Consider the following 115,745-nt stretch of genomic DNA (forward strand, 5'->3'; position numbering starts at 1 on the left):
ATAATTAATTAGTCTACACATGCATTGCATGCGTTATTAAACTAGTTGTAGAACAATTCCATTACCCTGCTCTCGTATCCTTTGGCATCATATTTATTGTATATACTCTCCACCACCTTATGACCTTTCTTAATTGCTTTTCAATCTGAAATTAGTTACGAAAATATTAAATTTCTCAAGCCCATTAAACTGCTCTTAATAATAAAAAATAAAAAAACCCATCTAATAGTGAACAATAGTCTATAATCACAAATGATCTCTAGAAGATTTGAACTTCTAGTTGCAGTTATCTCAGCAAATTTCTGATCTCATGTCCAACATTAGATTTGATATAGTTGAACGATAGCGACAGAAAAGGGTAAAATACAGTGTTGCTTTTAACAGAATCTGACAAGTACTTGTATTTTGTATTTCGTGACTATATGGTAATTTTCCGTTACAATATGCAAGGGTCCCCAGAAACAAACTACAGCCGTAACAGATTCTTATGAAAATATGCCTATAGTTGACTTTTATACACACATTGGAATCTTGTACGTAAATATTTGTACACTTAATTGATGGAACTATACATACGTACCATATATAGCGACCACATTCGAACTAGCGAGTTATCTTGTCTAAGACCACTATAAAATTGTAGACAGATATTCTGAACACTGAACAGAAAACAACGTATCAACTATGCGGTTGTTGGTTTCAGAATGGTCCTTATGATATGAGGTAACAATTCTTGAGACCAATAATGGAAAAGTGGATAACTGTGTTATGGAGCACTTGCTTCAAAATTAAGCATTATTATGGATCGGTGAATAATGCAGCATTGCAGCATGTCACGTGGTACTTTTGTAATCCTATTACTAATAAGCATGAGCAGATTAACAACTTGCAATGCTATTAGTTATGAGATTCAAATTATATTAATTTGTTCTGTAGATAAGGTTTTTTTTTTATATTGATTAGTGTATGATTGAACAAAACAAACGTTGATAGAAAGGTCTTTTGGTGGTCCTTCGTTATTGTAATTCGTATTGAGACATGTGACATATATATGCTCTGGCATGAGGATTAGTAAATTAACTTTATCCAGTGATCAAGAAATCAATCATCCCAACATGACCAAATTTATGTGTTGGTTTCGAAGAATTTGAACCATAGATATGTAGAGTACCAAAATAAAAGGATATTTTCACGGTCTTTCTCATAAGTAATTGGGTACACTAGAATGCGTACAAGGCAAAATTGTTTGTATATATTCTGTCTCCATTTCATTGTTTTATATGTTTCAGATTCTAATTAAAACATGCAGTATATGGCTTTGCCTTGTCATGGATTCCGTTTAAAAAAAATGCAATTTTTTTTTAGAAAGAATCTTGATATAAAAAAAATTATACATTAACAGCCTATAGCCTATAACGTTTTATACAATCACTTAATTATAAAATTTATTAATGTTTAAATTAATTATTTTAAAATAATTTAAACATAACTTATTATTGGATGACTTAATAGAATAATTTTGTACTGTCAATGCTCATATAAGCATTAAATTAAAAAAAGGTGATATTTGTTCAATATTCAGAGATAAACAATGTTCAGATAAACAATGTTCTGTATACCGTTTTTGGTATTTGTTCGATATTGTTCTCAAATATCCGACAAAAATTGGATGTTCTGGAATATGTGACAGTTAACAGTATCAATGAAAATGGTCGTCCTTCTTGGTCAGAACGGAGGGAGTAGCGAATCAATTAAACAAGAGTATACGGATAAACCCCTTATTTCAGTTCTGAAATTGTAAATTTTATTAATCTGTTAATTTTATAAAACCTTCGATTTAATCTTTGATATTTCAAAAGTATTGTAGTGTAAAAGACTAAAATAAAAATAAAATATTTAGAGGACTAAAATAAAAGGGTATAAAGTCATATGCTGAAATAACGAACCTTAACTTTTCAAAAAATAAAAAAGAACCTTATAATCTTAGAGAAAAATAAAGGTTTACTAGTTATGTCAATGTTTATGGTTAATTGTCGAAACTAATAAAAAACATATATATGATTCTAAATTTAAAAGGGCTAATTAAAGATCGAGAAGGGAAAAGAATTTAAAATAAATTTAGAGATTAAAAAAGATAGTATTAAAATTTAATTGTCATTTATTAATAGTTTTTTGTTATTCTGTGACATTTTTTCTTTTGATATTTTTTTAATACAAACTATTGATATAGATATCGTGAGTTTATACTAATAGTATTATACATATGTATATACAAACAGACAATTTAGTTGATATAAAATATTAATATGTATTGTATTATTATATTATATTGTTAGTATAAAACATTAATGATTATACTGACAGATTAATTTAATTTGTAAGGCAAAGGCTACACTATAACAAAACCAGTCCTAACACTTGTCAATTTTGGTTTATTAGTAAATGTCAATATTTTGGCAGTGAAAATAGTGAAAAGCATGCATACTATTGATCCCTCCTTAGCAGGCAGTCGCAAGCATTAGACCTTTTATATTGCAACGGAAAATTTGAGTAATGGAATCCAAATCATATATTATTTCAAATTCAAAATCGTATATAAAGGAAAACAAAATAACTACTGCCTTCATCATATATAAGACTCTTTCAATTAATTTATATTCTTTTAAAAAAATAATTAAATATATTAATTACATTAAATTTATCAATTATATATTACTCTTCTAAAATTATCTTTTATTTCTTTCTTCACTTAATTGTCTATAACCAATGAGTTATTCATGTTTAGAGAAAAAAATAATGTAATTAATTAAGGAAATTATAGAATAAAAAAATTAATACACCACACTTTTAGAAGAGAGTATTATAAAAAAAAGACAAATAATAAAATAAAAAGAATCTTATATATAAGTAGGAAGGTGGTACTACGGAAAATCCTACCAAACTAACAAAAAGGACTACTAAGAAAATATGAAAACATATTTCTATCCCAAAGCTTAAGGCATTAGGTACAAGAACCTCATCTCTTATATCTCCATCACTTACAGTAATTTATCATTCAATGAAGGATTCACTGAAAAATGATTTACTTATTCAATTTTAATTTAAAATTTTTTAGCTAAAAAGAAAATCCTTCTCTTTAACCCCATTAAATGAAAAGGGGTTCCCCTTGGATTTGAAACTATGCAGTGGCATACCTAATTATATTGTAGAAATTTTTAAGATTTATGATTAGACCATACAAACTAAAAACCTTTGTTCATGTTGTTTCTAGAAACTGTGGAACCAACAACTCAAATTTGATTTTCCAACAATCTCCTGTTCAGATACGATTTTTCACATTTTTACACTCCTTTATTTCTACCATTCACTTACTAGGCATGTCGCTTGACCAATTTTTTATGCAAGGATTTTTGCTCATGCTCCCTTCTCAGGCCCAATAAGCTCTAATATAGGGATCAAGAATAGTCTTTTGTCAATTTGGTTGTGCTTACCAAACATATAAAATATCAAATTAATTTAAAACCTTTTTAACAAGCACATCTCATCTCTAATACTTCGCTAGAGAGAAATGCGAAGAAAGTATCATCAGCTATGAAATGGACAAAAACATACACTTTTTCTCAATTGTTGTCTCCGAAAAGTGTTGTAAGGGGTCTCACAGGTTTCCTTTTCTCTCCAAAACAGACAAGAAAGGCGGTGAAAGTATAGATGAAAAATGTTTTTTTGAAACTACCCCTAACCTTGTGTGACGCTTGGTGACAGGATACCAAGTGATAGGAAAATCGATTATGTCTTTTGGCATATATGCAACTTTTTTTCTATAACGCAACACAGGGCATATTAGATTGCACATTATCAGATAATTGATTAAGGTCTTCGTTTATTATTATTGATGATCAGTGGACTAGTATAAAGGGAAAAAAAACTGTGTAACAAATACAAGGGTATAATTGTAATTGTAAAAAAAATATTTATTTATTTATTTTATCATCTAATAGATTAATTTAATTCAAAACTTTTTAAAATATTTCTTTTATTTCAACCAAATAACTTTTTACTTACTGTTATATCTCTTGCATTCATCATTCATCAGACTTACTTTTCTTTTTCTTCTTAGCAACCAAATAAAGTATAAGCGTTTATTTAAGGGCTATTATGTAAGTCTCTCATCTCTTTTAACAGTACAATGTTCTCACCTGATATGATATGGACTTTCTATATATATTATTGAAGAAGAAAAATTTTGTTTTGAGCAGCGAGAGACAAGGATCAAGAAATCAAGAAAACCAATTTTTTTTTTCTTGATATCTTTTTTCGTTTCTCAATGATTGCCTGTGGAATTGAATAATGTGACTGAAAAGTGAAAGATCTTGGCTGGCGCAGTGGCCACATAAAATTATTGTCTTGCCTGTGTTTGTCTTAGCACATTTGTCTTTGTAATTAGAAGTGTCGTTGTACTTAAATAAATAAAAGGATATTGCCGATCAATATCTTTATTAGTATTTTCAGGGTATTAGTTACAATTTAAAAAAAAATATTTTTTGTATAAATTATAACAAAGTATAAAAAAATTATAAACAACGTAATTTTTGTTTTTAATAAAAATATTTTTATTTGAAATTTTTAAAGCCATATTCTTAGAGAACTGATTATCATTTGCCTAAACAATAACACTGGGGACATAATTGAAAAGCTAGCTTGTTTCCCAACAAGTTTCAAGTGTAAGAAGTATATAATTAATTCATTCTTTCCTTGATGGTGTATGAAGTACACGCAGATAGTGTGGAAACATCAGAGGCAGCAAAGAGCTCTCTTGAGACTAACAACATTCAATTCAATTTGTGGGATTTATATAAAATTGGTTTCTTTCTTATCTTTTTTTTAAGTTGTTCTTATATTGTTCCTTCAAAATGATATTATTTTGAATTGTGTTAAAAATATTAACACAACTCTCAAAAATTGTTATTTTAAAAGAACAATAGAAAAATAATTTAAAAATAACAACAGAGAGAAAATAGAAAAATTAGGTCTGGGTCTATATATATATATATGAATATTCAATCCCTATGATATGATATGAATTTCACGGTTTATACTTTATTAATTCACACGAAATTAATGGTCCCGTTCAGGTTCAGCGCCGCGCCTATTCCATAGACCATAGCATATCTATTACTCCTATTGCTTGCTTGGTTGCTATATAATAGAATAGGTCTGCCCTTGGCTCATAGCGTGAACTCTGCTTTCGAATGTGAAAGTGAATTCAAATAAAATCAGATGAAATATTTAAATTAAAATAAAATATAAATGCAGAGAATTTAGATCAATTTTTAAAAATTTTATAATTTCATCTCAAATATTGTAAATAAATAAATCAAACACTTTCAAGTTAATTCTCCGTGTCTTGGACACGTCTTGGACAACTGTCTTCTTATCCATGTTCATGTCACCAAAAGCTAGCTCTTGTCTTGTCAACGGGATTCCTTCCACTTTTGTCTCGTTTATTTTTCCTTTTTTTAGTGGAAATCCTTAATAAAAAATTAAATATGTTTTTGTTCTAATTAGTTTTTATTTTTGTTTTCATTCTTAGCTATCAATGGGCTGTAAGAAGAGAAGACGAGAGAAGGAAAAAGAACATGTAAGAAGGAAAAAAAAAAGAAATAATATAAAAATAAAGTAAAAATTAAAGTTATTTGGTTAAGATAAAATAGAATGACATAAAAGATAAATATTTAAATTAAAGTAAATTAATAAGTAAAAAGTTAGTAATTTATGAAAATACAATTCTACCCATGCATTGGAATAACACCCATGATTAGGAGTTGCACCAGGTGAGGGCTAAACTGAAAAAAGATGAATAATGTTTATTTCTTTACAAATCCGGTCACTTTAGAGAAGAAATTCTATGCGGACTAACGAATACTTTTTAAAGTTCATTCATCTTCCTTTGCATCAAACCACCGCTCATCCCTATCTTTACCTCTCTTCCCACCTCCTTCCCTTTCTCTCCGTTGATGGGTTAATGTTCTTTTTAGTAGGGAAAAAAAAGGAATAGGATGGATGAAAATAAAATAGATCAGTGAAAATAGATATAAAAAACAAATATGTAGAGATGAAAGATGTTTGGTTGAAGAAAAATAAATAAGAGATGGGGAGAGAAAAAATGAATTGAAATGCATGAAAAATAATACAAATGGATCTCACAATTTATAAAATAAAAAAAAGAAGAAGAAAGAAGTCAAGAGAAGGGGAGATAGAAATAAGTTAGTTATTTGGTAGAGAATATGTAAAGTGAAAATGATTTTAAAATTTGTGAGACGCATTACATTATTATTTTTTTATCTATTTTCACTATATCTCTATCTCTTTTTATCTATTGTCTATTTCCTCCAAACACATTTCATTTCAACTTAATTTTTACATATTTTTACTCAAATTTTATTTCCATCCATCTTATTTTGTTATTGTCCCTAAAGTTATTTAGATAACTTTTTGAATAATAAAATAAAGTGATTTAGATAGTCCTTTGGAGCAAAAACAAGATAAAAAATTTATTAGGATAAAAAAGTAAAATAATTATTAAGGAACAAAAGTAAAATTCAAAAACTTATAGAGTTCGAAATGACGGGACTAAGCTTCCTTAAACAATACATAAATACTGGAGTTGTATATCGAAGTACGCAATGTAATGTCATTAATATTCATAACTGGAGTTGTATAATTATAGAGTCACCATCTTACTTTAAATATAATGAAAATTCATTAAAAAGTTAATAATATTCTCCTAAGCCTTTATAGGTAGCATTAAGGGTCATCATAGTGCTTCAATTTGTGATATTCCTATATTGTTTAGGGTATGGTATCTCTATGATTTTCTAAGGTGTGCAATCCCTAGGATTGATTGAAATGATTCAAAGTGGGATATATCTCAGGGTTGAGTTTGCAATGAAGGTTTCCTTGGGTGTAAAACACTTACTATTGTAATACTCTAGTTTGATAGATATATTCTTTTACATGTGGACTAGATGTAATCATAGTTGTGGTGGAAAAACTAGTATAAATTTTTAGTTCGCTCTTTTATATCTCTGAGCTTTTATATTTCAATATTTTTATTTGTTTTTATTATGCTTGTTTTTTAATTGGATTCAAACATTTATAATTAATTGAACTATTTAAGGCTTTCTCCACTTCTAATATATAATTCACAAGTTTTGAAAATTTATTTGTGAAGAGTTTTAACAAACTTAAATCGCCCTTCTTGAGCTTAACTGGCCAATTAGGTTCCACAACTTAATTCTCTTTTCTTCATTAAGAAGGCCCCTGACCTTAGTTATAGTTTACTAATTGTTGATAAATTTACCTCCAATATAAGATCTTATGCCTCAAATTATGGTAGCACTTCTAAATCAACTTAATCGTACTCAAATGAGTTATTTTAAATAATTAATGTATAGTATTACACATATTCTCACAAATTTTCCCCTTAAGTGTATAAATATGGTTGAGAGTTCAATGGGTCAAACTAGTTTGTTTTACTTTTAAGTAAGTTATAAAATATCAACTCAATTTAGTACACAATAGGCTGATGAATTATATGTGTTGACTCACCAAATTATTAAAAAAAATTAAATAAAAACATTTTTTTCTTTTTAAATAAAGTAATATTTTTTTATCACAGGCATTCAAATTATTGAAATACAAATACAACTAATAGAAAAATATCTCAAATTCATAAATATCATTCAAGTTTCTTAAAAGACCAAATAAAATCCAAACATTAGTCATAGTTTAACAACATTAAAACCTTAAAATTAAAAATATTATTACTATTCTATTATATTTTAGTAAATATTATTATTTTTTTAATCTAAGTGAATTAAACTTATCAACTCGATTCAAATCAAATCTGTCTAACTCGTGAGTAAAACAAGTTAGGTAGATTTTTTTGTCATTATTATAAAAATTTAAATTTTTTGAGTCCAATCTAATCCAAACTCGTGATAAATCAAATTGATTCACCGTATTCATAGTCACTTTGACACCTCTAAGAAATATGTTGTTATTAAGGTTGAACCCATCCTTCATTCGAATTTGTCGTTATACAACTCAATGAGGGAGGTTTGGATACAAAATCAAAGTACTATCTATTTACATCTATATTAAATAAATAAATAACCCCCCACCATTGAACACCGAGTTAATGATCAACCACTCTTCATGAATCTTCCCAAGGCATATGCTTATAATCTTCCTCAGAGGGAAAGTGAATAAGAAAGTCATCTTGAGATATCAATGGTTTAATGGAGCCTACTCTAGCTTAACTTCTCTAAAGCTTACTTTCGATATTTTGAAAAATCCACTTTCTTTCCCAGCAGTTGGATTATCAAGGTGTCTTTCCAAGGATTACACCACTCTTAAAACTCTTCTTTTCAGATTGAAAAAACCCTTTGCTTGGGCTATTTAGAAGTGTTTTCCTCCTTATGCCATATATTAATTATCAAGCAAATCTTTGTCTTCAATATCTTTCACGACCTATGAAGCACTGGCATACTCCGCACAGACACAGACATAACTAAAGTCTAAAACATTGGATACGGGGTCATGTCATATATAATATGAAAAAAAATTGGTAATTAAAATTGATGTATTAATATTAAAACAGTTTGAGTACCAGAGTAATAGAGTAATAACACACAGCTAAAATAAGAGATGAGAAAATAACAACAAAAGATAAAAATGAACAAGAAAAGAATATTACTAGGTGAAAAAAATTACAACACTTTCTCTATCTTCTCTCTCGTCTGCAGAATATTCTCTCGCTTTTGCAGAATATTACGACAAACACATTCTCTTCTACAAAGAAGAATACTAACACTCTATCTTCTAGAGAAGGAGAATACTATTATTAAGTTTTATAATTATCATATAATAATAAGTCTCACAAAAAGAATACGTACTAAGAGTCATCATATTCCATAACGCAAAACCTTTATCTTTTTACAAAAAGAATTTAAGAAAAGAACTTGCTAAGTCTTTAATAAATTTAAAGAGTATCACAAAAAAATACTAAAAAATTATCATTGAAAAGAAAAATCCAAAAAAAATAATTTGCTAATATTAATTTAATCTTTACAGTAATTTTTGATAAAAAAAAAAAAAGATGTGTGTATATCCAAATCGTATTGTCGTTGTGTCAAAATCATTAAAGAAATTAAATACGATAAAAATTGTGTTTAATATATATATGTCATGTATTCATCATGTGTCGTGTTGGTGTCAAAAACATACAAAGACATTTTGACACCTCCTTGGACCCCTATCTTTGCTTCATAATCCATGACCATCTCTTCTTTATAGAGTATGACTCCACCATTGAATCTTGAGCACCCATAGTAGCTTTAAGAGCAATAATATGCTTAGCACTCTTGCTGAACAGGTCTTCTTTTTTAGATGAAGCCTTATCCTTATTGAAAATTCTAAGTAATCGCCACTTACACTACTCAGTCTCTCTTTTCAAGCTCCCAGTTGTTTTGTTACCTTTTTATTTCTTATAGTCATAAGGACGATGAACTTGCATTCAAATCCAACAATCTTATGTTAAAATGCTACTTAATTATGACTTTATATATATATTGCTGAGATCGGTAACTTAATATCAGAGAAATTTTCGTTTTTGAAAAGAAAAAATACACACATACTTATTCTATCTATGTTGGATTATGTAACTATTCAATAGAGTTATAACCAGTAATAACAGTCTAATTCCGTATGAAACTTTCAAGGGATAAATGATAAATCTATGGACATAAACAAAAGTGGGGGGGGGGGGTTGCTACTTCTTACTAATACTTTTTTAAAGGAGCAACGTTGAGCTTATATATAGTTATCAATGCTTTTCTAAAAGAGCAAAGTTAAGCTTATAGTTTACTAATAATTAAAAAACGCTTAGACCATCAACTTTTGTTTCTCTAACTTTGTTTTAGCCTCTCAGCTTCTTCTGAATAGATAATCATCAACACATCTTTTTGGGATATGAGAATCAATCTCCCAAATACGGTTTGCTCCGTATCAGTAGTAACACATTCAGTAGAAAAACTATGAATAACATCTACCACTTTCTTATAATCGTATTACTCACCTAGAAATACATAATATATATTTAGTAGAAAATAAAAAAAAATAGATATTTGAGGAATCTAAAAATATTTAATGTTTTTCTTTTTATTACCTATTTGGTGCGATGCGAGTTATTTATTGAAACCTGCTGATGAGTGTTGATGACAATACTAAAATGTGATTAATCATTTATTCTCTAATTAGCTTGAAATAAATTATTACAATTCATAAAAAATACCGATATCTTAAAGCATTTCCACTACGGATGCTTCATAAGTTGTTTAACAAGTTTTGATCATTGGAACAAGTAATTTGACAGAGTGTTATTTAAGTGACTTACTTATATAAGTAATCATTACTTAATTCATTTTCTACCTATTAAAGAATCATTTTTCTATTACAAAATTTAATGTGGTTTAAATTAAATGCTCATTCTAACAGCTTTAGCGTTGGATTGAATTTTTGTATAAAGTTTTTAAAATTTATGTGATATTGTAGGATTAAAAATTTAATATAAATAACTCATTTAAGCAATCATGCATTGTAGATGCTCTTAAACAATTTATACTTCCTCCATCCCACAATAATTATTACCCTAAATTGTTTTACACGTAACAAGAAAAATTAATAAATATTATCTTCAATCCCATGTATAAGAAATAAGTTGAATTTTTTTGTCCTCATTAATGATAAGAAATAATGACTATTTTACAAACTTATTTATGGTTAAATTTTTTTTATACTCTTAATTTATTATTAACTCTATTTATTAGAGACTCACTAATTGGATTACAAGTAATTGAGTACTCACATTAAATGTGACATCAGTTGCAACATTTAAATTTAAGTATATTTTTTAAATAAAATTTGATTTTACGATATTATTAAATGTAAACACTACTTTCTTTGGTCTTAATGATTTTTTTCTATATTTTTTATATATAATATCATAGGTATACAATAAATGAAAGAGAATACTGTTTCTATTCGTATTTATAAGATATTGTTGGCTAATTTATTTTTATTAAGAAATTGGTTAAATTTAAGTATTAACATTAAATTTATTTGAAACTATAATATTTTTCCAAATTTTTCATTAATACTATTGGGAACTTATTCATCTTCATCAATCTTCATAAGAAAGAGAAAAAAGAAAATTTAAGATATTTTAATAAAATAATAATTAATACACAATAAAATTGAAATGAAGTCTTATCAAAAGAGATAATTAATTTTCAAAATTATATCTTATAAATAGAAATAAAGGGAATAATAATTTTACAGAATTAAATTAACCTTACTATTATTATTACATTGAAAAATTAAAATGATACTTATTAAGAATATCAAGTGAAAATTAACATTACATTTAAAAGCTGATAACACTCACTAGTATTTTGAAATAATTTTATTTTCTAAATGTGATAAGTACGAAATAATACCAAAGTAATTTATTACTGATAGAAATATTAATTGTTTTCTTCTTAAAAAACGCACTTAAAATGTTTTTTTACTATGACTCTTTTTTATTAACGCCATAAAGTGTTTCAGAGTACTTTTAGATAAAAAGTAGATGACTAAATTATAATAATGAGCATATCTAAATGAGTTATATTACTTGTTGGCTGTTAAACTAAAAAGTTTTATATTATTAATATTATGATTTTTAAGATAATTATTTAAAAGTAAATAAATTTATTATATATAATTATTTTTTATTAAATAATAATGTCAACAAATTTATATTTCAATGCATAACCTTGTTTTATAATTTGAAAATAATTTAATTACGAGTTTTTGTACCAAGGAAGTTAAATTAAAAATTAAAAATATGAATACTTGAAACTTTAAAAATTATATTTTAATTTTAAAAAATATTCCTTAGCAATGTTTCTAAAAAGGACAAATACTAATTAAAATCTTAGGAATGCTAGATAAGAAAATAAAAAAAAAACTATTAAAAGGTATTTATTGCATCCAAAATATGAATAATTAACATATTTTAAATGATTAAAAAGAGTTTAACCTGCATATATTTTTTTTACTATAAATAAGTATTTGTTTGAACTTTAATTATAAATTACTATGTAATAGTTTATAATTGAATAACAACATAAATTATTTTATAGGTTAACGTATGATCATTAAATTTAATTAAAACTATATATTTAATTTTGCTTAATCACGAAGATATTAAAAGGACAAATGTTGTACCAATATAATCGAGGCTTTAAGTTCCTTTACCAAATACTTAAAAAAAAATTTGAATATTAGTAAAAAAATTAAAATTTAATTAAAATATCATATCAAACATATTTTTAATAACAAGATAAATATTAATATGTGTTTTTAAGATATTGGTTAAATAACTAAAAGCAAAAAAAATTATTTACACTCTACTTTGAATTTCATAATAAATATTTTATCTTTTTTAATTTTTTAAATTATGTTCTAATAACACTCACCGGTCAAACTCTAATAACAATAAGATGAATATTAATTAATATTTTAAAAATATCGGTTAAGATATTTAAAATATAAATATTTTTATTAAAAGATAAAAAAGATATCTTGTTCATGATTTTTTATATTCTAGTTTTTTATTTTAATTTTTTAATTAATATCCTAAAATATTAGTACCCTAATAATAATTAAATTGTAGTAGCGTAAGGAGTGAGCAAGCCTTCCTAGGCCTCGGAAAGTGAAGCGAGTAAACACAGCAAACAGCAAAACAAAGCAGAGTGGACCATTCAGCACAGTCCGACCGTAACCTCAGCTTTTATGTGGCTTCAACTAAATTAACTGAATCCATTCCCTTTAAATTACCAAAGAGCCCCTAGCCCTGCCACTCCTTAGTTTCTGAAAAAGGGCTCGTTGGTCGAGACTCCTCACCAACCTGTCACACACACACTCTGACTCATGCCACAACGGGAACTGCCCACTGCCAAATGCCAACCAAACAAAACCTCTCTCTCACTCTTGCATGTTTGTTTTCAACATACCTTGAACCACCATTTAATCAAAAGTTTGATATATTTAATTAGCTAAAAAAAATAAGGAATCAGGTGATATAAAAAATATTTGTGTAATGTTTGATTTAAAAATGATTGAGTGATAATATAAAATAAAAAATATAGGCTAAATAAATATTTAAAAATTTATAACTCATTAAATCTTGATATAACTTTTTGTTTAGTATCTAAAAAAATAAAAAATATAATATTATTCATATTTATCTCTCTTCTTATCTTTGTTATGCCTCTCATTGCGGATCTCTCAAATCATTTCTTCCTCTTCATTCTCCTTCTACCCAACGCTTACCTTACCGTCGACGACTATCTTTCTCACCACCATCTCTCCCTCATCACCCTTGTTGATATCTTTTGTTACTAGGTCCTCCTCTAGTTCCTTCTTGATCTGACCTTCAAGTTTATCATCATGCTCCTTTAAATTTGACGTCTTCTCGATCCGCTCCCCTGCACTATATTCCCCATCCAATGCCACCATTCTCTCCTTCATAAAGAAGTGCGACATTGTCAGACAATCACACAGAATCGTTGTCCTATGACAAATCGCGTTGATCTTCCTCCTCGCCGACAGAGACACATTGTCAGTAACACTAAGCTGGTTCTTTTGGCTTGTCATGAACCACCCCACCGTGGAAGAGAAGATCCTCGTGGAGCTAACAATGGTTCTTACTTCCACTCGCAATGGTGATCGATGACACTGAACAAAAGAGGCAATGGACTTCAAAGAAATAGAGAAACTTATTTACTTAAAAGTAACGTTAGTCGAAATATTGCATGATAATAAATTTTATATTAAATAATAAAATAATTTAAAATTTTTCAAAATCTTGTTTTATATTCTTTTCTAATGCAAACCAAACATTGAACACTACAAACGATATTATAATAAAATTTATATTATTTTATCTAATACATAAACAAATAAGATACAATACAAAATTATTTATATTATACATCAACCATCAAACAACATACAATATAAAAAATTATCATGTAATTTAATTATTTGTCTAAAATTATTTTGTCTATCGTGCTTTATTAACTAATCAAAGGGACCCCTAAATTTTTATTTCTCGTGAAACTCATGTATATACTAAACCAAACACACCAATGTAGACTTAACTCTTAACTCAACACTCGCTGGCGTGGCTCCTCTCACGAGCCATGGCCCCTCTCACGCTCTCACGAGCCATGGCCCCTCGCATTTATGAGATTTTACTGTTTTGCCACTCCTCCTTCTCTATTTAACATTTCTTGCTCACCCGCATTCAACACCGCCATTCAAGTTTTTCAACAACCCGCTTCCCACGCTACTGCAACTACCATTTTTCTTTTCTTTTTTCCTTGAACCAAACGATGCCTGTTTTTTCTATTAGCAGGTTTGTGTCTGTCTTGTAGAACCGTTTTTTTCTTTACTCCTTCGAACTTTGTCGTTTCGCTTTGTTTTTTTTTCCTCATTACAATGTTACAATATTTTATGTCATGGAAATTTGAACTCCAGATTCTCTCCCCTACCTCCCCTGCCCTACGTTTCTTTTCTCTTTGACTGTTAATATTTTATCTTTTCTTATAATAATGCTGTGGGAATGAAAACAACTATGGTATGGCTTGCACTGCAGCGGAGAAGAAATGTTGTTAATGCTTCATTCAATGGGATTTCTCATTGCTCTTTCTTGTTGAAGGTTCTTTTCTACTATTAGAAAAGTGTTGTCTTTTATAGCCATTAAATGATTCTTTTGGTTTTACCTATTTGCAGGTCAATTTCATTATATTCATATATTCACCTTCTCTTCTATCCCATTTCTACCTCATTTTCTAATTACATCATTCATCACTTATTTCTTTTTTCTTTTTTTTAAATCTCTTTTCTTCCATCCAAATCCTCCCCATACGGGGTGAACTTTTATAAAATAAAATTCGATTTTTCTTTACGTTTTTTTTAAACATTTTTTTTGGGAAAATGATGGGTACACACTGAGACAGTTCACAAAAGAAAGTATAATAGGTGATACAGAAGAGACAAAGCGATAGAAGAGAGAGAAATACTAGGTAGAGTGAAATGACGAGTTATTTAGAGTGATAAAGTGTTCATGTGTTATTACTTATTATTATTGTTTATTTTGACCCCATCGCCTTTTTATACTTTTCTTGAAATGGTGTATAGGAGGTGTAAAGAACTGTTTTTTTTTTTTTTTTGTGCTTTGCTTTGCTGGGTTGTTTTATGTTCCCAAACCCTTTTGTAGTGCAAACTCTGTGTGTGTGTGTGTGTGATTTCTAGTACTCTTTGTCTGTGTTGATGTTATCTTTGTCTTGTAGGTGAGGGGGGTTGCACTGTCTCTAGTGAACTCTGATTTTCTAAGTGTGAGATAATGATGGATGGGCGGCGGCATTCAGTTGATATTCCAATTTCCAAAACTCTTGTGGCACTGAGGAGGGTCAGGTCATTGAGGGATCCAACTACTAATTCCATGAGCAAACTCTCTTCTTTGGTTGATAATGTGCACTGGGAAAACGGTTCTGCCAATGAAATTTCCCTCCGGTTTTCGGATGCCACTCGGCTGTGTGATTCCGATGACAATGCTGCTTTCAGATCAAGGAATTTAGGTTTCAAGGGACATAGGGAACCGGATGATGCTGATTTTGTATTGAATCATGGCTTGTTGAACTCAAGGTTGAAGCCTAGTGGGATGTCTTGTAAGGATGATCAACGAGATGATGAACTAGTTTACTCAAAGCCTAATCTGCAGTGTACTTCTGGAGATAAATCACCAAGTGAAAGCTGTGGTAGCAACCATGGGGGTAAAGGATTGGACTTGGCTTGTATTGTGCTTCCAAGTAATAATTTCAAGGATGGGGATTCATGCTATGTAGGAACTGCTAGATCATCTCAATTAGGGAGAATAGATTGCTCCAAGTCAGCCAAAAAGTCTCTACGCAAGAATCAAGTGAACCCATCGGAGTTAGCGGGAAGTATTGCTAGCAATGAAGGTAGTCCATGTCCTTCTGGTTATGATGCTTTTTCGCCATATTGTGCTTCAGTAGGTATAAATCAAGATGTTGATGTTTTAGATAATAATGATAATGGATGTGGAATAAGCTGCTGTTGGTCAAAATCACCAAGGTTTAGAGAATCAAATCTATATGGCGAGATCGAAGACCGTCCCTTGATAACTCACCGTGTTGATGAGACAGATCTTCATGCACACAGAAGCATGAGACACAATGGTGGTGGTGGGATTAGTCCAACTTTGGAAACTCCTAGAAGTTTATCGATGAAATTCAGGCCTAAATCATTTAGTGATTTGGTGGGACAAAATGTGGTAGTAAGGTCTCTTTTGGGTGCCATCTCCAGAGGAAGGATAACATCATTTTATCTCTTCTATGGTCCACGTGGCACTGGCAAGACATCTGCGTCTAGGATGTTTGCTGCTGCACTGAATTGCCTCTCTGTTGTGGAGCAAAGGCCATGTGGTCTATGCAGAGAATGTGTTTTGTTATTTTCTGGAAGAAGTAAAGATGTTAAGGAAGTGGATTCTGTGAGAATCAATCGTGCAGACCAGGTTAAATCCCTTATTAAGAATGCAAGCATCCCTCCGGTTTCCTCACGTTTTAAGGTTTTCTTTATTGATGAGTGCCAGTTATTGAATGGGGAGACATGGGCAAGCATTTCAAATAGCCTAGAGAACCTTTCTCAATATGTGGTTTTTGTGATGATCACTCCTGATTTGGATAAGCTTCCTCCAAGTGCAGTTTCCCGGGCTCAGAGGTATCACTTTCCGAAGGTTAAAGATGCCGACATTGTATGCAGACTAGAAAAAATTTGCGCCGAAGAAGGTCTTGAATTTGAACAGGATGCTTTGGACTTCATTGCTGCAAAATCCTGTGGTTCTGTTAGGGATGCAGAAATGATGCTTGATCAGATGAGCTTGCTTGGTAAAAAGATCAATATTTCTTTAGCTTATGAGCTGGTAAGTCTAGTGCTTTTGTTCCATACATGTATTTACTCCAAACTACAGTTTTCTCCTTGGTAATTCTGGCTTACCCCTTTGTTGTTCTGCAGACTGGGATCGTATCGGATGATGAGTTGCTTGATTTGCTGGATCTGGCTTTGTCATCTGACACTTCGAATACAGTTATAAGAGCTCGGGAGCTCATGAGATCAAGGATAGATCCTTTGCAACTTGTATCTCAGTTGGCAAATCTCATTATGGACATCCTTGCAGGGAAATGTGAAAATGGTGGTTCTGAAGTGAGAAGTAGATTTTCTAGGAGATACAGCTGTAAGTGCTTAAAGCATAATTTATCATATTCTGGTTAACTTTAAGCAAATACATTGATGTTTAACATTCTTGCAGTACATGTTTGTGTTTCTCTGGCACAACTCTATTTTGCTCATATCTTATTTCTGTTATCTGAATAGTTGTTTTTCTCTATGGTAGCGGAAGCTGATCTGCAGAAACTGAACAACGCATTGAAAGTACTTTCTGATACTGAGAAGCACTTAAGATTTTCGAAGAATCAAACAACGTGGTTCACCGTAGCCCTCCTACAGTTAAGCTCTGTAGATTGTCAATCTGTGGATGCAAATGATACCAAGCTGAGCCTTAGAGGTGCATGCAATGGAGGTGAGCTTGACTTTTTTCCTTTGGTTATTACATTATTTTCAATTCCTTTTCTCCATTGTTGTTTGGCAGAATGGAGTGGTTTTGTCAACTAGAACATTTTTTTTCTTTTCATTATTTACAGGGCAAAGCTTGGAACATTTTGACACAGGTCTGTGTGATAACAAGTCATACAGATTAGAAGTGCCAGAGGATCACAAAGGAACATTGGATTCCATTTGGTATAAAGCTACGGAGATGTGTCATTCTGGTCAGCTCAAAAATTTTCTCAGGAAGAAGGGGAAGTTGTCTTCACTTCATGTTGATCGCAGTACAGCTTGTAATTTTCTTTATGTCTTGTCTTCCTACTCATTTTTCATTCATTTAAAAATTTCTTGCATCATAGCTTAACTGCTTTCTGCTGTTATGTTTGGTGTTTTTGTCATACTTTCTCTATAAGGATTTTGCTTGTTTTTTTATTGCAGAGAATTTTGCTTGTTAAAAGGTGTCTCTAATTGATTGATTTCTTTTATCAGATAAAAATAATTTATCAGAGAATTTGAATTTCTGTAATTTAGAATTCATTGTTTGGATACTTTTTATGAAGAATTTAAAATTTTAGAATTTTAAAACAGAATTTTAAACAACTGAAAATTTGGAATTTCAATTTCCTTCTAAAAAGTGAAAAATTGAAATTCTCTTCTTTACTGTCTTTTTCAAGAAACACCGATCGAGTGTGAGCACAAAGGAACACTATAACTAACACACCAATCATATTTTCTCTATTTTTTCATTCATTTTTTTCATCCTCATAATTTTAATTTTTTTTATCTAAATACAAAATTTTGAAAATAAAAGAATTTCAATTAAAGTATTTGAAATTCTTAAAATTTTAAATTTCTCAGAATTTTAAATTTTTCCATCCAAATACACTTTAAGGAACTTCCAGTATTTTCCCTGTAATTTGCAGTATGCATTTTTCTCATTTTCCTTTACTACCCCAAAAAAGAAAAAAAGTTTTACATTGATAATATTTATATTTATGATTATGATTGGGCAAGTATTTGCTATACTGCTATAAAATTCAGTTTCTTTTCCGTAATCTTGGTCACCTATTTATATCTTTGACCTAGTGTTTTATGTGAATATACTGCACTCCTTTAGTTCTACTTACCCAAATATACTTGGTACCAAGTACTGAGTAATGAATGAGCAATACTCTAATTTTAGGTCTTGCTATTGCTGAGTTGGAGTTCCACCATCGCCACCATGTATCTAAGGCTGAGAAGTCATGGAAAGCGATTGCAAGTTCCATGCAGTTCATACTGGGTTGCAACATTGAGTTGAGGATCACTTATGCACCGTGTGCTTCTGATCCTAAGTATGCCAAACTTAGATCATCTTTCAGTATCTTCGGTTGCTCGCGCAGAATTCGTCAACAGAAGTCCTTATCATCTAATGAACGAGGGAGTGAATCAGATTACGCTGACAACAACTCAGAAAATCCCAAGAAGGATAGAACATCTACCTCTGATTGCGGAATGGATGCTGCAACAGCTTTGAGAAGTAGTGAAGGGAATTTGCTCAGCTCAGGAGAAAGATTTTTGAATAGGTCATTTCAAGAGACTAAGAGGACATCATTTGCCAAAGTGGATTTCTCTAAGGAAGAGGGATACAATTGTGCACATCTTGATCCATCAATGCTTGATTCAGATAATAATCACTCTAACTGTTTTCCTAAAACTCTTTGGCTTCAAAAGAAGTTCCGTTCTTCATATTCATCCAAGTTGACTTTTCAGGGTATTCTACCACAGAAAGATTTTGTTGTATCTGTCCCGAAGAAGTGTACATGTTCTGGGACATAGACATATGCTAATGAACCCGGCATTTTTTCCATTAGTTGTAAGAACTGCACCAAAGCCTCAGAAAAAGTAGGTTGAGTAGTTATGCATTTTTGTGCTACTCTTTTGGCATTGTTATAATTGTTGAGGACTGCAGTTACATAGAACCTACAATAGTTTGATAGAATGAACTAAAATTTACATTCATGTACTTTGATTTTAGTAACTCTGAAATTGATTACAAATGTTGAAGATTCATCAAGCTACTGGTATATATATTGAAATGTTAACCATGTGTTTTCCATTAAATATGTGCCATGGACTTGTGGTCAAAAATAGGTTGGATTTGCATGCAGATGTCTATCTGATGTATGCGGATGAAGGTGCTTCCTGCTAGCCTTTTATGGAAAACAAGAATTGTTTGCCGACAAGGATCATATTGAGCTTACATAAATTGTGGTTAATCTCATGCAAGTTAATTGGAAAAGGCTTAAATATATTTTATTTTAAGCTGTTTGGTTTTAGTCTTTAAAAAAAATGTTACTTTTAGATTGTGACATTTTTTTGGTATTTTTTTTTAATAGTTTTTACCAATAGTTAGTCTAGTGCTGACACTACTAATAAAATAAAGAATGCTAATTAAGGTAATAGAAAAATATTTTACCTTGAAAGGATATAAATATAGTGAAAATTGCATTGAAAATGAGTCTTACAAATAATTTTTTAATTTTTATTTTATTTTTTGGCTTATAAGATAAACTTTTCATGTAATTTTCACTTTGTTTAAGTTCATTTTTTGTCTAAATATTAGTTGGTTTCATAATTTTTGGGTTGGTAAAAAAAATGGACCAAATTGTAACCTGAAAAAAGTTAAGGGATCACGTGATTGATGAAGTCTTAAAAAAAAAGATATAATGTTGAAAGTAAATATATTGAATTGAAAAATAAGAACAATAATATTAAAAGCAATGAAAATCATTATTCATAAATATATGAAAAATAAAAAAAAATGTAATTATCTTATTTATATAAAGTAATAAATACATTATTTCATTGAATTATGCACCTAAAACAAATCTAATTATCTTATTCTAAATTATTCTTGATTAATTTAATTATATTACTTAAGATTTTCTATTTTGTTAGGCATGTTAGCACTAAACTTACTAAAGTCATGGTAAGGGTTAAAAAAAGAACACTGCGTAAATGTCTAGATCTAAAAATAATATTGTTTTTTTTTTTTTGCAATGACTAAAATCGGACAAAGACATATTTAAAGATATTTTCTTTCATTTTAGAAATTTAAAAAGTTAAAAATACTATTATATTTTTAAAAACTAATTTAAAATAAACTAAAGTAGTTTACCCATGCTTTTTGCTATGAAAGGACAAATCCAAGCACAACTTGAATTTTCAAAATTTGTTACCAATGACAATATAGTAATTAAGTCTAAATTAATTAGCTATCAATCAATAACAATATTTTAAAATCTTATTTTCTCCATGTTGAAAACTTTGTCTCCTGTCTTAGTGTCTCCAATATATTGAGGCATATTTTCTTCAGTAGATTACATTAAACAAATTTGTTAAAATTATTTTAAAAATATTCGTGCCAACATAAGGTCTTTCTTTGGGTATGCAAACTTTGTCTCTTGCTCTTTCACTCTTTCTATCTCTAATTATATACTTGTTATCTTTCACTCTTTGGAGATAAGTGTTTTAATATGCTTTCCCTCTTAACAATGAATCTGAAATGTGGAAATGAACTTAAATCATCAAAACTTTTTTTTATTCTGAATTATTTTTCATAAAAATTGTTATATTCAATTATGTGTGTAAACTGTTATGTATGTTGTTTCTCTCTGTTGCTCTTGGAAGGCGAGCGAGTTTTGTTAATTAATTTCCTTTTAATTATAATTTTTCTCTTAAATATTGGATCTGAAACATTAAAATGAACTTGAATCATTAAAAGTTCTTTTCTTTCTTATTCTTTACAAATTGAATAATTTTTTTTAGATTCGATTATGTGATTGATTAAGCAATCTGTATTTGTATGAGCTTTGAGTATTGTTACTAGTTCTCAATAAAAGTTATGAGTGACAAAGATTAAGCCGTGATCTTGGTTCATGTTGCAAATCAGGAATTTAATAGTTGTATTGGTATTTATGCTTTTGAATAGATTGAGTTTTTTTATAAGTTTGATTCTAATTACAATTAAGCTTGATACTAAATATTCACAGCATTAGGATGATTTTATCGATAGTATGGTTTTTTAAGTTAAGTGTGTTAATTGTTATAATTTCTTTTTTTTTTCTCTATAGTACATTTTTGGCCTTTGGCTTTCTAATTTTTTTATATTCTTAGAATAGTAAATATGCAAGAATTATAATAGAAAATGATTATAAAGCTTTACCTTTGTCAATATTTACGAGAGAATTTTTTTTATTGCTTGTACTTGCCAAATTGAATTATAATGGATTAGTTAAGTTTTAGTCCTTAAAATTTTTCAGATTCTAATTTTTAGTTTCTAAAAAAAATAAAAATTTACAATCTTTACTCCTCCATTAATTTTTGTTTGCATTTTTAGTTCCTATAAAAAAAATTACCCATTTCCTTGTTTATTTCATTGTTCATAATTAGTCCCAAGTAAAAATTAAATAAGTGACTGAATGGATAAAATAGGACATATTGAGTAATGAAAATAAACGAGAAATTAAAAATGGATAAACAAATTTAAAGACACCAGAAATGCTAATAAAAGATTAACGGGATGTTAAAAGTTGTCAAAAAAAAAAATTGAGACTAAAATTTAGAGCCTGAAAAAGTTATGAAATTAAAAACTTAGTTACCCCAATTGTAATGCATGGTACAATGAGAATGAGGACAAGATAATTTACTCGCAACCATTCACCTAACAACATTTCAAGCAAGCCTTTCTATGTTCTTTAAAACAAAATATTTCACTTTCACTTGTTAGCCTAAATGAAGTTTTATATAAGAAAAATAAAGGTTTGTTAGATTAACACAATATGGTTGATGGTTCTACAATCCATTCATATGTTATATCAATTAGGTTAATTTTGTAGGTTACACTTTTTATACATGTTCTAATTTTAATTTTTTTAAGTATATGTATAAAAATAACATCATCTTATATCATTATATATTCACTAAGATATCAAATTAATTAATTTGTGCAAGAAAAATAAATATTAATTATATCTGCATCAAAATTGGTCATTGGACTTATCAAAATTGGTCATTGGACTTAAAACTGATTACTAGACTCAAAACTAGTCATTGGATGCAAGTGATGATCATTTGACACAAAATTTGTAGAATTTCAAAATTTTGTAGAATTACATTCCACACCTTTCAAACCATCCCAAAACAAACCCAAACCATTTTCTATCAATTCCAATATGTAAACAATATCAAAACTCTTTACAAAGAGGAATTCTTCATCAATATTCATCAAATAATCAAAACCCCAATTTCTAAAACTCAAAACCCCATATGCTCAAACCATTTTTAAACAATATGATTCATTTTCAAGCAACATTGAAATCAATCCACAACAATCTAAACATAGAAAAAAAAAAGATAAAACTTCTTTTACCTATTCAAACTCAAAAGATGACTTTGTGAATATGATGAAGCAAAGAAAGGAATTTTGGGTCTAATATAGAAGCTTTCTCCCATTCACACAGTAGTTCCATACCTAGGGTTAGGTACATAGGGTCAGGTCCACAGGCTGGTCTGTTAATCCCACTGATCGGGCTGATTACGGACCTATTTTTTTACAAACATGTATAATTATAAGCAATAATTGAGTTCAGTCCATTAAGTCCGCAAACTTCAGACTGAGTATGAGTTGAGACTTCAGACAAAATAATAAATGAAAATTAATTTTAAAATAAAAATTATACAGATTAAGTATGAGTTGAGACTTCAGACTTCAGAGCCTCCTCTTTCAAACCCTTACTCCGTCACACACCTCCCCTTCCTTAGCCTTTACTTTGCTGCGAGACCTACAACATCACTTTATCTTCCATGGCTCATGCGCAACCTCCTTACCCCGACCAACATTGCACCATGCTTCCCTTACCTCGGCTAAACACTGCATGAGAAGGTCACTTCCTCCTCCACGGCTCTCGCGCGCCGCCTCTCTCTATGCATTACACCTCTCTCTTACACGTCGCACCTCCCTTCGTTGTCGTGCCTCTCTCTTGCTTGTGGATGTGTCAAACAACCAAAAACATTTTTTTAAATTATGAATTGAACCTGCGGACCGGTCCGTTTATTCATTGGCTTGACAGATCGAATATGAACCTAAAAAAATCCATTTTTTCATAGAACAAATTTATCTCGTCTGCTTAAAATGCGGGTTTCACGGGCCGGACCTTAAACAAACTAGATTGGCCCATATACCCACCCCTATCCACACCATCCATACTACCCAAACTCCAAAAACCAGCAGAAATCACATCAAAACCATGAAAATGAACACCTTTATGAACTTCAAAAAGTGCTCATAGAGGAAAAACAAAAATAGAAGATGAGAGGGGAGGAAAGAGAATTTGTTACCACTGAACTAGCCTCAAAACTCAAAAAGAGAACAATTACAACTTACAAGGTCCCTTGAGTCAAGAAAATTCAATGTCTCACACTCTCTAATGGTGGGTTGTCTTGGAGAGGAAAAAAATGTGAAATGAGAGGGTTTGTGTTTTGGTTCAGATTTACAAAGGGTTTGTGAGGAGTTTATAACTATCTCACTTCCTTCTCTTTACACCCCACACTTCATGAAACTAACTCACCATTTTCTCATGAGTCAAGGTCCATCCATTTAGGTTCAAACACTTTAAAATCATCAAAATATACATATAACATGACATATACATAAGATATACATAAATATAACTATCCATCATCTCATAATTAATTAATTAATTAATTACAAATACTTGATTTAAATTAAATTGCTCTTGCAATCTAACTAAAACACTTAATTAAGCAATATAGAAATTACATTGTTGCAAAAAATAGTGTTATAAAGTTTTGTTGTTCAAAAACCAATTTTGAGATTTAGATGAAAAAAGCAATAAAGAGGAAAAAGGGAGAAGGTGCACATATGATTTTTATGTTGGTTCATCCCAATCTTAGGCTACATCTAGTCCTCATCCTTCAAAATGATATTTTTCACTAATACAACCAGTCACATGTTAGACTAGTTAACCACTGGATTTTTATATTGATGATGAATTTCCTAACTTTTCTAATGTTGAAGAAATGGTAAGTATAATGTGTTGCATTGAATGATAATGATTCACCATATTTAGTTGTGTTAAGTTGTCTCTCATATTCTTAATGTTGTCTGCTCAGATTCTTGAAATGGATTTATCTCCAACAGATCAAGATACAAATGCAAGTATAGAAGGTAAATCACTTGATTAGATAAAACAACAATATCACACTTTTGTTTATTGTTTTCAATTTGAAAAGGGATGCCTCTTGCACAAGGTTCCCTACTTGTAAAGGTGGGGATTGTACAAGATTCCTTACCTGCAAAGATAGGGAACCTTGTGCAAAAAGCTGCCCTTTTCAAATTAAAAACATTAAATAAAAGTGTGATATTTTTGTTTTATCTAGTCAAATGATTTACCTTTTCTACTTGCATTTGTATCTTGATTTGTTGGAGATAACTCCATTTCAAGAATCTCAGTAGGCAACATCAAGGATATGAAAGATAACTTAGCATAATTAAATATGGGAAATTATTATCATTCAATGCAATGCACTATACTTATAATTTCCTCAACATCATAAAAGTTAGGAAGCTCATCATCATTATGAAATTCTAGTGGTTGATTGGTCCAGCAGGTGACTGGTTGTATTAGTAGAAAATATCATCTTAAGAGGTGACGATTGGACGTAGTCCAAGGTTGAGGTAAACTAGTATAAAAATCTTTTGTGCACATTCTTCTCCCTTTTTCCTCTTTATTGCCTTTGTTTTGCATCTACATCTCATAATTGATTTTTGAACAACAAAGCTTTATAACACTATTTTCAAATGAACTTGCAACTAAGAGTTTTCTACCTAAACTGGTGTCATTAAACATGAGTAATGGAACTTGGTTCTAAGCTGATAAAATATTTTTTTTCCTGAAATTGTTCAGTTTTTGTTCTAAGCAGGAAACAGTTCTTCATTTTGAACTTATAGATATTGAACTAACTTTAGAACAATCATATTTTACAAAAATGATTCTAAGTTTGTGAAAATATAATTCAACCTCACTTCTTGTGTTATTTTTGTCACTTTAAGATCTTCAAGTAAATACCGGGTAAGTGTGTCGACAAGGACTCTAATGCTTAAGTCAATTTAGACATAATGAAATATGAGTAGGGAGATGAACATACCTCAGGTACCCTTTTGGTGTGTGCATATATAGGGACAAAATGAGGGAGTAGCACATTCCCATTAAGGTATGACTTGGTATGATTGGAGCATTGGTTGAAGGAGCCACACAATGATGGTTGTCATTCATTATGGTCGATATTCTCCTTAACAATGATTGGTGTACTTTGAAGAATTTTCAAGTCTAACAAGTATATCCAATTGAAGGCTTGTCCATAACAGTAATTATACTTCTTGTCTTAAAAAAATAGTACGTCACTAATCATCCTAGTACAAAGGGATGCAGAACTTGTAAAATCTATTAGTAGTGCTTACTTTGTTGTCGAGGATCTTTGAGAATCTTTAAGAAAGTGGAGTGCATATAGAGTATAAGTGTCACCGATAATAGATAGAGGCAATACCATTACAATCTGATTTAGAAAAATAAAAAAAAATAAAAAGCGAATTAGAAATCACAATACAAAATTTACAAATAAATAATTTTTCCAAATGTCTATGATTCATTACAAAAAAACTAATGTGTGAGACAATGACAATGGCGAGTATGATGACCAAATTGTACAAAATAGTTATGAAATATATATTTTCATAGGATACTTTCAAGTTGGTGTTCTAACACTTGGGTCAACTTCAACTTGGTCAATACCATACTATGTGAACAATGTGAATTGCATTTAGAAAAATCCATTATCACTTTAGTCAACCAAATTTTATATCTAAAATTAAATATCCCCATAAATATCAAAGAGTGAAGATTTGGGTTTCTTCTTATATTAGTGTCTCACACTAATTTATCCTAACAATAATAATACTCAAATAAACATTTATGTATTGCTAACTAAGGTGTCACTTATTATTCACTCAATCTATCCCATTGCAATAACATTTTAAGTGTAAAGGACAGTCAAAATTGTAGTTGTTAGATTACTCCTTTTGATGTGTTATCTATCATAGAAAACAAAAAAAAGTCTACCTATCTAACCAAACATGATTTTTTCTCCTAATAATATCTTAATAATTTGTTAGAATGTAAACATTAAATATTAAGAAACCAATTTGAACATATAAGTTGCTCCATGATTTTCATTAAAAGAATAGGCCAAAGGAAAAGTAGGAAATTAGTAAACTCTAATTTTAGCAAAATTGTAACCAATATTTAATGTAGAAAAAACCAATAGCAAAACACACCCACAAATCAAGTTGTGCCCGAAGAGAAATTTAACAGCAATAATTAACCAACAAAAAAGATAAACCAACTAACCTAAATGCATATTGAACTAGAGACATGTATGAAAAATAGCACTTCATGATGCTATCAATAAGACTTCTACTTGATAAACGCTCCACTCTTTAAGATTCTCAAAGATCTTTAAGGAGAAAGTGAGCACAACTGGTGATTTGCAAGTCCTATGTCCCTTCAAATAAGTTGTGCAATCTAAAGCCAAAATCCACCAGCTGTCAACACAAATAAGGAAGTGATTAAATTAATGGTGAAAACACCTACCATTATCAATCATGCAATTAAGTATAGTTACCTAATCTTCATACAATCCAAATTATTTAATCATATACATAATCAAAGATAACATGTTTTTTCTCAAAATAATTCAATAATAAAACAATAAGAAAAGAAGAATAACTTTTGGAGACCCATGTCCATTTAAATGATTTAGATCCAACTTTAAAAGGAAATTTCAAATTACAAGGAAATATATTCATAAAAGCTTACTCACCTTCAAAGAGAGAGAAAGAAAGAACATCAGGTTGCTTCCTATCAAAGAGTGAAAGAAGAATGACAAATCTAGAAAAGATAAAGATTTGCTCACTTTCAAAGTTTAGATCTAAAGGAGGAAGGAAAGGAGATGGAGATAAAGAGCTTAGATTAATAGAGTTGCTTGCCTTCAAAGGGCAAGAAAGAAAATAGTAGTTCAAGTTGGTTTTCCATCAAAGAGTGGAAAAGAAATAGTAGATCCAAAAAAGTAGAAAGATTTGCTCACTTTTCAAAGAGTGAGAAAGAAAAAAGTAGATCAAGTCATTTTCCATCAAAGAGTAAAAAATGAATAATAGATATGAAAAAAGAGAGATTTGTCCACCTTCAAAGTGTCGACTTGGGGAGAAAAGGAAAAGGAAGAGATAAAAAAACATAGATAAAGAGAAATAAAAGGAATCACTTACCTTCAAATAATAGATCTAAGAAAAGAGAGAAAAAAAGGTTCCAAAGCAAGAGTGAGAGGAAAAGTTTAAATAATTTAAGCATGTACACAATCGAAGATAACGTTATTTTTATCAAAACAATTTAATTCATAAAATATAGAAAGAAAAATAAATTTTGCAGATTCAATACCAATTCAACAATTTAGATATGTTGTTACAAACCAAAAAAGTCGGATTGTGAGAAAATCAATTTGTAAAGCTCACTTACCTTCAAAAAGTGAGAAAGAAAGACCGGATCGGGTTACTTTCCATTGAAAAGTGAAAGAAAAACAACAGATCTAGAAAAAAAAGAAAGTTTTGTTCACCTTCAAAGCGTAGATCTAGGAAAAAAGGATGAAGAGAGAGAGATAAAAACTTAAATCAAGGGAAGGAAAAGGAATAACTCGCTTTTGAAGTAGATCTAGGGAAAAGAGATAACAAGTTCAAAAGCAAGAACAAGAGAAAAAGTTTATATTATTTAATCATGCACACAATTGAAAATAACATGATTTTTTTCTCAAATTGATACGATTTGTAAATAATAAGAAAAAAAGAATAGCTTTTGGGATTTTGTGTCCATTTCAATGATTTAGGTATGATGTTAAAGAGGAATACTCAAATTACTAGGAAATCAACTCGCAAATCTCACTCACCTTCAAAGAAAGAAAAACAAAAAGCATATCAAATTGTTTTCCATCGAAAAACGAGAGAGGAATAATAGATCTAGAAAAAGGATAGATTCACTCACCTTCAATGCGTAGATCTAGTGGGAGACCAAGGAAGAAAGAGAAAACTTAGATCTAGGAAAGATTCACTTGTCTTCAAAGCATAGATATAAAGGGAGAAAGGGAAAAAGAGACAAAGAGAGATAGAGAAACTTAGAGCTAGGGAAGACAAAAATGTGTTTCACACACCTATTTATGATTGTGTTGTTTGATAATGTTGATTTGGAGGGGATGGGCAAAAAGTATGGTGAGTGGTTTGTTTGAGGTGATTAACGGTGGAAATAAGTTGAACATGTATGGGTCCCACAAAACAATTTCTCTCTTCTGGGTGAAAGAGCTAAACATGTGATAGGTTGAGGAAGCTTTTTTGTCGTGTAGGTTTTTGGTAGTGGACAAATATACTTTTACAGGAGTAATTTTGATGATTAATGGTGTTTGCTTGCAAGAGTGTAAGAGTAATTTTTGTAAGTTTGTTAAATGCTAAATAACCAATTTTGTCCTCGAAAGTGTGACACAATGATAAATTGGTACCTGAAAGATGTAAAATATAAATTTAGTATTTGAATATGCAAAAAGTGTAACAAATTAGTCTTTTCGTTAAATTTGTGAGATCATTATGTCATTAAGTTGTCATATTGAAGGACCAATTTGACAATAAATTGTATTTTTAAAAATCAATTTGGCATTAAGTTGTAAAGTTTAGAGACCAATTTGTCATTAAATTATTTACATGACTAATTTTTTACACTTTTTTCACATTCAAAGACTAAATTTAAATTTTTCATCTTTTAAGAACCAATTTATCAACACCTCAAACTTTGAGAGACAAATTTGACTGTTTATAATAATAAATGATTATGTAATTTTATAGTTTAATCATGACAATAATTTTAATTTGGAGTTTGGACTATAAATTAATCATATTTTGTTTGATTGTTTTTAATATATACGGGGTAAAACATAGCCACTCTGTGTCCTAACTATTTTCTTTTTTTTTTATTTAATTTTTAGAGTTAAATGTAGTTGTAAATAACTACCATTTTTGTTGTAAAAAAAAACTATCATCTTTGAAAAAAACTTTGTATGGTAATTCCTTGTGACGGTAGGATGATTTTTAAATATGATTAAAGAGTAAAATAATCAGAAAATTATGTACCCAAAGGGAGATTTTTTTTATTATTAGTATAAAATAAATAAATAAAAATAGATTTTTCATCTCAAAAATATAAAAATATTCAAAATTTATCTTTACAAAATTTTCAATAATTTTTCGACATCATAAAATCAAGATCGATTATTTTTTATCCAAAACTAGACTATATTAGAGTGTGCTTGGTTTGTATTTTTATTTTTTGTTTTTAGTTTTTGAAAACTGTTTTTTGAAGATTAAAATTCTGAAAATATATTTGGGTTGACTTCTTATTTTCTGTTTTAAAAACACTGAAAACACGTTTTCAAAAGAAAATATATTTTTAGATTTACTTAAAATTACATTTCTTGCCATCGCGTTTTTCATTTTAATGAGGTTCCTGGTTCTTTTAAGACAATATTTTCAAAAATTCAACCAAACTCATTTCAATCACCATAAACGTGTTTTCGAACGAAAATGTATTTTTAGATTTGTTTAAAATTACTCACGTTTTTTCATTTTAACGAGGTTCCTGATTCTTTTTAGATAATATTTTCAAAAATTCAACCAAACACATTTCCATTATCATTAAAAATCAAAACAGAAAACACTCGGACCAAACAACCCCTTAATTTTCATACCAAGTGTCAGTCTCTTCGTACATGTGACTCCCTCGAATTTTAGCCGAATAGATATACAGAATCAACCAGTTCTATAAGTGTCCACCAGTTCAACCTCTGAATCCACCGATCGGTCACCGTTTGGTTTTCGCAACACTATTTTTTCAAGTGAAAAAAGAAACCGTTTCCCCTGATTTCATTTGAAAACACAAACACAGAGGATTTCAATGGCGGATGATAGCAACCGCAGCGTGAGACTGCTATGCCGCCCGAAGCAGCTCAACACAAAAGGATCCGACCCGGGAATCCATTTCTGGCTTATCGGATCCCCATTCTTCCCGCCACTCACCGTCGCCTCCTTCCTCCGCCGCATCCACACGCTCCCCTCCTCCGCTTCCCCCGATTTGCCCAAAGAATCTGAGGACCTTCGAACACTCATCCCCAAAGGCTTCGAAGTCGTTGGAGCCCTAGCTTCTGGGGACGATACCCACGCTCGCACGGCCGTTGACGCCGCGCGTGCATTGATGAACCTTCTCTACGGCGACGGAACAGATCGACCGGTTATCGGAGCGGTTTGCGGCTCGGATTCCGGCGAGCTGCGGTTTGTTGTGTCAGAGAGTGAAAATGCCACGGGACTCGAATCTGTTTCGTCGGTAATAGAGGAAAGGGATTCGGAGAAGTTTGTGTGGGAGAATGGTTGCTTGCTTCACTGCGAGCTTCCAATTAAGTTGCCACTCTATTATAGTCTCAAGAATCCAACTGGTATGTTTTCCTTATTCTCGCTCTTTCTATGTGGTTGAGTGAAGTTGTTGATGATTGGTTTCAGAAACATAACAAGTGCTGCAATAGGGCAATTCATTTATGTGATTATTAATTAGATTGACAATATAGTACTTTGTAGGTTGCACATTTCAATTTAGGTTTGCATTTGGGGTTAATACTTAAAAGCTAATAGGAAGATGAAGATCATATGCCACTTTTATAAAAGTTTAATTAACCAAACACTTGCTTGAGTGATTGATCTAGTTGGATAAGTCTCCTTAGATGTTCTCATGTTTACATGCAATTTATTGTTGCCCTATTACTAAATAAAGTAGGATTTATCCAAAAGGTGTAGCATGAGTAGTTAATAGCTTGGGCCCTTTAAGCATATGATGTGATGGGTTTGATCCTTGACTATGTGAATAGAGAAACATATGTAGGTAAAGGAGTTGTTCCTTGACTGGTACTCTACATCCTTGGGGATTAATCCCATGTTGCCAGCTGTAGGGATACCCTGGGTCCACCCTATTCTAAAAGAAAAGTAGGGTTTAGGCTTTGTAACATAAAAGGCAAGACATACTTACATAGAGGTGCAACTGTGCAAAGTAACGATTTGGCAGAATACTAAGTTCAAATTCTGCTCTCTGTCTTATGTTGATTGAGTGGTACCTTTGTTGATGGAAGTTGTTGAGCAGAGGACTCAAATCGTGAGTTACACTGAAATTTCCGGCTGAAAGTACTTCATTTTGAGTTCTAGATGCTATAAGAATATTTGATGTATGAGAGAGACAAAAAAATGTGGGTTACAGAGGATAGTGGACAGTGAACTAAGAGACCCACAGTACAGATTTTGAATTCGACATAACTGCTGGGAGTCAATAGGTGAAATCCGTCAATTCTATTTTATCGTAATAGAAGTTGTGAACGTTTAATGTACAGATTTGCAGGATAATATCTGGACTGCTGTGAATTATCTAAAATGCTTCTATCACTATCACTCTGTTCTAAATGGGAATAAATTCTAGACAATTTTGTTTTGCAGATGTTGAGAAATCATATGCACAGGTTACTGAATCTGTTATTGCCAAGTTAAGAGACCCTCAGGCTGTGTACATGTTAGAAATGTCAAACAAAGCCTCCCGGGATATATCTCCTCCTGTCATAATTCGAGGTGTACAATTAGACTTTAGCACAGACCTCTCCAAGATCAAGCCTTTGGCTGAGGATGATGATGGCTTCAATGCAAGCTCACTATCATGTTCATACTTTTCCATCAGCAGTAAAGCAGGCTCACCAGTTTTTTCTGCAGAGGTAACATAAAAGATTACGATATTCCTTGTGATCTTTCTCCCCTTTTCTTTTCAACTGTTTGGTTTTTTATTATATTTTCTGATTGTATTTGTGATTTTGTTATTTTATCTTGTCTTTATTTTCTCCTTTCTGCATGTACTTCGTGATTGTCCATTTTGTGAAATTTTCTTCTTCTTAGAATGCAGATACTATCCAAGTTAGTGTTCTCTTTAATAGCTTAGGGTCATCATCAGCTTCTACTGTGCCTGTTGCAGAATACTTTCCAGGTCAAGATTTGATGTCCAATATTTGCTCATTGAAAAATATGATTTTCTTTTTATTTTTAGCTTCTCGTAATTGAAATTGAATTATTGATTTCAGTCCAGGAAGAAACTAGACTCCTTGTTGTGGATATCAAGCTAGATGTACTCTGCTATTCTTCCAGGGAGCTTCCACTGAAATATGCAGTTTCAAATTTAATCATACCTGGCTTAGTTGACCAATTAAATGTAGTGCAGAAGTTGATGTTGCCTAACCTTTTGGCACAACACCCTCGGGTGAGGCAATAGATTCATCTTTCCAGTTACATACTATGGTTCTACTATTTCACCATGACTCTGATTCACAAGAAAATCATCCTTCTATTGTTAATGGATGTGCAATGATTCATTGTCATTCCTCTATCCTATCATTACAATTTCAAATGAATTTGTGGCTTTTGTCTCGCAAATATAGTAAGATACTCTCAAATATGTACATTATTTCTTTCTATAATACAACTTGCCAATGAAAGTGACAATTTCAATTTAACAAGAGCTGTAATGCACCAGGATGACTAAATAATGATTTTCATCTGAACTTTCAAATATATGAAGATCGGTTTTATAATTATGGAATATTTCAAGTTTAAATGGTTAGAAAAACCAGACCTGTATCAACTTTGATAGGTACTAAGGATTATGAGTGTGTGGATGACAAATTAGTAATTAGTATATAATGATGTGAGGTACTAATGTATGAATTTGGACTGTACCTATCCTGCTTCATATTCTCTTGTTAATGAAATTATGGTATTGAAAAAAGAAATTCTTCTTTTACAAAACACCCTGATGATTTTAGTGATCTGTCGGGTCAGATTCATGAAAGAAATTGATTTTGTTTCCATGAATAATATATGATCATAATTTGTGTTTAAGATATTTTTTACTCTATTATTTAATTTAGTTATATTATTGTTTCATAGTAAAGTTTTATTTTTACTTATTTGTTTAATACTTATTGTTCTTTTGATTGACTAGCAATTTATTTATTTGTCAGCTAAAATCTTATCACTTTAGTCCTCCTGGGATTCTACATCCAATAACAGTTTTCTATGAACTGAGTTTTGGGGAGACAGAAATGAAGCAAGGTATGCTGTTGAATTTTGACATGGATAGGATAATTCATTTATGATGTAATTGTCATTAGAAAATATAGAATAAAGCTATATTATATGCTGTTGGTAAATTGCAGAGAAGAATGTATCTATTGAGTCTTTGGGCTTTTCCAATCTACTTCATCATTTATGATCTCAGCATGTGTTAGTATTTAGTGATTTATGAATTATTCATGCTTTCTGCAGTTGAAGTTAGGAGATCCTTGCACTCAAGGTTGGGATTACCGTATGATCGTCCCCTTCTAAGAATTTCTAATGCCTTGGATTTTTCAAAATTGAAGAACAATGATATGGTCTCTCTACAGAAAGGTAATATATACATTTGAAGGGGTAGTTCTTTATGTTCTATAGGTGTCAGGATTATGATTGCATTTTCCTCTTTCCAGGTTGTATTTTCTAATACTAACTCCTTAACATATATCATGTGCTCTAAGTTTCTTAATATTTGTTTGTAATATTAGGTTCAACTTTGCTCAGAGATGTACACATTGGGATTCCAAGTAGCGGGGGTAAGTTGCTATTGTGGTCTGTGTCTCTCATTCTAAATGTAATTTTTTTTTGTCTCATTTGAAATGGTTGTGGTTTATGCAGTTACTGGGGGAACTGTTTCCCTTGTTCAAGGTTCATATGAATACTTCCATTATCTTCACAATGGTTATAATGATTCGGTAATTTCAATTCTTCTGCTCGCTAATGGTTGTAACTTGCTCATTATATTACATCCCATCTTTATCTTGTGCTCAATTGAAATTACACATAACAGACAAACCTCGGTTGTTGTTGCTGAGTGGTTTAAGATTAACTGATTAACATAATCTTGTTTAGGCAGTTGCAAATTATGGTTTGGATATGGGAAAAGTCATTTGAAGTTTAAAATGATGAAAATTATGATACTTAAAGTTGTTCTTTGCTAAGTATTCTTTTAAATATATTCCAAATTGTTTGTATGTAAAAATGATAATAAAAAGATAAAATCAGAATAGTCTATTACTAGTGTGGTTTTTGTGTATAATGCTGTATGAAACTATGAATGACAAAAGTATTATATATGAAATTAGAACTTACGATCACCCATGGAAGGCAATGAGAATAAATGAAAGAGAAGGTCATCTGATGTGTAGCTGCCCAAGGAATGCAGCTTGTGGAAAAATGGACTTGGCATTTTTGGTCTTTCCTTGAGTTGCCAAATTCTTTTCACTATTTCAAAATAAAATAAAAGGTTATATAGGCATAGATTGGCTTCTATTGCCTGGATGAGTTCTGGAATAGGATCACTTTTTGTATGCCTACTAGAGTGAAGTGTTTCAATGCCCGGTAAAGTCTAGCTACCATCCTGACTTTTGATATTATTAGAGTATTGTACAGAGAGTTGCAGTATTCAACTGCACTCTCAATTAAATCAGTTAGTTAGGAGTTAATTTTATGTTTTGAGTTAGTTAGTTATAACTAACTATCTAGGCCTATATATACTGAGTTGTAACTCAAAGATGATGTGATCCTGACTAGGAGCGGATCGCTTGATACAGGCTACGGAGATTTGGATGACGCCACTTCCAATGAAGGAAGATAAGTCAGGATAGACGCCACAATGATTACCTTGATAAGTCTGAGATTAGTTTAACAAAGGAACCCAGAGAGAAGTTCTCACCAAATTTTATGAAAATGCCAAAAGTTTTTTTATTGAAAAAAGAAAAACCAATACTTATAGTGTATCTGACAAAATAAATAGACATGGGCCTTCAAAACAGTTTGGGTCAAAATTACAACGAAAATAATTATAAATTAAAAATAGAACATATTTATTATGGGCCTTCAAATTAATCTGGACCTTTAGCAACAATTAATAGTCTTGATAGTGTCTCTGTCTTTGGGCCTTCATCCTTCTCCACTCGGGGGCTTTGTCCTTTTCCACTTGGGCCTTTAGCCTGTATTTGATCAGTTTTAGGATTCTCATCATTCCCTCCTTCTTGGAAAACATTTGCCCTCAAATGTCCAGGATCATCACCGGGTTCAAGTACCACTTCCTTCCTTTTCTTGTTGGCTTGCTTGACATAACTTTCATTCTTCTTTGCAATTTGCACCTTCACTTGGTCATACAATCTTTTCACATACTCAACTTTGGTCTATGCATCCTTATGCTGAGTCTCTTGGGGCTTGCTGTTGTAAGTTGGCCTGTTAGGCAATGAAGCTTCTGGAAGGAGATCAACTTGATGGTCTATGCTTCTTGAAGGTGGCAGTCCATGAGAGATTTTCTTGGGAAAGACATCTTTAAATTCCTGCAATAAGGGTTGAACACTAGGAGAAACATAAATAGTTAACTGATTAGAATTATCACTCTCTCTTGTGTATCACTCTATCTATCAGGTGTATCACTCTTCCTTTTTCTATTCCTCTGTGCTGTCTCACTATTGTCTTTCTCTTGTTCTCTCTTTTCTCTCCTTTTGATTTGGTCATCACACACTTCTCTGAGGGATAAAGGTTTAAGAATAATTTTCTGGTCATGGTGCTGGAAAGAAATCTTGTTGGTGAAGCCATCATGCACTGCTTTGGTGTCCTCTTCAATGTTGGCCCTTACTAGTGCCATCTCCATCTCCTTGTAGTACTCCTTAACAATCAAAATTCCCTGGGATAACCTCTGGAATTTCTGTCGCATGGTTCTACTGTAGCTAGTTGGAACATACATCTTTCGCATAACCCTTCTCATCTCAGTTCATGTATCTATCTCCCGTCCTTCTTCTCTCTTTGATTTTTCTTCCACCAAACAAGAGCATAGTCTCAGAATGTAGCTGCTGCTAACTTCACCTTCTGCTCTTCAGAATAATCATTATAGGAGAATGTATGCTGAATCTTCATCTTCCAATCAAGGTAGGCATCTGGGTCACTCTTGCCTTTAAAAGGGGGAACATTGAGTTTTACTCCCTCAATTCTGTCCTGTCCTTCTATTCGGTTCGGTCCATTATTGACCCTTCTGTTCCTACCATAAGGTCTCCCACCATTTGGGTTCATTTGGTGCTCTAGTCCTTCTATTCGTCTGTAGAGCTCTTCATTGTTACGGTTCAACAATTGTTGCATTTGTGTAGTTATCGCGTCCAGTAATAAGCATTGAGATCCGTCCAATTGATGATAATCACCACCACCGTTCAAACATATTTTTTTTTTTACTCAAAGTCTGAAAGACACAAGAAACAAGAACAAGAACAAAAACGTGACAAGAACAAGAACGAAACAAAGACATAAACAAGAATGCAACAAGACGCAAACAAGAAAACAAATAACAGAATAAGGACAAAACACGAACCTGGACAAATTACAAAGAAAAAGAATAGGATAGGATAGAACCTGTATGAAGAGCCGAAGCTCTGATACCAGATGATGTGATCCTGACTAGGAGCGGATCGCTTGATACAGGCTACGGAGATTTGGATGACGCCACTTTCAGTGAAGGAAGATAAGTCAGGATAGAGTCACAAGGATTACCTTGATTAGTCTGAGATTGGTTCAACAAGGAATCCAGAGAGAAGCTCTCACCAAATTTTATGAAAATGCCAAAAGTTTTTTTATTGAAAAAAGAAAAACCAATACTTATAGTGTATCTGACAAAATAAATAGACATGGGCCTTCAAACTAGTTTGGGCCAAAATTACAACGAAAATAATTATAAATTAAAAATAGAACATATTTATTATGCGCCTTCAAATTAATCTGGGCCTTCAGCAACAATTAATAGTCTTGATAGTGTCTCTGTCTCTGGGCCTTCATCCTTCTCCACTCGGGGGCTTTGTCCTTCTCCACTTGGGCCTTCATCCTTCTCCACTTGGGCCTTTAGCCTGTATTTGGCCAGTTTTAGGATTCTCATCAGTTCATTGACCAATAATCATTTCCACTTCTTCTTTCTAAAGTTTTTCCCTCTCAAAATATCTTCTATTATGATTTGATAGAATTCTTTTATGGTATCAAGAGCTTGGTAAGGTTGTCAATGGCGGCACAAAGCAACGCGTTTCTTGCTCCTTCTTTTCCTCATTCGATTGCACATAAGCTTGATGATTTGACTTTCCTTTTATGGCGTCAACAAGTTGAGCCAGTCATCAAATCACATTGTCTTCAATGTTTCGTTGTCAATCCTCAGATTCCTCTCCGTTTTCTTTCTGAAGAAGATCATGAAGCTGGCATAGAGAGCCCTGTGTATGAAGTATGGCATCAGCAGGATCAAGTGCTGCTTACTTGGCTGCAATCGACGCTTTCAACGTCGATCGCATGTGCTAGGATGCGCTCACTCCTATGAGGTTTGGGAGCACATTCATGACTATTTCCATAAACAAACACGTGCTACAGCACGTCAACTGCGAACTCAGTTACAGGCTACAAATCTTGGTGGAAAATCGATGCACGAGTTCTTGTCGCAAATTAAAGCTCTTTTAGATGCTCTTGCTTCCTTCGGAAGTTTGATTATGCTTCAGGAACATGTTGACTCCATTCTTGAAGGCCTACCATCAGACTATCACTCCATCATTGCGATTATTGAAAGTTTGAACCTCTCCCGATCGGTTAAGTCGAAGCTCTTCTTCTTGCTCATGAAGCACGTCTAAATAAATTCACCAAATAGACTCTGTCCGATTCACCTTCCATCAACTATTCACAAGCACATCGCAAGTCTCTAGCGGTTAGCTCTAATGACTATTCCATGCCAAACAAGACAAATCCAGAGAGTTTCTTGGCTTTTCGTGGTGGATCTGGCTGTGGTGGTGGTGGTGGTCACGGCCGTGGTGGTGGCCGTTTTGCTAACTTCCAGTGCCAGGTGTGTCTAAAATTTGGTCACACTGCTTCTGTTTGTCACTATCGCTTTGATCAGTACTATCAACCAAACTCAACCTTGGTACTTCATGATCCTTTGAGTCCAAATTATTCTCAGGCCACCTCCACTCAATCTCAAAAAATTACAACAATTATTCACAGAATAGTAACAATTATGGCCAAAATTCTGGTGATACTAGACCTACTAATGTTTGAACTAATAACAATTACAAATCTGCCAGTAACAATCATCAGTCCAATCCTAGTGCTTTGCTCACAAATGCTCAACCTCAATCCAATTCCACTAATTGGATTCCAGATTCTAGTGCTTCATTTCATGTTACTTGAGAATCACAAAACGTCCAACAACTATAGCCTTTCTGAAGGTCCTGATCCAGTGTTGTCAAATGGTGGTTATGGCGGCGCCATGGCGGTATTGTGTGGCGGTTTTTTTGAAAAAACGCCTCCAAATAGCGGTGGTGTTGCGGGTTTCAAATGGCGGTGCCATGGTGGCCGCCGTAGGCTTAACGATGGTGGCAGAATGGCGGTTATGATGGAAGAAACTTTTTTTTAAAAATAATTTCCCCAAAATTACAGATTGGGTCGTCTTGGGCTGACCTGACCCAACCCTAAATCCGTTTTTCTAATCAAAATGGGATGAGTAGCACGCAGCACGCGAACTCCCGAACTCCAGTGCGAGCACGGGCACGAGCAGCAGGCAGCACACAGCACGCACCAGCAACGACGGCACCACGCACGCGAGCAACAGATGGTGATGGCGACGGCAGCAGCAATGGCTACAGACTGCGACGGCTACAGGCACGCGAGCATTCTGTTTTTTTTCTTCTGTTTGACACCCTTTTTTACTTTTTGGCTCTATTTTTTTTTTTTCTGTATGACACTCTTTTAATTTTTGGTTCTACTTTTTTTTTTTTTTTTTCTGTTCAGCCCTCTTCTACTTACAATGGCTGAACCATCATCTAATGCTGCAACAAGGAAAAATAAGACAGACCCTGGTTGGAAATATTGCCATCCACTTGTGGAAGGGGATACAAACATCATTGTTTGAACTCTTGAATGAGTTTATTTGGTGTTGGTTATTGTGTGAACTCATGAAACTTTTTTAGTTTATTTGAATGCTATCCATTGTATTATTTAATTTTTATTTATATTTATTTTTTATCTATTGTTTTATATATATATATATATATATATATATATATATATATATATATATATATCCGTCATTTGCCGCAACGCCATCCGCCATATTTTTATGGTGGATTTTTGGCTTTTCACCATGAACCGTCATCCGCCATTAACAACATTGTCCTGATCAGATCTTCATAGGAAATGGTCAAGGTCTGCAAATTCACTCCTCTGGTTCTTCCTATTTCACTTCTCCATATAATTCCTCTGTCTCTTTATATCTTAATCATCTATTACATGTGCCTAAAATCACTAAAAACCTTCTTTCAGTCAGCAAATTTGCCAAGGACAATGATGTTTACTTTGAATTTCACTCTAATTATTGTGCTGTGAAATCTCAGGTTACCAATGAAGTCTTACTTCAAGGCAATGTTGGTTCTTATGGTCTTCGCAGTTTTCCTCACATTCAGTTTCAACCTTCAACTGTCGTTGCTTCCTATTGTTTGTCCAGTTCTGTCAATTCCTGTAAATTCTTCTAATAAGAATGCAGATTTCACTGTCAATCCATTCAATAGATCTAGTAGTCTTTGGCATGACAGACTATAGGTCACATGAGTGTCTTTTCTTGGGTTATTCTACTTCCCATTAAGGATACAAATGCCTTTCTCCTTCTGGCAGAATCTTCATTTCTAAAGATGTCTTGTTTAATGAATCAAAATATCCTTATGCTTCCTTATTTGAGTCCACAGCTTCTTCTAGTAAGTCCTATTCTTCAGTTTCCTTCCATACCTATCATTGCTCCTAATCTGAATTTCCCTATATCATCATCTCAGCCTACTTCTTCTTCCACTCAGCCTACTCAGTCTGATCATTCAGAACTTGCTAATGTTCCTCTTCAGTCAGTACCTAACTGTATATCTGTTCAATCAGAAACTGCTACTGTTCCTCTTCAGTCTTCTAATACTGAGAAAACAGCTTCACCAATGGCTGATAATGCTGTCATACCCTCCTTCCATTTCTTCATCATCAAACACTAATACAACAAAATCTTCATCTGCAAGAACTCCTTCTTCACCTAGACCAGCCAATACTCACCCTATGCAGACTAGATTTAAATCTGGTATTCACTTACCCAGAATAATTCCTTCTCTTCTTTTAACTCACTGTGAACCAAAGAGTGTGAAACAGGCCTTGACTGATCCAAATTGGCTTTCAGCCATGCAACTAGAATATGAAACTTTGATGAAGAATCACACTTGGGATTTAGTGCCTCTTCCATCAGACAGAAAAGCTATTGGTCGTAAATGGGTTTTTAGGGACAAGGAAAATGCAGATGGGTCTATCAATAAATTTAAGGCTAGACTAGTTGCCAAAGGTTTTAATCAAGTTCAAGGCTTTGATTTTTTAGAAACCTTTTCTCCATTTGTGAAGCCTGTTAGTATTAGGCTTATTTTAACTCTAGCAATCACAAATCAATGGATGCTTGTTCAGCTAGATGTAAATAATGCCTTTCTTAATGGCTTGCTTAATGAGACTGTCTATATGTCTCAACCTCCTGGTTTCCAACTATCAAATCCCTCTCTGGTATGTAAACTAAATATTGCCTTGTATGGGCTCAAACAAGCCTCAAGACAGTGGTTTGAGAGGCTGGAATCTGCTCTAACTCAGTTTGGTTTTGTGGCTAGTAAGTGTGATCCCTTTCTCTTTGTTTACCAGACTTATCTCACACTGTGTATCTTTTAGTTTATGTGGAATGATATCATCCTTCTTGGCAGTTCCACTCAGTTGATTCAGCACCTGACATCTCAACTTAATTCAAAATTTTCTCTTAAACAAATTGGTCTGCTAGATTACTTTCTGGGAATTGAAGTTAAGACTCTTCCTGACTAGTCATCACTCCTCACTCAGTAAATATATCAGAGATTTGTTGCAGAAAACAAATATGGCAGAGGCTCAACCTATTTCCTCTCCTATGGCTTCTAGCTGCAAACTTTCTAAAACAGGCTCAGATCTCTTTTCTGATCCTACTTTGTATCGGTCTGTAGTGGGTGCTTTACAATACTTGACTATCACTAGGCCTGAGATCAACTACTCAATGAACAAAGTTTGTCAATTTATGGCCAATCCTTTAGATTCTCATTGGATTTCTGCGAAAAGAATCCTAAGATACTTGAAAGGTACAGTGTCGCAAGGTCTTCATCTTAGACCTGCTGTTTTGGGGAAACTCTTCGTGTCTTCTGTGATGCAGATTGGGCTTCTGATATTGAAGACAGAAGATCCATTTCTGGTTCTGCTATCTACTTTGGTCCTAATCTCATCTCATGCTGGTCCCGAAAGCAGCAGGTTGTTGCAAGATCTAGTACAGAGGCAGAATATCGAAGTTTGGCTCAGACTGCTGCTGAAATATCTTGGATTCAGACCCTTTTAACCGAGTTAAAAGTTCCTTTCAGCACTCCCATTGTCTTCTGTGATAATCAAAGTGCAGTTGTTATAGCTCATAATCCTGTTCTTCATGCTCGGACCAAGCACATGGAGATTGATGTCTTCTTTGTTAGAGAAAAAGTCTTAACCAAGCAGCTGGTTGTTCATCATATTCCTGCCCTTGATCAGTGGGCAGATGCTCTCACCAAGCCCCTCTCTCCAACCAGATTCACGTTTCTAAGGGCCAAACTCTATGTGCTTGAGACTCCTTCAAAGTCTCACCCACCTTGAGTTTGAGGTGGGGTATTATTGTACTGAGAGTCGCAGTATTCAACTGCACTCTCAGTTAAGTCAGTTAGGTAGGAGTTAGTTTTATGTTCTGAGTTAGTTAGTCATAACTAACTATCTAAGTCTATGTATACTGAGTTGTAGCTCAAAGTTCAGTGGCCAATAATCATTTTCACTTATTCTTTCTAAAGTTTTTCCCTCTCAAAATATCTTCTATTATGATCTGATAGAACTCTTTTAGATATGTAGCTCCTGATCTCTCTATTAAAATAGAAGGGCACTTAAGTTGGTATTTTGCAGGAGCTGCACACATTGCCACTTTATGAAGTTTCCATTTGAGTTTTTGCTAATGCATTATCAGTTTTTATTTAACATTGACCAATGACTTTATTTCCATTAAAAACTAGTTTGAGGGCATTAAATTCCAGCGAATCAATTTTTATTAGCTTTCACATGAAGCTTTCTTTATTTGTTGTCGTCACCATTACTTCTGGGACAAGTTGTTAATCTTATGGATATTATTTGGGAGCAAGATTTTTGCCTTTTGACCTTCTGTCAGTCAACAAGTCTTGCTTCTTGTTTCCATTTTATTGTGCTTTTAAGCTCCTTTTCATCTGTTAGGTTCTTGAGGTTTTCCCTCAGCAATCATTTTAATCCTTTTTTTAAACTCTCTGACAGGCAACAGCCACACTAATGAGTACATATGTCTCCTATTGAATTACTACAAAAAATATTTAATTTTCAAAATAATTTTAGTGATGGATTAAATATCCATAATAAAATGTTAATGGATGGATTGGATTTTTTTAATGAATTTTTAATGGATTGTAAATTGACTAATGGATTGTTTTTAGTCCATCTATTAATCTGAATAAAAAATTATCCAGTCTATCCATTTGATGGACCTAATATACCATTTAAATGTAAAGATGCTGGCAGTTACTTCAGTTGTGATGTTGAAGAATTTTCGAGTTCCCTATCTAAGCCAGGTTTTATTCGCGGCATAAAACTAATCAGGCTATGTATGTGGTGCACTAGTTACTGTGTGTGACTTCTTGTCTAGTCAACGAACATCTTAAAGCAAAATATAGTTATATTTACATACCTGCAGAGTACAGATTATCACTAGAACAAAATCTCAATATTCTTGTAGTATCAGAAACTAAATTATTTTGATTTTTCTAGGGATGGGGTTGTGCTTACCGCTCTCTCCAGACTATCATTTCATGGTTCAGACTTCAAAACTATACATCCATAGAAGTTCCTTCTCATAGGTATTTACATTTCACTCTTGTCTGATTGTGAATTTTCTTTTCATAGGTTCAGACTATCAGTTTGTCTGGCTGAAGTTCACTCGTGTCAAAATCTTGTTTTGTCATATTCATGCATATGATCATGATTTGGCCTGACAAACCTACAACTTTCTCAGGGAAATACAGCAGACACTTGTTGAAATTGGTGATAAAGACCCTTCTTTTGTTGGATCACGAGATTGGATCGGTGCCATTGAATTGAGCTTTGTTTTGGACAAACTTCTGGGTGTAAGTATTCACTCCTCTTAATACTTCTTAATGTTCAACTGTAGATTTATTATTAAACTGCATAGATGCAGTTGGGCTTTTGGGCCCAACTTGACATTGCACTTGTGTTCTCTGGCTAGAATCATGACAAGACATGTTGAGCCTCTGACCCCAAAAAAGGCTAGAGTATAAATTCTTGATCCATTACTGCACATAGTGCATGAAGTATATATTGTTTGTTAGCCTAATTGACTTCTTAATGATTTGATTGGGTGGTTTACTTTCTTTAACAGGTTACGTGCAAAGTCATCAATGTTAGATCTGGAGCTGAGCTTCCAGAAAAATGTCGAGAGCTAGCGATGCACTTTGAAAACCAAAGTACACCTGTTATGATTGGTTAGTAAATTATGTATTTTTTTTATTTTTTATTTTTGCTTTTATCTGCCATTTATCTATGGCATCTCCCTGTATAGTGTAGGTTTGTGCAAAGAACCAAACCAGACTGTGAACCAAACTGAACTACACCTTTCGAAACAGTTCAAGAACCTGGATTAGTTTTTTAAAGCAGTTAATCAGTAATCCAATTTGGCTAACATTATAAACAAATCACTGAATATCCTCAAAAGTAATCAGAACCCTAACACTTCCTGCACTGAGAAGTTGCTGTGTTCTGCAAAATCATCCTTGTCTCCCTTTCTGGTCATGGCACTACTCTCCCAGTTCCTTGTTGGTCAAGTTAGAATCTTCCTTTGGGACACAAAAGTAGTAGTAGTAGTAGCGCATGCGAGGAGTTGACTTTGACTGAAGCCATGTACTCATTGAATCATGCCAGTGAACATGCAGGCATATACATGACAATGTTTTGGCCCTCAAGAGACAAATGACAAGGTGCTGCAGCCTGCAGGCAGGCTCATCCCTGTACTTATTGTTGGTGAGGTGGAGAATGGCCCCAGGGAACTTGATGAGGACCTCTTCAGTGGTGGCAGAGGGACTGGTGTTGTCAGGCAAGTGGTCTTTGATGAGCTCAGTAGCTCACAATATCAATTGAGGGGCAGAGAAAGGAGCAGGGTGGATCAAGAGGAATGGTGAGCATGTATCTAGGTTTGAAGCAATTACCTCTTAGTACAGGGAATCTCTGGTTAGCACTTTCATGCACCAGTTCACTGAACCAAAAACTAGTTCACTTCAGTTCTTATGAAATACCATTAGTATGATTCGGTTCAAGGTTTGGTTTTCTATGCTGAACCGAATGTTACCAGGCCTACCATGTAGGGTGGCTTGAAATTCTAGACTCTACAGTATATTTTCATTTGCATATTCACTTCAATACGAGTTGTGTCTGTATTGCTCTTAGAAACTTTTGGTAGGAATGGTAGGAGTAGTGATATCAATCATAATGCTTTGGTTTCTAAACGCAGGTGGTGGTGTACTTGCATATACACTCTTGGGAGTGGATTACAATGAAGCAAGTGGAGATTGTGCATTTTTAATACTTGATCCCCACTATACAGGTTCGGATGACCTAAAGAAAATAGTCAATGGAGGATGGTGTGGGTGGAAAAAGGCTGTTGATAGCAAGGGAAAGAATTTCTTCTTGCATGATAAGTTTTATAATCTCCTGCTGCCACAGAGACCCAACATGGTTTGAGGCCTAGCTTCTATTGAAAGAGAGTTCCCAATTGACACCAATTTCTTGCAGTGGTAGAGTAATTTTTCACTTTAGTTATATGTGGTTGGGAGTGTAAAGTTAACAGGTAATTCGTTGCCTCACTTTTGGGTTATTAATGTTTTGTAATTGGAATCCTGTGACTAAAAGTCTATAACCAAGATTTATCCTGTGACCTGAATCTTACGGGGAGCTACTTGTGGCTAAATCTTAGGCAAAATATGTTTCAGACTTGGGGAAGGTAGGATTAAATCAATTTTCGTGAAATACCTTTTGAAGTTTTCGATACACATGGTAAAGAGAGATCTGAAGCTGTCCATATCTGTGACTGTGAGCTGGGTCCAATCAATCTTAGAGGCATTACTATTAAATTTGAAACTTAAGCTAATTTGAAATCTAGATTTATTGGTATAATCTTTTCTTTTAGGCTATAGTGATGTGAGAAAATTCATACAATATAGAAAATCTTGGGTATTTTGATATGTAGGAATAGGAGCGTTGTTTTGCCAGTGAATACTGAATATTAACAATTAGGAAATAGCAGCATTCTCTCAAGAGGAAAACAATTATGAAATAGGGAAAAAGGTTATATACATAACCCCTAAAATACGGCAAAGTAAAATATCTAAGGCGAAAGGTATATTAAAGGGAAAATTGTTATTTGATGTTCTAAAATAATATTTTAAAGTAACTTTTTAAAAGTGAATTTTAAATTGAAGTGTTTAGATGCCTCGAGCACATGTTCTTACCGTGAGATTCTAATTGCATCTGACTAAGCAAGTATTCTTACAGGCAAAAGGTATTGCTTTAAAACTAGCTTTTTAAGCCTTTTTTTTTTTTGGTTAAAATACGTATAGACGGTATAGTTGCATTTCACTATCAATTTTGTGGAAATGTCGACTTTTTTGCTCTTCAAAATAGTCATGAAGTATTTAAACATCCAACGTCGTGCCAATTGTAATATAATAAAATGTCGGTGAAAGGTGAATATGAAGCTTTTGTTTTTTTTCTTTGTTTATTATTGGCAATGAATGGAACTTTTCACAACTTAATTGCAGCCTCTCTAATTCTTTATTCACAAATCACGCGCTAAAAATAACTATGAAAACCAATATTTGAGGGAGACTACAAATTAGGATGGATGATTATTCCGCGTTTCTCATTAGTCATGTCATAATGGCAATTGCATATTTTGGTGGCAGTTTGGCACTTGAAACTTTTCATACAAGTTAATCAAAGCTTATTATTATTATTATTAATGACGGCCCTATGCCAGTTAACTTTTTTAATTTTGTAGTTATTATGTAGATGTATCATGAGTGTTGAGGTAATATAGCAGCATCCTAGCTTGCAAGATGTGAACGAGGTGGCAGATACATGAAAAATGAGAGACATTTATATAATATTTGGATATATGTTTGAAGATGAAATTGTATTAACTGAAACTATCAAAAATGCATTCTAAAGTAAAGGGACCCATGTAATCCACTCCCTTTATTGATAGTAGTGAGTATATATGGAAAACCATCACCTGACACGGGAAGAGGGAATTAATTTTTAACAAATTTATCGTCACGTAAACTAATTTTTTCTTTTAGTAACGGCTTAAATTTAATATATTCAGGAAATAAAGGTCTATCGAATCAGATCCAAATCCTATTGTAATTGCACGAATCTGGTTCATTTACTTCATTTCCTTATAAAATAAATTCATTTTTCAAAATCAAGTTCAACAAATTTTTACCATCTGTGACTCAGATGGAAAACTACTGCACATTCTTACAGTTTCTTTTGAAAGAGCAGAAGACCTGTGTACATGAATTGTTATATTTTTAAATCTAGATTATAATTTTATTTAAAAAATAAAACACTCAGTGAGCAAAATTAAAAATTATATTAATATTATTAAGTATTGAATAACTCTAAATCCTACTACTTTATCCTGGTACAAATCCTCACACTTCCCCGTTACTATATATAATATCCAATTTATTATTTCATAAAGATTAAGAAAAATCGTTAATTTAATTTATGATAATAAATTTATCTTAAATTTATAATTTTTTTTTAAAATTATCATTATAATTAATATTTTTTTCTCTTGTAATGGATTGTCAATAATTTTCTTTCTTCTTTTAGTAAAGGACATTTTTAATATAAAAATAATTAATACAAAAAATATTATAAATTCTTATAAAAAATATTATTTCAAACTTGAGTTTTATAAAAAAAATGGAGGGAGTAAATAAATTCTCTTTATTGTCATTAATTTATTTTAAATTTTTGTAGCATACATCATTAATCTTATAAAAGATATAAATAAAAAATAATAATTAATGTTACATTGAAAAATTAAAATAATAATTATTTTGAAATATTTTTTTATACAACAATTAAGGTTATATTTACTTTTCATTAAATACTTACTATAAAAGGTAAAAAGGAGAATTCCTAGGAGGATATAATATTACAAAAAAAAAAATTAAACTTGTCTATGAAAGCATGAATCGCTCATAAATTAGTCCTTTCAAAATAAAAATTTCAAAGTTAATTTTCCAAATATGTAAAAATTATCATAAATTAGTCCCGTAAATAAATTAATAATAAATACATTTCTAAACTTTTTAAATTAGTTCTAAAAAAATATAACGTATTATTAAATTAATCATTAAACATCATAACTTAATAATAAAATAATCTCATAAATTAATAATAATATTAATTTATTATTTTTTTGCATATTAAAAAATTAAATCCGTATGTTTTATCTTTGAAACATCAATTTTTTTGTTCCGATATACTTTCAGAGGAAGAATTTGACTGACTATTTATTTATCCTTAGAAAAAGCATCTCATATATCGGAATAGATTTTTTCTTTTTTTTACAATGAATAGAATTTATGCTCTTATTAGTAGTGAATTTACAAAATAAGATTTAAAAAAAGTGGTCCTTGGCAGTGAGTGGTACGGGTTTTGGATTTGGATTAGCGAGGCAGGTGGCGGTTAAAGACAGGGCACATGGCGCTGACACGTGGATAGAGTGACGTGTTGGTACCATCCTTATATATAAAAGCCTGACTTGTTGGGGCCCCTTTTCCTTTCATATTCTCATCCATTTCGTTTCTCTTCTTCTTCTCACTTCATTTTATAAACTCACTCTGCAGTTAGCGACAAAACCCCAACCCGATTCGGATCCGATTAGGTTCTCTCGGATCCTCTCCACCGCCTCCTCCGATTCCCAAATCCACTCCCTCCTCCTGTCTTCGCTCGAGATCCGAGCTAAGCACGGGATTCGGATTTCCGTTTCCATCGCTCTCTCTTCACCAGGTTCGTATTTTCTTCTTCTTCTTCTTCTTCTTCTTATTGTTATTGTTATTATTTTCTTTTCTTATTGTTCGGTTCTCTTTTTTCTTGCGTGTGTTTTACTTTTTGGAATGGAAAACAATGTATTCGTGATGGCTGCGAAGTCCAGTACAAGTGTAGTGCAGTGCATGCGCGTGGTACTGTTGAAGAAGAACGCGTTTGGAAAAATCGTGATGTTGTTGTATGTTATTACTATTTGTTTCTAGCAGGAGCAAACACGGTTTTTAAGTGACAAATAAATTACTGGCCTGTGCATCTACTACATGTCGAATGAGAGCTTTTTGTGTGTGTTTAATTTGTCGTGAAATCGAACTGATTCTGAAGCGGGTGTGACGTTTTGTGCTCTGTTTGTATTCGTCTAGTTGATGCTGTAATGAGATCAATTGTTGAAGGTGTTTGTGTTTTTTTTTTGTTTTGTTTTTTTTTTTTTAAATTCAAGTTTTGCGCTTAAATGGCATCAAGCGAGGGGTTTCTGACCGATGGACAGAGAGAGATTCTGAAAATAGCGAGTCAGAATGTGGAGAATTTGTCTTCCTCGCCGAAATCTCCATCCTCCTTGCTTGCTGAACATCATCATCACGTGAGGGCTCCTTCAGGGGGTGGTAAGGCACAGACTGCTGGGCATGCTGCCAGGAATGTGCGCCGGTCGCACTCCGGAAAGTATGGGAGGGCGAAGAAGGGTGAGTTCATGTCCTTGGTTTTTATTTTCGTTATTATAATTTGATCAGCACTAGCCTGTGGAGCACTCAGCTAGTTAAATCAGCTTATTCTAGGTCGTTGAATTTTGATTGGGAATTTGGGATGCATACCATGGAGTGTATCTTATCTTGTTTTTAGTTAAGTTGGTTAAAAGGGGACTTATCTGTGACAGGCAAGCAAATAGATCTTTGAGTTGTTAAGCGTTTCGAGTATAGTTTATCGTCTTATATTGGGAACCTGGGATGCATATCATGCAGTGTCTTATCTTGTTTTTTATTAACTTGGTTAAAGGACTTATCTGTGACAAGTAAGCTTTTAGATCTTTGAGTTGTTCAGGGTTCCGAGTTTTGTTTATCATCTTGGATTAAGAATCGTGATATTAATTGGTTGAGGAGTTTTCCTTGCGTCTAGTTTTTTTACTTGCAGTGTCAATACTTGATGTTACGATTTGCTTTGTTTCTTTGTGGTCTTTGTGTGATAATTTGATGTGCTGTATCTCTTGAATGCAGACGGTGCTGGTGGTAAGGGCACTTGGGGGAAATTGCTTGATACAGATGGTGAATCCCGTATAGACAAGAACGATCCAAACTATGATAGCGGCGAGGTAATTTCTCTTTTCTGGTTTAGTGGGTAGTTTCTTACACACGGTTATGTAAAGTTAAGCTGCTTGAAAAGTTTACATGATGCTTGCAATAGCAGCCTTTTCCTTTTGTGTTTCCGACTTTCTGTTGTTTCTTTTCTTTTTGCATGATTTCTTGTTAATTCTAACTACTTGTTGCCTGATTATTATCTTTGCTTTTTTAGTGGCTATTGCAAATGGGACATAAATACGAGTGTAATCTATTTCTGTTTGGATGCTCTTACTATTTATAGGAACCTTATCAACTGGTGGGATCTACTGTTACTGATCCTTTAGATGACTTCAAGAAAGCCGTAGTATCCATCATAGAGGAATATTTCAGTAATGGGGATGTCGACTTGGCCGCATCTGATCTCAGAGAACTTGGATCAAATAAATATTATCCATACTTCATTAAGCGTCTTGTATCCATGGCCATGGATAGGCATGATAAAGAGAAAGAGATGGCTTCAGTTCTGCTTTCAGCATTGTATGCTGATGTCATCAGTCCTGCACAGATTAGAGATGGGTTTTTTATGCTTATTGAATCTGCTGATGATCTTGCAGTGGACATACTGGATGCAGTTGACATCCTTGCTTTATTTCTGGCACGTGCTGTTGTGGATGACATCATTCCTCCAGCCTTTCTTGCCAGGGCCAAGAAGGCTCTTCCAGAACCTTCTAAGGGAGTTCAAGTAATCCAGACTGCTGAAAAAAGTTATCTCTCAGCTCCACACCATGCAGAACTTGTGGAGAGGCGATGGGGTGGTAGCACTCACATCACTGTTGAAGATGTGAAGAAGAGGATTGCTGATTTACTAAGAGAATATGTGGATAGTGGTGACACATTAGAAGCCTGTAGGTGCATACGGGAATTGGGGGTTTCATTCTTTCATCATGAGGTCGTGAAGAGGGCCTTGGTACTTGCCATGGAGATCCATTCGGCAGAACCTCAACTGTTGAAGCTATTAAAAGAAGCAGCTGAAGAGGGACTTATTAGTTCCAGCCAAATGGTGAAAGGATTTTCTCGTTTGGAAGAAGTCCTAGATGATCTTGCTCTTGATATTCCATCAGCTAAAACTCAGTTTCAGTCATTGGTGCCTAAGGCAATATCAGAAGGGTGGCTTGATGCCTCATTTTTGAAACCATCTAGTGAAGATGGGGATATAGTAGTTGAAGATGAAAAGGTGAGGAAGTATAAAAAAGAGGTTGTAACTATAATTCATGAATATTTTCTTTCTGATGACATTCCTGAACTCATTCGAAGTCTTGAAGATCTTGGGGCACCTGAGTATAACCCAATATTTTTGAAGAAGCTAATAACTCTTGCCATGGACAGAAAGAACAAGGAAAAGGAAATGGCATCAGTACTGCTATCTGCTCTTCATATAGAGATCTTCTCAACAGAGGATATAGTTAATGGTTTTGTCATGCTTCTGGAAAGTGCAGAAGATACAGCACTAGATATATTGGATGCATCAAATGAGCTTGCTCTTTTCTTAGCACGAGCTGTGATTGATGATGTATTGGCTCCTCTGAATTTAGAGGAAATTAGCAGCAAGTTGCCTCCAAAATGCAGTGGTAGTGAAACTGTACGGATGGCTAGATCACTTGTTGCTGCTCGTCATGCTGGTGAGAGACTATTGAGATGTTGGGGTGGTGGGACTGGATGGGCTGTTGAAGATGCCAAGGACAAAATCATGAAGCTCTTGGAGGAGTACGAGAGTGGAGGTGTTGTGAGTGAAGCATGCCAGTGTATCCGTGACCTGGGAATGCCTTTCTTCAACCACGAGGTTGTCAAGAAAGCTTTGGTTATGGCCATGGAGAAGAAGAATGATAGGATGCTGGATCTGCTGCAGGAATGTTTCAGTGAAGGTCTAATAACCATCAATCAGATGACCAAAGGGTTCACCAGAATCAAGGACGGTCTTGATGATCTCGCTCTGGACATTCCAAACGCTAACGAGAAATTCAGCTTCTATTTGGAGCATGCCCTGAAGAAGGGCTGGCTCCTACCATCATTTGATTCCACTGCCACAGATGTCTAACTGGCCCAGGCTGCAGCAGCTTCTTGAGGAGGACTATATTTTCATTGTTTCTCTTATATATGTTGTTGCACTTTAGCTTCCGCTGAATGTGGATAAATCTGTGGGATGGTTGGACTTCTCATGATCCTTTGAATCTGTTTTTTCTTTTCTTTCAAAATTATGTCACCGACAGATATTCCTATGAATCTCAGTCGTTGTGTAAATTTGGTCTTATATTTCGTTGACAGCTTTTTAGAATGGTGTTGCGTCAAGAGGTATGAGAGGAATATAGTGTATTTTTCAGCCTTAATACTCGTTTTTCATTATCTTGTATTTTATACTTTGTTTGTCTATTCTTTATCTACGTCGAGCTAGATAAATAAGAGGCTTAGAAATGGTGGCCACTGGCCATATTTGAATTAAGATTCTATAGTGACTGCGAAAATCATTTTAGAAACGGTAGCTGTGATGAGTAATGAGCACTGTGGCTGATAAGTGGCTCCCTGTTTGGTTGGATTCATTTCATTCTGTTGCAAGGTTTGTGAGGATAAATAAAATAAATTAGACTTGCTATGAGCAAAAGTTTTGGAGCCTCGATGATGTCCCTCATCTGATTTGAGTACGAGTGATGAATAGGCAATATTACTCTGAGAAATAAGTATGCAGTTTTGGATGGATTTTGATTACTGAAATATACTTTGAAGGATGATATGGACTTACAATCAATAATTTGAAAAATATCAGGACAAAATTGGCAAGATACAGGTTGTTAAAATTTATATGCAATATGCAATTTATTGATTTAACCTTTGAGTTTAATTTTAATGCATTGAGTAAAAAAAAATTATATTCTCAGTTAATTAAAAAACTGTGGTTAGTATGCCATTTAAATTAACTATTGTAAAATTTACAAATTTATTATATATATATATCGAATTATGATCGAAGTGAAAAAAATTACACTATCAGTACATACATTGTCTACTCTTAACTTTTATTGTTTCATGCAGTAAAAAAAAAAGACACTTGCTGTTACATTTTGTTCATGTGTTCTTCGAATATTATCTCATGATGGGACAATAAAAGTATAATACCAAATTGTTAAAAAATGGAAATCAGTAAATATTATATATATATATATATATATAAACTGATGCTTCTGATTTCTTATCAAATCGATGAGTAAATACTCTGGAGTGCATAAGGATTATTTTCCCCTTTTTGGTTAGGCGTTGGATTTATTTGCTAGCATTCAAGCTGGTCTTAGCCTTCCGCTGATTGCAGTAAGCTATCTAATAAATATTCAACTAACTCCTGACCATTATTTTTAGAAGCAAAAAGGTAACGGAAGAATAGGTGCAACTAACTCCTAACCATTTAGGTTATGTTTATCAAAAACATTTCAATTAACTTTTATTTTTTTTATTAGTGGAAAAATTGTTTGACGGTTTCATAAACAATTTTTTTTAGTAATTGTTAGTGTTTTTTGAAATGTTAACTTTTTATATTTTCTTTTATTTTTTTTTCAATATATTTATTTAATTTTTTAGTTATCATTTTTAAATAAATTATAATTTTATTATCTTTTTGTCATTTTATATTTTTTTCGTTGCTTCTGTTCATTTTATTAAACACTTAGAATTATAAATTAATTTTTTAACTTTTAATTAACTTTTTAGTTAATTTTCTCAACAACACAATCTTAAATTATATTTGATAAAATTAACTGAAAAATTAATTAACTAGTCGAATATAACCTTAAATACTTATGACTAACATTTAGGCCTTATTTATTTAGCTAAAGTTTATTTATTTATAGCAAAATTAAGAAAAAAAATAAAACAAAGTTTTTTTATAAGTTAAAATTAACTCATATATAAATTAAAATTTATTAAAAAGAATATATTGCTAAGGGAGGGAAGACTAAAGTCCACACCTATCCTTTGAAATTCATATTTGACTGGGAGGAAATGGGAATGAGAGAAATAGGATAAAAATGTTAAATATTTTCATTTATAATATTAAATTGGATAAAATCCTTTAGTTTTCATTTTTTTTAAAATTCTGGATTCCACAACACTAGAGCCTGGCATTGATGGTCCCAATTAGAGAATTTGAGGGTGGGGGGTTTGTCACGCTTTTTGTCTTGACGGTGGTCTGTGGACGAGGATGTTGGATTTTGGTTTTGATTCTTTGAGGACACGACGAGCAGAAGCAACAAGGTGGTGACTACAGATCTCGTTAATGTCTTGCTCTTGCGTAATGCTATCACGGAGGATGAACACCATTACAAAAATACTAATTGTGATTTAACCATGGCTTCAATGAATGACAAAGGTAAAATTCTCTTTTGACAATAGAAAAAGTAAAGATCAGTTGTTCACCTTTGATCCACCAATTTGTATTTCCATTGTAGAATTCGTCAAAAGTAATATTTTTTTCAGGAAAATAAATATCTTATGTCCTAATCTAAAAAATCTAGAAAAGAAAAAAGAAAGAAAAAGAAAACCCTAAACCTTGACCAAAAACTACATAGAGGAAAATGCGGAATGCGAAACCTAACTAACAGAAGAAATGGCGGAGAAGTTGGGAGCAGCAGAAGAGAGCTCTAATTCAAAGGCTTTTCACCATACGGCGACGAAGCTCGTCGTTTTGGCAGACCTCAACGTCGATCCTCCCGAAGCCGAAGCCGAAGAAGTGGATTCTTCTCTTGTCCCTCCTCCACCAATTACCATGTGAGACTTTCTTCCACATTCTCTCATCATTTCAATTTTCGTTTTTCTTCTTTTGCCTCTTTTGTTTTCTTATTTTTCACTCTTAGAAAACCAATTGAAATCTCGAACTTACTGAACCCTATGTTTGACGTTTCGTTAACTTAAAAGTATTAGAAATAATACTGTATAGTCCCCCGAGTATTGAAAAATCCTTCAAATTAGTAAAATAAATAAACCGAGGGACTAAATTGATGGATATTCGTTACTGTAAGGCTACTTATAAAATTTTATTACTTTAAAGACTATTTAGTAGAAAGGGTAATACTTGAGGAACTAAATTTATGCTTTACTCAAACAGTTATCTGTTTTTTGGCTGTATAATTCAAGTGTGTTTTGAGACTATCACAATGCCTTTTTGTTTCTGGTTTGGATGTGTATCTAGAAAGTCTAGGAGGATGTAGAAAGGGCCTTTTTGATTTGTAAATTGTAACTTTATTGAAGGTAATGGCTTTTATAATATCCTGTGATGAAGTACAAGAGATATTGTATAATTGCTGGGAATACTGTATATATGGTGATAATTTAGACTTTTGAGAGACTAATTTGGTGACAGGTTCTTTGGAGGACTAAAATATGGTGGCGATTTATATCTTTGAGGGATTAGTTTAGTTACCTAAAGTTTTAGAGGACTAATGTAGTGAAATGTGTAACTTTAGAGAACAAACTTCAGGTTGGGCGTTTACTCAAAAAATAAAATATAAAAATCAGAATTACTTCTTTGCAAATGTGTTATAATACGACATTTTATTCATTTTGAAAAATTTTCTGCATTGTGAAGAGGTTTTCTCAGCAGTTTTCCACTTAGTTTTATAGAAGAAAATCCATTTTCTTGATTATTATTCATCCAATTGTGACTGATAGAATTGTTTGGATGGTGGGACCTACAACTACAAAATGAATATTTTAGAGTTTTACTTATTATCTTTTAGTTTCTTCTTGTCATTTAATTTATTTATTTTTTAATTAATGTATAGTTTGGGAAATGATGAAAACAGTCAAGATAAAAGTTCGTTGTCTAAAGACACTGATAGCATTGAAGGTGAAAGTAAAAAGTTGAACAAACTGAGCAAATCCCGCTCCAGAAAGACAGATTCTTCTCTTGATTGTGTAGCTGATGTGGATGGCGATCAACATGTTCAAGGGCCTCCTTCATCTCGGGAGGAAAAAGTTAGCAGTGTGAAGACTGTGAGTTTACTTTAAAGCCATTAAATATTTTTTCTTTTATTGAAATCATCCCATGTCTAGGCATGCAGATGTAGATGTTTTTTTAATCTCATGTTTTTCTTGATTCATTAAATATTTATAGGTTTCTAGCCATCCAATTTGAGATGTGATTGATACGGTATACTTGTTGAAGATGGAAACATTTTTCTTGTTCCTATGTTATCATTAATGAAAAAACTTCTTTATATGTTTCTTTCAAGTTGTGAAAATGCTGTAGCTGTTATGAATTGGAACTGAGTTTAAAATGCTGTATTTCTTGGGACAAGGTGACCTGGTGATACACCAGTATTCTAACATTATTTTCCCATACTTCCTTTCTATTTGCAGAATAGCTTCAGGATTTAAATATCTACTCAATTCAGATAATGAGGTTTATTTTATATGGATTTTTTTTTACTGTCAATGGAAGCTGTTCACTCAACAGTTAACTTACCATGATTGATTTTAGATTGCTTTCTTCTGATCACTGTCTTTCCATCCTCACTTGTTTTTATAGCAAAGTGGAATGTTGAAAAGCCAAAACTGTAATCTTGACACTAGTAATTTGTTATGGTCATGATCATTGTTGGTGTTGCTGTTACTATTATTGGCTTTATTGCTATTGTTGTAGTTTTTGTTTTATTACCAACAAAATAAGTCCATGTTAATATGTTATAGGGCTTGGTTCATGTTGCAAGGAAGATGCCCAAAAATGCTCACGCTCATTTTATACTCGGCTTGATGTACCAAAGATTAAGCCAACCTCAAAAGGTACTTTTAATAAGCAGTGCTTAAAAATTTGCCTGTTATGTTTTGATACATATAGTTTGCTCATTGTTCATTGAAATGTTTTCAGGCTGTGTTAGCTTATGAGAAGGCAGAAGAGATCTTGCTGAGGCCTGAGGCTGAGATTGACAGGCCAGAGTTGCTTTCTTTAGTTCAGATTCACCATGCACAGGTGCAATGATCTTAATTTGATATATTAATGATTCTAATCTCTCTGTTCATTAACATATTTTATCATCCTTTTAGTGCCTGATACTAGAAAGTTCATCAGAAAATAGTTCAGATAAAGAACTTGAACCTCATGAACTTGAAGAGATTCTTTTTAAGCTGAAACAGTCAGTGAGGTCAGATATCAGACAGACAGCTGTATGGAACACACTGGGTTTTATCCTTCTTAAAACTGGTCGTATGCAGGTACAATTACCGTGTTTGTTCTTCTTATGCTTTAATGTTCTTAAGGCATATGTTTCAGTGTCAGTATTTGATGTGACTACCTTTTTCCCTTTGCTTGAACCAATGTGACTTCCAACGCTGTTGTAGAGTGCTATCTCAGTTTTGTCATCATTGTTGTCCATTGCACCTGAGAATTATGATTGCCTAGGAAATCTTGGGATAGCTTATCTTCAAATGTAAGTATGAATGGTAATTGTCTCTTTATAGTTTGGGGTGTTATTATTTTATATTTTTCTGTATGAAGTTATGCCTTTTAACAAATGCTAGATTATCTAATTATTGTTGTATTCTAATCTGTATTAGTATAAAAGTTTTTTTAAAGTATATAAAAATGCAATTAAAAGTATTTGAAGTGTCCCTGCAGTATCCATCATGGATACATATTTGACATGGTTACGACATGACAACCATTATTTAGAAGTGTCTGCTAGTTAGCTTGCTCATCTATGCAATAGTGGATGTTGCTATTATAACATAAAACCGCTGCTATCCTTTTTTGGGTAGTACTCTAACTTCTTTCTGGAATATTGCATTGAATTATTTGGGAAATACTAATACTTTAGTGGCTTTAATTAAAAAGGGATATGACCTTTATTCCATTCATATTTTTCCTCAATGGTCAATACTTAGTATTGTTACCATCTTGCCTTGCAGTGGGAATTTGGAATTATCTGCAAAATGTTTTCAAGAATTGATTTTAAAAGATCAAAACCATCCTGCAGCTTTGGTCAATTATGCTGCTCTTCTTTTGTGTAAATATGCTTCGGTTGTAGCAGGTACTTTATTGCTCTTTTACTCTATGCACTCAATTTTTGTGGGATATTACCTTTATTTGTCATTTATGCATAAATGAATGAAGAATTTTTTGTAGTGTGGTTCTTACTCTTTTTGTTGTATGATTCTTCATTAATTCCAGGTCCTGGTGCAATTGCTGCTGAAGGTGCCTTGACTGATCAGATCATGGCTGCTAATGTTGCTAAGGAATGTTTGTTGGCTGCAGTTAAAGCAGATAGCAAATCGGCCCATGTCTGGGCAAATCTTGCCTATGCATTTTCTATTAGTGGTGATCATCGAAGTTCCAGCAAATGCTTGGAGAAGGTGCTCCTGGCTCCTTGCTACAGTCATTTATAACGTATTTATTGAGGTTGTTCATTGGTTTCCTGGTTCTTGTTATTGGTGGAAATATTTTTGTGGATCCTTTTACATGTATTTTTTTCATAATTAAAATGACAGGAATTACTCTCATCAATAATGTGTGTATGTATTGCATATTGTTAGTGGCACTTTTAAAGTTTCCACCCCACCAAACAAAAATCAGCATGTGGAAATTTTGTGGTCTGCATTGACATTTGCTAAATTTTCCCTTCCTTCTGTTGCCATTTCTTTGTAGGCAGCCAAACTGGAACCCAATTGCATGTCTACTCGATATGCTGTTGCTATCCATCGAATAAAGGAGGCAGAAAGATCTCAAGATCCTACTGAACTGCTTTCTTGTGCTGGAAATGAGATGGCTTCTATAATAAGAGACAGTGATTCATCCCTGGTTGAGATTCCAATAGTATGGTCCGGGCTTGCCATGGTTCACAAGGCTCAGCATGAGATAGCGGCAGCATATGAAAGTGAACAGAATGGGCTAAGAGAAGTTGAAGAGCGTGCTGTTTGCAGTTTAAAGCAGGTCATTTATTGCTTTCTTTTAGTTATCATCCTAGGATGACCTAGCTTTATCTTAATTATCCACTTGCTAAATTAGTTTTTATCTTGCTCATTGTGTTGTTTATGCTGCTAAGGTCTTTATCTGCTTAATTATGTCAGCTTAAATGTCACAACTCAAAATGTCTTTTGGTGTTTCTACAATGGATATAGTTTGTGACATGTTTGGCATGCATTCTTTTTCTACTAGGCTATAGCTGAAGATCCAAATGATGCTGTGCAGTGGCACCAACTTGGCGTTCATAGTCTCTGTGCTAGGCAATTCAAAACATCACAAAAGTACCTTAAAGCTGCTGTTGCCTGTGACAAGGATTGCAGCTATGCATGGTCTAACCTAGGTATGCTCTCTCTCTCTACTGTAATATGCATGTTATCATCTTCAAATTCTATATTGCCTTTGGTATTCCCTACTGTGGTCTGGCACTTTAGCTCACTCACTGGATCCCTTTCCCCTAGAAGAACTTTTTTGATAATATAGATGTTCATATGGGTTGACAATGCATGTATAGGTGTCTCACTTCAACTATCAGAAGAACCATCACAAGCTGAAGAAGTATACAAGCAAGCATTGTCTTTGGCAACAACTCAACAAGCGCATGCTATATTATCCAACTTGGGAATTCTCTATCGGCATCAGAAACAATATCAGCGTGCGAAGGCTATGTTTACAAAGTCACTTGAACTACAGCCTGGGTATGCTCTTGCATTCAACAATCTGGGTCTTGTGTTTGTTGCTGAGGGTCTTTTGGAAGAGGCCAAGTATTGTTTTGACAAAGCCCTCCAATCAGATTCATTGTTGGATGCAGCTAAGTCTAATTTGATTAAGGTGGTTGCCATGTCAAAGTTATGCAAAGGCCTCTCCTCATGCGGTCTTAAAGAATGATATCGTAGTCCCTCAAGGATAGGTAGTTTTTTCTTTTACCTTTATCTTTTGTTGTGCATCCAATTCCATTTATAAAAATGGATAAAAGAGGAATGTACTTGTATCATTACGTGCTTTGAAAATGAACAATTGAGTATATAGATTTTTCTTTTTCATTTCAAGTTCATTTTCTTCAAGCCATATATATGAGCCATTTAGACAACAGCATATCCAGGACCTTGAATTAGTGGGGACAGTTTTTTTATTAAATAATAATTATTTTTAGGCTAAATTCTAATTTTTGGTTTATTCTGAATCTATGATTTCGGTCCTTCTTTTTTTCACGATTTTGACTTGACATTAGAAAAATAAAATACAACAACAACAACAACGCCTTATCCCACTAGGTGGGGTCGGCTACATGGATCAACTTTCGCCATAATGTTCTATCAAATATCATACTTCTATCCAAATCATTAAGTTCGAGATCCTTCTTGATAACCTCTCTTATAGTCTTTTTGGGTCTTCCTTTGTCTCGAATTGTTTGCCTTCTCTCCATCTGGTCTACTCTCCTCACTACAGAGTCTACCGGTCTTCTCTCTACATGCCCAAACCACCTAAGTCTATTTTTCACCATCTTCTCTACAATAGGCGCTACTCCAACCCTCTCTCTAATAGCTCCGTTTCTAATTTTATCCTGTCGAGTCTTACCACACATCCATCGCAACATCCTCATCTCCGCTACACCTACTTTAGTCTCATGTTGGCTCTTGACCGCCCAACATTGTGTTCCGTACAAAATCGTCGGTCTTACCGCAGTCCGATAAAACTTTCTCTTTAGCTTGATCGGTACCTTTGCATCACATAACACCCCCGATGCTTTTCTCCATTTCATCCATCCTGCTTGAATGCGATGATTCACATCCCCTTCAATTTCTCCATCATCCTGTATTACAGACTCAAGATATTTAAACCGTGTGACTTGAGGGATAATATGGTCTCCTATTTTCACCTCTGAGTTAGAAACCCTCCTTCTTTTGTTGAACTTACATTCCATATACTCCGATTTGCTTCTGCTTAGGCGAAAACCATGTGTTTCTAGAGCTCGTCTCCAAGTTTCCAACCTCTCATTCAACTCCTCCCTCGACTCTCCAAGGAGGACTATGTCATCTGCAAAAAGCATGCATCTCGGCGCTATCTCTTGGATTTGTTCCGTGAGGACATCCAGAATTAAGGTAAAAAGGTAGGGGCTAAGGGTTGACCCTTGATGCAAACCAATTGTGATGGGAAAATCGTCTGACTCTCCACCCTGTGTCCTAACACTAGTCGATACCCTATCATACATATCTTGGATAGCTCGAATATATGCAACCCTAACCCCTTTCTTCTCTAGAGCTTTCCACAAAATCTCTCTAGGCACTCTATCATACGCTTTCTCCAAGTCAATAAAAATCAAGTGCAAGTCTTGTTGGTCCATGCGATATTGCTCCATCACCCGCCGTAATAAATAAATCGCTTCCATGGTCGACCTTCCTGGCATGAAACCAAATTGATTCTCAGTAACTTGAGTCTCCTTTCTTAATCTCCGTTCGATCACTCTTTCCCATAATTTCATGGTATGACTCATGAGCTTGATTCCCCTATAATTTGCACAATTTTGTATATCCCCCTTGTTCTTATAGATTGGCACTAACGTGCTTCTCCTCCATTCCTCTGGCATGCGTTTTGACCTCATAATTTCATTAAAGAGTTTGGTGAGCCACTCAAGACCTCTATCTCCAAGAGTTTTCCACACTTCAATAGATATGTTGTCTGGCCCCACCGCCTTACCGTTACTCATTCTTTTCAACGCTTCCTTTACTTCCTGTTTCTGAATCCGACGATAATACTTATAGTTCCGGTCCTCTTCTCTTGTGTCTAGACTGCTAGAGTCATATCCATATCCATCATTAAATAAGTTGTGGAAATACACCTTCCACCTTTCCTTGATATCTTTTTCATGCACTAAGACTTTGCCTTCTTCATCCTTAACACACTTTACGTGATCCAAATCTCTAGTCTTCCTCTCTCTACCCTTAGCAAGCCTATATATAGATCTTTCTTCGTCCCTGGTTCCTAGAGCTTGGTATAGTCCGTCAAAAGTTTGGACTCTTGCCTCACTCACCGCCTTTTTGGTGTCATTTCTAGCTATCTTATACTTATCCCAAGTTTCAGAATTTCTACACCTAGATCACTCTTTGAAACACTCCTTTTTTACTCTAACTTTGCTCTGAACACTTTCATTCCACCACCACGATTCTTTACCCCTAGGTCCAAAACCTCTAGATTCACCCAACGTCTCTTTAGCCACTTTAATAATCTCTTGGGACGTCTTGTTCCACATATCATTTGCACTTCCTTGTGATTGTCCACACCATCTCTCCCATATCTTTTGTTGGAAGATTCCTTGTTTCTCACCCTTCAAGTGCCACCATTTGATCCTTGGTGCTACCATAGGACTTCTTCTCTTTGCCCTATCTCTAATTCTTACATCCATAACCAAAACTCTATGTTGGGTAGTCAAGCTCTCTCTCGGGATAACTTTACAGTTCAAGCAATACTTCCTATCAGACTTCCTGATAAGGAAGAAATCTATCTGAGAACATGTCCCTCCACTTTTGTAAGTGATAAGATGTTCCTCTCTTTTCTTAAACCATGTATTGGCTATAGAAAGATCTAAAGCCTCCGAAAACTCCAAGATGGATTTACCCTCCCCATTCATCTCCCCTAGGCCAAAACCCCCATGCACCCCCCTCAAAACCTCTATCCACACTACCTACATGTCCATTGAGATCCCCTCCTAGGAAAACTTTCTCTCCTTGGGGTATATCCTGAAGTACCCCTTCTAGATCCTCCCAAAATTTTACCTTAAAGTGTTCTGCTAACCCAACCTGAGGTGCGTACCCACTAATAACATTAAAGGTGTCATGTCCCACTACCAATTTTAAGGCTATGATACGATCTCCTACTCTTCTTACATCTACGACATCCTTCTTCCACTCCTTGTCCACAATAATCCCTACCCCATTTCTTGATCTGATTTTTCCCGTATACCACAGCTTAAATTCCGAGTTGTCTAATTCTTTCGCTTTTTCACCTGTCCACTTAGTTTCCTGTAGGCACATAAAATTGATCTTCCTCCTCACCATAACATCCACTATTTCCATAGATTTTCCAGTAAGTGTGCCTATATTCCATGTACCAAAGCGAATCCTCCTGTCATGAACTAGCTTCTTTACCCACACCCGTTCACGAAAATGTGGGAACCCTTGCTTACTTTTCACTACATCCGGGCGGCGATGCAGCGGCCCTTGCTCTTTTGACACTGTACTCGAGCCATACAGCGCGTTGCTTCCGGGCAACGACCTAGCATTCACATTATTACGTAATTGATCCATGTTATAGAGATTCGACAAAGTTTTACGTTGGCTGTCGAAAGCCTAACACAACCCTCTCCTTTTATCCGGGCTTGGGACCGGCTAAGAATAGCAAAACTAACCTAGGCAGGATTACATTAGAAAAATAAAATAATAATACTAAAAACTAATTAACATCTAGAGATAAAAAGAGAAAAAAAAATACTACAGATAATATGATGTGGTAAGGAGATAGAAGAAAATAATCGGTGTTAACGATATATAGAAATATCTATATATCATACTAAAAAATATTGAGAATATTTTGTAATTATTTTTCTTTTAATTTTATAAGAGTTTTTTTCTTTCTTTTTTTTCATAGGGCGTTAGAATGGGAGGGGGAGACATTAGATTTTCTCCAGCAGATAATGTATGCAGCCAAACCTCAACCAATTGATTGATTAGTGTATAGTAATTAAGGAAGAGAGAGAATGTAATGAATAGTCCAAATTTTGAATGCAGCAGATGCAGGGGTTGTGAGACGTTTTAGATCAAATCATCAAACCATGCTCACGAAACTCATATCTTACGAGCTCTCACAACCAGAGTTTATGTTGTGGCTGGGGTGCCAGTGCAATTCAATCTACAGCTTCAAGTTATTATTTATTCATTTTTAACTTTGAGGCACACAATTTTATAAAAAAAGAATTACATGTTTTGAAGAGTCACTTTTTTCTATGGACAAAAAAATAGTATACTTTTCTTTACCAAAGAAATAATATTCCATCCCTATTTATAAGATATAATTTTGAATTTTTTTAATAAATTTTTACAAGAATTGAATTCAATAGATTAATTATTTTTTGAATAAAATATTTTTATTTATTTAATCCATAATTAAATGCCACCGGATTATTTCTTTCTTTCTCATATGAGATTGTACTAATTGAATTAAGGATAATTCTTTTAAAAATATTATAATTATATATAAGTTTATTATTAATAACTAAATTTATTTAATTTTTGTAATAAACACAATAAATTAATCAACAATGTTTTAATAAATAATAAGGAAAAAAGGAGTAATAGAAATATCACTTTTCCACGTGGAGAGTGTAGAGAAGGCTGAACCTAATCGAAACCTGTGTTGGACGTTGGAAGTTAGAACCACACCATTGGACTCAACGGTCCCACAGGAGCAGATAATATAAATTGAAAGAAAGAAAGAAAGAAAGGAGAGGTTTGTGAAGTGTTAAGTAATTAATGGCAGCTTCAAGTAGCATCATCTCCATCTCCTCTGCTTCACTCTTCACTCCAAAAATCCAATGCCTCCCCAAACACAACAAGGACCATGATCATGTTCCAATTCCATCATCATCATCCTTCACAACACATGCTTCTCTCAAGATATCAAGACCAACAACAACGTTTGGAATCACCACAACAACCACAAGGCTTAATTTTCCTCCTCGTAGGTTGAGTTGTTCAGCATCAGCTTCTTCCTCTTCCACTCTTCCCTCGGCTCTTCTATTTGACTGTGATGGAGTCCTTGTGGATACTGAGAAAGATGGCCATCGCATATCTTTCAACCAAACCTTCCAAGAGGTACACTTATATATATATAGTATAGTATACACTCTTTTCCATTGAGCATCTCGTATAACCATGTTGGAGTTGCTTAACTCTCTTTTCGTGGACTCTACAATGCTACTATATGGGATTTAAGAACTTCAACAAGTTTTCTCCCCTGTGGTAGAATTCTTAAAAGGATAAAGATACATAGACATCCATTTGCTATTTGACACCTTGAGAGAGAGAGAGAACGAGAAAGAGAGAAAATTGTAGGTATAACAGATGATATGATTTGATAAGAAGAGAAAGATAGAGAGAAAACAAGAGTGTCAAATATGTGTCTGTGATATATGAGTGTCCATATATCATTACTCTTCTTAAAAACTTTAAATGATTGTTCAATTGTCTCACAATTTTTAAAAAGGCTAAAGAATGGATACTTATAACTATTCTTTAAGAACTGTCACGTCAATTACTCTAATAATAGAACTATGTAAGAACTGGTTCTTAAGCTTAAGAATCCCATAAACAACTCTCATTTGGTTCTGAAGCCTCTTTTTCTTGGTTCACTTTTTACTTTAACAATTGTGTTGTTGCTTTGTCTTGGTTTTTACCATGTAGAGAGAACTAGGTGTTACCTGGGATGTGGACTTGTACGGGGAATTGCTGAAAATTGGAGGCGGAAAAGAAAGGTTTGTCTCTTGTGTCTCTCATTCCATAACCAAAGTTTTGAACAACAGTCCAGGACCACAGTTGCCATCACAACATCAAGGTTTTTGAGTCTCGTGACAACCGCAATTGTGACTGAATCAATCTCATAACATAGTTTGTTGCAATATCAAGGATTGTGAAAAAATGACAACTGCAATCATGGCTGCAATTTAACACCTTATTCAAAACTAATCCATAAAGAAGAAAAAAATGGGACTTGGATTGCTCTCTTCTAAATATACCTTGGTGCTGTTGTTGAATTCATCATTTGAATGAACTTGAAGTTAAACTTGATGTGCCTTTCTTCTTTTTATGACTAGGATGACAGCATACTTTAACAAGGTGGGTTGGCCTGCGAATGCCCCAACAGGTGAACAAGAAAGAAAAGAATTCATAGCTTCACTCCACAAACAAAAGACAGAACTATTTATGGCCCTTATAGAGAAAAAACTGTTGCCTCTTCGTCCAGGTGTTGCAAAGTTGGTTACTATCTGTTATTTATCTTTTATCCAAATTGTTTATCTATAATGATTTTTTGTTAAAGTATGAATAAAACCATTCCTTAGCCTCCACCTAATGATGATGGCTTGTGCGTTGGATTGATTTGTTTCTTGACTTGATATTGAAACTTGTTGACCAAGTGATTTGGCCGGAGTTCCATCTTTTCAGTTTCCATTCTTCAGGGTTAAATTAAGTTTAGAACAACTTGGGAATTGGGGTAGTAGATTCTCCACAATATTGTTCAAAGTTGAAACGTGAGGAGTTAACTACCTGTGAAATAGTGGATTTAGAAAATGTAAAACATCCTATATCATGAATTCATGATCTTGTTTCTTCCCTAAACTCTAACCTAATTTTGTTTATGCCATCATTTGATTTCGATCTAACTTTCATAGTTTTCATGTTATGTATTTCAAGATTAAAAACTGTATGGGTTATTATCAGGAAAGATAAATTCTGTGCCATATCTTATTGCATGTTTTGTTTTTATCAAACATATAGGATTATCGATCAGGCTTTTGCTCAAGGAGTCCAAGTTGCAGTTTGCAGCACTTCCAACGAGAAGGCGGTATGCATAATCAGCAATCCAATTCCTTAAATGAATCTTTTCTGACATAAGGGAAAATTGGCTCACTGATCCTTGTTTCATAGTAGTTGGAGTTTCAATTCCTAATAGTTATAGCCTCATGGTTATGTATTGACATTACTGTGTGGTTTTTCAAGAACGCAATCCGGGTAATTTGAGCTGTTAATGGGTCAAACTTCAAATTATTATTAATTATTAGATTAATTATCACTGAATGAATCATATTGCACTGGTGATTGGATCCACATTTATTTGTTATTTCATCTTCAGACCTAAGTTGTGAGTTGATTTTAGGTCTCTGCAATAGTATCATTCTTGCTGGGACCTGAGAGAGCAGAAAAAATCAAGATATTTGCAGGAGACGTGGTTCCCCGTAAAAAGCCTGATCCTGTAAGAATTTCATCCTTCTACTGTTAATTTGGTAGTTTTTCAGAACACAATCAAAATATGTGTAGTCCTATTTCATGGCCCTGCATATTAACATTCCATTCAATAAAAATCAATTTGAAAATGAAACTCAATGATTAGAAGTCCTTTCATGCCCAAGTATGAAGTTAGGTATATCCGTTTTAGTGTTCTGGAATCGCCAGTGGCTCTAATTTTACAAAATTTTGCTGTGGTATAGCTACTTGATACTATGCTCAAATTGAATTATGCAATCTTTCTTTCTAAATGATTGAATTCACAATATGGCATGATCTAAGCAGCTAACTGAATTATGCTCTTCCTGACAGGCCATCTACCTATTAGCAGCCAGCACTCTGAATGTTGAACCTTCAAGGTATCTCACTATAGTAGTGCCTAGGTGATAATAACTTGTGCTAAAATTATTATTCAAAATACGATGTCATAGAATTCTCTGCAGTTTCTGGTTAAGTTTGGCATGGTGTATTTGGCTTAACTTGAGTGCTTTACATTCACTTTTCATTCATTGACATGTCACATTTGAATGTGAAATGTCAATATTTGTTTTCTACAGATGTGTTGTGGTGGAGGACAGTGCCATAGGCTTAGCAGCTGCTAAAGCAGCTGGAATGACGTGTATAGTAACAAAGAGCGGGTATGTTTCTACTTACTATATTCAGCTTTGTGTTTTCTAAATTTCTACTTGATTGATAGGCTATATGAATATGCTACTTGTTGGATTGACCTCCATTGATATAGCCTTTCTCCAATGGACATTAAATTGCGGATATAGACATTGCGACTCTATATTAACACTATACGTTAGGACAATTTTGTTGGTATACAAAATTAATACTATATACTACCAGAACACCAAATGTTAGTATAATATATCCTATTCTTAGTGCAAACCCATGGTGTCTATACTAACAATTTGATTTCCATTAGACAAATGCTATAAGAACTGAAGCAATCCTAATACTAATATTTTTTGTCCATTAGTAAATGACATTTTTTTTGTAGGGATACGATGAAATTGTTTATCCTACCTTACGACATATACTCATATTTGAAAATGATGTGAATACTTCCAAACATAATTGCGAAGTTATTGACAATTGTATCCAGCATCTTTGTGGAACTATCATTGTCTTTTATGCCTTCTTGGGAAGTAGTTAACTACCACGAAGTTTGAAGTGGACGCAATTTTCATTATTAAAGTGTGATGAATTGATGATACAGTTACTGGCAAAGTAAATGAATCCAACTGATTGACACAGTTTTAGATGCAACAAGTAGCAGCATTGTTAAATACTTTGATAGATACTATAGCATAAAGATTAACAATAAGGCAGTTCACTGAATTTGGATTGGGTTTAAATACATCAGGATTCAAGTGACAGGTTGTCTCATCTTTCTTTTCTGCTCCAGTGATTAATATCTAGGCCTAACATAACTGGATGACATATTTTTTACTGATAAGGTTTGGGGTTTTGTTTTAGTAGAAATTTCCTGCAGTAGCTTCTCCAGGTTTCTTTTCAATTTTATGGTTAACTTATCTATTCTTGGACATCTGCAGTATAATATAATGCAACACCTTTTTCATGTGAGGCTGCTTTCCATAGTACATAGGTGCTTACCATTATCAATTATAATAAACTTTTGAACCCTGATAAATGTAAAGCGCATAATTTTACGGTGTATGGGTGGAAGGAAAAGAGAGAGAGGAAGAGAAAAACAAGGAAGAGAGAGAAAGTAATAAATGTGATAAGTAATGCAAATATGTGATGAGAAAAAAAGAGAGAAATAAAAAGAAAATGGGATAAAAGAAAAGTTTGTGTATGCTTAATATTTGAGCAAATTACATTAACACCTTAGGACTTTGGTTTTTTCAAATTACAGAAAAAATTCAGGGAATTCGAGTGTAATTTGTTCTTAATATTTTCCTAAATATTTTTTGCTACTGTTTTACCTTTTAGGTGTGTGTGCAAACTTGAAAGCTTGCAAGCAATGAGAATGAAAGCCATCTTTACTTTCTCAGTAACATTCTTAAATGCAAATTGGTTTTGTGAACATGAGGTTGCTTTCCACTGACATTTTCATCCAAATGCAGCTATACAGCAGATGAAGATTTCTTAAATGCAGATGCAGTCTTTGACTGCATTGGTGATCCTCCTGAGGAGAGATTTGACTTGGCATTCTGTGGAAGCCTTCTTGAGAAGCAATACGTGAGCTAGCACATTGTTAAGTGATACTCAAAGATTTTGTTTGATTCAAGTCTCCTTCAATATTTCCTATGAGTGCCCAATTCGACTTATGTGTTCAAGCCCACCCTTTCAAGTCAATGATGAAAATATCACCATGGGTTCAATAAAGAATCTTCATTTCTTGTTAAGCTTAATTTCATTTCAAGTACTTTTTTTTTTATTATTCGTATAAATAGAATGAATGAGGCTTAAAATTTTAAATTAATTCTGGAAATATCAAAGCTTCAATCTCTTGTAAACTAGGAGAAGTTGTTAGATTCTGAGTTTCATTATCAGTTTGGTTTCACTCTACGAAATGGGACTAAGATTTGTTATGGTTAAAATACACTTTTAATTTTAGTCCTTTGTGTGTTTTTTTTTTAATTTTTTACTATATAGGTAGCCCTTTATTTTTTAAAAGTTTGATTTAATTATTTAGGTTTTTAAAGTGAGCCAAAATAATTCTTATGTAATTATGATTATTTTTAATTTAAGATACGATTTGAAATCCTTTTTTTATGTAATTGTCAAATTATATTCACATACATAAAAAACTATAAAACCTAATGGATGTTTGAACAAAAAATATCATAAAACTTGTAAAAATCACATGAAAAGTAAATCAATCGAACAACAACTAGAAATTTAACATGAGATTCTTTTCTAATAGTGAGTTACAATACCTACACACTAAATGCCAATTTTATACCAACAACAAGGAACAAATTCTCTCATGTTATTTTTACATAACCACTTTATATGATAATTTTGTGTCTATCTCTATTTTTTTTAATTATACACGAATTTTAATATGGTCTCACATCAAACAATCGTTTCAAATTTGTGAATAAATCGATTTTACTTGTTAGTAGGATTCAATTTAAAATTATGATTATTTTATATATGAATTTGTTAGTATACACACTTGTTTTTACACCATTAATATATTTTAAGATAATATCTAATTATAATTTACTAATGCATTCATATAAAAAATAAGTATTTGCATATTAACAAACCCACCAACATTTGCTTGCATACAGATACTTGTTTTGTATATTAGTAATCCACACAAAAATTTAGGATAAAAAGACCCACACATGCCTAGATTGTTAACATACTCCAACTAAAAAAGAGATAAGAGTATCTTTACAACTCTCCATGCAAATATACGTATATAATTAGACGAACCAACTTATACAAAATTCAAGTTCAGCAAAAAAAATTTTTTATCCACATTTAGTTTATTAACGAAAATTCTAACTCTTGTAAAATTTAATAAATTCAATTTCTAACTAATTCAATTTACTTAGTTTATTAACCAAATTAAATAAATTAATTATCAAATCAAATCTTGAATTATTTTTGAGTTAATTGGATTCGTTACCAACCCTAGCAAAATCTCAATCCCTGAAACTTCACACTCCAATCATAAACATAAAGAAAGGTTAAGTTACATACCTGCTAAATGTATGGTCAGTGTATTATAACTTTCCAAAGCTAAAAAGAAAAATTATTGTGATAAAAATCACATTATTTTTATTAAACTATTGAATCTGGAAAATATCTTTTTATAATTTTAATTTTTTTTAATCTGACTGAAATTTCAAATATAAGTCTTATCAAAAAAAGGAAATTCAAATATAACCGTATCATTAAAAAAAAAAAAGGTATTCAGTATATTAATTTAATAGTTTTTGCATTTTTGAATTATAATAATGTATGATGTGGGTGCGAGAAGAAGGCAACAGTATGAGTGTTTTGGGGAAGGATCAAACCAGTGGAGGCAAATAGAGTGAGTGAAGAGTGAAGAGTGAAGAGTGAAGAGCGAAGAGCGAAGGGGAAAGAGAAAAGAAAAAATGAAACGGTTTTTCAAAGTGGTGGAGAAAGATTCAGATGGGTCTGTGAAGAAGCCAAGAGAGAATGATTCGGAGGCTGAAGAAAGTAATGAGAAGAAGGAGCCGTTGAAGTTTATGACTTGGAATGCCAACAGCTTTCTCCTTCGAGTCAAAAACAACTGGCCCGACTTCACCAACCTCATCACCACTTTTGATCCTGATCTCATTGCCATACAGGTCCTTTCCCCTTTTTGTTTATTTTCTATCTCTTCATACTTGTGGGACTTATTTAGAAGATCATGGAATCTTACAAATAGAATTAGTTTTAATTTTAATTGAAGCAAAGTAGCCTTGATACTTTTTGTTAAGCTTCCATTTCCTGTTGGATACATTACATTACATGTTTATGCTGATAATAAATTTGTTGTGGCATGAAATCTTCATTAGGAAGTGCGGATGCCTGCTGCTGGTGCCAAGGGCGCGTCTAAAATTCAGGGAGAAATAAAAGACGATACAAGCGCGGCCAGGGAAGAAAAGAAGGTACCTTTATGTCCTGTTACTGATTGTGAATCTATGTATGTATTATGTGACTTGATTAAATGAGATGGATTGATAAAAGAAAAATGTGAATTGGGTTGGGTGCTAATGATGCTTCTCAACTTTTACTCTTTTAATTCTCGGGAATCCTAACGGGCTTTCATCACTAGGGAAGTTGCATTTGCTCTGCATTCTATATCCTTTCTTCGCCGGTGTATATATCTCTGGCTGTTATTTTATATGACTGTGGAGATAGAGTAGCATTTGAGAACATCAAGAGAAACTAGCCATATAGGAAGTGCTCCTGCACTGAACCTGAGTGGTTGTCTACTAGGACTGGACTCATTGCTGGAGTGCACCTAGCTTGGCTGGGGGTGGAGATGGGTACTTGCAAGGCACTCCGTACTCAAGTTGGTGCGTAATAAATGTGGTTAGAGTGTTTAGGCTAAAAGTTGGGAGATATGGGTGAGGTCACTCCTATTTATAGAGGTCAATGATGGTACCTTTTTTTTTGTTTTTTTTTTTCGGGGGGGGGGGGGGTGGAGTGTACCTTCTCTCCATGCTTTGAATGAGATACCAGGTTGAGCAGGATTGTGCCCTGGCATGGGTGATCCAATCAATTAGATTGGATAAATTTCAGGAGATTGATGGGTCATGCAGATCATAAGTATTCTTGAAGTGGTTTTGGGATAAGCTTGATCATCTTCAGGTATGATCCACGAAACTAGCATTATCTGGAGATTCTCTCAGCACAGATGCTGTTTTAAGTCACACGAGGGTTACCATTGAGAACACCAAGTAAAATTATGAAAAACATTTATTGTTTGAAATCAAACATTGATGGAAGATGATTCCTAATAGCAATCATTATATCATCTTCTTTGCTAATAATTATAAATGGAATGTGTGGATACTGGAAAGTGGACTGGGGTGGGGATGGAGAAAGAAAGAACTGATTTGACTGATAACTGAGAAATGAATGTTACAATTGGCATGTGTGATACATGGAACGAAGTAGTACTGAGATCCTAACTAACTGTGGCAGCTGGCCATTGCAGCTGTGAACTAGCCTGACGGTTCCAACTGTCTGAACTAACCAAGTGGCAGCAACGCTGCAAGTGAGAGTGAGAAAGAAAGCTCTCTTACAACATATGATTAGTTTACCTGACAGTTCACATGAAATTATGAACTCATGAAGCTCTTGAATAAAAGGATATAGTTTGATAACTTTAATGTAACACTTGAAGTTCTTTGAATTAGTTTAGTCAGAAGTGGTGTTCCAAAATCTTTAATTGTATGTTTTTTCATTGATCAATTTCCTCAAAATTTAAGTGCTAGGTGAAGATTCATGAATGGATTTATTACATCTCTAACGCATCCCCTCGTGTAAGGGCCGGCCCTTCAAGAAGTAACATTGGTCATGGTTTGGTTTTTCTTCAAAACTGAATAGAACCAAACTGATCCTGATTCCTGAAATGAAAAATGACCAACCCAATCTGAATCTATTGTATTTTGCAAAACCTGCACCAAACTGTTTAGTGGTTATGATCTTGAACCAGTTCATAACCAGTTGAAATGCACACTCATCTCAGACCTCCCTCCCTCCATTAAAGTCACCATTTCAACCATGTTCGGCATCTTCATTGCCTCCAAAACATTCAAATTCAGCACTGAAGAAAGGTTCAAGAACACCTGGATGGCTTTGAGATGCACTAGCTTTGTCTTGTTCTGTTTTGCTGTTCTTGATCAGAGCCAGATCTTGTCCAGTCAGTATGATTAGATTGTACAATCCAAATACCAAGCCTTCCTTTTCTGCTGTTAGCAGCTTGGATTCTGTGTCCATGTGGTGGTTTTGAAACCCCTAGCCAATGTGATCCTTGAATCATGCTTTCCTTGTTGCTGATAGAAAACCACAAAATGTATTTTCTTCCCTCTGCCTCTTCAGCAACAGATTTCTCAACCCTTCATTATTTTCCATCTCACTCAATCAAATGCAATGCCTTAACACAATGCATGAGAAATCTGTTGCTTCCCTGTATTCCACAGTTGACATTGTTGGCCATTGCCATCAAGCTTCAAATGATGAAGTGAGAAAGAAAGAGATTAAGTAGAGAGTATTTTCTGATGTGAGATTTTTGGATTCATACTTAATTGAGAAGAAACTAACACAAAAATTTGGATTAAGATGTGATATTAAAGTTCAAGTTTAAACAGGTTGACTGAATTAAATAGAAAACCGTTTCAAGTTATTGAATCTTTTTACAAAAATCAGTTCTGGTTCTTGAACTATTTAAACTATTCTATTATTTTACAGTGTTCAATTTTGTTCATGTGGATTTTTCACTCACCCCTAGCTTGAAGTGTGGACAACGCATAGACCCATTTTTACTATGTGTTGAGATTCATTTTTTTATTTGGGTGGATAAGGTTGGCACAGATCAATCACTTGGCCATTTAATCATAGAAGGTTTAATACTATGTCAATGGTCAACTGCCCTAAAACTTCAAGTTAGGGTAAAACAGGTTTTAAGTCTTGAAAACATGGATAAATATGGTTTCAGTTTTCCTTTTTTTTTTGGAGGATTTAAAACCAAATTTAGCCATATTTACATGAACTAAAAACATATTTAAGCTGTTTTAGCTATTGGGCGGAGGCTCATTAATGGCTTTATGACATCTCTAACATGTATTAACATTACTTATGCACCAAAACATGAACAAAACGATACTGTTATGTTCAATTGATATAATCATCATATTACTTTCTATTATTTTGACACATTTGTTTAACTTATGCAGATTTTGACACGTGCACTTTCTGCTCCACCTTTTGGGAACTATCACGTTTGGTGGTCTCTTGCAGATTCAAAGTATGCAGGGACAGCACTACTGGTGAAAAAATGCTTCAAGCCAAAAAGTGTTGTTTTCAATCTTGATAAATTAGGTATCCAGCTTTGCAGACTTTTCCTATTGTGTTTATGGCATTAAACATTTCTTTTGCATATATATATATATATATATATATATTCAGCATTCAAATGTCAGATATTAATGTTGGTGTTATTATTATCTTGCTGAACAATATCAACATAAAATGTTGGTAATTTATAATCCTGCCATGATTTGAATGTGCTCTTTAAAAGAATTACATGAACTTATTATGTGTGTGTGTGTGTGTAGCATATCACGTGAGAACTCTTAGTTATTGTGACAAATAAGAATAATAAACATAGACCATAAGATCATATTTGAATGGTCAAGATAATGCGCGTGACTTTTTTTAAGTGGCCATATGACCACTAACATTCAAAATAGAGGATTTATCTAAAATAAGTTTTTGACATATGTGCATGGGATTTTGTTCCATGTTTTGTTTGCTGCTGATGGATTCTTATTCTTGCTTTTGTTGTTAGCTTCAAAGCATGAACCAGATGGTCGAGTAATCCTAGTTGAATTTGAAACACTTCGTTTATTGAATACATATGTACCAAATAATGGATGGAAAGAGGAGGCAAACTCATTTCAAAGGAGAAGAAAATGGGACAAAAGGATACTGGAATTTGTTACACAAAGTTCAGACAAGCCTTTAATATGGTGTGGGGATCTGAATGTCAGGTGGCTAATCTCCATTTTTCTTTGGGTTTGGGGATATCATTAGTTCTGTCTCCTTTGTTTGGTAACATACTTTATCTCTTGCATTCTTTTGTCATTAAGTTCTGGTTATGAGTCAAGCTCATTTGTTGGTTTCATGATTTCATCTGGTTTTATTACAAGCCATGTGATGAACAAAACAAAATTCCTACAGTTTGAGAGAACTGCAAAGATTTATGTTTTATTTTTAATTTTATGTAACTATATGCATCATATGAAACTAATTCATTGAAGCTGCACTTTACTTCTGATTAACTTTTAGATGTAGTTTTACCTAACCCAGAAGCATAATTTTTCTATAGCTGTCATGCTTTGGCTTCTTTCTGATTTTAGTATCTCAGACCAGAGGATTGTTTTGGATGTTGCATGAATCTTTCTGAGTTTTGATCAAGCTCCATGTTATTATAGCTGTGTGACTGTGTCTACTATTACATCTACACTTTCTAAGAAGGAGCTCTATATACATATTCATTGTGTGCAGCCATGAAGAGATCGATGTGAGTCATCCAGACTTTTTCAGTGTGGCAAAACTCAATGGTTATATTCCTCCAAATAAAGAGGTCTAAGCACTTTTCTCTTGAAGTTCCCTTTAAAATAGATTCATTCCTTTTAATTTCAGTAGATTTATCTCCTTAAAGATTAAGCTATTAGGTGGAGACCAGGAATGATTTTATATTTTTAAAATTAATTTGTTGCCATGCAAGACCTCTATAGGCTTTAAGTGTGGTCAACGCATAGGCTCACTTGACCTTGTGCTGGAATTTAATTTAATTATAAAGAATGGGTGCAACAAGAATCAAAATCATTAGAAGCTTTGATACCTTGTCTTGAACCAAACTCTCCTAAAAACTTAAGCTATTAGGAGAGGTCCAATAATGGTTTTATATCTCCTAACATTTGGCTTTATGCAGGACTGTGGGCAGCCTGGGTTTACCTTGTCTGAAAGAAAACGGTTTGGTACCATTTTAAGAGAGTGAGTGATCTCATTATTCTTTTTGTTAATTGGTTTTTGTTACATATAACATCAGCATGGCAAAACCTACCCTGAAGTTGTTGCTATGCTTGGATTGGTTAGTAATTCATATTTCCCAATATTTTCTCTTTCATTCCATCCGAAACTGTAATTTGGAAAGTTAGCTTCTTGCAGTCTATCTGACTTCATAGCAAGATCGATTGTCAGGATCCATATAATGCCTGTTCTGCCTTTATTTGTTAAGGTTTAGGAAGTGATTTTGTATCTCTAGTAATAGTAATACCTTATTTTTAGTCAATTTTCATAGAAAAAGTGACTATTGAGAACAGGTTAGATTTCAATCTTTGTATTATTTTTTCTTATCTGTGTTTTAGCCACCCATTGTTAAAAATTGAATCCATTGCAGTAAGATCTTTTTAGTTTTAACTTAAAATTAAATGGCATCAATCAAAGAAAAATAAACAAAAAAGAAGGGTAACTACATCAAGTATTGGAAGACTAGGAAGTTGGACCTTGCATTTATTCTTCAGATAATATTCTCCTGAAGTTTTGAATAAGTATATGATGTCTGTATTTCCTGAGTATTGCAACCCAAGTCAAGGCCTACTAAATTGATAAGAAAAATGTCTTGCACCACATCTGACTTGTTTCTGGTTGTAGTAACTCCTTATAACCTCCTTTTACCATTTATTTTTTAGTTACTTATTATTTATTTATGTATTTAAAGTCTCAATTAGCTGATAGTATGGAGCATGCTCCAGGGGGAAGCTGGTGGATGCCTACAGATTTCTGCATGAAGATAAGGACATGGAGCGAGGTTTCTCATGGTCTGGAAACCCAGTGGGAAGGTAAGAAATTAAACTGTAGGAATTGATTCTCAATGTTAATGTTGATTAACTATTATGTTGAGGCAATGTACTCGAATAATTTACACATATTTTTGGTCTTTTCTCTGAACCATTTTTCTTTTTCACTTTTTTTCTTTTACCCCTGTAAACTGTAAAGGCGTCCTCTGTAATAGCTGTTAAAATGTGTGATGTAAACAAATATAAGGATTTTTTTTTTTTTTTACTATTTAAGCTATACTAATTGTCTAATCTAATTTACATCTTTGGCCTGTTAGTTCTTACAAGTGTTTTCTTTGAAGGTATCGTGGAAAACGAATGAGAATAGACTACTTTTTAGTTTCAGAGAAGCTAAAAGAAAGGATTGCTGCATGTGAAATGCGTGGACATGGGATAGAGTTAGAAGGTCTCTACTCATGCGATTGATATACTCCTATTAAATTGCTTATTCAAGAAAATGTGAAACTCATGACATAAATATGGTCTTATTGCTAACTCATCCTATAACCTATCTGAAACCAAATTGCAGCTTGTGGTAATTGGTGCTATTGCTAACTCGTAAACTTCATATTGTAACAAGCATGACCTTGTTCTTGTCTCCACAGGTTTCTATGGAAGTGATCATTGTCCAGTTACCTTGGAGCTCTCTCCTAGTTCTAACTCTCAAAATGAGGATCCAATATAAGAAGTGTTTATGTTACAAAGCCAAGGTCATAATTTTTTCTCTATTGTCTGGACTCTGGATGCTGAATGTTTCCTTGATGAAAAGTTATTTTTCACCATGTTTCTCTGGCACGAACTGGGTGTGTACTTACAAGTTACATCCAACACTAACAATACTATGGTACCATTGCAGCAAATGGTGGCCACTCTAGATAGCATTAGAAGAAAACAAAGTAGTTGGGCTCATCAATTCGGTTGTCATATCGAAATTAAAATGATGTGTGGGGGCAGCCTGCAAAATTATAACTCGCTTGATGCTGAGCAAATTCTTTTATGTCACTTGTCGCTTTCTATTTCCTCCATGTTTTTAAACCAAAATCATGTGGGTTTAGGCAATTTTCATCCCAGAAATCTTTCTTTCTTTCACTTTTTTGGATTTTTAAATGGGTCCTATTACAATAAATCATCTATATTTATTTTTGCTTAAACAATTTTTTAGTCCTTATAAATATAGGTGTTAGATTTGTCTGTCAAATCGAATAAACAAAATTACAAGGAATCAAAATTAAAAAAACCAAATTTTATAGGGACCAAAAATTAAGAGGACCAAAATAAATAAATGAAACTTATATTATAGGGATTGAGCAAATATTTAAGCCAAATTTATAAAAATGCATTGATGGGGAGTAGAAAAATTAAACCCGCAAAGAAATGCACTACTAACCAACAAAAAATTAACTCTTAAACATACAACTTTGTAGAAGTTATGAAATTAACTCTTTTGTTTTCAATCATTTTCCTGTTTTCAAATATTTGTAGAGAAAACAGTGAAAATAACTAGTTTTTTTAATAAATAATCATTTTGGTCACTAAATATGTAAATCGGTGATAATTTAATCCTTAAAAAAATAAAAATTATGATTTAATCCTGGTAAAAAGTGAGAAATTCTATTTACAAGACTTGAAATGAGTTCTCAAACATTTTTATTTTGTAGGGAGAGCTCTCTTTTTCTCAATATAAAGTATGAGATCTTGATATGAGTTGCTTCTATATAGAATGTTATTTCATCAATCTAACTTTTGAATAATGTTTAATGAGACGTTTGTGTATGCAAAATTATAATCAAATTGATTATAAAGATTCATAAGTCAGCTTTTTTAAAATTATGCCGAGTTAATTTTGTATTAGTGAGGCATAAATTGTTAGGAAGAGACAAATTACTTTGGTAATGCTTATGTAAAGAAAGAGATTTGTTTTCAGTTGGAGGAAGGTCTTGGTGTACATACAAAAAAGTATGAATTCTTTTTTAAATAGAGGAACATAATTGATTTTTTTTAAAAAAAATAGAAGTATAACAGAATAGTTTTAGAATGATTGTTAGACTAGATAAATAAAATCGAACCTTACTCTAATAGGCATTTGTTCAGATTTTATTTTTTTTTACAATAGAAGATAAATTATTTAAACTAGAAAGAACTTTTAAGATGAGGTGTAATTTTGGGATAGCAAATTTTTATGAAAAACATGCTATAACACTTTTTTCAAGGTGCCGTGTTTCACATGGTGAGTTATATCATTGGAAGTTGATAAATTGTAAAGTATATATATTAATATAAAAAAAAATTATGTTCATGGTGATATTCATAAAAAAAAACTATAAATAACTGACTTAAACAATTTATAGTGGTTACACCATTAAAATCTCTAATAGATGTTGGACCACTAGCAAAGAGATGTGCTTTCTTTAAAGTGCATCAATAAATGTTTTTCTTTTCCGTTTGCGTTCACAAGAAAAAAAAATATATAAAGTACTAACTTGCATGATTCTTGCAACTTGCAATATACAATATACATTTCGCAACATTATTTTTTTGAGTGAGGGATTTCCTTGTTAACAAACCATCAAAATGATTCAGCCCCAATAAAAGAAAACGGACAAAGCAAGATAATTCCCGTTTAAAACTGTTGCATGTGAGAGCAAATGGTAGAGAATAATATAGGTACTTTTAAAATGATAAGAGTCCTACGTTCAAGCTTCCGACAAAAAGGAACACGATTCTATTTAAACAGATTTTAGCCACGCAAAATAAAATAAAATAAAAATCACCTTTGTTATCCTAAGAAAAAAATAAAATCATGGTGTACGTGAGATGGCTACGAAGTCTAGGATCCATATACATCAATGTGTACGGATAATGTTACTTTTTATTTTTTAAAAGATCTTGTTAGGGTACAGGAGAAAATATACCCCTAGCTCAGCAGTACTTAGGAAATCTTTATTGAAGAAAATAAAAATGAAATAAATGTTCCGTAAAAAATATCATCCTCCCATTTAAAACTTAAATATACTGTTCCTCTCGTTCTCAATTATATAATGGTTTTTAAAAAAAATATATTTTAAAGTACATGTGATTTTATAAAATCAATATGACATTAAATATATTTTTTCAAGATTTTAAGTAAAATAAGATTATTTTTTAAATATTATTTATTGAAACTTGATATCATAAATAAAAAAAAAGTTATTAAAAATAAAATTAAAATTAAATAAAGAATATTTTAAGAATGATAATATTATATAGGAAAAATAGTTATATTTATTTATATTTAAATTCAACATATAAAATTACTTTTTTGCTTATATATGAATTAAGAGGGAATGCTTAATGAGAATAAATATAAAAAGAATAAATAAATCATTAATTAAAGAGATTAAAAAATTACATAATATATTTTTTTAAAATTTAATAAATTAATTATATTTCTAAATACCTGTATCAAAACCTTAAATATCATTTAATCTACGATAGAATCAATCAATATTAAATAAATTAAAAAATAATCATTTTTATCATTTTTAAATATGTAAGATATTGATAATTTTTTTAAATTCTTCACCAAGACAAAAATAATTATTTATTCTAAATTAAAAAGTAAGTTAAAATTAACTATTACGTACCTTAAATTGGACCCACTTTCCATGTCAAATTCTCTCTCACTCACCATTAAAAAAGGAAGAGCCTAGTACCTGCAAATTAAAAAACAAAAGTGAAACAGGAACGATTGAAGGGACTTAAATGTTTGACTTGTAACTCAGCTATAACGTTGTTATCATGTCTTAACTCAAAGTTTTTGCCGTTGGTTTTTACCATAAAGGAAAGTGATTAATCGAGTCTAGCAATCAAATCAAAACAAAGAGATCAATAACTATAATTATACAGACTCATAATAGTGTTGCTGACCCTGGTTTGATATTGTATTATACATGGACGATGGATAATTTGCATGATTTTTTCATCCAAAAGACCAAATTCAGAATTCAGTTATCTCATGCTCCACAAATCACCAATCACATTAAGAAACGTGTCCCACTTTAACATCTGACGTGTCATCATCGTCTTTGACTCCGCTTGAGACGCAAGAGACCCATCATCAACCGTGACATCACGACCGAACCCAATCCGAAAATATTAAACCTTTGTGGGGGTAAAAGTAGAATAACCAAAAAACCAGCAAGCGGCAGAAAAGGGCACATCTGCAAAAGTAGCCCACCAATTCATTGTTTTTCGTAAATTTATTTATCCACAAACAGAAAAACGCCAAAAACGATGAATTAAATCAACGAAGAAAGTGAAAATGGCAGTTTAGGTAAATAACACCGAAACCCAATGGCATTTCCGTTAAACCACCCCCCCCAGCTCACACAACACTCACATGTTTACTACTTACTCTACTTGTTAATTCTACTAACCCCTGCTCTGCTTCATACCTCTGCCCCCAAATTTGTTATATTCACTCACTCACTCACTATTTTCTCTGGAAAAAACAGGGGAAGAGACATTAAAGAAAACAAGGTGTTCAATGAGAGGCAGAGAAAATAAAGAGTAATGGTGGGAGTTTGTGAGGGAAACGGCGAGGTTTTGTCATGGCTGAAATCGATGCCGGTGGCGCCGGAGTACAGGCCGAGCGCGGCCGAGTTCCAGGATCCAATCGGGTACATATTCAAGATCGAGAAGGAAGCTTCAAAGTACGGAATCTGCAAAATCATCCCTCCCTTCCCACCTTCTTCCAGGAAAACCGCAATCGCCAACCTCAACCGCTCACTCGCGGAAGCCGGCTCCACATTCACCACGCGCCAGCAGCAGATCGGGTTCTGCCCCCGCAGGCCCAGGCCCGTCCAGCGTCCCGTCTGGCAGAGCGGCGATCGCTACACCTTCAGCGAGTTCGAGTCCAAAGCCAAGTCCTTCGAGAAGACATACCTCAAACGCCACTCCAAGAAGGGCTCCGGCTCCGGCTCGGGCCTGGGCCCGCTGGAGACGGAGACCCTGTTCTGGAAGGCCACGCTGGACAAACCCTTCTCCGTGGAATACGCTAATGACATGCCTGGCTCGGCGTTTTCCCCGAAATGCCGGCACGCAGGGGATCCCAGCTCACTGGCGGATACTCCGTGGAACATGAGAGCGGTTTCGAGGGCCAAAGGTTCGCTCTTACAGTTCATGAAAGAGGAGATTCCGGGCGTTACTTCCCCTATGGTCTATGTTGCCATGCTCTTCAGCTGGTTCGCGTGGCACGTCGAGGACCACGACTTGCACAGCTTGAATTACCTCCACATGGGCGCCGGCAAGACCTGGTACGGCGTCCCCCGCGACGCCGCCGTCGCTTTCGAGGAAGTCGTTAGGGTTCACGGCTACGGCGGGGAGATCAACCCGCTCGGTGAGATAGCGTGCTTGTTGTGTTCCTCTATGTTTGCCTCTTTTTTTCCCCTGCATTGTTGAACTTGCTGTTGAGTTCTGCCTTGGCATGCATTTGCTTTGTGTTTCCGAAATGTTGACTTTGGGATTGGAAGGTTTAGTTGACTGCTAGTGATGATGTTGTCCTGTTGTGTTGTGCGTTTAAGTTCTTTGCTGCTTCTCCTATGTGAAGTTTCTGAGGTTAGGTTCTGTTAGTTTATTTGGTGATTGATATGAACTGCTGTTGGCATTACGGAGGATTACAGAGCAAATTTGTATACCATTGTATCTTGTGTGGTTTTTGACCTCTGTTTGGATGCACTTCTGGATAGGCACTTGTAGGAGAAATGAGTAAGAAGGTAAAATGAATGAAACTTTTTCCAATTTAAAATTAACTTTTGGAGAAGTCAAATGAGAGCGCTTCTATAAATTAACTTGTGCATATATAGGAATAGCTTAATTCATTTTACCTTCTTATTTTCTTCTCCTATAATTGTTTATTGTGAAGTTTATCCAAACGGGTCTAAACTTGTAAAATTGTGTTATTGGCCAAAACAATGGACAAATGCAGTTTGGTCAAAAGGGAACAATGGCCAAAACATGCACTGGGAAGTTTGTTTCAGTTTTCATCATAAAATAAACACACCTCAAAGTGTTGTTTGGAATCCATTCTTGAGGGAAAAATTTGTTTGGAAAATCATTTAGTCCTGGCTCTGGTATAGAATGTCCTGCTTCGTGATGTTGTCAGCAAGATGGAGAGATATAATATATCCATGATCATGGGAACTGTTACCATATGTTCACGTAATCTCTCACTCTTTTACTAGTAAATGGGCCATATAGTTTGTTTTGTTCATTTTCTGTATGATGTGCATTTTTACCCATAAATTGAAGAATGTGTGCTTGTATTGTGTCCTGCTCTCACAATCATGACTTTCAGATCAAGGCATGATTGTTGAAAACAAGATTCACTAATGAAACCCTAGGAGTTTATTATTTAAGTTCTAGTCCTCTGTTTTAATCTCAGCCAGTTAAAAGCGGGTGAAGTTCTGATTGTAACAGTGACAGATGACATTACATAGTTGATTTTAGGATGCCAACTCATTGCTTTAGGGGGAAATGAATGCGTCTAATGATTGAACAACATTTTAACGCAATGTTCCCATTTGGAATTTAAAAATCTACCCCAATTTGAGTAGGCACAGCTGTCTCTTTCTTTCACTTACAGTCTGTCAACACATCTCCTTGACATAGCCTTCATCTTTCTAGATTTCTTGTTTTGTGTAGGGAATGTACGTTGTTTATTATTTTATCTTCTTTATTTCTTTCACCTTTGCTATATCATGTTTTATTTTTCAATTAATGAGGAATGATAGATATTGGTTGGTCCCATCTGGGACAACTGGGAAATAACAGTGATTTACATATGTTAAGAGGATGATACTTGATTTTAGTGTTTATGTATGGATCCACTTGTTACAAACTTACACGGGTCATGTTTCCTTTCAACAGTTACTTTTGCTACTCTTGGTGAGAAAACCACAGTGATGTCGCCTGAAGTATTTATTAGTGCAGGTGTTCCATGCTGCAGGTACTAATATTTTTTAAAGTAATATTATATTGTTGTGATGTTCTTTTTTGGCATATTCTCTGATTAATCTCAAATGTTAATTGAGGGCAAGCCTTGGCACAACAGTAAATTTGTGCCTTGGTGACTGGTTGGTCATGGGTTTGAATCCAGAAAGGTCTTGAATACAGAAACAGCCTCTTTGCATATGCAAGGGTATGGCTGCATACAATGACCCCTCCCAATACCTTCGCTTAGTGAGGAGCCTTCGGGCATTGGGGTATGGTAGTTTAAATCTCAAATGTTAATACTACACCATCAGTTTTGCAGTGACCTATAAGTGGTGCTATACTGCTATTTACTTGGGAATTACTGCTTGATTTTGTCCTACCCATACAAATCAATTTGAACTTTAAAGCTGTTGAAGCTCAGTTACAATTTTAAATACAACCTTACTGGAAATGTATGCGTGGGCACAACACTAACTTTTCCTTTGTTTGTTTGTACTGTTATCAATTGGATTTTGTCATTACATCATCCATTTCCATTTCGAATAATTTTTTTCTATTTTTTCGCTGTTGAGTGGCTATTTCCTTTTGAAATCATTACTGTACAAAATGAATATTGAGTGCTCCTTCACTTGGAGCTTGGAAGCAGTTATTGATGGCTGATTTTGAATGTTTTGGTAGAAACAAGGAAACCTTAATGGTGTGGTGGTATTTAGTTGTGTGGTGTATATGGTTAGACTGAAATGCCCTCATCTTTAAGGGGTCTTTTCCTCTAGGCATAGGGCATAGGATTGTTTTCAGGGGAGTTCTCATTTCTGATAATTTGAGAGACAGGAAAGTCTTGCTTCATGCTTGGTTCCCCCTGTTTTTCTTTCCTGCTTAAAATAATATCATATGCTCTCCCTAGTTGTTGTTACCCTCTCAAATACTTTTTTTTTTAAAAAAAAACAATTGAATGGATGTTAGTAATATTCATTGCAATTATTAGATGTTATTTTCTTTTTCAATGACCCTGTATGATGGTTTATGTGCATCTTTTAACTTTCAATTTCTTGGAATCAGGTTAGTACAAAATGCTGGGGAATTTGTGGTGACGTTTCCCAGAGCCTATCACTCAGGGTTTAGTCATGGTAAGATACCTAAAAGTCTAAGAATGCTAACTCATAGGTTCATTTTTTGTTGGGGGGGGGGGGGGGGGATTGGGGGGGGGGGTAACAAAACTTTGTTACTGTTTCCGGCCAATAGTTGAATGTTTCTAATGTGTTGGATGTATCCTGTGTAGGTTTTAATTGCGGAGAGGCAGCAAACATTGCAACACCGGAGTGGTTGAGGTTTGCTAAAGATGCTGCTATTCGGAGGGCTTCATTAAATTATCCTCCCATGGTTTCACATTTCCAGTTACTTTATGACCTTGCCTTAGCTTTATGTTCTAGGTTTGTCTTTTTTCTATTTTTGCTTCTTATAATTGGCTATAAGAATTTGCTTTTGACATCTAACTAGAATTGTTTTTTGTTTCCTTTTTGTTAGTAGATTGATTCACTTATTAATGATACATTATTAGACTTAATGGAGTTTCATGTTGCGTTTGTATTCTCCAATTTAAAAAAGTGTGGATGAATCATTCTGGTTCTAGATATAAATGTGTATTCATGTAATACAATGATTCTGATGACCATATAATCTGTTCTTAAATATACACCCTGAAAAATATCCTCTATTTTCTTCATACAGTATTCCTGCGAGCATCAGTGCTGAACCTCGTAGTTCTCGTCTTAAAGATAAGAAGAAGGGTGAAGGAGAAACTGTAATTAAAGAACTATTTGTCCAAGATGTGTTACAAAACAATGATCTGCTTCATATACTTGGGAAAGGATCAGATGTAGTACTTCTTCCTCATAGCTCAGTTGACATTTTTGTTTGCCCAAAATTACGTGTTGGATTCCAACAATCCATCAATGTAAGAAATTCTGAGGGAATGCATTCCTCTAAAGGTTTTGTTTCAGATGATGTGGTATTCAGCAGGAGTCAAGGAATCAAGCAAGAAAAAAGTTTCTATTCTGTGAAAGACAACTTTACTACATTGTTTGAAAGGAACAGGATTTCCTCTTTTGATGTAAATGGTAACATAAGGGCTTCAAGTTCTAATCCACTTCAAAGAGACAATGATAGAGAAACTGGTCAAGGAGATTCGTTATCAGATCAGAGACTGTTTTCATGTGTAACATGTGGAATACTATGCTTTTCCTGTGTTGCTATTGTACAGCCTAGAGAACCAGCAGCTAGATATCTTATGTCAGCTGATTGCAGCTTCTTTAATGATTGGGTTGTTGGCTCTGGAGTATCTAGCAATAAATTTACTATTGCCCTTGAAGAAGCAACTATTGCTGAGCCAAACATGTATACAGGCAGGTTTTATAAGTTCTATATCCAGTCTTTCATACTTTGTTTCATATTGTATCAAAAATATTTTGTTTCTTCAGATCTTATCAATAATGACCTCACATCCTAGGTATTTTCCGGGCCTGTCTTGTGCTCATCAGGAAACATGTCTATTTATTTGGTCAGTGTCTTTTTCTATGTAAGAGCTGAGTTGCATGGTCACCCTATCATGACAATTTCCTACAGTAGAGACGAATCACAAATGTTGTGCCTGTAGGTTATGATCTGTCTCTACATTGGCATGGACTAGGGCAATCTTTTTTCTTTCTAAATCTATCCTTTTGTAAAATATTGATTTTATATAAATTAACTAATGGCTGTCTGAGCTTTAGTGTACTTATTTATACATATTCTGTTTTAGTTTTCTCTTATTGTACTTTTTGTATTGTTTTTTTTTTTTTTATCAGCAAAAATAGATATATATTGATAGAAGTACCAGAGGTACTAAAAATACAAAAGTTAGGTCCATACTCATGGTTCCAAAATAAAACTAATGTAGTTTGAAGAGGAACCATAGTATGGCTACAAAATATCTAAGAACTGCTACAGCTCCTACTGTGAGCTATTGAAAACTAATACATAAATCCCTCTCTGATGTGAGTTGACCATTGGTTAAAGTGAAGTTTGAAATCTTTGTCCAGATTTGTGAGCCATGTCCAGAATGCTGGTTTACATCCTGTAGTACTTACTTTAGTATACCAGGGAAATGGTTAAATTGTTTTTATTTGTAATATTCAAATCCTGAATGCCCGAAGACTAGAGTGTCTTGTCTTGTGTTATAGTTGAAGAAGCTTTGAGTTGTCCTGCCAGCGGTGCCATAAACTTGTCTTTAGTTGCACAATAGTAAATCTCATTATGATAAGTTTTTAGTTGAGGGATAATAGGAAAACAGGAACATGCACTAGTGAGTAGTGCCCTATACGAAGCTTTTATGTTGTGCATATGGAAGCACAACTTAGGTATCTAAACAGCCAAATCCTTTTATTTCTCCTTTGCTTTATCCCTCAAAAGTTTGTCATAATTTTGTTGTTTTAGTCTTCTTGGCTAGGATTTAGGTAAACTTTAAAGTACTGAGCCTTTTTGTTCTGTCATGCAGGATGGATGAAAAAAAATGTCCAAGATGGTATACATGATGTTTCTGTTCAATCTTCTCGGGAGGCTTTAAATACTGAAAGTGAAAATGGCAATACAGCTCTTGCATTATTGGCTTCAGCATATGGAAATTCATCTGACTCTGAGGAAGATCAGATTGCAGATGAGAGTCACGAATCAAATGTGATAAACTCTGCTTCGGAATGTTTACTTTCTCATACTCAAGATTCCTATGCTAGTCCCATGACTGCACTTGACAAAGGAGATGATTTTCCTTCAACGAGTGCCAGTTGTGAGGATGTGCATCGTAGATTTGAGTGTAATTTGAGTCATCAGTCTTTAGACCACTCTTTAAAGAAACAGGATTATAATATCACATCAGGGGTTACATTTGAAAATACAAGGACAGTGCCTAATTCCACCTCTAATTGTTCCCAACAAGCTCATAATGCTGACAGGTCATTGTCTAACAAGTCTATGGTTGCCTTTGATAATAAAAATACTTCGATGGTGCTACAAGCTGATGAAGACTCATCCAGAATGCATGTTTTTTGTCTAGAGCATGCTGCAGAAGCAGAACAGCAACTTCGCCCAATAGGTGGAGCCCACATATTGCTCCTTTGTCATCCAGGTTTGTGGGTTGATTGAGTAATTATTCATTTTATGCTCAATTGTTTATCTCATGCCCAATTACTAGCAAAACAATTCAATTTCAGTATTTGCAACTCTTGTTCTTTGAGAATGACAACTTAATAGATTCAGAGTTTAAACTGGTTAAGAAACAAGGGAACCATGGTTATAAAACCATGAGTCTTGTGATGGGAATTATGTCAGTTTATGTTGCAAAGTAAGAAAATTAATTTTTTTTCCTCCCCAAGAGTTTGAATTTTATTCTAATGTCAGTATGAAGCCTTTTACGCTATTTGTAAATAAGATACCAAATCAGTGAAGCAGCCATTGATTTTCACTTCTAGCAAAAGCTTTTGCCTATTTTCTTAAATAGGTGGCATGCAATTCACTGATATTGTATTTTTTTACATTATTTGTGAATCAAATTTAAATCTTATAATATAAATAATCATGGATCTGACTTTTGTTTCGTTTTATTGTTTTTTATGTTCGCTTGTTTTTGAAGTCATAGAGGAGCTATATGTTTGTCATAGAAGGGTTATGTTTGTCCATCTATGATTAGTTATAACAATATTCATTCGCAAGCCAGGATATCTAGAAAGATGTCTATTTCTGATTTGAACTATTTTTTCTATAGTTGTCATGGATCAACAATAGTGGGTGTATATTACCTCATTTTTACTAATTAACTTTATCTTCATTTTCTGCATCTTGCATGGGATTGTGATTACTCATTAACCTCATTGTTACTGATTGAAAAAATTGTATGTTACCAATTTCCCCCTTTGCAAATCACTCATTGTTTATTTTACACATTTCCATAGACTATCCCAAGATAGAGGCTGAAGCAAAAATGGTGGCAGAAGATCTGGGGATTGATTACATGTGGAAGAAAATTGCGTACAGGCACGCTTCCACGGAGGATGAGGAGAGGATCCAGTCGGCTCTGGACAATGAGGAAGCTATTCCTGGGAATGGTGACTGGGCTGTAAAGCTGGGAATCAATCTCTTTTATAGTGCAAATCTTAGCCGCTCTCCTCTTTATAGTAAGCAAATGCCTTACAATTCTGTTATATACTATTCATTTGGTTGTAGCTCTCCAGCAAGCTCACCTGTAGAACCAAAGGTATACCAAAGAAGGGTCAACAGGCAGAAAAAGGTTGTTGCTGGGAAATGGTGTGGCAAAGTTTGGATGTCCAATCAGGTCCATCCCCTTTTAGCAAAAAGAGACTCCGAAGATGTTGAGGATGAGAAACTCTTACTTGGGTGGATATTACCTGATGAGAAATTGGAGAGATCAGAAATTACCCTCAAAAGTGAAACTACTAGCAGAAAATCAGGTAAGAAAAGGAAAATGACAGCTGAGAATGGACGACCCAAGAAAGGAAGTTATGCTAAGAAAAATGTAGTTGCAGATAATTCCACTGAAGGTAAACACAACTCACAGCCAAGGAGGATTCTTAGAAATAAGAAAGCTAGGTGTGTTGAAAGAGACCATGCTGCTTTGAAAGGGGATTATTGTCCCCCATATCATCGGAAATCTATAAGCAAGCAAGCAAACTGCTCTGAAAGTGATGCAGTTTCTGATGATTCTCTTGATGATGATGATCACATGCATCATAGGAGGAATGCTATTGTTGAAAAAGACAAATTTATTGACAATGATGTTTCAAACGATACAGTGGACTGTGATTCTGACTGGCAGCAGAGGGAAGAACTTAGCAGCAAGAAAGTTGAAGATACAGAGAGAGATGCAATTTCAGAGGATTCTTTGGATGTTGGTTCTCTTCAGTTGCTTAGGAAGAATTCCAGAGCCAAGCATGCCAAAAACATAAGTCAAGAAGATATAATTTCTGATGACCAAATGGAGAGTCCTTTGCAAAAGCGGCAAAGGAGAATTCCTAAAAGCAGGCAGGGCAAATACCTTACTGGAAAAGATATAATATCTGATGACCAACTAGAGCATAAAAAGAAGAAGCAGCAACGGAAGAATCCTAAAAGCAGGCAAGCCAAATACCTCAATGAAGAGGATATTGCATCAGATGACCAATTGGAGGGCCATTATCGTAGATATCAGAGAAAGAATTCTAGAGGAAGACATGCCAAATGTGTAGCAGGGGAAGATGGCATGCCTGATGACCAATTGGAGGATCGTTGTCAGAAGCAGCAAACAAGTTTCTCTAGGAAAAGGCAAAACAAAGGCATTGATAGAGAGGTTAAAAATGAAATATCTGATGACCACTTGGAGGACCATTTTCTGAAGCAGCAAAGAAGATTTCCTAAGAGCAGGCAAAACAAACACACTGATAAAGAAGTCATGGATGACTTAGCTGAGAATAATTCTCATCTGCTGCATAGAACTCCCAAAAGGAAGCAAGCTAAATGCATGGAAGAAGATGATATGAATTCAGATGATGAAATGGAAGATAATCAGCCGCTGAGGAGAACACTTCGAAGTAAACAAGCTAAACCAAAGACACTTCAACAGATGAAACAAGCTAATTCCTTCCAAGCGAAAAAGCAGGCATCTCGGCCCATAAAACAGGGATCTCGGATGCTTGTGAAATCAAAGGCTCCTCAGCAAATAAAACAGCCTTCTCATTTGCGGAATAAGCAATCTAATAACACCCAGGAATTTAGTTTAGATATGGAAGAGGAGGAAGAAGGTGGACCTAGCACACGCCTTAGGAAGAGAGCCACAAAAGCTCAGGAATCTGAGGGAAAATTGAAAGACAAGCAAACAAAAAGGATGAAGGTGAAGAATGCTGCAGCTGCAAAGGTTTCGGTTGGCGATGCCAGAATGCAGGATGGGGAAGCAGAATATCAGTGTGATATTGATGGGTGCACTATGAGTTTTGGGTCAAAACAGGAGCTGATGCATCATAAGAGAAACATCTGCCCTGTAAAAGGGTGTGGGAAGAAGTTTTTTTCACACAAGTATCTGGTGCAGCATCGTCGAGTTCATGAGGATGAGCGCCCCTTGAAGTGCCCTTGGAAGGGATGCAAGATGACTTTCAAGTGGGCATGGGCTCGTACAGAGCACATTCGGGTCCACACTGGTGCACGACCTTATGTATGTGCTGAGCCAGATTGTGGACAAACATTCAGATTTGTTTCTGATTTCCGTCGTCATAAGCGAAAGACTGGTCATTCAGCAAAGAAGAATTGTCAATAGCAAGTGGAATAGATGTTTAATTGTTATTTAACATGACTTTTTATGTATTTATGAATCCATTGCTCAATTGACCCGGCTAGGACTAGGGTTTAGTAACAGTTTAGGATGTCCCTGCAATTAGCATTTGTAGTTAACTGTTAATTCTGTTTGCCTTTCGGGTCTTCAACCCATTTGTTTATTACAATTAAAGCAATTGCCTGGATCTAGAAACACGATTCTAATCCAGTTCATATCACATGCAAAATTGCAAATGTTGTTCCAAAGTTTGTCTCGTGGATCGTGATTATTTTATTGCAATGCAATTCCCCAAATCCCCATTCTATCTGCTTTTTATAGAAGACTAAAATGTAATTTTTATTTATTTTTTTTAAGTATGTAATTTTAGTTTTCTTTTTTTTAATTGAGACACTTTATCCTTTATTTTTAAAATATTTGTAATTTTAGAAATTTTAGTTTTTTAAATTTTTAATTGAAACATTATCTTTTATTTTTAAAATAATCTGCAATTGTAATTTCCTAGTGATCAATTTCAGATGTTGATTATGTATTTTTAATTATTTATTTATAAATTAATTTTATTAGAAATTAAATAATTAAAAAAATATCATGTCTTTTATAAATAGACACATGTTTTGATCAATATTAACATAGTATATAAATTAATATTTAAAAATGGTCACATGAACTACAATCATTGAGTTTTTAAAAGAGATAAAATATCTCAATTTAAATATGAGAAACTAAAATCACAAAAAAAATTTAAAAGCAGAGAACAAATTTTTTTAATTAAAAAATAAGAGAACTAAAATTACTTATGTAAAAAATAGGATAAAAATTACATCTTAATCCACTAAGAAATAAACATGTTTCTCAAGGAGATTGGCAAAATAAGGGTATTGTTTCGTTAGTTACAAGTGGAGTTAGTCTTTGTATCATACTTGTAATTAATGTTATATTCTTTCATCTTACCATCATCAACCTGTTGAGATTAGGTTTTCATATATGTAAAATGAATTGCAAATGTTGAAATCAATTTTAGGGATAATGATCTTTATTTTATCCATAAGAGTTAAAGACAAGTATGAAGGAATTTATAGTAATTTATATACCATATTCAACGAATTCATTTAGACTTCCTTTAAACAATACCATGTTTGAATGTTTTTGTTTTTTCTACTCATACAAATTTTGGAAAGACTTTTAAATAAAACAAAAATAATGGATGGTGATCGGTAGAATTTTCAGAAAGTAAGTTTGGATTATATTTTTTTTTAAAATGTCATTGATAAATTTTTATACTTATAGGATTGTTGCTGAAAAAAAACGAGACAAGTTTGAAATATTTATGATAGAGTTGATATTTGGACACCTACACAATAACCTGCAACTATGAGGCACTCGTTTGTGACTTTTATTGTTTATTTATTATTTAAATAAGGAAATTTGAAATATTAGAGAAACAAATTGGAAAAAGGAAAACAAAGATTGGGAGAAAACGTTCGTGTTCTTTCTCTCCAATTCCTTTTTATTTTTCAGTTTTAATTACTTTTCAAAAAAAATATTTATATAAAATTTTACAGAATTGTATAAACAATTAAGAAAATTATCATGAATATATATTTTATTTAATTAAATCGATAAATCTTATATGAATTTTTATTTTATATAATGCCTTAATTAATTTATTAGTTTTTCTAGAATAATTTTTATAATTTCAATAATTAATTATCATGTGATCAAAATAATAAATAAAATATTTTATTTAAGTAATTGTGATATTTTTAAAACGTTAAAATTATGCAATTAGAGTTGCAAATCATAAGACACAAAATTATGTTGTATTTAAATAACTTCACTCAATTTTTGTTATCCCAAATCAAAGCAAACTTACAAAAAAAAAATGAACTAAATCAATTTTTTTAAAAGAATGCATGTAAGTAGGGGTGTTAAAAAATTCTAGTTATATAATACCAATCCATACCTGACTATATCCAAATCACTTTTAATCCATTTTAATGGATGGATTTTATATCCAAATTCAGTTTTTTGAATTTTAAATCCAATCCAATTATTTAGATATGGATTGGATACTTTATTAGATTTTTAGATTTTAAATCATTCCTCTGAAAACAATCTTGGTCGAGGTTGATCAAAAGAAAAATTTTAGCTGACATCAATTGAGGTTATTTTTTGCCGACATTGATCGATGTTTTCTTTCTGACAAATATCGATCAAAAAGTCGGTTGATGATGTTTCTCAGCCGACATCGGTTGAGGCTATTTTTTGGACTATGCTGGCTAGGGTTTTTTTCAGCCAACATTGGTTAAGGCTATTTTTTTGCTGATGTCATCCAAGGTTTTTTCGACCAACATTGATTGATGATGTTTTTGGTTGATGTTGTCCCAAGATTTTTCAATCGATGTCAGCTGATGATGTTTTTAGCCGACATTGGATGAACTTACTTTTTGATTAATGTCGACTAGAGATTTTTGTGGTTGATGTCGGTCGAGACTATTTTTCGACCAACATCATCTAAGGTTTGTTTCAGTCGACATCGCCCAAGGCTATTTTTTGGCCAAGGTTATTTTTTGGCCAATGCTATTTTGAAATTGATGTCGGCTAGGGTTTTTTGGTTGACATCGATCGATGTTCTTTTTTCACCGACATTGATTAGGGTTTTTGATCGATGTTGGCTATAAAATATAAGCATCCTACATTGGCTGAAAAAATCTTAGCCGACACCAATGGAAAATAGTCATGGCCGACATCAGCCGAAAAATATCTCCCACGTTAATAATACCCTAACTGATGTCAACCAAAAAAATAGTCTGGGCCGATGTTGGCCAAAAAACATCATCAGCAAACATTGACCAAAAACCCCTAAATGACATCGGCTGAAAAATATCCTCGACCGACGTCGATTGAAAAAATCCTAGCCAATATTGAGAAAAAAGTAATTGTCTTTTACTTATCTTGAAAAGAAAGACGAGCAAAGTCAACAAATCGCACCATCTCTGTAATAAGTGAATGCTTTTTTTTCTCCCGAAGTTGGAATTATTCATAATAAGATATTGTCAGATATCCTTAATCATTGTGTCTCTGACAAATGAAGTGAACTCTACATTGATTGTATCAACAATTCCATAAAAGAGGAAGCAGAACTTAGTAAGAAAAAGAGCTAGTAGAGGAGAAGATCCCAACAACGATAAATATCTTTGATTATATATTATAATATAATAAAGAAAATTATGGGCGATTGCACATAAGATTCGAGTTGCTTTTTGGATTTCCTTATTGATCAATGACAGCCTCGTTTGACGTTGACTGAAAAACCCTAGCATATGTCAGCAAAAAAATAGTCATGTCTAACGTCAATCGAAAGTAGCCCCAACCAATGTCATTCAAAAAATATCACTAATCAACTTTGACCGAAAATCCCTAATCGACCTCAACCAAAAATAGTTTCGACCTTGATCAAAACTATCCTCAATCGACATCGATAAAAAATAACCCTAGACGAAGTCGACCAAAAACAATTGTGATCAATGTTAGCTAAAAGTAGTCTTAGCCGAAGTAGGTCAAAAATTGATTTATGATTTAATAATAGATTTAAAACTAAAATGGTTTTGAACTATAAATCGATTTTAAAACCATTTTAAATCGGTTTCAAAAAAATCCAAACCACTTTTATCCAATTAAGTGGATATGGATCCTAAATCCAATCCCTTTGATTGGATTTGAGTTGGATTTTAAAAAATCAAATCCATGAACACTCCTACATATAAAACATCAATAAAGTAAAGGAGAAATCCTACAACACTTTTAATAATAACAATTGGTTGGAGCATGTCTCTATATAAAATATACTTAAATATTTATTGACATATCTACTAACATGCATTATTAAAATTTAAACTAAATAATTAATAATATATTAAAAAATCAAAACAATATAAAAAATGACTCCTATAAATTATAAAATATGAATTTAATATCTACAAGACAAAAACACTAATTTAGTAACTTTAAAAATCAAGTTTTCCACTTAAACGGTTCCTTTTCAATATGAAATTCTGCGCAGGGATACACATCTTAGTATGGTACCGAATTATCATTTTTTTTATGGATTTTTATAATTCTCACGATCTAAGATTTTAATTTTTATTATTATTTTTCTATATTGGATTATAATTATATTGTTTCCTTTATTTTTAAAAATGGTCATATTCTCATTTCCACATCGTATCAAATTTCCTGTTTTATCCGTGCTTCCTCCTAGCCTTACACAAGCCGAAGGATTTTGGGTCCATCTACTAACAATCATATATGAGCATGCATAATTCAAACTATATTTTTTTTTTCTTTCTTGAGAATAACTAAGCTATTTGCATGCCCTCAAAATTCAAAGAACACCCCTTATAGTATATGACTATGATTTCCTTTTATCCCTTTTTCTCTATTCTCATTCCCTTATATTTTTTTTATCAACAAGTAGTCTTTACTCTTGAGTCCGATGGAACCACCATAGATCACAAAATTTCTCCTCTCTTTTTCCCTTATATTCTTTACTATAGGCTTCCTCTTGGGGTAAAAAAATCATTATTAAATAGTGTTTGTTTTTGCAGTGCCAAACTTGTAAACAAGAAGATTAAGATTCATTACAAAAGTTCATTAACGACAAAATAATTCAAACCACTTTCAAATTGAAATCTCATAAATTTAACAAACAAGTTTTTTGGAAAGTCTACCAATCATCATCCATCCAATGTTTTGTTTTAAAAAATGCTTTCGAAAATTGTATTAGAAAATAGAGAAAACTAAAAGGATTCAAACTCGTCCTTGTTCTCTTAAATTTGATGATTTCACAACAATGTGAATATTGATGCCAACATTTAAAATAAAGTTTACATCTATGAAAATTGAAAACCCAAACTCAACAGGTTGATGATGGTAAGATGGAATAATATGACGTTAGTTGCAAGTAGGATACAAGAGCTACCTCCTGCAACTAGCCTTACAATACCTTATTTTACCAACCTCCTTGAAGCATGTTTATTTCTTAGTGCATGACTTCTGTACAAATTATCAAGCAATTGAGTTTAGGTGGGGATTAGGGAAATTGCATTGCAATAAAATAATCACGATTCAAGAGACATAAAGGTTGGAACAACAATTGCAAGCGATATGAACTCGATGAGAATCATGTTTCTGGATCCAAGCAATTGCTTTAATTGTAATAAACAAATGGGTTGAAGACCCGAAAGGCAAACAGAATTAACAGATAACTACAAATGGCAATTGCAGGGACATCCTAAACTGTTACGAAATCCTAGCGCCTAGTCCTAGCCGGGTCAATTGAGCAATGGATTCAAAAATTCATAAAATGTCATGCTAAATAACAATTAAACATCTATTCCACTTGCTATTGACAATTCTTCTTTGCTGAATGACCAGTCTTTCGCTTATGACGACTGAAATCAGAAACAAATCTGAATGTTTGTCCACAATCTGGCTCAGCACATACATAAGGTCGTGCACCAGTGTGGACTCGAATGTGCTCTGTACGAGCCCATGCCCACTTGAAAGTCATCTTGCATCCCTTCCAAGGGCACTTCAAGGGGCGCTCATCCTCATGAACTCGACGATGCTGCACCAGATACTTGTGTGAAAAAAACTTCTTCCCACACCCTTTTACAGGGCAGATGTTTCTCTTATGATGCATCAGCTCCTGTTTTGACCCAAAACTCATAGTGCACCCATCAATATCACACTGATATTCGGCTTCCCCATCCTTCATTTTGGCATGGCCAACTGAAACCTTTGCAGCTGCAGCATTCTTCACCTTCTTCCTTTTTGTTTGCTTGTCTTTCAATTTTCTTTCAGATTCCTGAGCTTTTGTGGCTCTCTTCCTAAGGCGTGTGCTAGGTCCACCTTCTTCCTCCTCTTCCATATCTAAACTAAATTCCTGGGTGTTATTAGATTGCTTATTCGGCAAATGAGAAGGCTGTTTAATTTGCTGAGGAGCCTTTGATTTCACAAGCATCCGAGAGCACTGTTTTATGGGCCGAGATGCCTGCTTTTTCGCTTGGAGGGAATTAGCTTGTTTCATCTGTTGAAGTGTCTTTGGTTTAGCTTGTTTACTTCGGAGAGTCCTCCTCAGCTGCTGATCATCTTCCATTTCATCATCTGAATTCATATCATCGTCTTCCATGCATTTAGCTTGCTTCCTTTTAGGAGTTCTACGCAGCAGATGAGAATTATTCTCAGCTAAGTCATCCGTGTCTTCTTTATCAGTGTGTTTGTTTCGCCTGCTCTTAGGAAATCTTTGCTGCTGCTTCAGAAAATGGTCCTCCAAGTGGTCATCAGACATTTCATTTTTAACCTCTCTTTCAATGCCTTTGTTTTGCCTTTTCCTATAGAAACTTGTTTGCTGCTTCTGACAATGATTCTCCAATTGGTCATCAGACATTTGATCTTCCCCTGCTACACATGTGGCCTGTCTGCCTTTAGGATTCTTTCTTTGATATCTACGATAATGGCCCTCCAATTGGTCATCTGATGCAATATCCTCTTCATTGAGGTATTTGGCTTGCCTGCTTTTAGGATTCCTCCGTTGCTGCTTCTTCATTTTCAGCTCTAGTTGGTCATCAGATATTATATCTTTTCCAGTAAGGTATTTGCCCTGCCTGCTTTCAGGAATTCTCTTTTGCCTCTTTTGAAAATGACTCTCCATTTGGTCATCAGAAATTATATCTTCTTCACCAATGTATTTTGGATGCTTGCCTTTGGAAGTCTTCCTTTGCAGCTGAAGAGAACCAACATCCAAAGAATCCTCTGAAATTGCATCTCCCTCCGTATCTTCAACTTGCTTGCTGCTAACGTCTTCCCTCTGCTGCCAATCAGAATCATTGTCCATCGTATCATTTGAAACCACATCATTGTCCATAAATTTAGCCTTTTCAATTTTAACATTCCTCCTTTGCTGCATGTGATCATCATCATCAAGCGAATCATCAGAAACTGCATAACTTTCAGTGAAGTTTGTTTGGTTGTTTGAAGGTTTTCTATGATGATATGGAGGAGAATAACCCCCTTTCAAAGCAGCACAGTCTCTCTCAACATGCCTGACTTTCTTACTTCGAAGAATGCTCCTTGGAAGCAAGTTGGGTTTATCTTCAGTGGAATTATCTGAAAGTAGATTTTTGTTAGCATAACTTCCTTTCCTGAACCGTCCATTCTCTGCTGTCTTTTTCCTTTTCTTACCTGATTTTCTGCTAGTAGCTTCGCTTTTGGGTGTACTTTCTGATCTTTCAATTTTATCATCAGGTAATATCAACCCTATTAAGAGTTTCTCATCCTCAATATCTTCAAAATCTCTTTTCGCTAAAAGGGGATGGACCTGATTGGACATCCAAACTTTACCACACCATTTCCCAGCAACAATCTTTTTCTGCCTGTTGACCCTTCTTTGGTAGACCTTTGGCTCTACAGGTGAGCTTGCTGGAGAGCTACAACCAAATGCAGAGTATATAACAGAATTGTAAGGCATCTGCTTACTATAAAGAGGAGAACGGCTAAGATTTGCGCTATAAAAGAGATTGATTCCTAGCTTTACAGCCCAGTCACCATTCCCAGGAATAGCTTCCTCACTATCCAGAGCTGACTGGATCTTCTCCTCATCCTCCTTGGAAGCATGACTGTATTCAATATTCTTCCACATGTAATCAATACCCAAATCTTCTGCCACCATTTTTGCCTCAGCCTCTATCTTGGGATAGTCTATAGAAATATGTAAAATAAAATAAATGATTTGCAAAGAGGAAAATTAGTAACAGTAACTATACAATATTTTTCAATCAGTAATCATAATCCCATGCAAGATGCAGAAAATGAAGATAAACATTAGAAATCAAAATCATATACAAGATTCAGAAAATGAAGTTAAAGTTAATTAGTAAAAACAAGGTAATGTGCACCAACTATTATCGATCCATGACAACTTTATGAAAAATACTTCTTCAAATCAGATATAAACATCTTTTTAGATATCCTGGCTCATGAATGAATTTTGTTATAACTCATCATAGATGGACAAACATAACCCATCTATGACAAACACATAGCTCATCTATGACTTTGAGAAATAAGAAAACAGTAAAACAAAACAAAGGTCAGATTCATGTTTTTTTGTAGAGTAATTTACATTGACACCCCCTAAAGAATGTGTATAACCTTTCCATTATGGAGGGAAAAAAAGAATTTTCTTCGCAACATAAACTGAAATAACTTCCATCACAAGAAATTATATATACTCAATCAGCTCACAAACCTGGATGACATAGGAGCAATAGGTTGGCTCCACCAATTGGGCGAAGTTGCTGCTCTGCTTCTGCAGCATGCTCAAGACAAAAAACATGCATTCTGGATGAGTCTTCATCAGATTGTAGCACCATCGAAGCTTTTTTATTATCAAAGGGAACCATCATAGCATTGTTAGACAATGACCTTTCAGCATTATGAGCATCTTGGGAACAATTAGAGGTGGAATTAGCCACCGTCCTTGTGTTTTCAAAACACTCTAATCTACGATGTATAAAATCCTCATAGCTGGAACTCTTTGAAGGAATATAATCTCCCCTATCAAGTGCAGTCATGGGACTAGCATGGGAATCTCGAGTGTAAGAAAGTAAACTTTCTGAAGCAGAGTTTATCACATTTGATTCATGACTGTCAACCGCAATCTGATCTTCCTCAGAGTCAGAAGAATTTCCATATGCTGAAGCCAATAATGCAAGAGCTGTATTGCCATTTTCACTTACCATATTTAAAGCAACCTGAGAAGATTGAAAAGGAACATCATGTATACCATCTTGGACATTCTTTTTCATCCATCCTGCATGAAGGAACAAAAAGGATCAGTGCTTTTAAGTTTTACCTAAATCCTAGCCAAGAAGACTGAAACAATGAAATTAGATATTATATTATATAGGGAAAACATTTGAGAGATAAAGCACAGATATCAAAGGATTTAGCTGCTTAGTTACCAAAGTTATGATTTCAGCTTTCATATGCACATCATAAAAGCTTTGTATACTAGTGCATGTTCCTGTTCTCTTATCCCCCAACAGTTCAATAAGAAAATTGGAACAGAATATAAATAAATATGCTAAAGCTCAGAATGCCATTAGCTAATGTATATAACACCAATATTTCACAAAAGAAAAAAAAAGATGGCCCTAGTACATGCCAAAGCAGAGGCAGGACATAACCTACAGGCACAACATTTGTGGTTCAGCTCTACTGTAAGAAATTGTCACGATTCCGTCCATGCAGCTCAGCTCATACATACAGAAAGACACTGACCAAATAAATAGACATGTTTCCTAATGAGCATAAGACATAGGCATGGAAGATACCTAGGATGCGGACTCATTATTGATAAGATCTGCCTCTTCAAAAAAGTTATTGATATCTTTCTAAAGAAACACTTAACAGAAACTATTTTTGATACAATATGAAACAAAGTATGAAACACTAGAAATAGAACTTATAATAAAACCTGCCTGTATAAATATTTGGCTCAGGAATAATTGCTTCTTCACGGGCAATAGTAAATTTATTTTTAGATATTCCAGAACCAACAACCGAATCATTAAAGAAACTGCAATCAGCTGACACAAGATATCTAGCTGCTGGTTCTCTAGGCTGTACAATAGCAACACAGGAAAAGCTTAATATTCCACATGTGACACATGAAAACAGTCTCTGATCTGACAACCCATCTCCTTGACAAGTTTCTCTTTCAGTGTCTCTTTGAAGTGGATTAGAACTTGAAATGCTTATGTTATCATTTACATCAAAAGAGGAAATCCTGTCCCTTTCACACAACGTACTAAACTTGTCTTTCACAGAATAGAAACTTTTTCCTTGCTTGATTCCATGACTCCTGTTGAATGCCAGATCATCAGAAACAAAACCTTTTGAAGAATGCATTCCCTCAGAATTGCTTACATTAATAGATTGCTGGGATCCAACACGTAATTTTGAGCAAACAGAAATGTCAACAGAGCTACGAGGAAGAAGTACTACAGCTGATCCTTGCCCAAGAAAATGAAGCAGATCATTGTTCTGTAGGACATCCTGGACAAATAGTTCTTTAATTACAGTTTCTCCTTCACCCTTCTTCTTATCTTTAAGACGAGAACTACGAGGTTCAGCACTGATGCCCGCAGGAATTCTGTATGGAGAAAACAAAGGATATTTACAGGCAGTATATTTTAAGAACAGATCATATGGTCATCAGAATCATCGTCTTGGTGCCATGATCAAATTGTATTACATGAAATTCTGAATAAGGAAAACCTAAAAAACAAACATTTATATCTAAAACCAGAATGATTCATCCACAGTTTCTAAAATTGGAGAATACAATTGAATCTTGAAACTCCCTTAAGTCAATAAGGTAGCATTAATAATCACATCAACCTACTAACAAAAAGAAAACAAAAGATAAATCCAGAAAGATACCAGCAACACACTCTTATAGCCAATTATAAGAAACTAAAATAGAAAAGACAAACCTAGAACACAAAGCTAAGGCAAGGTCATAAAGTAACTGGAAATGTGAAACCATGGGAGGATAATTTAGTGAAGCCCTCCGAATAGCAGCATCTTTAGCAAACCTCAGCCACTCAGGTGTTGCAATGTTCGCAGCCTCTCCGCAATTAAAACCTACACAGCGAACATTCAAAAGCATTAGAAATATTCAACTATTGGCTGAAACAATAGCAAGTATCACCACCACCACCCCACCCCACCCCCACCCCAAGAAAAAAAGAAAAGAAAAGAAAAAGGGAATCCTTGAGCCTATGAGTAACATTCTTAGACTTTTAGGTGTCTTACCATGACTAAACCCTGTGTGATAGGCTCTTGGAAATGTCACAACAAATTCCCCGGCATTTTGTACTAACCTGATTCCAAGAAATTAAAAGTTAAAGTTCAAGAAGCACATAAACCACCATACAGGGTCGCTGAAAAAGAAAATTACACATTTGAGATAAAGGAAGGTAACAGCAACTAGGGATAGGATATGATATTCTTTTAAGTAGAAAAAGAAATTAAAAAAATATACAAAAAAAAACACAAAAACCGAGGGAACCATTGGAGCAATTGTGTCTCTGCCTATCAGAAATGGGTACTCCCCTGAAACAACCATAGCAGAGCACCGGAGAGAAGGGCAAGAAAACAATCCTATACCAATCAAATATGACAAAAAAGAAAAGCCCTTAAAGATGAGCGCATTTCACTCCAACCATATTTTTAGACTGAGTGAGAGAAAACGAGAGAGAAAATTTAGAGAGAGAGAACTGATATTATTCAATCTGAAAATCAGTTACAGAGTTAGTTATAAAGGAGTATTTATAGGCCTCTGATCCTTCGAACTAAGTACAAAACAGAATTAACAAAAAGGAGGGAAATTCTGTTAATAGACTAACAGCCTAATACTAGTGAGGTGCTGTTAGCAAAAGCTAACAGCCCTTGCATACTGTTTTCACAGTTTTTTCTTTTTTTTTTTTTTGCTCAGCAAAAATAGATAATTATATTATATGCAGAGTACCAGGGGTACTGAAAATACATATGTTGAAGGTATACACAGCTGGACTCTAATACTTTCCTAAGGTTCATATTAAGGACCAGCTAAGCCCAAACCTAGGATTTCACAGTTATTCTTACATATATTCTAATACCTATACACCACACTACTAAATAAACTAAATACTGCCACACCATTGAGGTTTCCTTGTTTCTACCAAAACCTTCAAAACTAACCATCAATAACTGCTTCCAAGCTCCAAGTGAAAGAGCACTCAATATTCGTTTAGTACAGAAATGATTTCAAAAAGAAATAGACACACAACAGTGGAAAAATAAAAACAAATTATTCCAAATGGATATGGATGCTGCAATGACAAATTCCAATTAATAACAGTACAAAAAAAAAGTGTTTTGACTAGGGATACATTTCCAGCAAGATTATATTTGAGATTTCAACTGAACTTCAACAGCTTTAAAGTGCAAATTGTTTTGGGTGTGTAGGACAAAATAAAGCAGTAATTCAAAGTAAATAGCAGTATAGCATCTCCTACAGGCCACAGCAAAACTGGTAGTGTAAGTAATTAACATTTAAGATTAAACCGAGGATATACCAAATAAGAACATCACAAAAATATAGTATGATGTTCATAAATATTAGTACCTGCAGCATGGAACGCCTGCACTAATAAATACTTCAGGCGACATCACTGTGGTTTTCTCACCTAGAATAGCAAAAGTAACTGTTGAAAGGAAACAAGACCCATGTAAGTTTGTAACATGTGGATCCATACATAAACACTAAAATCAAGTATCATCCTCTTAACATATGTAAATCACTGTTATTTCCCAGTTGTCCCAGATGGGACCAACCAATATCTATCATTCCTCATTAATTGAAAAATAAAACATGATATAGCAAAGGTGAAAGAAATAGAGAAGATAAAATAATAAACAACGTACATTCCCTACACAAAACAAGAAATCTAGAAAGATGAAGGCTATGTCAAGGAGATGTGTTGACAGACTGTAAGTGAAAGAAAGAGACAGCTGTGCCTACTCAAATTGGGGTAGATTTTTAAATTCCAAATGGGAACATTGCGTTAAAATGTTGTTCAATCATTAGACGCATTCATTTCCCTCTAAAGCAATGAGTTGGCATCCTAAAATCAACTATGTAATGTCATCTGTCACTGTTACAATCAGAACTTCACCCGCTTTTAACTGGCTGAGATTAAAACAGAGGACTAGAACTTAAATAATAAACTCCTAGGGTTTCATTAGTGAATCTTGTTTTCAACAATCATGCCTTGATCTGAAAGTCATGATTGTGAGAGCAGGACACAATACAAGCACACATTCTTCAATTTATGGGTAAAAATGCACATCATACAGAAAATGAACAAAACAAACTATATGGCCCATTTACTAGTAAAAGAGTGAGAGATTACGTGAACATATGGTAACAGTTCCCATGATCATGGATATATTATATCTCTCCATCTTGCTGGCAACATCACGAAGCAGGACATTCTATACCAGAGCCAGGACTAAATGATTTTCCAAACAAATTTTTCCCTCAAGAATGGATTCCAAACAACACTTTGAGGTGTGTTTATTTTATGATGAAAACTGAAACAAACTTCCCAGTGCATGCTTTGGCCATTGTTCCCTTTTGACCAAACTGCATTTGTCCATTGTTTTGGCCAATAACACAATTTTACAAGTTTAGGCCCGTTTGGATAAACTTCACAATAAACAATTATAGGAGAAGAAAATAAGAAGGTAAAATGAATTAAGCTCTTCCTATATATGCACAAGTTAATTTATAGAAGCGCTCTCATTTGACTTCTCCAAAAGCTAATTTTAAATTGGAAAAAGTTTCATTCATTTTACCTTCTTACTCATTTCTCCTACAAGTGCCTATCCAGAAGTGCATCCAAACAGAGGTCAAAAACCACACAAGATACAATGCTATACAAATTTGCTCTGTAATCCTCTGTAATGCCAACAGCAGTTCATATCAATCACCAAATAAACTAACAGAACCTAACCTCAGAAAATTCACATAGGAGAAGCAGCAAAGAACTTAAACGCACAACACAACAGGACAACATCATCACTAGCAGTCAACTAAACCTTCCAATCCCAAAGTCAACATGTCGGAAACACAAAGCAAATGCATGCCAAGGCAGAACTCAACAGCAAGTTCAACAATGCAGGGGAAAAAAAGAGGCAAACACAGAGGAACACAACAAGCACGCTATCTCACCGAGCGGGTTGATCTCTCCGCCGTAGCCGTGAACCCTAACGACTTCCTCGAAAGCGACGGCGGCGTCGCGGGGGATGCCGTACCAGGTCTTGCCGGCGCCCATGTGGAGGTAATTCAAGCTGTGCAAGTCATGGTCCTCGACGTGCCACGCGAACCAGCTGAAGAGCATGGCAACATAGACCATAGGGGAAGTAACGCCCGGAATCTCCTCTTTCATGAACTGTAAGAGCGAACCTTTGGCCCTTGAAACCGCTCTCATGTTCCACGGAGTGTCCGCCAGTGAGCTGGGATCCCCTGTGCGCCGGCATTTCGGAGAAAACGCCGAGCCAGGCATGTCATTAGCGTATTCCACGGAGAAGGGTTTGTCCAGCGTGGCTTTCCAGAACAGTGTTTCCGTCTCCAACGGGCCCAGGCCCGAGCCGGAGCCCGAGCCCTTCTTGGAGTGGCGTTTGAGGTATGTCTTCTCGAAGGACTTGGCCTTGGACTCGAACTCGCTGAAGGTGTAGCGATCGCCGCTCTGCCAGACGGGACGCTGGACTGGCCTGGGCCTGCGGGGGCAGAACCCGATCTGCTGTTGGCGCGTGGTGAATGTGGAGCCGGCTTCCGCGAGTGAGCGGTTGAGGTTGGCGATTGCGGTTTTCCTGGAAGAAGGTGGGAAGGGAGGGATGATTTTGCAGATTCCGTACTTTGAAGCTTCCTTCTCGATCTTGAATATGTACCCGATTGGATCCTGGAACTCGGCCGCGCTCGGCCTGTACTCCGGCGCCACCGGCATCGATTTCAGCCATGCCAAAACCTCGCCGTTTCCCTCACAAACTCCCACCATTACTCTTTATTTTCTCTGCCTCTCATTGAACACGCTTCACCGAGTTGTTTTTATTATTCAGATTCTGCCTACCACCTTCTTCCCCTGTTTTTTCGAGAGGAAGGAGAAACAATGAGTGAATATTAAAAAATTGGGGGCAGAGTAATGAAGTAGCACTAGGGGCAGAGTAGTAAGTACTGTAGCAGGGAGAAACATCAAGCATGCGAGTAGTGATGTGTGTTTGGGGGGATTTTATTGTGTGGCTTGGTTTAATGGAAATGCCATTGGTTTTTGGTATTATTTACTTAACCTACCATTTTCTCTTTCTTCCTCTTACAAGTGCTAGCACTAGCAGCGTTTGTAATAATTAATCCAGTTTTGACGTTTTTCTGTTTTTGGATAAATAAATTTATAAAAATAATAAATCGGTGGCTACTTTTGCAGATGTGCCCTTTTCTGCCGCTCGCTGTTTGAGCAATGCTAAATCCTCCGATCTTCTAAAAGGTCGACATCTGTCAAATATTGAGTTCTTTCCAAATTTACCCTTGTGGTTGTACCAGGCGACTCCGTCTACGATCCCTAACTCACCGCTATAGTTTCCATCCGCTGACGATGCTGTTGAAAACGAGGCCAAGGAGGTTTCAAAGTGTGGAGGAAAAGTCGTCGTCGGAGATGACTCAGTTGACGCTGACGACGACGCTCTCAACCTTGGACGCCATAGGGCTTTGACAACGATTACCGTCTTGTCACATCATTAAATTAGATTTCATAGTTTGAATCACAAAATCATGGAGCTTACTAGCATCAATATTCAATAGCCTGTGTTATGTGAAGGTGACTTCTCCTTGATTTTTCTTTTAGTCATCAGAAATAGGGATTGGGCATTTCTAATTTTGGTGATGAGTGATGATCTTTGAGATGGAGAACAAGGGTTTGTTGTTCCTGGGTTCGGTTTATGACGTCATTAATGGTGACGTGGCCACAACAACAAGGTCTCTCGCGGGTCTAGGGTAGTCAAAGACGACCCCACCGACTCATGACACATCTGATTAAAGTGGGACACGTGTCTTAATGTGATTGGTGTTTGTGTTACTATTGTTGCGGGACCTGCTTGTCTGAGATAACTGAATTCTGAATTTGATGTTTGATGAAAAAATCATGGGAATTAGCCTCATCATCGATGTATATATAATTACACCAAAGCATACACTATTGATTGTGCATAATATAGTTATAGAGCTGTATTGATTTGATTGCTAGACTCAATTAATCATGTTCCTTTCTCGTAAAAATCAAAGGCAAAAAACTTTGGTCTAATTCATGATAACAACGTTCTAGCTAGCTACATTACAAGTTAAACATTTTAAGTACTTTTCATTTTTAATTTGCACGCACAAGCACTTTGTTTTTTTTATGGTCAGGGGACATGCGACATGGAAAATGAGTTCAATTCAGCTACTTCCTGTCTTATTTTTTCATAAGAAATAACTAACTAATTACAATGAAAATTGTAATTTTAAAATTTGAACCGGTAGATTTAGTTGTGAATAGGTAATCTGATCGGATCAAATCGTCTATTAAAATTGATCATCCAATCAAATTGACATGACCTGATATAATCTAACATAATTTATAATTAAATTGATAACTAACTTATTGACTCAATAAGAAAATATACAATAATCACGTCACTACCCACAAGGTGGAGCAAATGACCTAGATCTGATGCATGTCAAATTTTAGAAAATGATCTTACACACATTATCATCATTTTGAAATTATATCTTCTCTTGTAAAGCATAAACCATAAAATTAAATCATCAACTTTTGAACCCCAAATAACAAACTAATATAAAAAAACATTCCAACAGACAATTAACATTTTTCAATAAGAAAATACTAAAAACAAATATATTAAATTAATCTCTACTTGCTAACAAGAGATGGAGAGAAATTTAAAATCTTCATCCCACATTCCCACAATCTACACTCAAATCTAAACCCATCTGACGGATCATTTTATGAATTATGAATATCCGTTGAAGGCTACTCCCACATAACTAACCATTGAAGTATATATATATATATATTGTCATTCAGTTAAGAAACAAAAGAAGCTCAACCCCCAAAACTGCAATGCAAGAACAAGATTCTTTTCCTTGGATGAAATTCCGTAACAAGTGCATCGCTGCTGCTGGTGGTGCTCATATGATGAGTGAAAGGGAAACTATATCTTATACAAGACTAAAATCTTTTCTTCATAAAGATACCTCATTTCATAGTCCTTGGAGTTGGGAACCCAATGTCCCAATGCTGCTGCTGCGGATAATGAAACTTCAAGTTCATCAAGAAGAGTAGAGCAGTACCTTCTTCGACCTGGACCTGGATCATATTATCCTGTATGGGTAATTGTTTTCTTAATTTTCCGATTAAATATCTATCTTTTTACTTAATGTAAATAATACTACAACGTTTCCCTCTTAGTTCCTTTTCTTTAAAAAAAAAGGACAGCATACATGCATGCGCATATCCAAAGTAATATATAATAGATCATTTGATTAGTGGACTTTGAATCTAAAAATATGAAAAATATATCTAAATAAATGCTTGTTAAAGGCGTCAAAAGTAACAATTCTTGTGTTCCTTTTTTTTTTTTGCCATAGTAATTATTGTGTTTCTTTCGGGTACATGTAAAGATTGCTTCAAGAAATATTAGATATACACAATCAATAGGTTTCTGGGGCTAATTTAGAGGTATTGGTTCAAGACTAATTAATGTCTTCATTAGCTACTGGTTCCAGTGCCAATATTGTTTCAATGGTCTTAGAATTTCTCACTGAGTTGCTTGGTGCTCAATTCCCTTTTGTGAATAGTCTTCGGAGGACAGGAAAATTGGAAGCGGGAGCAAGAAGACGTGTGCATGGGGAAGAGAAAGAGAGGTCACGTGTAACTTTAGTATGAAGAATAATCCCAGTAAAATATTTTGATTCAACCGTAAGCATTGAATGCTCTCAAAACAAATATTGCAATCCATCTTATCTTATTCATGAATGGAGCTTTAAAAATGAAAAAAATTATGAGGTAGTCTTGGGCACTACTTGTCAATGGTCTCAACTAATTTGTATGTAATACGTATTTATTCAGATTATAGACCAAGTAGTGATCCAGACCATCAAATGTGTATGTGAGGCATTTGTTTTTCACAAAAATGTTTTTTTTAAATAATTGAAAGCAAATATTATTATATTATTAAGATGAATTAAAAAAAAACATATTTAAACATGTAACCACTAAGTAAGCTGGTTTTTCTAGTTTAATTAATAGTCTCCCTAAGTATTTTGCAACTCAATTGTGCTGCCAAGTTGTAGCTTTCTCAACCTAAACTCTGCTCTCTAATTTTCTTAGCTTACTGTTTTCTAGTAAATCCTCAGCCACCTTACTATTCGTTATTTTGCTACTTGTCTTGATTCTTATGGTGTTGGCTTTGATCTATTGGATTTAAAACAAGAAATCTATAGGCTTACAAGTTGAATATTCTGCCGGTTAACCCATATAATCCATTTTTTTCTCAGCAATTTGATCATTTTGTGGTTTGTACTGCCACCTCTCTTCCAATCTAAGTGGAGTCCGCGTCCACCTTCAACAATTTATATGCACTATAATAACCGCAATTGCAGGTTCAAGAGTTTCCAAAAAGACCTGGTGATTCCGAATGCAGCTATTTCTTAAAAACCGGACATTCCAGGTTCAAATCTAATTGTAAATTTCACCATCCAAAGGATTGGATTGCAACATTACCTCCATGCAACCTCAATGACAAGGGTGTACCTTTGAGACCAGTAAGTTATTTATTTTATTCTGCTCTTTTTTGCTTACTTGGAGACTGTAAAAAATTAAAAGCTTGTTCTTACTTCTGTTACATTGTTTAGCTTTCTGTTTTTCCACTTCTTTACACATTTGAAAGAAATTTAGAACAAAAAAACTGTTGTCTCTGAAGAAAAAGATTTTGCTATTTTCTCATCATTCAAATATGCTTTGAGGAGTGAAACAAGAGCATTCGGATTCTGAATGATTGTATCATATATAACAAGTTCTATTAATTGTTGTTTAAGCTTAAGATAGGTGGAGACTTGAGTCAGTTATCTAGGTAAATCCTTAAAAATGAGGATGAAGAATTCAGTGTTGATTTTCGTATGAAAACTCCACCCTGGTGATCCTAGGAACCCCTTTTTGGTTGATATGCATGCATTAATGTACATGTGTTCAAGGCTCATGTTTCTAATATATGATGTGGTTGTGCAAATCTACTAGATTATTGCATTTCTGATTTGGGAAACACAATTTCTTAAGGGGGGGGGAGGGGGGGTTATTGGTCATGACACAACAAGCTACTAGGCTTGCTAGTTCTCTGATCTATGCTAAATGTATTACGAAATTCAGGACCGTAACGTTTGCCGGTATAACAGCCGTTACAGAATTTGCAAATTTGGACCAGCTTTTATGTTCCACCACCCTCAACTATAGCAAGACTTGATCAAAAGCTCGTGAACACAAACTCAGCAGCTAGTGCTGATGTGGCTGAAAATGGAGGTACCAGTGATGGGAATCAGCAGTGTGTGTAAATACTTTCTGCCACAAGCTCTGCAGAATGGCAATATATATGCCTAATAGAAGTGTTATTACAACTACAAGTAACATGTAAATTATCTTTTGCTTCTGGTTTGTTTTCTTTCTCTTGGATCATTTATTAGACTATGGTTGTGCTGGTGTAAGATGGCATCATGGTTGCCAATTGAATTATGAACTTGAGTAATGTCAGAATAACTGCTCAACTTAACTGATGGGTTAAGATTATGATAGACAAGACCATATTTTGGACACTTAGAATGGTGTTTTAGTTTTTTAGTTTGCAAGGGATTGAAGCTTAGCCCTCTCCTTAAATCACTCCAAATTCCTAACTCCTAATCTTTGCTTCTTCACCCAAACCAGAGTGGCTTATGACGGGTCAGAGTGCAGTCCACGAGAAACTGAATATTGAATTTATAAATTTATCACTCATGTAGCTTATCTCCATAATTACTGAATGAATGTGTTAAAACTTAAAATTAAAGTGATCCCGTTTCACTTGAAAAGAATTTGTACAGTACCTTTTTTCGGACAGAAAAATAAAAATATTATTTAAAAATGGAAACAGAATGCACAAATAATTACATAATCGATTCGTTGTCACTTTTTATCTCCTTTTCATTATTAGTACTATTATATACTTCCTCCATTCGTATTTATAAAATCCAAATTTAAATGATGTTTGTTGATTTGTATAAAATTCAAATTATAATATTTTTTATTAATTATTTTTAAACTAGAAATTTTATTGATTAAAAGAAGAAAGAGAATATATTGACAAACAATTAGAAGAGAGACGGGTATTAATAACAAGAATAATTTTTAAAAAAAGTTATAAATTTAAGACAAATTTATTACTATCAATCAAATTCATCACTTTTTTTAGGAACGGATGGAGTAATCAAATAACAATCTAGCAAGTTAGAGGTATAGCTCATTCACATAATTACCACATCAAATAAGTTGAGTGTCTCTATTTAGATTTAACTTTTTATTTAACGGAAAAAATGTATCTCAAAGAATATGATAGTTTTTACTTCCTTTTTTATCTAATTGATGTCATAATTTTATCTTAAATGTATTTCCTTTTTTGTCTTAATTCTCTAGTTCATTAGGGAAAATGAACCTTGACTAAGTCGTAGCTTGCCTGAGAGATAAGTAAAGTTTGATTAAGAATTGTTTTCGCTAAGGATTAAACTTAAATATTATCCAAACAATTAAACCTTAACTTCAGTATATTAATCATTTATGCTCCATCATTTAATTGTTACAAGATAAATCTTAGTTATAGACTTTTTGTAACAAGATGCCAATTACAAAACATTTATAACCCAAAAGTGAGGCAACAAATTACTTGAACTTTACACTCCCAACCACATATAACTAAGTGAAAAATTACTCTACCATTGAAGGAAATTGGTATCAATTGGAAACTCTCTTTCAATAAAAGCTAGGCTCAAATTATGTTGGGTCTCTATCGCAGCTGGAGATTATAAAACTTAGAGCAAATTATACTTGCACCCCTTGAGGTTAGCATTTATTACACTCAACCTCATTCTTTTTTTATCATACACAAGACTCCCTTATTTTTTTACCATCCATTACAATGTGACCCCCTGACCCATTAATATTGTCAATGTTAACAAGAACTAGGCATGTGATTTGCACATGCCTCTAAATAATTTATTTTTCCTAAAATACCCTTATCTTTTTCCTTGCAAACCCTAATTGTGCATAATTGATTTAGGCCACCACATTCTTACTCAGTCGTCTCTTAGAGCAATTAGATATGGGATAGTCATGCTACCACATCGGTCTTCTAGCTGCAGATGAATCGAGAAAGTGAAAGGGAGAGGACAAGATGGCAAGGGTGGAAGGGGAGCCTATAGTGGCATTGTTATCACAACAATCCACCACGGCACCATCGTGAGCAAGAAAGATAATGAGAAAAAAAGAGAAAGAAGTGAAGATATAGTGGTGTCGTCGTCATGTCCTCGACCCCAATGAAGGTGGCATTGTCATACTTGGCAAAATAATTGTCGAGCTGTAATGCATTGTCGCAGGAGGTGAAGCAGAGGTTGTCGAGTTAGGTGATTGCACACGACACGCAGCTAAAGCATTGGTCATTGGTGAGGTCATCGCAACACTTGAAGAGATCATAGAAGACGTTGAAGGAGGCAGGGATAGTGAAGTTGTTGTGGTTGGCAAAGGCAACAGAGTTGACAAGGGAGGTGCGAAGCGAGTTGACGGTGTTTTCGTAAGTGAAACTCAACATGAACTTGGGTTGAGAGCAGACTTGCACGATAGTGATAGGGTTTTTTGGGGCATTTCGCAAAAAATTAACACCATTAGTAATGGTGACTATTCAAGAGAGACAAAATAAATGTGATTTTAGGAAAGAGGTATAAGTGTAATAAATGTTAACTTCAAGGGGGACGAGTATAATTTTCTCTAAAACTTATCATGTAAGAATAAATTCTTTCCCTTGCTATCAACAACCTTTTTCCACCCTCACCATCCTCCGTTGACTATTTTCTTTAGGTCATCTGAACCTGCATAGTGGGGATGAAGTATTAAAAACACACAATCTGCACTTGCCTCATCGTAATCCCCTCCCAATAGTGTATAGGCAAGTACACCACCACTTGCATTTAGAAACCAAAGCATTATGAAAGATATCACTACTTATATCGTCCCTACCAAAAGTTTCTAAGAGTAATACAGACAAACATAACACAACTCGTATTGAAGTGAATATGCAAATTAAAATATAATGTAGAGTTTAGAATTTCAAGCCACCCTACATAGTAGGCTTGGTAAGAGAAAATACTTTTCTTGATGAATTAGTTAATTGGATCTTATATATCAAATGACAATCTAGCAAGTTAGAGGTATGGCTCATTCACATAACGATACTTGTCCATAAAAGTACTATATTTGAATATATTTGTTTTATAGTTTCTCTTACAACTACTAATTTCAAGCCACGGTACTTTTATAAGCACATTTTGAAATTTTGTATCAATAAAAATAGTATATTTGAATTTACTTGTCTTAAAGTTTCTCTTACAACTATTACTTTTATATAATAAAAAAATGTTAATTTTTAGGCTTGTAAATTTTAGCTAATAATTTTTTTAGGATACTACAGGGCAAAACTATTTTGACAATAACCCCTTAATGATTGAGAATTTGTAGTTTAGTATTATTCTATTCTTCTTAGCTTATTTGACCTCTCTTTGACTCCTATTTTCCCAGCTTAACTTAATTTTGGTCTTAGGAAAATGATTGAGCTTAATTGATAACTGTGGCTTATTTTCAGATTTTTATGCTTACTTGACACATCTGCCTTGTGCAGGGTCTGTAGGACACTACAAAACTCCAAATGGAGACTGTGAGTAGTACATGGAAATATAAGAAAAAGATCTTCAATTTCGTCACAAATAAGCTTGGGTCAATTCTGTCATTTCAAGGGTCAAATTGGGTTTGGAAGTCAGAACCTCTGCACTTGAATAATTGGGTTGCGAATTTGGGCTTTGCTTTGTGTAATTAGTTTAATTAGGTAGATTAGACGAGCCTAATTAGTGGAAGTTAATTAATTAGTTAGTTAGTTACTTTATTTTGTACAAAAACAAATTTAGTTATTTGTTGTGCAAGTTTTAAGATCAAACTTTTTTTTTCTCTTTTTCTCTCAACTGTTTTTCATTCTTCTTCCTCTTTTCACTTTTGTTCTTCCTTTTTTTTGTACAAATTTCATGACTCTTCCGCTAGTGATGATCATGAAAGGCTAAACACTCAATCAATCCAAGGATTCACTCCAAACAAAGCTGAATTTGAGTTCTGATTTAGTATTTCAATTTTGTGTGAATGTTCATCTTTTTCTTCAGTCTTATTTTTTATTTTCATGATTATGAATAGACTTAGGATTGAAAATGAATTAGGTTAGGGATTCTTTTCCTAATTTCGAACTTAATCACAAATTATTTGGATAATATTCCAACCTAATTTGCAATCTTAATGAATTTAGAGATTAATTTGATTAAATTAACTCTAACGACATTGATTAAACTTTCATACTATGATCATTCTTTGTAGAATTATGATAATTCATTTGCATTGGTTTGGTAAATTGGATTGATGATTTCGAATCTGTTTTACAACATGTTTGTGCAATTCTGTTTGTGTTATGCAACTAAAACTCCATTTTAGATTAGAATTCGCATTTTTGTTTTGTGTTTTCACATTTTTTCCGGTGCCTACAAACTATTCGTTAAAGTAGGAATCAAATTGAATCATATCTCTGAGTCGACCTAAGTTAATCTTGTACTGCAGAATTTCTAGTTTTATTTGTTTTGAATCAATTCTACCATCGTTATCAAAACTCCCTAACTTTTTGCA

General features: G+C 33.9%; 8 protein-coding genes and 1 long non-coding RNA gene across 20 annotated transcripts; 7 read left to right on the forward strand and 2 right to left on the reverse strand.

The window, feature by feature from the left end:
- Positions 1 to 14,335: 14,335 nt before the first annotated feature.
- Positions 14,336 to 19,896, forward strand: LOC100819111 (protein STICHEL-like 2). 3 transcript variants are annotated; one of them, XM_006578606.3, is made up of 6 exons: positions 14,336 to 14,827; positions 15,462 to 17,113; positions 17,206 to 17,425; positions 17,585 to 17,770; positions 17,892 to 18,086; positions 18,977 to 19,896. In XM_006578606.3, the coding sequence occupies exons 2-6, from the start codon at positions 15,515 to 15,517 to the stop codon at positions 19,609 to 19,611; spliced, it is 2,835 nt and encodes a 944-aa protein (XP_006578669.1). In that variant the 5' UTR covers positions 14,336 to 14,827; positions 15,462 to 15,514; the 3' UTR covers positions 19,612 to 19,896. The 3 variants fall into 3 exon arrangements, with proteins under 3 accessions (XP_006578669.1, XP_006578671.1, XP_040870862.1); XM_006578608.4 differs by having other exon boundaries at positions 14,336 to 14,524; XM_041014928.1 differs by lacking the exon at positions 14,336 to 14,827 and having other exon boundaries at positions 14,859 to 17,113.
- A 3,188-nt stretch (positions 19,897 to 23,084) lies between these two features.
- LOC113001458 (uncharacterized) lies at positions 23,085 to 29,068 on the reverse strand. Its single transcript, XR_003266833.2, has 3 exons — positions 28,944 to 29,068; positions 27,264 to 27,457; positions 23,085 to 26,412 (listed from the first exon to the last, which is right to left on the reverse strand). It is a non-coding gene; the product is annotated as an uncharacterized lncRNA (long non-coding RNA).
- Positions 29,069 to 30,700: 1,632 nt separating this feature from the next.
- LOC100819651 (probable Ufm1-specific protease) lies at positions 30,701 to 46,258 on the forward strand. 4 transcript variants are annotated; one of them, XR_414050.4, is made up of 13 exons: positions 30,701 to 31,431; positions 32,474 to 32,742; positions 32,921 to 33,008; positions 33,103 to 33,278; positions 34,039 to 34,129; positions 34,343 to 34,465; positions 34,618 to 34,665; positions 34,748 to 34,824; positions 43,991 to 44,079; positions 44,235 to 44,346; positions 44,619 to 44,721; positions 45,169 to 45,410; positions 45,744 to 45,886. XR_414050.4 is itself a non-coding variant. In XM_006578611.4 (12 exons), exons 1-12 carry the CDS (start codon positions 30,897 to 30,899, stop codon positions 44,878 to 44,880), a joined length of 1,788 nt encoding a protein of 595 aa, XP_006578674.1. In that variant the 5' UTR covers positions 30,701 to 30,896; the 3' UTR covers positions 44,881 to 45,151. The 4 variants fall into 4 exon arrangements, 2 of the variants coding, with proteins under 2 accessions (XP_006578674.1, XP_006578673.1); XR_414051.4 differs by having other exon boundaries at positions 30,702 to 31,431; positions 45,158 to 45,410; XM_006578611.4 differs by lacking the exons at positions 45,169 to 45,410; positions 45,744 to 45,886 and adding an exon at positions 44,804 to 45,151.
- A 2,817-nt stretch (positions 46,259 to 49,075) lies between these two features.
- LOC100815729 (MA3 DOMAIN-CONTAINING TRANSLATION REGULATORY FACTOR 1) lies at positions 49,076 to 53,009 on the forward strand. The gene is made up of 4 exons (XM_003523075.5): positions 49,076 to 49,318; positions 49,794 to 50,034; positions 50,563 to 50,657; positions 50,927 to 53,009. Exons 2-4 carry the CDS (start codon positions 49,806 to 49,808, stop codon positions 52,718 to 52,720), a joined length of 2,118 nt encoding a protein of 705 aa, XP_003523123.1. The 5' UTR covers positions 49,076 to 49,318; positions 49,794 to 49,805; the 3' UTR covers positions 52,721 to 53,009.
- Positions 53,010 to 54,753: 1,744 nt separating this feature from the next.
- LOC100820184 (tetratricopeptide repeat protein 37) lies at positions 54,754 to 60,663 on the forward strand. 6 transcript variants are annotated; one of them, XM_041014929.1, is made up of 12 exons: positions 54,754 to 55,036; positions 55,144 to 55,434; positions 56,448 to 56,658; positions 57,355 to 57,447; positions 57,533 to 57,634; positions 57,709 to 57,876; positions 58,003 to 58,091; positions 58,570 to 58,691; positions 58,832 to 59,013; positions 59,306 to 59,590; positions 59,816 to 59,963; positions 60,135 to 60,663. In XM_041014929.1, exons 2-12 carry the CDS (start codon positions 55,274 to 55,276, stop codon positions 60,506 to 60,508), a joined length of 1,935 nt encoding a protein of 644 aa, XP_040870863.1. In that variant the 5' UTR covers positions 54,754 to 55,036; positions 55,144 to 55,273; the 3' UTR covers positions 60,509 to 60,663. The 6 variants fall into 6 exon arrangements, with proteins under 6 accessions (XP_040870863.1, XP_040870866.1, XP_040870864.1 ...); XM_041014932.1 differs by having other exon boundaries at positions 56,469 to 56,658; XM_041014930.1 differs by having other exon boundaries at positions 55,236 to 55,434.
- A 4,447-nt stretch (positions 60,664 to 65,110) lies between these two features.
- Positions 65,111 to 70,263, forward strand: LOC100816266 (CBBY-like protein). The gene is made up of 8 exons (XM_003523076.5): positions 65,111 to 65,487; positions 66,076 to 66,146; positions 66,486 to 66,644; positions 67,168 to 67,234; positions 67,547 to 67,642; positions 67,987 to 68,033; positions 68,232 to 68,312; positions 69,771 to 70,263. The coding sequence occupies exons 1-8, from the start codon at positions 65,146 to 65,148 to the stop codon at positions 69,892 to 69,894; spliced, it is 987 nt and encodes a 328-aa protein (XP_003523124.1). The 5' UTR covers positions 65,111 to 65,145; the 3' UTR covers positions 69,895 to 70,263.
- Positions 70,264 to 71,627: 1,364 nt separating this feature from the next.
- Positions 71,628 to 78,749, forward strand: LOC100817167 (DNA-(apurinic or apyrimidinic site) endonuclease). Of its 2 annotated transcripts, XM_006578615.4 has the most exons (10): positions 71,628 to 71,978; positions 72,189 to 72,281; positions 75,078 to 75,222; positions 75,692 to 75,893; positions 76,411 to 76,489; positions 76,841 to 76,902; positions 77,664 to 77,750; positions 78,050 to 78,153; positions 78,353 to 78,457; positions 78,604 to 78,749. In XM_006578615.4, exons 1-9 carry the CDS (start codon positions 71,763 to 71,765, stop codon positions 78,430 to 78,432), a joined length of 1,068 nt encoding a protein of 355 aa, XP_006578678.1. In that variant the 5' UTR covers positions 71,628 to 71,762; the 3' UTR covers positions 78,433 to 78,457; positions 78,604 to 78,749. The 2 variants fall into 2 exon arrangements, with proteins under 2 accessions (XP_006578678.1, XP_003523126.1); XM_003523078.5 differs by having other exon boundaries at positions 78,353 to 78,749.
- A 3,401-nt stretch (positions 78,750 to 82,150) lies between these two features.
- Positions 82,151 to 92,287, forward strand: LOC100775271 (lysine-specific demethylase REF6). Its single transcript, XM_006578616.4, has 7 exons — positions 82,151 to 83,124; positions 84,654 to 84,732; positions 85,779 to 85,846; positions 85,999 to 86,149; positions 86,448 to 87,121; positions 88,252 to 88,878; positions 89,702 to 92,287. The coding sequence occupies exons 1-7, from the start codon at positions 82,299 to 82,301 to the stop codon at positions 92,050 to 92,052; spliced, it is 4,776 nt and encodes a 1,591-aa protein (XP_006578679.1). The 5' UTR covers positions 82,151 to 82,298; the 3' UTR covers positions 92,053 to 92,287.
- Positions 92,288 to 97,213: 4,926 nt separating this feature from the next.
- Positions 97,214 to 107,968, reverse strand: LOC100775813 (lysine-specific demethylase JMJ705). Its single transcript, XM_006578617.4, has 7 exons — positions 105,917 to 107,968; positions 104,309 to 104,387; positions 102,955 to 103,022; positions 102,633 to 102,783; positions 101,616 to 102,289; positions 100,382 to 100,945; positions 97,214 to 99,831 (listed from the first exon to the last, which is right to left on the reverse strand). Exons 1-7 carry the CDS (start codon positions 106,740 to 106,742, stop codon positions 97,475 to 97,477), a joined length of 4,719 nt encoding a protein of 1,572 aa, XP_006578680.1. The 5' UTR covers positions 106,743 to 107,968; the 3' UTR covers positions 97,214 to 97,474.
- Positions 107,969 to 115,745: the final 7,777 nt, after the last annotated feature.

Source organism: Glycine max, chromosome 4, assembly GCF_000004515.6.
Source record: "Glycine max cultivar Williams 82 chromosome 4, Glycine_max_v4.0, whole genome shotgun sequence".
Classification (NCBI taxonomy): Eukaryota; Viridiplantae; Streptophyta; class Magnoliopsida; order Fabales; family Fabaceae; genus Glycine; species Glycine max.

Bases quoted from the DNA above. Each gene is read 5' to 3' on its own strand.
- LOC100819111 (XM_006578606.3), top strand. From the start codon at position 15,515: ATGATGGATGGGCGGCGGCATTCAGTTGATATTCCAATTTCCAAAACT. The intron at 17,426-17,584 runs GTAAGTGCTTAA...TCTCTATGGTAG, and splicing joins ATTTTCTAGGAGATACAGCT to CGGAAGCTGATCTGCAGAAA. The intron at 17,771-17,891 runs GTGAGCTTGACT...CATTATTTACAG, and splicing joins TAGAGGTGCATGCAATGGAG to GGCAAAGCTTGGAACATTTT.
- LOC100819651 (XM_006578610.4), top strand. From the start codon at position 30,897: ATGGCGGATGATAGCAACCGCAGCGTGAGACTGCTATGCCGCCCGAAG. The intron at 34,666-34,747 runs GTAAGTTGCTAT...TGGTTTATGCAG, and splicing joins TGGGATTCCAAGTAGCGGGG to TTACTGGGGGAACTGTTTCC. The intron at 44,722-45,743 runs GTTAGTAAATTA...TTCTAAACGCAG, and splicing joins AAGTACACCTGTTATGATTG to GTGGTGGTGTACTTGCATAT.
- LOC100815729 (XM_003523075.5), top strand. From the start codon at position 49,806: ATGGCATCAAGCGAGGGGTTTCTGACCGATGGACAGAGAGAGATTCTG. The intron at 50,035-50,562 runs GTGAGTTCATGT...TCTTGAATGCAG, and splicing joins GTATGGGAGGGCGAAGAAGG to ACGGTGCTGGTGGTAAGGGC. The intron at 50,658-50,926 runs GTAATTTCTCTT...TACTATTTATAG, and splicing joins CAAACTATGATAGCGGCGAG to GAACCTTATCAACTGGTGGG.
- LOC100820184 (XM_041014929.1), top strand. From the start codon at position 55,274: ATGGCGGAGAAGTTGGGAGCAGCAGAAGAGAGCTCTAATTCAAAGGCT. The intron at 57,635-57,708 runs GTGCAATGATCT...TCATCCTTTTAG, and splicing joins TTCAGATTCACCATGCACAG to TGCCTGATACTAGAAAGTTC. The intron at 59,964-60,134 runs GTATGCTCTCTC...ATGCATGTATAG, and splicing joins CTATGCATGGTCTAACCTAG to GTGTCTCACTTCAACTATCA.
- LOC100816266 (XM_003523076.5), top strand. From the start codon at position 65,146: ATGGCAGCTTCAAGTAGCATCATCTCCATCTCCTCTGCTTCACTCTTC. The intron at 65,488-66,075 runs GTACACTTATAT...TTTACCATGTAG, and splicing joins TCAACCAAACCTTCCAAGAG to AGAGAACTAGGTGTTACCTG. The intron at 66,147-66,485 runs GTTTGTCTCTTG...TTTTATGACTAG, and splicing joins ATTGGAGGCGGAAAAGAAAG to GATGACAGCATACTTTAACA.
- LOC100817167 (XM_003523078.5), top strand. From the start codon at position 71,763: ATGAAACGGTTTTTCAAAGTGGTGGAGAAAGATTCAGATGGGTCTGTG. The intron at 72,282-75,077 runs GTACCTTTATGT...TAACTTATGCAG, and splicing joins CGGCCAGGGAAGAAAAGAAG to ATTTTGACACGTGCACTTTC. The intron at 76,903-77,663 runs GTGAGTGATCTC...AGCATGCTCCAG, and splicing joins TTTGGTACCATTTTAAGAGA to GGGGAAGCTGGTGGATGCCT.
- LOC100775271 (XM_006578616.4), top strand. From the start codon at position 82,299: ATGGTGGGAGTTTGTGAGGGAAACGGCGAGGTTTTGTCATGGCTGAAA. The intron at 86,150-86,447 runs GTTTGTCTTTTT...TTCTTCATACAG, and splicing joins GCCTTAGCTTTATGTTCTAG to TATTCCTGCGAGCATCAGTG. The intron at 87,122-88,251 runs GCAGGTTTTATA...TCTGTCATGCAG, and splicing joins TGAGCCAAACATGTATACAG to GATGGATGAAAAAAAATGTC.
- LOC100775813 (XM_006578617.4), bottom strand. From the start codon at position 106,742: ATGGTGGGAGTTTGTGAGGGAAACGGCGAGGTTTTGGCATGGCTGAAA. The intron at 102,784-102,954 runs GTAAGACACCTA...TTCGCTGTGTAG, and splicing joins TCACACAGGGTTTAGTCATG to GTTTTAATTGCGGAGAGGCT. The intron at 102,290-102,632 runs GTTTGTCTTTTC...TTCTCCATACAG, and splicing joins GCCTTAGCTTTGTGTTCTAG to AATTCCTGCGGGCATCAGTG.